Below are 135470 nucleotides of genomic sequence, written 5' to 3' on the forward strand. Positions count from 1 at the left end.
ACCCTTCTTCAGACCAGAGTCAGGGGAAAGGGAGACTGGAGATATAGAGAAGATGTAGAGAGTTATGGAACAGATGAATGAAAGATGTGCAAAAAAGCTACGATGATAAAGCAAACAGGCCATTGTTAGCTGTTTGCTGGGTGAGAACGAGAAGCTGGTGTGACATGGATGGGGGGGGAGGGGGGGTCTTGGAGAGAGAGGGAATGCAGGGGTTACTTGAAGTTAAAGAAACAATATTCACACCACCTATCTGATCTGATTGGATAGCATGCAGCACAAAGCTTTTCACTGTACCTCGGTGCACATGATAACAATAAAACTAAACCCTAAACCATTCCCTCCACTCATTTCATCTCAAGTTCAGCTGGAATCAGGGATAGAAACTGAACACTAGTTGCAAAAGGCTGTCCTGCCTTTTGTTCCAACAGTTCAATTTATGAACACAAAGTTCTTGTTCAAGTTACATCAGTTTTCCTACTTCGCTTTATTTGCTGGGACATGTTCGCATTTATTATTCAAAGGCATAAATTAGAATTTCTAAAAATACAATGGCAGTTTTGTGGATTTGCGCCATTCAATATAGGAGGGTGGCTCATGTTTCTCCAAACTGTGAACATGCCTGAGCTCTAACACCTTCAGTTGAGCTTCTGGCAGTGCATGTTCAACCTTGCATGAAACATGTATAACCCTACAAGCACTTCAATGGATTGCTCAATTATTTAGCATTAGCAACACACAAAGTGCTGGAGGAACTCAACGGGTCAGGCATTATTGGTCGTCAAAAGACAGATGAGTTGTTAGGCACAAACAGAAATAAATGTAGGATCCAATAGCAAGGTGACCAAAAACAGGGGCTGAATATTCAGGGTATTTGGCATTCCAGAAGGATGGGCGGGGAGGAAAAGGAGGTTTAGTTTTAATTTAGTTTCGAGAAAAAGCAGAGAAAAAAAGCCCTCCGGTGAAGTGCAGATGCTGGAATCTTGAACAAAACACGTGCTGCAGGAACTCAGCAGGTCAGTCAGCATCTGTGAAGGGAGTGGACAGACTACAGTTTTAGTGGGATTGGCATCTGAGAAAAGGAATAGGAGGCCCCTCTTCAGTCTCGGAGGAATCACAGTTGGCGAGAGGAGGAGAATTTATTCAAAGTAGAAATGCCTTGAGGAGATTTCACAGTGGAGCAAACAAAATGTGAAGGAAGGAAACCAACTGCATCTGCAGTTCCTTCCAACACACACAACAATAGTCAGTGCTTTTTAGGTGACTTTTCATGCTGGCATGGCGAACTGGCTCCATTAAATAGTTAAAAACAGGTTTTCAAAGTTTTAGACTTTGTGGCGCGTCGGAAGAGGCCCGGAATAAAGGCGAGAAGCCGGGTATTTCGGGACGTTCTGTTTTATTACTCCTCGGTTATCAGACGGGTCGAGTCTGCCGGAATGGCTTCGCGCAGCGGTAGAGTTGCTGCTTTACAGCGAATGCAACGCCGGAGACTCAGGTTCGATCCTGACTACGGGTGCTGCACTGTAAGGAGTTTGTACGTTCTCCCCGTGACCTGCGTGGGTTTTCTCCGAGATCTTCGGTTTCCTCCCACACTCCAAAGACGTACAGGTTTGTAGGTTAATTGGCTGGGTAAATGTAAAAATTGTCCCTAGTGTGTGTAGGATAGTGTTAATGTGCGGGGATCGCTGGGCGGCACGGACTTGGTGGGCCGAAAAGGCCTGTTTCCAGCTGTATATATATGATATGATATGATTATACGTAGTACCGGACCGCCCCCTGGACTGTTCCATTCCCGTGCCGAGGGGTCGGTAGTAGTATGGCCCGACCCTTGGGAGCCGCCACAACTTTATCATTAGTTTATGAAACTGGAAATTATTTGGTCACAAAATCATAACGGAAGGAGGCGTATATTAATGGAAAAATTGTTGATAAATCCAGCTTAACTGATATGTGGTACTGGTAACTTTTTGTCTATTAAAAAAAAAAGCAATGCTGGTCAACTTATTTAACACCCTCTTGCATTTAATCAGTCTCTAAAAATGATACCAAACTACAGGATGGATTTTACCTTCAAGCGAATAACTTCAGGAATAAGAAAGGCCGTGCCTTGGAATGAAAGGATCTGGATCATGTGCAGACAGAGGAGATGAGTTCAGCTTAGCATCATGTCCAGCACGGACATTGTGGGCCAATGGGTCTGTTCCCTGTTTTATGTTCTATGTACCCACAGTCTTAATCTGCTGCTCCTTTGGCTATTCAGGTGGAGAGAATGAAAAGAAACGAGAGATTAGCCCTCTCATCCTTCTCCGTGGCCTCGATCACATCCGGGAACATTGCTCCAAACAGGCGTGTGAGTAGTACAATCTCTCTTCTTCCTTTGGTGAGAGCAGGGATGGCACTGTAGCTCTGAGCCCAGATTTTTCACCATACATTCCCGGAGCTGGGCTACGATAAATCAACCTGATATGTAGGCACTCAGAAAATACCTGTGGCCGAGCACTTCAACTCCCCCTCCCATTCCCAGTCTGACCTCTCTGTCATGGGCCTCCTCCAGTGCCATAGTGAGGCCCACCGGAAATTGGAGGAACAGCACCTCATATTTCGCCTGGGCAGCTTGCAGCCCAGTGGTATGAACATCGACTTCTCCAACTTTAGATAGTTCCTCTGTCCCTCTCTTCCCCTCCCCTTCCCAGATCTCCCTCTATCTTCCTGTCTCCACCTATATCCTTCCTTTGTCCCGCCCCCCTGACATCAGTCTGAAGAAGGGTCTCGACCTGAAACGTCGCCCATTCCTTCTCTCCCGAGATGCTGCCTGACCTGCTGAGTTACTCCAGCATTTTGTGAATAAATACCTCAGAAAATACCCGAGGTCAGGATCAAACCCGGGTTTCCGGCGCTGTGAGGCAGCAGCTCCATCTGCTAAGCCACTGTGCTGTCCCTTGTTGCTTACCCCTTCCACCCCTGGAGAAAAGGAATGGGTGACGTTTCAGGTTGAGACCCTTCTTCAAACCTGAAGGTCTGAAGAATGGTCTCAACCCGAAACGTCACCTGTTCCTTTTTCTCCAGAGATGCTGCCTGACCCGCTGAGTTACGCCAGCATTTTGTGTCTATCTTCAGCACAAACCAGCATCTGCAGTTCGTTCCTAGACCTTCTTCCATCCCATTCCTCTCTTCCACCCTTCTGTCCTTCGCATCAAAACACTATAGACCAATACTATTTTGGATTTTGGATGTGTGGTAACTTAAGTAACTAAGTCAAGAAAAATAAAAGCAGAATGTGAATGGAGCAGCAAATGAAAGGAACTCACGATTCCTTGAAAGAAATTGTACACCTTGTCAAAGGAATAATTACATTAAAGCCTGAAACAATCCCTACTTATTATTACGATTCTGATCTAGTTGCATTTTCTGCATGAAAATTTAAATCTCTTTTCACGTCTGGAAAAACCTGGATTTGCTGAACACCAAAAAGCACAAAAGAAACTAAATCCAAAATAGAAAGTGGAAAATATTGTCCTCTATTGTGTGAGTAGCCAGGCCTGTTCTGAAATTACAATCCCATGAGGAGATTATTGATTATTGAGAAAGTGAAGGCACTGTCCTTTTTTATTGAAAGGTTTTTAACTTCCAGACTTACCATTTCCATCCAAGCCGAGTGAGGACATGGAACTGTGAGTTTTGAAAGTGTTACAATCGTTAAACACTAAAAACTACCTGAGCCTAGGTGTTGTTCATGAGAGAGAAAGTGTGGACTGAGTGATTGGCTCAACTTCACTGAACTGTCAATGGATCGGGAGTGTAGACACAAAATGCTGGAGTAACTCAGCGGGTCAGGCAGCATCGCTGGAGAGAAGGAATGGGTGACGTTTCGGGTCGAGACCCTTCTTCAGACTGATGTCAGGGGAGAGGGCGGGCCAAAGGTAGGATGTAGTCAGAGACAGGAAGAATGGTTGGGGAACTGGGAAGGGGGAGGGGATAGAGAGGGGAAGCAGGGACTACCTGAAGTGGGAGAAGTCAACGTTCACACCGCTGGGGTGTAAACTGCCCAAGCGAAATATGAGGTGCTGTTCCTCCAACTTGCGCTGGGCCTCACTCTGACAATGGAGGAGGCCCAGGACAGAAATGTCAGATTGGGATTGGGAGGAGGAGTTGAAGTGCTGAGCCACCAGGAGATCAGGTTGATTGAGTCAGACTGAGCGGAGGTGTTCAGCGAAACGATGGCTCAGGAGTGTCAGATATGTCACCTGGTTAGAGTCTTAGAGCCATGGGGCTATACAACATGAAAACAGGCCCTTCAGCCCACCTCGCCCACACCAACCAAGTTGGCATTCTAAGCTAGTCCAATTTGCCTACATTCGGTCTATATCCCTCTAAACCCGTTCTATCAGTAGATCTATCCAAATGTCTTTTAACAGTCAGTAATGTATGCCCCTCACAATCTTGTACACCTCAATCAGGTCACCATTCAGCCTCCTAAGCTCCAAATAAAAAAGTCCCAGCCCATCCAACCTCTCCCTCTTACGCGAGGCTGCAACCCCAGGTGAAATCAGCATGCTGCATATATAGACTAAGGGCAGATAAATATGGGCAGATTCTGGTTAATACACAAAAGGACCCAAAGTGCTGGAGTAACTCAGCAGGTCAGGCAGCACCTCTAGAGAATGCGGAGACATGACATTTCAGATCGAGATGAAGAAGGGTTTGGATTGAAACATCACCTATCCCTGTTCTCCAGAGATGCTGCCTAACCTGCTGAGTCACTCCAGCACTCTGTGTGTAGTTGTATGGACTAAAGGAAATTGTCAGGTGTGAGTACGCCTTTAGCCTTTATTTCGTTTCATGGGAGGTAATTTGGGACTTCTCGTTATCTTTAGCTATCCTGCTATCGGCCTGGCTTTGGAGGGAACGTGAGACCTGTGCATCTCCGAGCTCTCACACTCAGTGACACTCCAGGTGTAGATGGAGAAGGGGGATATTTCTTATTAGAAGACTTAGATACGTTGCACCTCCATCAGGTAAGTTGTTCCATTTAAAGAAAATCATTATTCATTTGTTATGGATATCATATAGGGATCAGTTAAACATCCTAATGCATCCTTACGTAGTGTTAATGCACAACAGCAACAGTGGTGCCTTCACTGTACTGGTACATATGACAATAATCTCAACTTGACTTGGCTTGAATGGGTGGGAGTAAAAATTGGGGCAATGGCTTAATAGAGGTAGTAACTATCAGAAATCCCTGCTTATAGTTTGCCTTCATACCTGTTCCATAAAGGAAAAGGTTTCAATCAAAGAATGTTTACAGCAACATATACTTATACAATATACCAGAGGTCTCAAGGTAGTTCAGTGAAGGAAAGGATTCTCAGCTGAATTATGCACCATGGAAACAGGCCATTAGTCTAATTGTTCTGTCTGCGCTTATGCTCCACACTAAAATACTTTCACCTTACCTCATGTAAGAGGATCGTCATTATCCTCTAGCTATTATCTGTGCTGCTGGAGGAGAAAGATGAGAAGAAATTTTAGAAGAAGTTTAGGTGGCACAGCTGGTAAAGCTGCTGCCTCACAGTGCAAGATTTTGACTGTCTGTGTGGAGTTTGCTCTCTGTGACCGCATGGGTTTCTACCGAGTGGTCCAGTGTCCTCACACATCCCAAAGATGTGCAGCTTTGTAGGTTAATTGGCCTCTATAAGTTCCCCCTAGTGTGCAAGGAGTGGACGAGAAAGTGGGATAACAAAGACAAATGTGAAAGGTTGTCTTGGTGGGCCAAAGCTTCCTTGCTGTATTTTTCAATCAATCGGAATGACTATATCCCAGTTTTTTTTTTAAAATAGAGCTTTGTGGAAAGTTTCATAGGAGATAGAGAAGGTGAAGTGAATGGAGGGGTATAGGGACTGAGGGGAGAAAGTGGTAAAGACCCATTAAGGAAAAAATACAAGAGTGGTGCAAACATTTAGTTAAGGAAATGAGATTTAAGGAATATCTTGAATATGCTGTATGCTCCCATGACCATTAGAGACTTTGAGTACAAAAGCTGGTAAATCATGATGCAGCTGTACAAGTTGTTGGTGAGACCACACTTGGAGTACTGTATGCAGTTCTGGTCGCCCAGCTATAGTAAGAATGCTATTAATTGAAAGGGTGCAGAAGAGATGCACCAGGATGTTATCGGGCCTGCGGCGGGGTTGAGTTAATGGGAGAGGTCGGCCATGTTGCGACTTTGTTCTTTGGAGTGTAGGAGGCTGAGGGGTGACCTTATTGAGGTAAACAGGAACATAGGGGGCATGGATAAAGTGAAGGCTCACAGTCTTGTTCCCAGAGTAGAGGATTCTCAAACTGGAGGGCGTCGGCTTAAGGATAGATGTGGGAGGTTTAAGAGGGACCTCAGGGGGCAACTATTTCACTCAGACGGTAGTCTGTATCTGGAATGAGTTTCCAGAGAAATGTACAGAAGCAGTTAGCATTAAGATTTTTATAAGACGTTTGGACAGATTGTGGATAGGAAGGAAACAGAGGGCTATGGGCCAAATGCGGGTAAATGGGACCAGCCTAGTATGCCAGCTTGGTTGGTATGGACAAAGTGGGCCTCAGGGCATGTTTCTGTGTGGTACAGCTCTATGATTCCAGAATCCTATGGTAGGTGCTATTAGATTTTCAGACCACATGAAAGCTTTCAGAATAATTGCTTACTGCAAAATGCCGTCTGGCTGAGTGAGGATCTCATAAGCATGTGGCTGCCCTGACCTCACTCACCACGCCGTGCCTTTGTCGTTCCAGCTGGACGATCCCAAGCCGATCGCAGCTCACAAGCAGGTCAGTGGAAGGGACCTCCCCGTCGCTGCCGGCAACCAGAGGCCGGCCCGTCCAAGATTGGCACCCAACCTCCAACAGCCAGCTCTACCTCCATCCAGAGCCACCTACCGCTCCGCTTATTCCAGCCCATTGCCCGGCCCACCGGGAGTTTCAAGCAAGATCAGGACGCCTGACTTGACAGGGCGGTCTTCCTCCTTGGGAGACAAGCGCGTCAGGAGCAGACAGGTAGAGTTAAGAGATTTCAGCTTCACTCATAGTAACTAACACTCACAGAAGGGAAAAGCAAAGTGCTGGAGGAACCTAACTGGGCGGGCAGCATCTGTGGAGGGAATAGACCGACCAGAAACATTTCCCTCCATAGATGCTGCCTGGTCCACTGAGTTTCTTCAGCAATTTGCCTCTTGGTTCACGCATCTTCGGTTCCTTGTATCTCTCAGATAGGGAAGTCAGGTTAGTGAATGGTGAGAAAATTTGGTGCAGTAAGCAGCAAATTACCTTTCAACCGCACCTTAACATTTATTACCTATATACCATAATTGCTAAGAGTTAAAGAGTAAACACTAGAGCACTAAACTTGCAACAGAATGTTTCCAGGTAATGGAGGGGTTCCATTCACCAGGTTCAGGTTCATGTTGTTGTCATCTACACCAGAGTGCGATGGTATTCTTTGTTCGCGTGAAGCTCGTAGATTAGTGAGGATCATAACAATGCAACTACCATGGTGAATGCAAAACAGCAGAATGGTGCAGAGATTGTAGTGCAGTCTGCAGTGCAATAAATTACCGAAGTGCAATAATAGATTAACAGAATGAGGTAGACTTTAGAGTAAGAGTATGTGGTAGCACCTCTGGGAAGGGGGTGTGAAAGAGGTGATAGATTCAAGAGTCTGATAGAAGAAGCTTTACACAAGAGGGTGGTAGATATATAAAACAAGCTGCCTGAGGAGGTAGTTGAGGCAGGTACCATCATAACATTTAAAATACATTTGGACAAGTACATGGATACAACAGGTTTAGAGGGATATGGGCCAAACCCAGGCAGATGGACCTTGTATAGATGGGGCATGTTAGTCGGCATGGGCATGTTGGGCTGAAGGGGCCTGTTTCCACACAGTATGACTCTAAGCTGTTCTTATGCCTGAACATGCAAGCTTTCGAGCTCTTGTATCTACTCCCAGAAGGTCAAAGAAAGAAAAGGGAATAACCAGTGTGTCTGGCATCCTTGATAATACTTTCAGCCTTCCTGATGCAACGCGTCGTGAAGATGGACTGGTCGGAAATATAACGACTCTTTTTCTGTTAAGGTATTGAAAGAGAATAACTCGCAATATGATCTCCTTAGATTCAAGTGTCCCGTGCCCTGCAAGACACGTGGAAGATCCTGAAGGCAGCCAAGCGGTCCAATGTCCACATCTCCATGCTATACCTTAGATCTGGTTCAAAGGTTTCCACGCAGAATCCCAATCGTCAAGATGAAGTGAAGGTGTTTCAGCAAATCTGTGGAGCCGAGAATATTTGTGTGTACATGGGACATCTCGTTCACAGAGGTAGGCTGCCTAACTGGCCTCTGACACCGCTATGGGCACTGGATGGCTTTGCATTCCTTTAGTTCTGTGTAATGTTACATGTACTGATGTAACTTTTCCTCCAAACTCTCCCCCCTGCTTGGTTTAGTTTAGTTTAGTTCAGAGATACAGCGTGGAAACAGGCCCTTTTCGACCCATCGAGTCCTCGCCGACCCGGCACTCACCATTATCATATATACATACAGCCGGAAACAGGCCTTTTCGGCCCTCCAAGTCCGTGCCGCCCAGTGATCCCCGTACATTAACACTATCCTACACCCACTAGGGACAATTATTTTTTTTACATTTACCCAGCCAATTAACCTACATACCTGTACGTCTTTGGAGTGTGGGAGGAAACCGAAGATCTCGGAGTAAACCCACGCAGGTCACGGGGAGAACGTACAAACTCCTTACAGTGCAGCACCCGTAGTCAGGATCGAACCTGAGTCTCCGGCACTGCATTCGCTGTAAAGCAGCAACTCTACCGCTGCGCTACCGTGCCGCCCTATCCAGCTCTATCCCACACCAGCTCTATCCCACACAGTAGGGGCAATTTACAGAACCAATTAACCGACAAACCTGCATGCCTTTAGAATGTGTGAGGAAACTGGAGCACCTGGAGAAAAACCATGCGGTTCCAGGGAGAACGTGCAAACTCCATATGGACAGCACCCGCAGTCAGGAACGAACCGGGGCCTCGGGGGCTGCGCCACTATGCCGCCTTGAAGGTTCTAACATACATTCACTAGGAAGGTCTACGTACCTTGTCTACACGTGACACGGCTACCTGGGAGAGACACAGTGGGGCCAGCAGTCTTTTGGATAGGAGGCACAGTGGGGCCAAGCTATATGGATAGGAAGGGTTTAAAGGGATTGGGCCAAATGCAGGTAAATGGGATTAGCCCAATATGTCTATTTGGTTGGCATAGACAAGATGAGCTGAAGGGCCTGTTTCCATGCTATACAGCTCTGTGCCTCTATGTGAATTGGTCAGTCTCAATCTAGCTCCTAGTGGGATAGGATAGAGTACAGCAAAAGAAATTGATCCTAATTCAGAGGTGAAAAGAAGGCAAGATAGTGTCAGAAAAGGAGAGAAGAGGTCGAGTGAGATATAAAGCCAGAGGGAGGGAAATGGGTATTGGTTTCCTTCAACGCAGAATATTTGGTTACCTATCCCTTACCTGAATAAACAGAATTGTGGAATAACCTACAGATGTTACAGCGTCCATTCTCTGTCCTAGAACAATTCCAGTTCGTTTCACGTCGACACTTTGGTTTTCCGTTCGGCGCTACGATCTACGTGAACGGGCTGGTGGCTGCCCGCATCAGCTGGTGCTGTGAGCACAGGTACCCTGCTGGCTACCAGCTGGGAAAGCAAAGCTGCTTCCGTCTGATGGGCATTAGAGGAGGAATACCCTGCCACAGGTGGGACCGCAGGCTGAGATGATTCATTTGCCAATGCCAGCTCTTGTGTGAGATTTCTCCTGATAGCCCAACTTACTGCAGTTGAACAGGCCCCTAAATACAATGACATGCAAGTAACGTATAATGACCAAAAACACGATAATAACCATAATATTAGGTCACCATAATATGCAAAAGCTGAAGACACTCTCCAAAGATGATCATATCGTCAAGAGATGAAACAAAGAACTGCAGATGCTGGTTTACACCAAAGATAGACACAAAGTGTTGTAGTAACTCAGTGGGTCAGGCAGCATCTCCGGAGCAAAAGGATGGGTGACCTTTCGGGTCGGGACCCTTCTTCAGACACAGAGTCAAGAGTGTTTAATTGTCATATGTGGAACAGGGTTGTAAACACAATATTTAATGGATAATATAATAAGCAGACTAAAAAAAAAGTTCAATAAATTAAAAAAAGAAATATAGTGCAAAAAACAAAACAATCCTCAAAGTCCCGAGTGCAACCAAGGCAATCGTAGCTAGGATCATACTGTAGTTGCTGAGGTTAGTGTTGTGCAGTTGTTCAAGAGCCTGATGGCTGTTTCAAGAATAGGGTTATTAATCTCTTTTGATGTAGGTCTGCAAAGATTTTTGAAATGGATCTTTTTTCCTAATTAACCTCGGAGTCACGATTTGTGTTACACTTTATGTATCTTTAAAATAAAAGATTTACCATTGACTGTATTGGTAGTTTCACTGGGAACACTAGACAAAGTAGATCCAATGTATCTGTGGTAACTAATGGAACTCTAACATTAAACAGGTGCCTGATGGCCTGGCCCAACCAAGGACATGGGATGAAGCAGACGGCAGGTGCACCGCAGCCTGGGAGAGAGACTGACTTCACCTACCAAGCTGAGAGGTCAGAACAAGGCAAGCAGCGCAGTGTTCCCGATCAATGTGACCTGCACCGGTTTAAAGGAATTAGGGCCGATTAACGAGTACAGAGGGATGAGAATTACAATGCTCCTGGTTTCTCTATCCTGATTTTGATCGAGAGAACAAGTTTGGCCCAAGTCCAACGAGCAGAATAACCCGAGTGAGAACAAGTGGAAGGAAGGCGAGCGTAAGTGAGGACGTGATCATATTGAATGGCGGTGCAGGCTCGAAGGGCCGAATGGCCTACTCCTGCACCTGTTTTCTATGTTTCTATGTGATGACGCCAACTTTGAGTTGTAAATGCCCATAAGAGGAAGAGAAGAATGAGGGAAGTGTGGGAAATCTGGGCTTGAAGATGTTGGGAAAGAGAGAAGACATTTCAACGGGGTTGGGTGATAATTGGATGTGGTGAGGGCATGAACAATTTGGCTCTGGGTACTGCCGCTCATTGGCTGATTGCAAAGACACCATGGTGATGGGCTTTGCCATCTCAGCAGCTTACACTTCCACCTCCGAGTCACACAGCACGAAACAAGCCCGCTGAACGTGCAAACTCCACACAGACAGTACCCGAGGTCAGGATAGAACCCTGGTCCCTGGCGCTGTGAGGCAGCACCTCTACCAGGTGTGCCCTGTGCTAGTTGGTGTTGTGTAGTGATCAAGAGCCCGATAGTTGCTGGGAAGAAGCAATTCTCGATACTCACATTAAAACAAATTGCTTTACGTTCTTCTAGCCTCCACCCCTCACTCCCAACAGCTGGAAAGGTTGGCAAGATCAGTGCCGGCAACGTCAACATCCAGTTTCCGCAGGAGTGATGTGGGAGAGAGCAAGATGACTCTGAGTGATGGTTCCTCCAGCAACTCGAACGATAAAGTCCTGACCACAGTGAACATTCCGGACTCTTCAGGAGCGAGCAGATGGAAATCAAGCCAGTCTTGTGATACGGACCAGCGAAACATAAACGTCAAGAGTGCTTACCTGTTGAATACAAAAATGTCCTCACAAATCCTGGATTCTGACAGTGGAGGTAGGACGTACAGGAGAACCAATCCAATGAGAAGGATATGTCAAAGAGCCGAGAGAACGGATAATACTGTGTACAGCAGAAAGCAGGTTAACCAAGAGTCTTCCAGCGATGGTGAAAATACCAGACGTAAACTGTTTGAGAATCAAAGAAGGCCACGGAAGAAAGATACTTCAAATGCAGGTGGAGGAAGCAGTGATCGGGAAAGTGGGGAGAGTGGTGCCTCGAGGAAAGGCAGCAGGGTGAAGAAGAAAATAAAGAGGAGGAGGGCAAGGAAACGGGAAGCAAGAGAGGACATTGAGACAAGGTTCGGTGACCGTGTGGATGGAGACGATGGGGAGAAGACACGGGGCAGAGGGAGAAGGCAGAGGAAAAGAAATAATCTGGAAGACCAAATTCCTGCCTCTGTAACACAGAGAGACGCAGTGGAAGATGGTGAGGAATGAGTGTTATAGCGTTCACACTGGACATAGATGGGTGAATTTGGATCTATATTCACGGGTATAGTTCAGGAGGCATTAGACAGTCTGTCTATTTGGTGTCACCAGAGTAGGTAATGGCATAGTTACATTTTCCCCCTTCTCCTGCAATGTTTCTTTGGTTTCTGTGTTTAGTTTACTTTAGTTTAAACACCAAAGAAACAGATTGTCTCATGCCTCCTCAACTAATTCTGTGAATATAAATCCAAAATCTATGTCCAGTTCCATGTGCATTCAATGTTCAGCCATGATCACATTGAATGGCAGTGCTGGCTCGAAGGGCCGAATGGCCTCCTCCTGCACCTATTGTCTATTGTGTTGTAAGCTACCCAAGTGGAATTTGAGGTGCTGTCCCACCAGTCTGCACGTGGCCTCAGTCTTGAGTCTTCGTCTTACCCTTTGTCCATCTGGCGCACAATTACATCACCCCCTGAAAATAGACGAAGGATGGCATGGTCCAATCAGTGTCCCAAAGACAAAACTGAATCCATATGCGGTCAACATGCTAATTGACATTCCTGCAGAGTGTTCGTATGTGCTGTGACGTTGAAGTTTCCTCCATCTTCCTTTAGACTTTTCTCTGCTGTTGATTCCACAATGATCCCTGTAGAACCCGGCCAAACGCACCCAACCTACCTCACGGAGCGGCCGACTCCACACACCCACTCCTGGACCCGACCAAGAGCAGCCAGCTTCCTAGGAAACTGGGGAGACGGGCTGGACTGCAGCTGAAAATGAAGCTACTTGGTTTCATGTCCCCCCCTCCCAGCATACTGTTGGCAAACATCCACGTTACCAATTTATTTTAGAGATGCAGCATAGAAACAAGCTCTGGCCCATTGAGTCGATGCCATCGATCACCCATTCCCACTAGTTCTAAGTTATCCCACTTAAGAGAAAGCTAAAGGCTTACAGCTAGACTCACCTACCTTAGAGGAAAAGCCGTCCGCCTGATGTAACGTACTTTGAAGCCCTACCCCGCATCATCTTCCTCTCTCCAATACCTGAAGGGGTTATCTTTGTTCCCCAGGTACGCCCACGGATGTCTCTGAGGCAGAGCCAGCTGCACGGGTTCGAGTGAAGCTTGCCTCAGCCCTCAAACGTGCTGAGGCCACGTGGCCTGGGGCAGAGCACAGTGCCACAAGCGAGGCCAGTGGAGGCGACGACTGGAAGGAGAGTGAGAAAGGAAAGAAACCGCCCGCACATGGAAGGCAACCAATAACATGTAGGTTTTACAAGAGTGGGAAGCGGGAGATGGCTTAACGACGAATCTAAAAGTGGCAGGCGGGAAAAGTCTGGTCTAACCGGTCAACCCAACCTCTCGTTCTGGTCCATTATTGCAAAAGACTCCATTCAGACCCCCTCCCACCACCATGTGGTCACCAATGTTTAGCAAGATGGTGCCGCAGCATGGCAACTCTGCGTGCAGGTCCGATACAACCATCCTCTCTTATATATCTCCACTCGTCCATGAGCGGATACGAGTCAACTCTATAAACAGCAAAAACGTGCGTCAGGTCGTGGGTAGAGGCAGAGAATGAGTAAGATGATGTTACAGAGGCTAATTTAGTTCATATGAACAAAAACTAAACTTGGAGTCATAGACAGTACGATATTAAGGATGAAACAGTCAATAACCACATAACTAGATAACTATAACCAGATAACTAAAGGCAGCACTCTGTTGTCTTTCTCTTTACACACCTGTTGAATCTCATGTATGGTTTAATTGTACTCGTGATTGCTATGATTGACCTAGGTTGCATGCTAAACAAAGTTCACTGTTCCTCACTACAGGTGACAAGGATATACCAATACCAATACTAACTGCTCGAGAGGGGCTTGCAGACAGGGGCTGCGGTACAATGTTTTTAGTGAGAACCTGGGCCAGGATTAATTCATCTGAGCTTAGGTGGCGGAGATGGACAAAAACTCACATACAATATTACCACCACCAAGTACTTGTTGGGCCAAATGATCTACCTCTGCCATGCTTTCTCATACTGTATTAGTTAACAAATTAAAACTCATAAAATCAAATTAAATATACATCGGCTAATGAATAATTTAATAATTTAAGCACATCACGAAATACTACACCATGAGTTTGTCCGCTCATACAAGATCCCGGCGGACATAGCGAGGAGCCCCGACTCTCCGTGGATCACCATCCCCGCGGGGAGGAGGCGAAGGCGGCGCAGAGAGAGAAGGCAAAAGCGAGGCGGCAGGGCCGGCGCTCTGGTCAGGCTACGGAGGCAGCCACTGAAACCACCGCTTCCCAGCCTGTTTCTAACGAACGCCAGATCCCTCGCTAACAAGATGGATGAACTTAGGCTGCAGACTGCAGCTAACAACGCCGTGAAGGACAGCTGTATCCTGTTGATCACGGAGACCTGGCTTCACTCTTTCATTCCGGACTCTGCTATCGAGCTAGCAGGCTACACAGCACAGCGTCATGACAGGACAAGAGACTCTGGTAAGAGCAGGGGTGGAGGGCTCTGTGTGTACGTGAACAACACCTGGTGTACAAACACAGTGATTGTAGACAGTCACTGCTCCCCGGACCTGGAGTATGTGACTGTTAAATGCAGGCCCATTTATCTCCCTAGAGAGTTTACTGTTGTCATGATAACTGCTGTGTACATACCACCGGATGCTAATGCTAACTCGGCTATCGGATATTTGTATGGTAGCACTAGCAGTCAACAGAGCATATATCCTGACGGTGTTCACATCATAGCAGGGGACTTTAACCACGCGGACTTGAAGAAAATGCTCCCCAAATTCTATCAGCATGTTAAATGTGCTACAAGAGGAGCTAACACACTGGACAAGGTCTACTCCAACATCAAGCTGGGCTACAGGGCTAGACAACTACCACACCTGGGTCAGTCGGACCATATGTCCCTGTTTTTAATTCCTGCATATGCCCCCCTCAGGAAAACCGCTCCTACCATCACAAAGACCATCACAACTTGGCCTGATGGTGCATCTCAGCAGCTGCAGGACTGCTTCGACAGGACCAACTGGGATGTGTTTGAACACCGGGACCTGGAGGTGTTCACAGACAGTGTACTATGTTACATTAAAAACTGCATGGACACTGTCACAGTGGACAAACGCATCCGGGTCTACCCCAACCAGAAGCCCTGGATGACCCGGGAGGTCCAGCGGCTGTTAAAAGAGAGGAACACTGCTTTTAGGTCTGGCGATAGGGCTTTATACAGCATGGCCCGAGCTAACCTGAAGAGAGGCATCAGAGAGGCCAAATTAGACTACAGGAGGAAGATAGAGGACCACCTGGACAGTAACAACAGCAGGCAGGTGTGGCAGGGGATCCAGTATCTAACCAACTATAAGACCAACCTTGGAGCTGCTGAAGGTGACGCCTCGTTGGCAGAGGAGCTGAACCTCTTCTTTGCTCGCTTTGAAGTGGAGCCACCCGAGACAGCCATATCACACCACATGGTCCACAGCAGCCTAACCCTCAAGATAGAGGAGCATGAGGTGAGGCGCACGCTGCGGGCCATCAATCCAAGGAAGGCTACTGGACCCGACGGCGTCTCTGGACGCGTGCTGAAGGACTGCGCTGACCAGCTGGCTGGAGTCTGTACGAGGATTTTCAACCAGTCTCTGGCCCAGTCCACTGTTCCATCCTGTCTGAAGTCCGCAATCATAGTCCCCTTGCCCAAAAAACCCCACATTTCCAGCCTCAACGACTACCGGCCAGTCGCACTCACACCAGTGGTGATGAAGTGTTTTGAAAAACTGGTCCGGGGTCATATCACATCACTCCTGCCCCGAAGCTTTGACCCCCACCAGTTTGCGTACAGAGCGAATAGATCCACAGAGGACGCTATAGCCACAGCCCTCCATGCTGCACTGTTCCACCTGGAGCAGCCGGGGAGCTATGTGCGGATGCTCTTTGTGGACTACAGCTCTGCCTTTAATACAATCCTTCCCCATAAACTGGTGGACAAACTGGGGGACTTGGGACTTCCACACTCCACCTGCATGTGGATAAATAGCTTCCTGTCAGCTCGCAGCCAGAGAGTCAGAGTGGGCCATCACACATCCACGGCCCTCAGCCTCAGTACCGGCTCTCCACAGGGCTGCGTGCTGAGCCCCCTGCTCTACACCATCTATACACATGACTGCACCCCCGCCCACCACAGCAACACCATTGTCAAATTTGCGGATGACACTACGGTGGTGGGACTCATCACCGGGGGGGACGAGTACGCCTACCGGGATGAGGCGGAGCAGCTGACAGTGTGGTGTGGAGAAAATAACCTGCTCCTCAACACCTTAAAGACAAAGGAAATAATAATAGACTTTAGAAAGAATAAAACGGACATGGTACCATTATCTATCAGAGGGGAATGTGTGGAGAGGGTGGCGGATTTCCGCTTCCTGGGAATCCATATTGAGGAGGACCTGACGTGGAGCGTGAACACCTCTGCGCTGCTGAAAAAGGTCCAGCAGAGACTGCACTTCCTGAGGGTGCTCAGGAAGAATAACATCACTCAGAGACTGCTGTTGTCCTTTTATCGGTGCTACATTGAGAGCATCCTAACATACTGTGTATGCGTATGGTACACCAGCTGCACAGCGGCTCAGAGGAAAGCGCTCCAGAGGGCCATTGACAACGCCCAGAGGATTGTCGGCTGCCCTCTACTTACCTTGGAGGACTTACACAGTTCCCGCTGCATCAAAAAATCCCAGAGTATTATAAAGGACATTTCCCACCCCGGACACTCCCTGTTTGAACTGTTACCGTCAGGCAGACGGTACAGATCTACAAGGACAAGGACAAACAGATTTAAAAATAGTTTTTACCCCACTGCTATAAAGGCACTAAATGTAGCCGCCAAGGAACGCAGGGGCGATACATAATAAGAGACTGTGAAATCGACAGAAGGATGTAGGGTTGGGTGTTTATGCGTGCTATTTTCATGATATTTATTTTAGTTGTTTATCTGTTTTAAAATATTTTACCTTGTATGTATCGTTAGCTTTTAGAAATGTTTGAATGGTGCACTGACTGGCTGACATTTTACAATTTCGTTGTACATGGCTCATGTTACAATGACAATAAAGGAACTATTCTATTCTATTCACTAAATTAAATATCCACTTTCTTGGTCACCAGTGCACAACACCTGCAGTGTATGCTATTGAAGGGATATACTGCAACAACCCAGCCAGCTCACGTTGTCACCACTCCCAGCTCACCAAACAGATTACCACTGTTCAACATCAATGTTAACCCTGCCAAAAGTTTAAAAATCAATTAACTACAAACGGGCACAGGTAGGGTAGCGAAGTGGAACCTTTATCCAGGGTGGAAATGTCAAAGAATGGAGGGCATAGCTTTCAGGTGGGAGAGGTGAGGTTTAAAAGGCGATGAGCGGGGCAATTTTGTTTTCGAACGTAGAGAGAGGTTAACAGGGCTGTGGTGGGGACAGATACAATAGTGGCGTTTGTGAGGCTTTCTGATAGGCACATGGATATGCAGCCAATGGAGGGATATGGATTATGTGCAGGCAGAAGAGATCAGTTTAACTGAGCATCATGTACGGCACAAACATTGTGGGCAAAGGGCTTGTGTGGTACTGTTCTATGCAGGAAGGAATTGCAGATGCTGGTTTAAACTGAAGATAGACACAAAAAGCTGGAGCAACTCAGCGGGACAGGCAGCATCTCTGGAGAGAAGGAATGGGTATCGCTTCGGGTCTCGACCCGAATTGAAGAAGGGCTTCGACCCAAAGGTCACCCATTCTTTCTCTTCAGAGATGTTGCCTGTCCCGCTGAGTTACTACAGCTTTTGGTGTCTATCTTTTGTACTGTTCTATGTTCCATCTTGACCACAATTTAAGGCATTAATATCAAACCACAAAGGTTATAGCTTCAAATGCCATGTGATTGGATTATTTGAATGTTTTGAACTTCGAACAGTCACATTTTCCAATTCTGGCTGTTCCCAGCCACCATTCCCTGGGAAGTTTGGAGAGTCCTGGTATTCGTACCTGACACTGACACCCAGTGTTGGAAAAGGACATTGAAACATTTAGCCCCTCTTCTCTTCGTACCTGACACCCTTTTGTCTCCTTTTCTTCTCCAGTCTTTGTTACTTACTCCACCCATGTGTTAATCAAAAGCCCTCTCACCTGTATCCACCTATCACTCACCAGGCTTTGTCCTGCCTCCACCTCTCTTTTCCAGCTTTCTCCCCTCTACTCCACCAGTCTGAAGAAGGGTCCCGACCTGAAACGTCGTCTGTCCATTCTCTCCACAAATGCTGTCCGACCAGCTGAGTTCCTCCAGCACTTTGTTTTAATGCTCAGAGTTCCAGCTTATACATTTTCTTGGGTCTCCGACATCATTTTCATTGTTCTCTTGCTGGTACACATGCCAATTAAACACTCTAGATTCCTACTGTAAGAAAGTGATTCTTAAATGTATAATTCATAGCAGAAATACTGCTTCTGTTTTGATAACTTTTGCAGATGAGGAAACAGATGAGTTTGGACAATTTCCGGTCAATGTGGAGACAGAAATTAAGGGCATTGTGCGCAATACTCCAGCGTCACTGACAGAAAGAAAGACAAATGAGATATCAGCGAGCAGTGACTCTACACGACAAAGAAGAACAGAGCACCCCCATCATATAAAGCTGGTCCCTGCAGAAAGTGGTGGCAGTCTACCAGAAACTAACTCACATGAACCATTCAACAATATGGGCATGTCTTCCATGGATTGTTTGAATGGTAGCCAGGAATGCACTTGCTTTCCAGCAGTGACCTGGAATGAAGAGATCAGTGGGGGAAATGTTTCCAGTCAGAAACCCAATGCTTTGAAGCGACTGGATGAACAGAACTACCTCCAGGTGTCTCCCGGAGCACATGGAAATTCATGCAACATAACCAAACCTCAGGCGAGTGAAGACAAGCAGATTTTAACAGGCTGCAAGACCAATTTCCGGTCACCAGGTGATTTAGGTTGCACTTGTGATCGTCAGCTGCCCTCACGTCGCAACCGAGACCCTGAGGATGGTCACACTGGCACCAAACCAGGAAGGCGCAGGGGTGAGGATGAAAACATGGCAACTGAGCAGCCGGGTAAATTAGCGTCAGAAAATAAGGACAATATAGCCACGTTAAGTGGCAGCACACAGGATCACCAGGCAGTTGATGCACTGAGAAAACAGGCAAGTATGTTCTCTCTTGAATTGTTTTAGTATGGAGCAGGGCAAGGTGTTCTTGCAATTGTTGTGATGTGTGAGCAAAAACAGAAGCGGACCGAGGCTGCACATTACTGCAGCTGTTTTACGGGTGTGACAATGATAAATGTAGTCATAGAGACCCAGGTTATGTGCGCCCAGGTCAATGCTAAATATAGAAGCAGTTTGTCATAAATGGTTCCCTAACAGAGTGGATTAATTAATAAGGCAGGCTCACTTACAAATATGTTTTAAAAGCTTACAAATACGAGCTCTATGAAACTACATCTCTTGAAAAACTCCACAAAGTGCAGGGATCTGATTTCAAACATCTTAAAGTTGGACAATTGGAAGAACATTCAAGCCCAGGGACTTGTAAATCATAAAGTTACAATTTAAAAGATTCTTGAACTTTATAGCATAGCCAATCCGTCTGCATGCTCTCTTTCTCCATGTGCATCTGGAAATTTTCACTTTTTTTAGGCTTTATCTGAATAGTTGAGGCGTTTGAAGGCTTGTAGACATATATGTTATTAAAGTGCGCAGAAGAGATTCACCAGGATGTTACCTGGGCTTGTGGGTTTGAGTTACAGGGAGAGGTTGGATAGGGTGGGACTTTTCTGAAGCCAAGCGGAGAAATGAAAGGAATTCTCAAATTAGTTCTCGCTTCAGACTTGAGTACAGTAAAGGTTGGGGTTGGTCTCTGCCACTTAAAATGCCTCACAGTTCATTCATTGGTCCCACTTGAAGGTTGCAGACGTTATCACTGTGCTTGCAGCCTGCAAATCAGTGGGGGAGCTGATCATGAGAAACACTGGGCTGACTGATGACCTCCTCGAAATACTTGTCAGCGCACTGGTAAACCACAGCCAATCGCAAGTGGAAACAATTAACCTCAATATAAATAACCTTGGCCCGCACAGCGCTGAGCTATTGGTGGAGCTCCTCAAAGCCAAGCCCTCAATCAAGTGCCTGCTGTAAGTAGCACATTACTCGCACTGCGTGTGACGACTGATTCATTGCGGTACATGAATGTCAACTCTTCTAATCTGTGGGTTAATTGACATGTTCATATAAGCATCCCATCCTGCAGCAACGAAAGTGAACTGATTTTCCAATGAAACACAAATGCTGCAGATGCTGGACATCTAAAAGTGGAGATAAGTGAGAGACATATTCAATGCAAAGGTTTCAGGCTCCTCGAACTGCTGATGAACCTTTTACAAATTTTGATTATTGTATACTTCTCACTGTGTTGTGGCGTTTACAGACCTGGTAAGCTGCAGAAAGTACGAATTTAATTGTTCTGTTGCAAATACATAAGTTCACAAGGAATAGGAGTAGAATTAGGCCATTCGGCCCATCAAGTCTTCTCCGCCATTAAATCGTGGCTGATCTATCTCTCCCTCCTAACCCCGTCCCCCTGCCTACGCCCTATAACCTCTGACACCCGTACTAATCAAGAATCTATCTATTTCTGCCCTGCTATCTCTCGTATGGCAATTAAACACTTGAAATAACATTATCACTGAGAACTGTAAAAGTGGAGGTATTTGGTGGTCATATATATCTCAGTTGTTCATGTTGTTTCAATCCTATCCTGTGCTGCAAAACAACACACAAAAACACAACATGGAAAATAAAAACCAATAGTGACCAGATACAGCAACATGGCTGACCATTGAAGAAGTTGGAATTTAGAAGATTGAGGGGGGATCTTATAGAAACTTACAAAATTCTTAAGGGGTTGGACAGGCTAGATGCAGGAAGATTGTTCCCGATGTTGGGGAAGTCCAGAACAAGGGGTCACAGTTTAAGGATAAGGGGGAAGTCTTTTAGGACTGAGATGAGAAAGTTTTTTTTCACACAGAGAGTGGTGAATCTGTGGAATTCTCTGCCACAGAAGGTAGTTGAGGCCAGTTCATTGGCTATATTTAAGAGGGAGTTAGATGTGGCCCTTGTGGCTAAAGGGATCAGGGGGTATGGAGAGAAGGCAGGTACGGGACACTGAGTTGGATGATCAGCCATGATCATATTGAATGGCGGTGCAGGCTCGAAGGGCCGAATGGCCCACTCCTGCACCTATTTTCTATGTTTCTATGTTTAAAGTTATGAGACACTGCTGGTGCTGAACAACATAAATTGGTTTCAATCATTCAGTGCATATGCTGTATCCAAGTCTCCTCTCACTTTGGTTGTTAATTCCACCAAGATAACGCCTTTTGTACCTTGAGCACAAAAAAAGACTGCTGGAGGAACTCCGTGGCGTGGGTTAGGTATGGGGTCAGCCTGGCCCAATGTGCAGCTACTGCAGGCTGCATGCGATCTGCTCGCTCGCCCGGCTGCTGGCGGTGCCTCTGCCAACATCGCCGTAACAAACCCCAAATGCACCATCCGTCACCTCCAGCAGCCACGCCGCTACATCCTTGCACCAAGGTCATCATGTCCTACTTCCCAAACCAATCATGGAACTTTAGGGTGAGTCCGAGCGTCCCCGATGAGGTGGGCAGTAGTTCAGGGAGCAGTGCTGAACTGCTACCTACCTCCCTCTTCGGAAACCCTCGGACTATCTTTAATCGGACTTTACAGGCCTTACCTTGCACTTTTTCAGTCAGAGAGTTGTGAATCTGTGGAATTCTCTGCCTCAGAGGGAAGTGGAGGCCAATTCTCTGAATGCATTCAAGAGAGAGCTAGATAGAGCTCTTAAGGATAGCGGAGTCAGGGGGTATGGGGAGAAGGCAGGAACAGGGTACTGATTGAGAATGATCAGCCATGATCACATTGAATGGTGGTGCTGGCTCGAAGGGCCGAATGGCCTCATCCTGCACCTATTGTCTATAAACGTTATTCCCTTATCAGGTATCTGTACGCTGTGAATGGTTCGATTGTAATCATGTATTGCCTTCCCGCTGGTTGGTTAGCACGCAACAAAAGCTTTTCATTGTACCTCGGTACACGTGACAATAAGCTAAACTAACCTAAAAGCACCATCCGTCATCTCCAGCAGCCACCCCTCTGCATCTGAGCACCGAGGTTGTCATGTCCCCCCCCCCCCCCCCAGCCAATCACACAACTTTAGGGTACTTTCAGGTGAGTTTGCAGACCTGATGAGTGTTTCCAGCGATTTTTGTTTTTACCTCAGATTTCCAGGATCTGTAGTATTGTTTTGATTTCTACAACATTTAAAGTTTGATAAATTTCACATGGAAAAATATGTATTTGTAACAGTTAGGATTAGAGTTACAGATTTCTGTCAGGATTGCGATACACGGTCTATCTCTTGCATTGGACATATTCTGTTAAGACTGTGCTTGCCACGTTTTCCAGGTTACACGGAAACAATTTGGGTGACAAAGGCATTAGCATTTTGATGCACGGACTCATTGACCTCTTTTTGGCCGAGAATGCAGAGGAAACCAAGACTGGTAGTGGAGAAGGGGAGCGTTCCGATCTCCAGAGAAAGAGGCTGCAACTAACTGAACTTGACATTGGTTCAAACCAACTCACCAATCAAGGTCTGAAATGCGTGGCTTCGTTTCTCAGCATGAACCCACCCCTGGAATATTTGGGACTGTCCCAGAACGATGGTGTGGATTTGACTGGATGGAGGGAATTGTTTGACATTTTGAAGGATTGTAGGCACATTTCCCATCTCCTCCTCGATGAAAATGTCCTTTGCAACGAAGGGGCAAAATACTTGGCACAAGTGCTCCGTGTTAATAGACGTCTATGTAAATTAGACCTGGACGGGAATGGAATAGGGGATGAAGGGGGTCGAGCTCTGTGTGATGCCTTGTCTTCCAATCCTGACCGGTCACTCATGCATCTGAGTCTTGCTGGAAATGAGCTCAGCAGTGGAGTGAAGAGAGAACTGGACGCATTAATTACTCTTAGAAATTAACCAGGGGTAGACTACACCATGGAGACACAAGGAACTGCAGGTGTTGGAATCTTGATCAATAAATAAACTCAGCAGCTCAGGCAGGCAGTATCTGTGGAGAGATTAGACAGGCGTCGTTTCAGGCCAGGACACTTCCTCAGACTGATTGTAGCACGGTTCCAACGCAAAATGTTTATTCATTCCCTGACTGTCTGAAGAAGGGTCCGGAACCGAAATGTCACCGATACACATTCTCCAGAGATGTTGCCTGACCTGCTGTTACTCCCAGCATTTTGTGTTCCTTGATTCTGCTACCCTGGGTAAAACAAACATTCACCATATCTAATACCCTAATGGTCTTGAACACCTCTGTAACATCACCACTCAAGCCCCTGCGCTCCCAGGAATGAAGTCCTAGCATGCCTAACCTCTCCCACGAGCTGATGTCCTCGAGTCCTGGCAACATCCTCGTAAATCTTCTTTGCATACTTTCCAGCTACATGGCATCTTCCTAGAGCAGGGAGTCGGAAAATGAACACTATGTTCTAATGCGAAGCTCAACGGAAAGTAGCAAGTAGTCAGTATAATGACTCCAAATGCAGCCTTTCCAATCTTCAACTCCCAGTTCATTTTATAACCAAGGGAGCAACAGTAATACACTTGGCCAAAAGTCATAACACTCTTGAACCACTCCGACTAAAGCAGCTGAAAGGGCAAATGTGAAAAATTGGCCAGCATCTCATGGAATACTGCCCAAGTGCACATCTTTGAGAGATTAAAGCAAAAACAACAGTGATCCCATGGAAAATAGTTCCTCCTCGTGACTCATAGTTGAGTAGAAGTCATCAGGAAGCAGCTTTGGAGGACTTTAGTTAGACCGCATTTGGAGGTTTTTTGTGGATTTCTGGTCACTCCAATACAGAAAGGATGTAGAGGCTTTGGAAAGGGAGCAGAGGTTTATCAGAATGATGCCTGAATTAGAAGGTATCAGCTACAAAGCGAGGTTGGACAGACTTGGATTGGTTTCTCTGGAATGCTGGAGGTTGTGCAGTGACCTGTTAGGAGTATGATTTAGATTTTTTAAAAAAAATTTAGAGATACTTCAGCCCACCAGGTCCGCGCCGCCCAGTGCTCTCCCCACATTAACACTATCCTACACACACTAAGGACAATTTTTTTTAACATTTGCCCGGCCAATTAACCTACATACCTGTATGTCTTTGGAATGTGGAAGGAAACCAAAGATCTCGGAGAAAACCCACGCAGGTCACGGGGAGAACGTACAAACTCCGTACAGACGGCGCCCGTAGTCGGGATCGAACCTGAGTCTCCGGCGCTGCATTCGCTGTAAGGCAGCAACTCTACCGCTGCGACACCGTGCCGCCTCATATGTAAAATTATGAGAGGCATAAATAATGTAGAACCTATTTCCCACAATGAAAATATCAAATACTGGTGGGCATAGCTTTAAGTTGGAGAGGCAACGTTTAAAGATGATGTGCAGGGCAAGTATATTTTTGAAACACAGAGGGTGGTGGGTGCCTGGCACTGCACTGCCAGGAATGGTGGTGGAGGCACTTAGAATCGTCACATTTAAAAGGCTTTCGGGTAGGCAAATGGATATGCAGGGAATGGAGGGATATGAATTATGTGCAGGCAGATAAGTCTGTCTTGGCACCATGTGCAGCACGGACATTGTGGGCCAAACGGCCTGATCCTGTGCTGTACTGTTTTATGTTCTGTGGCCATTTAATGCAAAGTGAAAAGCAATGTCTCCCAACGCACAAGACCAGCAGCCATGGCAACGCTAATAGATTGTTAATGAATTTGAAGCAGAGTTCATGGTTCCTGAATACAATTAACATGCAAATCCCTGCTCATCAAAGAATGACAGCCTGTGGCTCGAGGAAGCTTTCCGAGTAACATTCTCTTCAACAGAAGTCAGTTTCTGTCTCTCAAAAACAAGTACTCAATTAACTGACAACTTTATTTGTACTCTTCAGTCAGTGAGATCTTCATTTACAGATACGGTGTACACATTAATACAAATTACAACTCACTTTACCATAAATCTAGCGATGTGGCTTTGACCCAGCACACATACAAAGTGTACAGTTTCCGAAGAGGGTACCCGACCTAAAACGTCGTCTGTCTACTCCCTCCCCTGATGCCGAGTTCGTCCAGCTCCGTTTTGCTCAAAATTCCAGCATCTGCAGTTTCTTGTGTCTCCATACATCAAAGTGGGTTCATTGAAAACAATATAATTTCTAAAAACTGCACATTAAATCTCTCTTCCAGATACACATTTTTGTAAATAATGCATTATTTTCTCCCCTTCCTATTGGAGGTATTGAGACAACATATGCTGGCAATTGCAGACACAATAACACCATATTGAAGATATTTGATCAGATACATTGTCAGGAACAGTTTAGAAGGATATGGAACAAATAATGGTTAATTTTAATCAATCACAGGATGTGGGCAAGGCCACATTATGCACCATCACAAAACACTTTGGTGGTAGTGATGAGCTAAATCATTGAACCAGTGATAAATGCCTCCATGATATGTTGATCCATGTGTGATAAAGGTGATTAGATAGGGAATTCCAGGGTACAGCTTAAGATACTTAAAATCTTGCATTGGCATCAAAGTGAAAGAAGTCCAGATTTCACTTTATCGATTGCAAAAGTTCATTTTTAATAAATATAAAGCTGGAAACACAAGTCAGGTGGACACTATGATAAAATATAGAACTCTGGCCCAATATTCCAAAATGACAGACGCTGCGGATTTTATTCATGGTTTGCTTGAAGGAATGGAAAAGATGTTTAAAGAGATGGGAAATTCCCCTTACATGTCCCTTACAAAGAATTTAACAATTAATTTCAAGAAATATTCTTCAATGAGCAGGATAAGGAGGCTACTCTCCACCTTCCACGGCCACTGTTGCCACTGCCTTCACAAAGTAAGGGCCTTCCTGCAGGTACATTCGGAGCTGCAGATAATGTTGGTTTCCAAAGATCTCAGCTATTGTCTTGGTATTTATAAGGGTCTTTACCAGTTCGAATTTGGCATCCTTTGAGCTTTTGTCGGCTTCAGTCGTCCTGTCAACAATGTATTCCACAAACCCAGGTGTACTGATCATCAGTCTCTGACCCCAGGGCTGGCTAGCAATTGCCTGCATTTAGGAAAGAGATAGGAGCAGAGTCAATGAGAGAAAGATGTCAACCACAGTAACAAAAATAACCCTGCCAATTCAATAAAACACAAATAGGAATTAGACTTACTGTAATCAATCAAGTGCCATTGAGTTAGAAGGGATTAAACTAAGATAGTTACACTCCAAGTAATGTGAGACAGATGATAATTTACAGCTCAGCACATTGAGTAATTAAAGTGACAGATTCCAAGTTACTATTAGCCCAAGTAAATTAGCAACTTGACAGTGGAAACCAGATAATGAGTTATTTAAATTACACTGCAATGGAAAAGCAACTGCAGCAGATGCTACATGTCGGAAATAAGGGAAAATCTTAAATTCTCAGCCGGTCAGTTGGTACGGAAACAGAATGCAATGTTCCAGGTCAATGGTTCTCTGCAAAATTGATTATTGAAGCTCACAACATTAACCTTCGCTTCCTCTCACACTGCCTGACTCAGGAATTTCCAGCATTTTCTGTTTTGATTACGCTATAAAGTTTTGACAATCTTTACCTCAGTCTACAATTTATGCAATTCTGATACACAAGTCTGATTTTAGGTTACATCAAGGAAAGAGCAAATTTAAGGCAAAAACTGGAAGTACGGAAAATGGTAGAACTCAGCAGATGAGGCAGCATCTGTGGTAAGAAAAAAAAATATTAACATTGAGTCTGCAATGATTTTTTCCTTTCCACAGATGCAGCCTGACCCTCTTAAGTTTTTCCAGAATTTTCTGTTTGGGACTCAGATTTTCAGCATCTGCAGTTTTCTTTGTTTGAATCTTCCGAAGAAAAACTGGTGTGTGGTAATATAATAGTATGGAAAAACAAGCTTCCTCCCTAAAAAAACATTTTTACAAATTCTTCCACACAACATACATATCTTTAACCAAAGTGGCAACGCCATTTATTGAATGTATTTCTTTTTTTCTACTTAAATGTTTCTACTTAGATTTAAGGCAATTCTCAAGTGCCATTCTACTTGTTCCTGATTTGTGTTCCCTTTATTCCTTTAAATGGAGACATGGTAAAAACAAACCAGCAACAGAATGTTTATAAATCTATTTAAAAATATCTATTTAAAAATGGATTATCCATGAGGTTACTCAATGCTACAAATCAATACCTGCACGATGTTGCGCTTCAAGTCAGGACAGGATGTCTATCTATATAAGCAGCTACGATCAGTGTACTAGGCTTAAGTTTAGGCTTATTATGGTCATGTGTATGGAGGTACGGTGAAAAGGTGTGTTTTGCATGCTATCCAATCAGGTCAGATAATACTATACATGAGTGCAATCACGCCAAACTCAACTTTAGTAGGTAGTGCGAGGAGAAAGATGGAGAGGGCAGATTATAGTCATGCTAACGTTAGAGACTCACGGTGAAGACTTTTAGTGCTCCAATGTGGATTTCTGGGAAGGGTTGTGAACTCAGCCTGCGGAATGTTTCCATCGGGTGGCTGTGCAGGAAGTGGAACCAGGATTCGGTCATTCCTAAAAGATCTTCGGTGTGCTGATCGGTCTGTGAAGCGGATGGAAAAGTAAAACAGCAATGGCCTAAGAAAGCGGCGCAGACGAATAGACAAACCACAAAAATGTAGGAATATACCCAATGATTTTCTAAAAACTCATCTCAGAGATAGTGAAATACAAGTACAGTGAAACTACAGAAGAAAAATCACTACAATGTGTAAAAAAACACCTTGCAAATGTCTTCAGGATTTATGTTTCAGCACAAATAAAATACTGCAATGTTCAACAAATCAATTCCCTTTTCAAAAAAAAAAGATAAAACATCTCAGTCAATTGTTGTGCATTTGAAGTAATAATCCATGCCACACAACCATAATCAGTTTACATAATACACTATGTTTAGTTAACCTTCTCTCTTGTATGTTTTTCTGTCCCAATTTCAGATTACTTTTAGTTAAACTAGAATTTTTAAACATTTTTAAGTTTTAAATATATAATAACTAATTCTCTTTCTCACCACTCATACAAGTAGGTGTAAGTAACATTTACAAATTTAATTGTTTAAACATTCAAGTGACAGTGATCTAAAGATTAATGGTCATCTTGACATTCTTTATGCACACTCTAAGAATCTCACAAAAATCATGCTACTCGCCTACTTTTAACAAAGGACACAATAATAATGCAGCTTTACATTTCGATCAATTATATCTTCTTGTAGAAATTTCAGACAACGTGAATTCACCACACTTTCTACTTTAAACTCATTTTTTAAATGTCAGGTCTACTGGAATGAAGTATGAGAGCAGATATGCACTATTCCCATTACAACTTGCTGTTCACAACGCATCCATGCCGACTAAGATGCCCCATCTAAGTGAGTCCCATTTGCCTGCATTTGGCTCACACCCCTCTAAACCTTTCCTGTCCATGTACCTGTCCCAGTGTCTTTTAAATGTTGTTATTTTACCTGCCTTGAATGGGAAAGCTACTTTCTCCAGTTGGTTTGGTACTCTGACCAATATCTAGTCTTTGCAGAAATTAATGCACAAAAATTGATGGAAATTAGCACGGTCATGGAGTAATGCAGCACAGAAACAGACCCATAAGGACATATAGTTAGATTGAGGTTCGAGTTCCTTCTTCAGAAGCAGGGTCTGAAGTAGGTACTCAACCCGAAACATCATCTATCTGTTCTCCAGAGATGCTGCCTGACCTGCTGAGTTACTCCAGCACTTTGTGTCCTTATGTATTAACCAACATCTGTGATTGTTTTGTTTCTTTGGAAACAGTAGACCTCCCAACATTTGATTTTACAAATTCAGAATTTTGATGTCCAAAATTCAGAATTTTACATCAAAATTTAGAATTTTACATCAAAATTCATAATAGACAATAGACAATAGGTGCAGGAGTAGGCCATTCAGCCCTTCGAGCCAGCACCGCCATTCAATGCGATCATGGCTGATCACTCTCAATCAGTACCCCGTTCCTGCCTTCTCCCCATACCCCCTCACTCCGCTATCCTTAAGAGCTCTATCCAACTCTCTCTTGAAAGCATCCAACGAACTGGCCTCCACTGCCTTCTGAGGCAGAGAATTCCACACCTTCACCACCCTCTGACTGAAAAAGTTCTTCCTCATCTCCGTTCTAAATGGCCTACCCCTTATTCTTAAACTGTGGCCCCTTGTTCTGGACTCCCCCAACATTGGGAACATGTTATCTGCCTCTAATGTGTCCAATCCCCTAATTATCTTATATGTTTCAATAAGATCCCCCCTCATCCTTCTAAATTCCAGTGTATACAAGCCCAATCGCTCCAGCCTTTCAACATATGACAGTCCCGCCATTCCGGGAATTAACCTAGTGAACCTACGCTGCACGCCCTCCATAGCAAGAATATCCTTCCTCAAATTTGGAGACCAAAACTGCACACAGTACTCCAGGTGCGGTCTCACCAGGGCCCGGTACAACTGTAGAAGGACCTCTTTGCTCCTATACTCAACTCCTCTTGTTACGAAGGCCAACATTCCATTGGCTTTCTTCACTGCCTGCTGTACCTGCATGCTTCCTTTCATTGACTGATGCACTAGGACACCCAGATCTCGTTGAACTCCCCCTCCTCCTAACTTGACACCATTCAGATAATAATCTGCCTTTCTATTCTTACTTCCAAAGTGAATAACCTCACACTTATCTACATTAAACTGCATCTGCCATGTATCCGCCCACTCACACAACCTGTCCAAGTCACCCTGCAGCCTTATTGCATCTTCCTCACAATTCACACTACCCCCCAACTTAGTATCATCTGCAAATTTGCTAATGGTACTTTTAATCCCTTCGTCTAAGTCATTAATGTATATCGTAAATAGCTGGGGTCCCAGCACCGAACCTTGCGGTACCCCACTGGTCACTGCCTGCCATTCCGAAAGGGACCCGTTTATCCCCACTCTTTGCTTTCTGTCTGTCAACCAATTTTCTATCCATGTCAGTACCCTACCCCCAATACCATGTGCCCTAATTTTGCCCACTAATCTCCTATGTGGGACCTTGTCGAAGGCTTTCTGAAAGTCGAGGTACACCACATCCACTGACTCTCCCCTGTCAATTTTCCTAGTTACATCCTCAAAAAATTCCAGTAGATTTGTCAAGCATGATTTCCCCTTCGTAAATCCATGCTGACTCGGAATGATCCCGTTACTGCTATCCAAATGCTCAGCAATTTCGTCTTTTATAATTGACTCCAGCATCTTCCCCACCACTGATGTCAGACTAACTGGTCTATAATTACCCGTTTTCTCTCTCCCTCCTTTCTTAAAAAGTGGGATAACATTTGCTATCCTCCAATCCACAGGAACTGATCCTGAATCTATAGAACATTGAAAAATGATCTCCAATGCTTCCACTATTTCTAGAGCCACCTCCTTAAGTACTCTGGGATGCAGACCATCAGGCCCTGGGGATTTATCAGCCTTCAGTCCCATCAGTCTACCCAAAACCATTTCCTGCCTAATGTGGATTTCCTTCAGTTCCTCCATCACCCTAGGTTCTCTGGCCCCTAGAATATTTGGGAGATTGTGTGTATCTTCCTCAGTGAAAGCAGATCCAAAGTAACGGTTTAACTCGTCTGCCATTTCTTTGTTCCCCATAATAAATTCCCCTGCTTCTGTCTTCAAGGGACCCACATTTGCCTTGACTATTTTTTTCCTCTTCACGTACCTAAAAAAACTTTTGCTATCCTCCTTTATATTATTGGCTAGTTTACCCTCGTACCTCATCTTTTCTCCCCGTATTGCCTTTTTAGTTAACTTTTGTTGCTCTTTAAAAGAGTCCCAATCCTCTGTCTTCCCACTCTTCTTTGCTATGTTATACTTCCTCTCCTTAATTTTTATGCTGTCCCTGACTTCCCTTGTCAGCCACAGGTGTCTCTTACTCCCCTTAGAGTCTTTCCACCTCTTTGGAATAAATTGATCCTGCAACCTCTGCATTATTCCCAGGAATACCTGCCATTGCTGTTCTACCGTCTTCCCTGCTAGGGCCTCCTTCCAATCAATTTTGGCCAGCTCCCGCCTCATGCCTCTGGCACGTAATACAACTTTCAAGCAAAAAAAGTATGCACGCCAAATGCCCATACGCGTTGCGCTACATTCATGTGTGAAAAACGACTATTATTTCCAACAGTCTGTAGTTCTTGGACTACATGTACAATGTCAGGCCTATCATGAATATATTCTGCTATTTATAGAAAGGTTATTGAACAGAAATACTTTTTACAACACAATGGAAAAATTGTTTTGTTTTGTCTATTTTGCTTTTTCCTTACACAAAATGTACGACTAAGTTATGAAGAAAGAGATTCATTTAAAAATGCACATACCTAATTTCATTGAAGACATACTTGCTCCAGTGGTCTTCAACAGCAAATCACAACAGTCCATGTCCCCCCCCACTCCTCCCCACTACTCTCCCCCCCACTCCCGACTCCCCCCCTACTCCCCTCCACTCCCCTCCACCCTTTCCCCCCCGACTCCCGCCCTCCCCACCACTCCCGACTCCCGCCCCCCCACTCCCCTTTCCCCCACTCCCGCCCACCCCTCCCCACCTTTCCCCCCACCTCCACTCATTCTCCCCCACCCCCCTGCCACCCCCCCTCCCTTCCTCCAACCCCCTCCCCCCCCACCCCAATGTACTGGTTAGCGCGAACCCGGTGGGCCGAAAGGGCTGTTTCCACACTATATTTCTAAACTAAACTCATTGCCAAAGTTTAAATATAGAAGCTTGCTTTCCGCCCCACCTTCTTTCACTCACATTCAGCAACATGGGCGGCATGGTGGCGTAGCGGTAGAGCTACTGCTTTACAGTGCCTGAGACCCAGGTTCGATCCAGACTATGGGTGCTTGTCTGTACGGAGTTAGTATGTTCTCCCCGTGACTTGTGTGGGTTTTCTCCGAAATGTTCAGTTTCCTCCCACACACCAAAGGCATACAGGTTGGTAGGTTATTTGGCTTGGTATAAATGTAAAATTGTCCCTCGTGTGTGCAGGGTAGTGTTACTGTGCGGTTATCGCTGGTTGGTGTGGACTCGGTGGGCCGAAGGGCCTGTTTCCGCGCTGTATGTCTGAACTAAACGAAACACATTGTGTGGGAAAGAACTGCAGATGCTGGTTTAAATCGAAGGTGGACACAAAATGCTGGAGTAACTCAGCGGGACATGTAGCATCTCTGGAGAAAGAAGGAATGAGCAACGTTTCGGGTCGAGACCCTTCAATCAGTCTGAAGAACTCCAGAGATGCTGCCTGAGTTACTCCAGCATTTTGTGTCTACCTTAAACTAAACACATTTTCTGGGTACTCACCGGCAACGAATGGAGAGAAGCAATAGTTTCAAGGCAACGAATGCGTAGATCTGTGGTAGCGTTACACGAAATTAAACCCAGCCTTCTCAAAACATCTTGGAATGCAGTACCTTGTACAATGGAACAACTGAACTTTAATTCCACATTCAAGGAAAAAATGGAGATATTGCAATACATAAGACAGACTGAAGTTGCAATTTAAATACTTGTAATATCTTTTTCTGCACAGTGTGAAGAATATATGCCACCAACAAGTTCCCATGAATTTTGCAGTGAAATTAGAAGCATCAAGCCCAAGATGAACAAATAGCCACTTATGCTGCTGATAAGTGCACTGGAAGTTAATGAGATACCGTGAGGCCCACCTATCCAACATGAAAACCAATATGAAATATGAAAGCTAATATGCCTTGAACACTGAAGGCAAATGTGTTAAATAATCACAGCAGAGATACAAGGAACTGCAGATGCTGAAGCCTTGAGTAGAACAAAGTCCCAGAGTAAGTCAGTGGGCCAGGCAGCATCTCTGCAGGGAAGGGACAGAGTTCACCTCTCTTTTCCAGTTTTTTCTCCCCTATTACAATCAGTTTGAAGAAGGGTCTCCACCCAAAACATCACCCATCCACCCCCCCAGAGATACTGCCTGACCCACTGAGTTACTCCTGTACTTTGTGTTTTAAATAAGCTCATAAGTTTTAATTTCCAATCTCCCAATCACTAACAACTTGAAACTCTCCAAGATCTTTGAGCTCCTTGATTTTGCCATTCCTTTGCAAAGCCATTGTTCATGGATTCTATTGGCATAAGAAACTCCGGATGCACAAGGAGCATGCCATGGGCTGCATGCATGGAGTAACTCAGTGGGGCAGGCAACATCTCTGGAGAGAAGGAATGGGTGACATTTCGGGTCGAGACCTTTCTTCAGACTGATCAGTCTGAAGAAGAGTCTCGACCCAAAACGTCACCCATTCCTTCTCTCCAGCCATGCTGTCTGTCCTGCTGAGTTACTCCAGCATTTTGTGTCTATCTTCAGTTTAAACCAGCATCCACAGTTCCTTTCTACACAAATGCATTTAATTAGCAGCTTGTTTACACAATACTAAATGTGCAATTCTGTTTGGGAGAACAATTGGGTAAAGTAGTTTTTCAATATCCAACGCGTCAGCATCATAGCAGTGAATTGAACGTGGGATATGAGAAATAACTAATCCTGCATTTATGAAAGAGGAAAAAATTGCCATGTTAACTATTTTTCATTCAATGTCGATTAAAGTAATAACACTGTCTACCTGTTTTATTTAGAACTTGTTTTCCTTCAATACATGATCCAAGAATTCCAATGGTATCTAAGCCAACTCCAATCATGGTCTGCTCGTGTCCTTCAATCATCTCAAACACCTTTTCGATAAAGGCAGGATAACATTCACAGATCTGTTGAGGACTGTCAACCATTGCTAAGTTTCCAAAAAACTTCACCAGATCTACATAAGGAGGCAATAAATACAAGTTTGAAGACATTAGTGCATGAAATTCTAAAAACATTAACATGTTTAGTGCTCAAATAGCAGCCATATTTCCGTTATCGGATTATTCATTGCTTTTGAAGGGAGAAGTCAAGTGCAGCCTCAATATCCAACAAAATAATTTCTCTTGCACCATCTTTCTTCGTTACTGAAGGCCCTGGCCCATGACCCGTAGACAACTACATGAGATGGTTCAAACAAGTGATTACTCGGGTGCGATCCTAAACATCAACAAGCTCATTTGAAGATAAATTTGAACCATTCCCCATTTTTCAACAATGATCACTAAACAGCAAGCAGCAAAGGAAGGCAGGGTCACCATTCTCTACTTAATCATTAGATTCTGCTGGGAAAACCCTTTAACTCGGAACCATCAAATTTTCAAAGACATGAAGAACTTCAGATGCTGGGATCTTGTCGAGAATATATTGCAGGAGGAACTCAATAGGCCAGATATCACCTCTAGGAGAATATGAATAGATGACTTTTCATGTTGGAACCCTTCTTCAGACTTTAAATACATCACTGATTCAGAGTGATATTTGTAGTGGTTAAGGTTTGAGATTTTTTTTATACATTGATTAAAATTAAAGGTATAGATCCATAACTAGAAATTAACTCACTACTAAACTCATTTGAACAGTGCTATTAATGTGCCTCCCAAAACTGCCAAGGAGCATAATCAGGTAAAGGAATGATGCTGGGCTAAAATGAAATGTTAATTTTAGAGAGAGATAAAAAGTTTGACCGAAGGAGATTTTTAGTGGACCATAATATCTTTAGGGAGAGGCAGAGGAGCTACACTGCATTGCCATTATATACAGACATTAAAGATATCCCTTCTGCTCTAAATTTATTGTGAAAAATGTCAGTTAAAAATATGTATTTCACAGATGAACTATAAATTTGAAGCAGGTATCAATAGCTAAAAGATATAGCTTCGCGCAAGGGAATGAACAATTGGCCAGAACCAGAGGAAAACAAGTCTATCCTTAGCTAGAGCAATTGAATAGTAAGTAGGACAATTTAGATTGTCATGAGGAAAAGCTTGCTTCCCCATTCTTATCAGTGGTTTGACATAACAGTAAATTACAAAGAAATATTCTTACTTACTTGGTACGTAAAAGCTGGAGAAGGGATCGGAATTTGCACCAATAATCATGTTTGAGATTCTATCGATGATGCCTTGCTGAGCCAGGTACAGTCGTCCATGCTGACTTTGAGTAAGAGTGGTGAGCATCTCGACAGCAGTGGCTCTAAAATTGAATGAAAATACCTGGAACTCATTTCATCAATCATAGCAGAATTATACATATCATCCTAATGATGTGAAATTTTAATCCCATTTATCAAAAGAAGATTCAATCGCAAGCCACAAAAGGTATGAGGAAAAAAATAACCGTCCGGTCAAAGGGATGGTATTCAAAGGATCGCTTGATGGCAGCAAAGGTGGGAACATAGAGGATTGGGGAGTTTCAAACGTTGGGACCAAGGCAGCTGAAAGCTCAGCACCTAATGAAGTATTACAAAATTATGAGCTAAAAAAAAAATCAAAATGGGAAGACAATTTAATTTTTTTTTCAAAATATAGGCATCTTAGTACTAGCTGAACATTGCAATACAACTCCAAGACCCAGAAATTAAACTGCATCAAGGAGATATCCTTGTAATTTCAGGCCCGATTGCAGACAATTTGCAAATATTCCAAGCAGTAAGCTTGGATGGCAACAGACAAACCTTCACATAATGTCCATTTTTCTCTTCCACTTGTAAACCAACTCTACACAGTTAGGTGGATAATTTAGTTCTCATAATGATCTATCAATGTTCAATAATACTCTGCAAGGAAACAAAGCTCAACTGTAGCTGAACATGTGTGTTGCCCCAGCCATTTCAGCATGGCTACTGTTTAGTTTAAATTTAGTTTAAAATACAGCATGGAACAGGTCCTTCAACCCACCAAGTCAGTGACCATTTGATCATCCGTTTACACCAGTTATCCCACTTTCTCATCCATTCCCTCCACAATAGGATCAAATTACAGAGGCCAATTAACCTACACACCTGCAGGTCTTTGGGATGTGGGAGGAAACTGGAGCATCCAGAGCAAACCTACGTAGTCACAGGGAGAACATGCAAAATTCACACAACACCCAAGATCACAATCAAACCCAGGTCTCTGGCATTGAGAGGCAGCAGTTCTTCCAGCTATGCCTGCCTACTGCTTTTACCCACTTCCTGCTACGGCGCATCCCGGTCAAAATTTGAAAGTGAACCAAGACAACCAGAGATAAAAATTCATGGTTATATTCAGCAAACAGACACCTCCTGAATTTGCTATTTATCAACCGAGCAAAGCAACAGAGCAAGAGTTCTGACGGGGAGAAGCCTTCTCACCTGATGAGAACGTCGTTCCCTGCAAGTTCACCAAGCAGTCGAGTTATAAAACTACCGTTAACACAATACTCCAGCGAAGCAGGCGACATAACCGCGATCCCCAGCACTAACTGCAAGACAATAACGTAATCAAGCTTAATGCTCCTGTCAGATTGATGCATGATAGTCACGTTATTTTACATTAACAAATTGATTTTATTAATTTCATTTCTGAAAGCAACACATCAGGAACAAAATGAGCATGGTCAGCTGGCTTACTGGATGATGATCACGCTGCCTTTCTTGAAATAATATAAAATAATTACCACTTAAAGAAATCAAAATACTGTAGATGGTTTGCTCGATCTGGCCATTCCCTTAAACTACCACTGACAACTGCAAGCACAGGGACAAAGGGAATCGCAGAAGAAAAATGAAAACCGATTCCACCCAGAGTATAAGAAACGTCATAACCAAACTGAATACCTGGGTTGTCCCTTCCATTTAACATGACTACTGTTTAGGTTCAGTTTAAAGATACAGCGTAGAAACAGTAGCAATCATAGACCAAGATAACAAACTTATACTCAGTGGGGTGACCAAAGAGGCACAGAAAAAACTTCTGTCACAAACAAAGTTGACAATCAAAAAAGTGCTGATGGTGCAATGGGATACAAAGTCATGTGTGATTTCTTCTCAAGGGCCATCAGCATCTACTTTAGTTTGAATATGAAAGAGAGAAAGTTTACAAAAGTAATCTTTTTTATCTCCTCTAATCTCTACTGAGACGATAAAATACTGCAAAAGTGATTTTCTGACACGGTTCTTAAATTTTAATTCTTTCCATTATTTTTATGGTTCATTTTGAACACTATTCCAGCTTTACCTTCTTTACTATTTACAACTTTACAAAGAAAAGTCCATCCTTACTCTTTCCGAACAGTGCAACCAACATTCAAGGAAAATGTAAATCCATCGAGAAGTCAAAACAAACAAATTATTCAAGAGAATCAGAGTTGTTTACATCTACTTAATGGCTAAAATGAGATCCCAATGTGCGGCCCACTCTTCACCAGGGAGTGCGGAAAACTCTAAATGCTGAATGAACTGAGAAAAATACCTGAAGAACATGCATTTTTAATTAATTAAATATAACCATAGCAAATTAAAGTTTATGAAATAAACACATTCAAGACTCTTGATTTGATTCCTGAATTTCATTTAGAAGGAAATTTTTCGTGGTCAACTTTAACAAAAGTACTGTACCTCATAGACTCTGTATCGTACCACATCATTGATGCCCATGACATCTTTTAAATCCTGTAATGTACTGGTTGTAAATAGTGCATCAAGTCCCGCCTTATTCTGGGCAATTCTCAAAAGGGATTTGATTGCCTGTAAATTTAATAAAAGAAACATCAATAATTATCTTATGACTGTTTGTGCTTTGGTTGAAGTAAATATCAACGGTGGCAAGAAAGACTATCCACATGAAGCAAAATAGATTTATATGGTTGCGCATTATAAGTCCCATTTTAGTAGGTGTCATATCAACAGCATTAAATATATGATCTGAAATTTAAAAATGCATCTCATCACACTTAATCAGGGAAGTATACTACTGCATGGTATGATGGAAATGTTAGACCTCACAGCTCTGAGGATGTTAGCAGTTATTTCACTGAAGGTAATCTTACCTCATTTGCAACAGAAATTCTCTCGCCACCAATACAATGGATCATCTCCTTAAACAACTCAGGAGAACCATGAACCAACACAACCGCATCTATGTTCTCAGCAATCCGTCCAATCTGGAAAATTTTACATTTAATGTGAGAGTCCAAAACAGAGGTATCATCAGCTTCACACTTCAATTTCACCTCATCCCAACATATTAAATGCTCTCTTGTTTTTGAAATGTTATTTAAACCACATAATAGTTGGACATAAGACTATTGCCTCATATGTTTTAAACCAATATATTGCCTCATATGTTTTAAACCAGGCTGGGGATAGGCATTAGCCAAGCCAACTGCAAGGGATCGGGGTTACAATACACAAGATAGATATTAACATGTTTAGTTTCGATTTCAATACAATCATTGGAGAAAGTGCAAAAATATTCAGAAAGATAGCTCAGTCCAAAGCATACAATAGACACTCAGTAACTTGGTGTATGAAGGAACTGCGGAGGCTGGTTTGAACCGGAGATAGACAAAAAAGCTGGAGTAACTCAGTGAGACAGGCAGCATTTCTGGAAAGAAGGAATGGGTGACGTTTTGGGGCTGAAGGGTCTCGACCCGAAACATCACCCATTCCTTCACTCCAGAGATGCTGCCTGACCCGCTGAGTTACTCCAGCTTTTTGTATCTATAATCAGTAACTTGAGGTCACTACTTTCAGATCTCTGGACTCCTTCAATATCATTGATCATCCCTGACTTATATTATTCCATCATTGGAAGTGAAGAAGGGTCTCGACCCGAAACGTCACCCATTCCTTCTCACCTGAGATGCTGCCTGACCTGCTGAGTTATTCCAGCATTTTGTAAACAAATACCATCATTGGAGGAGGCAATTTTAGTTGTTTTGGCTACAAGGTCTAGAATTAGTTCCCCAAATCTCTCCAGTTCTCTCTCCTCTTTTAAAGGGGTTTGTTAAACCCTACCCTGAAAGCTTTTGATCATTTGTTGTTACTTCTCTTGCAGCTGGGTGTCAAAATCCCTGATACATTTTTAAGAGGTTCGGAAAACTTTGCTACATTAAAGATGCGTTAAGAACGCGGACCTTGATGGTTAAAGACTTTACCCACTGGATTAGTTCTGCCAACTAGCAATAGCTCAATCTCTTTTTGCTTCAAATGTTAAAGAAACCAAGGTAACGTTCAAGACGTTGCCTAATCTTTTGACTGAGGTAATGCCAAGAACAAATTTTCAAATGCAACTGAAGACAGAGCAAAGCACATTTCTGAAGAAATACCCTTCTTACTTGTGTCAAATTTTCAAATGCAACTGAAGACAGAGCAAAGCACATTTCTGAAGAAATACCCATCTTACTTGTGTCAGTGCCAAGACTTTAACACGATCGTCAGAATGCTGCAGTCCCTTCTGCAGTTCCAGCTTGTAGGTTTGAGCCAGGTAGACTGGTTCCAAAGCCTGCAGAAGTCGCTCGAGAATGGCCACACATACATCAATTTGTTCCCTGAACAAAGAGGTACAATTGGATATAGACAAAATAGAATAGAATGGATATGGTGCACTTGAAGGTAGAAGAGATTTGTTTAATTTGGCATCACATTCAGCATAGACATCGTGGGCCAGAGGGCCTGTTCCTGTGCTGTAGTCTATCTTGATCGGAAAAACTGTTAAAAAAAAAAATCATCTCAAATCCACCCAACTAATTGGAACAACTCAGTGGGTCAGGCAACATCTGGGGACGGAATGGATGGGTGATGTTTCTTCAGACTGATCCATTTCCTCCACAAATAGTGCCTGATCCACTGAGTTCCTCCAAATGTTGTATTTTGCTCAAGATACAAGAATCTGCAGTTGTTTGTCAGCCAATTGTAGATTTTCCTGCTTATGTACATTGACAGGAGGCCACTTCTGAGTAAAGTTTTACTGTACATTTAGTATGCTGGGATGAAACATTAACCAGCACAAATGAAACCAAGTCAGGATTCTGCAGCAAGATCGCTGACAACAACCACTTCAGCAAAGGCCACTTGCACAAGGACGGAAAGAAGAGCAGGAAAACGGTGGGGACATAAGGAACTACAGATGCTGGTGTACAAAAAAAACAAAATGCTGGAATAACTCAGCAGGTCAGATAGCATCTCTGGAGAACATAGAAAGGCAATGTTTCAAGTCAGAACATCCTGCTTGATTGTCCCAATATAGGAAGGATGTGGAGGCTTTGGAAATGGTGCAGAGCAATGCCTGGGTTACAGGGTACTAGCTAGGGGTTGGACAGACTTGGATTGTTTTCCATGGAACACCAGAGGTTGAGGGGAGAGATGATACAGGTATACATCACAATGAGAGGCCGTTTTCCTCAGATGGAAATGTGAAATGAGGGCATACCTTTAAGGTAAGAGGGTCAAAGATTAAAGGAGATGTGCAAGTTTTTTCTAAAGCAAGGGTGGTGAATGCCTCGAACACGCTGCCAGGTTGGGGTTGGAGGCAGATAGGATTGTGGCATATAAGCACATAGATATGAAGGAAATGGAGGGATATGGATTGTGTGGGTATATAAGAATTGGTCTTGGCATCATGTTCATGTTCGGCAGATATTGTGGGCCAAAGGGCCTGTTCCTGTGTTGTACTGTGCTATGGGACCCTTCATCAGACTAAGGAACATTGTTTTGACAAAGGTGGGGCTCATTAATTTGAACAAAGTGACTGTTAATGATCTATCCTCAACAACTCATCCTATTGCAATCAATCACCATTCCCAGGACACCTGCACCCACACTCCTCCAAGAGAGAGAGTCAAGGGTGTTTTATTGTCATATGTCCCAGATAGAACAATGAAATCTTTACTTGCATCAGCACAACAGAATGTAAACATAGTACACTGTAAACAATATAATAAACGAGAAAAAGTTCAGTATATATATATATATTCAGTATATATATATATACTGAACTTTTTCTCGTTTATTATATTGTTTACAGTGTACTATGTTTACATTTTGTTGTGCTGATGCAAGTAAAGATTTCATTGTTCTATCTGGGACATATGACAATAAAACACCCTTGACTCTCTCTCTTGGAGTATATATATATATATATATATACATACTCACATACAATCACACACACACATATATATATACTATTAAATTGTGTGTCATGATTAAGTTGACATAGTTACTGAAAAGGGGAAATGGTTTGATAGGGAATTATTACCCTCTCAGAGGTACCCTAACCCTATATCCCTCCTGGGATAAATAAAGTGCTATCGTATCGTATATACACTGTATAATATATACACACACGATATATAATATATGTACAATACAATATGAGTAATACGATACAGTATTTATCCTATATATATTTTTTTTTTCTATATCAGCACACAAAAAAAAACAAACACTGCTTCTCGCAACTCGCCTGTCATCGCTCTCCAGCAAGTTGAACAACACCCCGAAGCGCAGGCCCGTCGCCACTTCCCTCAGCACGTTGAGAGGCGCCGCATCGACGGCAGCCTTCAGGCTGTGCAGCTCGACCAGCGGCTCGTCCAGCTCGGCGATCTCCCGCAGCAACTCGCTCACGGACGCCGCCATCTTGCCCCTGGCGATGACGCGGATCCTCAGGTCGCGGAGAATCTCGCGATCGTTGAGGCAAAGGCCCCTCCCCCGCCCCGCCCGGGGTCCGTTTGTGGTCCGTTGCCCCGGGCAACCGTGCAAACTCCAAACTGGTCTCTCAACCCTTCCAAACAAACTAGAAGAAGCTAAGTTTAGCTCGACATCTTCACAGAGGTAATGGTTGAGTAGTTATTCATCTTTAAAGATTTCTCATTAATTAATGTGTCACGATTAAGTTGACATAGTTATTGAAAATGGGAAATGGTTTGATAGGGAACTATTACCCTATCAAAGATACCCAATTTCCCTCCTGGGATAGATAAAGTTATATCATACTAGACAAAGTGGGCCCAAACCTCTCCTGCATTGGTGCAGCACCCTGTCTCCCCCCCCCCCCCACTCTCTCCTCAACCCCCCCCCCCCCTCTCTCCTCAACCCCCTCCCCTCTCTCCTCAACCCCCTCCCCCTTCTCCCCCCTTCCCTCCTTCCCTCCTCCCCCCCCTCCTTTTAAACTTTAAAATGTGAATAACTTTAAAAATATAACACCGATTTCAATAAAACTACTTGCATTATCACTAAAGTGACAATGGTGAGTAAGGTGACCGTATTTCCAGTGGTAAGGTAAAGAGCAGAACAAAGAGATATAAATGTAAAATAGTTACTGATAAATTCAAACTAAACTTATTTAATCAGGTCTTTGTTACAATCAGGGTTTGTATGGTTTAGGTTTATTATTATTATTATTTTTTTTTAATTTATTGTCATATTGTCACAGGTACTGTGAAAGTTTTGCATGCTATCCAATCATGCAAAATGATTGCAGCTACTGTTCACATGAAGTAGTTGAGATGACCAAGAGAAGCTTAATACAGGAGGGAGCAAAAAAATAGAAGACATAGGATTAGATGAAGATGTGTAGAACCTTTTGGTGGAGCCTAAGGGTTGGGCCAAATCGTCTGTTTCTAGCATAGCGAATCCATCCATTTATGAAGGATGGTGTCTTATGTTACAACCGGATCTAGATCAACTAGGAAACTGGGTGAAAGAATGACAGATGGAATTTAACTCAAGAGAAGTGTGAAATTATGCATGTTGGGAAGTTAAGTCAGGGAAGAACATGCACTGCGAATGACAGGGTTCTGGTGAGTGTTGTGGAGCAAAGAAATCTAGGAGAACAAGTACATAGTTCCCTGAGAATGGATGTGGAACAGAGTTTTTTAAACTAAGCTAACCAAAGAGCTACACTTTGTGTTCATTGCTTCCTGCCGGAAGGCTCTATTCAACAGCCAAAAGGCTGTAGCCTCCTTTTGCTCTGGCATTGTATTTCATTCTTCACATGTATAAATTATAATGTTTTATGTTTAATTGTCTACTGTATATCATGTTGTTACTTGTGAGCAAAACACCAAGGCAAATTCCTTGTATGTATACATATTCAATTCAATTCAATTCAATTCAATTCATTGAAAGCTGACCTCCTTGAGGCAAGAGTGAACTGCTGTGAATTGTCCAGTGGCTGGTGTGAATGTAGTTTTAATTGAGAATTAGTGATTCAGAACAATGCAATCTCATTTCTTGAATTACTAATTAATAAAGGATGAAAGTGGACAAATTGTTGATCAGAATAGGACATTAGAAATTGCATTTCATTTTGAATGGCTCATTGACTCTCAGGTTCACAGATTGCTTCCTGGAAATGTCTACCTCAGATGAATAAGGAACCATAAACAGTTCTTTGAGAAATTCTTCAGATAACAGTTGGGTTTTGTGAAGAATTTCTCAATGAGCTGTTTATGGTTCCATTATTTCTAATCAGGATTTTTTTTTGGGGAAAAGTAACAGATCTAAAGCTGTACACAGCATATCTTGTTATATGTCTCTATGTTATTGAATGTAACTTTTTTTCTTTAATGTTGTTCATTCCATTTAATTTAGAAGCATGTACCTTCCTTTCCTGGTGCTAATTCATTTTGGATGACTAAAGATCTTTCCTTCCCATAATGAGTGAGGTTCGTGTGGTTCCGAGTGGAAAGGTCTACAGGCAAATATTTGATGCTGAGGTAGATTTCTATCTAATTGGTGTATAAATATAGCATGTCTTAATGCTGTAAAATATACTGTGCATCATAATAACCTGGTTGTTAACTCTGTTTGTGAGCAAAGCTTGTGAAGGCTGGAGTGGGTAGGATGTGACTGCTAATATGAGACTTGTTCCATTTAATGCTAATATGAGACTTGTTCCATAAATCCAGAGCCTCGTAGCCATCAATGAGGAGAGATCATTTAACAAGGCAGGGGTACAGCCCCTGCTATTTAGATGAAAGGTGTGCCACCCAGAGCTAATTGCACTCAAAGGAAGGGGAGGCAAGTTCTGGGCAGGGAAGACCAAACTTTCCTTGTGGCTGTTGGAGGACCACTAGTGCATCTCCTGGGTCAAATGAAAAGCTCAACACTGATCTTCTTCAGGATGCTACTGGAACCTATTGCTACATGGCACTGTAACAGTTCATGTCCCAGAATGGAACGTCACTACAACAATGAGCAAGAAAAATGCACATTGGCTCCCCAAACTTGGGTTTTAAATGATCTAACGCTGTAGACTAGCCAACCCTTAGTGTGTTGAATGCATTAGCAGGGACCTGAATGCTATTTTAATCATCTCCCTGATCTGCCCTCTAAGTGAACAAGGTTAAAATGAACCCGAATGTATCTGTTGACATTTTTTTCGGCGGCTTTTTAACATATGGGTATCTTAAAAATTATTTTTGAGTTAATGAACAGATTTCACTTAGAGTTATTGGATGGGCAGCACTTATATTCAGCGTGAGTGTTGTGCCATAGACCTACCTGGTGATCATTTATTAGCAGTAATGGAATGAACTTCATAGTTAGTGACAGTCATTCAGAAAATATCACTGCAAAGTAGGTTGTAAGGACCAATCATTATTCACTGTGATTCACAGATCAGAGGATTATGGAAAATTATTAATAATTATTTTGATTGAAGCAGTATAGCTAAATTCATACAACAAAACAACAAACTCCATTGTTGTTCCATTTGTATATCTGAAATGCATTATCAGAATTGTTATTAGGACAACAAGGCCTTTACAGCTATTAATAATAAGATTGTGGAATTAATATTAATATAATTTTAGTCAGGCTAATTAAATTCATCCACTCTCCAAAATTGCTTTGACCTTAGAGCTATGAATGTTTCAAAGTTTTGTGCTGAAGATGAAAGAGTGAGCGAGAGATAAATAATTATCCAGTTGAGGAAGATACCATTTGTTCTTTTTATCTAGGATGCACCAGAGACTGAAACAACTGTTTTCTCTCTGTACGCGACCTTTTCTGGAGACTGGGGCTAAATGAAAATGCCAGATATGATTTAAAAACCTAAAACTGATTTGACTTATGATTAGACCTGTTATAACAATATATCAGATTCGTGAGAGAGGGTATTCAAACTGTGGGTCATCCTGGGGTGAATATATATGTGTGGTAAATACTTCTCTGAGCATCAAGCCAGGTTGTCAGCCTTAGCTGTCAGCTTTAATTTAAAATCAGTAAAGGTATTGACACCTACGATGTAATTTTTAAAAACGTTGTATGTTCATTTATGTGGAAATAGAATTGAAAGACATAGAGGTCAGCTTAAAAGGTTATAGAGACACAGTAAAGTTGAGAAATTTAGTTGCAACACTCCTATGTCAAGACAGTTCTCACAGGCGAGGATTTGTAGCCTTAAAAAGAATATCGTGAGGAATGGCTGGGTAGAGAGCATTCGGATTACAATGTGTTTGATGTCGAGCTGATGTTTCCACACCCAGACAAAACCAGGATCTGAGGATCGTAAATAAAAGTAGGCACCAAACAAAAACAGTAAAGATCTCCTGATAATTCCTTACTCAGAGCATGGTTAGAATGTGAACTCACTTACTTAAGTGATAAACTACGTAAATATTTCAGGAGCTGGAAACATTTCAGGAGATGTTTGATAAAGGGTGAAGATATCAGGAGGATGTGTTGATGAGGGTTAGAATGGAGGGAAGAAGCCTGTACTGTGTATAAACCCACACAATATGAACCTATGGGAATGATTGGCCTGTTCCTGCATTGTAAAAATAATAAAAAATGCTAATTTAATGCTGACTTAGACTGTATCACATTGAAAATACTGAATCGTTGTTGTAGGCATTAGTAGCTTGGTATAGTGATGTTCTGAAAAAGCGTTAAGGATTAACATTGCACTAGCAAAGATATAATTAGTCTCATTAATATGAGAAATGTTATTTTGTTATTATATTATCTTCCTTTCAAAGATATATATATATATATTTTTAAATTCTGCATTTGTATAAAGGTTCAGCTTGTCCGTACCCTGGGAGAAACAAGAAGAAAATCTCTGTGCCATGATAATCACTTTGGCCATGAGAGGATTCCCGTTGTTCGAAATTTGGACACACCGACAGGACAAATCCTTTCACAACGTCAGCGCTCATGGATGGAGGGGTTAATGAATGATGGGTACATTGAAAATCCAGTGTTACGCAGGTAACAGTGGAAATCGATCTCACCTGATATTTTCAGAACTACAAGAATTTTGATGGGGTCTGCATTTGATGAAACTGCTATAACATATTTAGTTAGGGTAACTAGCAATAGGGCATTCCTCTTGACAGATGGATCAATGATCATAGGAGCAATTTTATAGTGAAAGAAATATCATCTTTTTTATGTTAAGAATTCTAATTATTGGAACCCAGTGCCAAAAACATGGTAGAAGTAGAGTCCGTTTGAAAATATCATGTTTAGATATGAATGAAATTATTTACTGGGATGCGGAGTGAGAGGTAGGGAATGAGACTGAATTCATTGATCTACAGGGGACTGGCATGGACTCAATGGGCTGAATGGCCTTCTACACTATTATGATTATGGAATCCTATCATTCAATAACAGCTGATAGCAAAGAAATAGGAAGCCTGCACAAAATGTAATGAATAGATTTCTGGTGGGTTTTGATTATCGTTTCACATGTTACACAATAGTTCCATTACTGCGATTACTCATGGTATGGAGACACAAGGAAATGCAGATGCTGGTTTACTAAAAGAGACACAAAGTGCTGGAGTAACTCTGCTGGAGAATGTGGATAGGTGATGTTTTGGGTCTGAACCATTCTTCAGACCCATTGTTGCAGGGGGAGAAAGCTGCAACAGAGGTAGGAGTGGGACACAGCTTGGGAAGTGATAGGTGGATACAAGTAAAGGGGGGGGGGGGTTGGGAGGGGTTGATTGGCAAAGGCCAGAGATGAAAAGACAACAAAAGTGTGTGATAAGGAGATAAAGAATGATAGGCATGGAAAGTGAAACTTGAGGAAGGAATATAGAACAAGGTTTCCAGAGATGCTGCCGAACCCACTGAGTTACTCCAGGATTTTGCATCTCTATTGAAGGGATACAGAGTGAAGTGGAAAGGGAGAAATGGGTACACATTTAGGTGGGACAGGGAAGAGAGGGGGAGAAAAAAATGGCAATTTCCTTCTAACCTTTTTCTATCCATGTACCTGTCCTTTTAAATCTTTTAAATCTTTTAAGAGGTACCTGCCTCAACTACCTCCTCTTACTGTTCATTCCATATACCCACTGCTCTCTGAGTGAAGAAGTTTCCCCTGTCCTCTGGTTCTAGATTCTCCTACCCTCAGCAAAAGATCATGTGCATTCACCCTATCTATTTCCCTCATGATTTTATACATCTCTATAAGATTACTCTTCAGCCTCATGCACTGAAAGGAATAAATTCCATGCCTCCCCAAGCTCTCCCAATAGCTCACACCATTGGGTCCTGGCTACATCCTCGTAAATCTTTTCTGCACCCATTCTAGCTTAATGGTTTTCGAGAGAGAATTAGATTTAGCTCTTAGGGCTAAAAGGATCAAGGGCTATGGAGAAAAAGCAAGAACGGGGTACTGATTTTAGATGATCAGCCATGATCAGCCATGATCATATTGAATGGCGGTGCTGGCTCGAAGGGCCGAATGGCCTACTCCTGCTTCTAAGATAGGGTGACCAAAACTGAACATAGCACTCTAAATGTGGCCTCACCAATGTCCTGTACAACTGTAACATAACATCACAGCTTCTATGCTCAATTCCATGACTGATGAAGGACGATACACCAAAAGCCTTCTTTACCACCCTATCGACCTCTGATGCCACTTTCAGAGAACTATGTACCTGTATTCCAATATCCCTCTGCTCCACAACACTCCCCAGTGCCCTCCCATTCACTGTGAAGGTTCAGCCCTGATTTGACTTCCCAAAATGTAACACCTCACACTTATCTGCATTAAACCCCATTAGCCATCCCTCAGCTCAATTACCCAGCTGATCAAGATTCTTCTGTGATTTTTGACAACCATCTTCACTTTCTACTTACCCCCTAGTTTATGATCATCTGCAAACTTAGATGCATAGACATGCCTTCTATATTCTCATCCAGATCATTGATATAAACCACACACACCAATGGGCCCAGCACTGATCATTGAGGCCCACCACTAGTCACAGGTCTCTAGTCCTGAAAAGATATCCCTTTCAGCACCCACTTCTGCTTCCTTCCATGAAGCCAGTTCTCTATCCAGCTCTGCCTGCATTTCATGCGATCTAACTTTCCAAAATAGCCTACCATGCAAAAACTTATCAAAATCCATATAGATAATGTTTACGGCCTTACTCTCGTCAATCTTTTTGGTTACTTTAAAAATTAAATGAAATTCGTAAAACATGATTTCCCAAGTCCAAAACCGTGCTGACTATCCCTAATTAGCTCTGGTCTATCCAAATGATTATATACCTTATCCCTGGGAATCCTCTCCAGTAACTTACCTGCGATAGATGTTAGGCTCACTGGTCTATAATTCCCAGACTTTTCCTTGCAGCCCTTTTTAAATAGAAGCACAACATTAGACACCATCCAGTCACCTGCCTCTCATCCGTGTCCAACGATAATTCATATTTCTCAGCCAGCCTGTCGCAATTTCTTCTCTAGCTTCCCGCAGTGTCCTTGGATATATCTGATCAGGACCAGGATAGTTATCTACCTTCATATGCCCTAGGTATCCAACAACAGTAATATGGACTGTCCTCAAAACTTCCCCATTGACTGATCCAAGCTCCCAAGCCTTCATGTTTTTCTCCATGGTAAAAAACAGAAGTCAAAACAACAACATTCATTAAGATGTTATGTTAAACTAAATCCCCATCTCTGTCTTCGGTGCATGTTAAGAATTCCATGGCACTATTTGTAGATCATTGTGTTCCCCTCGTGACATAGGCTATGCTGATACTTCTACCAATATCAGTGATATTGATTAAATAACCATTAATTTCTCCGTGTTTTGAGGCCTTGCTCTGTTTAAATAGATTGTGGTCTTTCCACAGTACAATATCAACAACATTTCAGAAGTACTTAAATGATCGCAGTCTGCTTCGGTACATCATAATGTTTTGAAAATCATTATATAAATGTATGTTTGTAAACTATTGTTATTATTGATGTGACTAAACACCCAGAACATAATCTATTGTTGCAATCTAACATTATAGAGATGCAGTTCTTTCAAGTACAAAAACTAAAGAGGTTCTTGACATGAACAATGCAGTGATGGAAGTGAAAGGTCTTCCTGATATAATTAGTAAGTATGGTTTGTTTAAACAATTTTTTAATGGTCTTTCTCCAATCCAATTTTATTTTTATCTCTTCCTTAAAGGTGCTGCCTTATGTTGAGTTGCTATTCCAGTGAAACTCAGGGCAGGCGAAGTTTGGGGTCGGGATTCTTCATCAATCTGAAGAAGTGTTCTGACCCAAAGCTTTGCATGTCTATTCCCTCCACAGATGCTGCCTGACCGGGGTGAGTTCTTCCAGTACTTTGTGTTTTGCTCAAGATTGTGGCATCTGCAGTTCCTTGTGACTCTATCCAAATTTTATCCTGATGCTCACAGATGAACATATGAGTAGAGATCAACAAACACAAGATCCTTCCTTCCCTTTCCATTAGTTGAATTGCATTGAAGGAAGAGGAGAGCCACATGCTGCTCAGACTGAGATAGGTAACTCTGCACCCGCTAATAGTTTATTCAACCCACTGCTAGTCTACATGGCTCAGCATTTCACCAAACCTGACCCTTTGCTCATCCAAACTGCAAGAATCTTGGAAGAATGTTCAACGTTTTTTTGCATTTTATCATCTGTCCTGGAGATGTTGTTATTAATTTTTATTTTCTGCTGCTGCCATTAGTTTGAATCCACCAGTGTTTAAGGGAAACCAGTGCATTGTGGCGTGATAATGATGGGATAGTGCATCCTGCCAATTTATTGGCAATGCCTTTCCATAAGACCATAAGACATAGGAGCAGAATTAGGCCATTCGGTCTATTGAGTCTGCTCTGCCATTCGATCATGGCTGATATATTTTTCCTTCTCAACCCCATTCTCCTGCCTTCTTTCTGTAACCTTTCATGCCCTTACTAATCAAGAACGTATCAATCTCCACTTTAAAAACACCTGATGTCTTGGCCTCCACTGCCATCTGTAGCAATGAATTCCACAGATTCACCATCTTCTGGCTAAAGAAACTCCTCATCATCTCCATTGTCTTTTTATTCTGAGCCTGTGCCCTCTGGTCCTAGACTCTCCCACAAATGTAAACATCTTCTAGAGATCCATTCTATCTATCCCAGGGCCAACATAGGATTTAATGCCTTGGTTTGTTTGGCTTTACCCAGGATACAGTTTTGATTTACGAATTGCAGTCTGTTTTAACACCGATTAATAAGATGGGTCTTTGTTCATTGAAATTTGGTATGCTACAAGTGGAATGTCTCTAAGTTAACTGACTGAAACCAGATAGAAGGTTTGGATCAATGCTGCCCAAGTTCCCTCACCATCCATGGAATCTGCTCTGTGAACCCCACCTCCACCCTGTATCGCTGCCCCTGCACAGACCCCACAACTTACCCAACTATTGATCCTACTGTAGACCCAAAACAGGCAAAGCTCCGTAAAGCTTTCTTTTTGAATAGGCACCTGGTTGGGAGTAAGGTTAAGGTCGGTTGGTTAAAATGGAATGTGCTTTCTGTAGCAGTTTAGTTTAGTTTAGTTTAGAGATACAGTGCGGAAACAGGCCCTTTGGCGACCAGTTCTCCACCGCCCCGTGCCACTGCCGGATGCGCATGATTTGCATGCTCATCTTGGAGCAGTGCCCAAATCATTCGACCCCCAGGCTGCTGAAGGGCCTCCACCTTGACCCAGACAATCGACCCTCACCTTGCTCTGTTCAGCCTCTATGCCCCGGGACGCCTCTCGCAGTCGACCTCGGAATCCCTAGAGTTCCTCCTAGGGTACAGAAGATGAGCTCCCAGCCCGCTTACCGACACCGTTCTCAACATCCATAAGCCCCCACCGCCATGGCGTCATGGGAGCAAGATTAATTATAAATGAAAAGGGGATCTTCCTGTGGGAGGATTCATATGTGGAGCTCCACAGCAGTATGAATCATGTAGAAGCAAGTCTCACCGTTCTTGGGAACACTAGCCTCTCCATGAGCTGACTGCCCTGTTTGCTGGCAAGGTGTCCATTAATGATTCTTGTGTTAGTCACATTCAAACCTGCATTGCATAATATCACTTTGACCGGGCACCTCTGTGCTTTGGAAGAAGCTAAAACAAATGTAGCTTTCTATGGGACTTGAATTTGTAAGTAAGCTTTGACTAAATTCCTTCAAATCCAGACAAAAATATTGTGCTGTGAAGGACATAGATTTCTTGGTGTTTATTTAAAATGTGTTGCTGAAGGTGATATTTTCCTTTAAACAGTTCCTACAAAAGTAGGCTCCAGCGTTATTCAGCAGATGACAGCAAATAAAGAGGAAGGTCATGAATCAGTAGTAATGAACATGGAACAAAAACTGATCACCATCAGCAGGGTATGATGATATTGTCTTTCTTTCTCTCTTTTGCCTTCACTCATTGCTCTCCATCATATTACTATGTGCAATTTGAGATTTGGACAGATAAATAGATAGAATGGATTTAGAGGACAATGGGCCAAATACAGGCAAATAAGATTTGCCGAATGGGCAAGGTTAACCAAAGGACCTGTTTTTGAAGCTGTACAGCTCCATGACTCTATGCACAAAAGGATGACTTTTGAACTTGTGTTGTGGTCTACCCTTGCTTCAGAATGTACTTCCCACTTAATTACCTTCGTTGTATGTTGACGGTTTAGACTTAAATTCAAAGTATGGCTTTTGTTTTCTCCCAATTTCTCATGTCATGTCTGAGGTGGTAACAACTTTAATACAAATTTAATATTGTCCAATGTTAATTTATATACAGATTTAATACTGTCCAATGTCAGTTTGTTATCCAGTGTTCCTGAGTACAGTTCCAATATCTCACTGCTTCCTCCGAATGCAGTCTTTTCTAATTCACATTTCAAGGACAGAAATAACCTTTACTTTGTGGCATTCTTAGGAGCTTGAAACCCGGTTTACTCAATCTGCTCAGCAACTACTGCGGGACATTGAACAATCTCACCAAGATGTTAATGAACTATTGTTAAATATGGAAGGTGAAAGTGATTTGTCTACATTGACATTTGAGGTAAATTTCTCTTCATTTTTAAATACACTTCTACTAGCAATAAGTAGATATAACAGGTTGAACTTTATGCAAAATTCTTTGAAGGCAAATGCAGACTTAGAAAACACTAAAAGGTACGCTGTTTTTTGATAAAGGTTGAGACAAATTCTTTGAAACAGAAATGGGGCTTGCAATGTGCAACTAACATAATATCAATGCGAGATTTATTTCACCAAGTTTCCTGGCATGGTGTAGGGTATACTGTTCCAGCACAGGAGAAACTGGATTGGGTTTGTATAAGTGACTTGTACATATTACAGGTGGCTACTCCAAAATCTGTAACTATCACCAAGCTTAATTTTAATAAGCTGAAATTATTTAATTTTGACTAAATTCATAAAATCTTTGAAATGCATAATAGAGTGTTGAGCACCTGAAAGAGGAGGTTAGAGGGAGCTTTTAATGCCTGTTTTGATATAAGATTGAACATCAAGCTATCTTTAGGGGAAGCACCATGGCTCTGCTGATAGAGCTGCTGTCTCACAGTGCCAGAGATCTCACCCTGGGTGCTCTCTATGTGGAGTTTGCACATTCCCCCTGTGACCACATGGGTTTCTTCTGGGTGTTCTAGTTTCCTCCCACATCCTAAAGGTGTATGGATTTGTAGGTTAACTAGCCGCTGTTTGTTACCCCTATTGTCTAGGCTAGGGAGTGGATGTGACAGTGGGATAACATATAACTTGCGTGAACTGGTGATTGATGGTCAGTGTGGACTCGGTAGGCCAAAATGCCAGTTTCCATGCTGCATCTCTAGACAAGCTATCTTTCAATTTCAGATGTATTTCCAATATACTCTGTACTCAGCAATATTTATATTTATTTTTGTCTTTGCCTATTTTGGTGTGATTGTTATTTGAGTGTTGTTCCATTGCGGAACATTCTGTGGGAGTGCTTTCACCATAGAAACTTCAGCAGTTCAAGAAATTAGCTCCCCATCACTTTGTCCAAAGTAATGAGTATTGAGCATTAAAAGCTATCTATCGCTCATATATCTCAAAAGAATAAAAGCCAGCTCCATACTGCTCAGCAGTTGAAGGCCTTCTTGGGTGCCTCGTACCCTAATTTTATTGCACTCATCCTTGAACCAATTCTTCACTTGAACTATGATCTGCCAACTTTGGAATGGATCTGTCTTTGTTAGCTATTTAACGCATTATGAAAAATGCCAGCCTTTTTAAACAATGTGTATTATTTTCTTTTGCAACAATGTAATTTATCTTTGTCTGAAAAATTGTACTTATATTTGTAGAGTCTAAATAATGTCTGGGACCAAATTATGAAATCGGTGAAACACAGGAGGGGTCAGATCAAAGAATTTGATAGAGCTTACAAAGAATATGAAAAAGAAAGAGTGAAACAGGTAATTGATTTAATACGAAATCCCTGTATTCTTTTCCCTACATATTCCAACTGTGGTCTGCCTAAGAGTAAATCTCCTCTATTTGAACAGCTGGTTGTTTGATCTTTCAAGGTTTTTCATCGGGACATGCATAGATTTTCAAACACGACGCTTTGAATCCCAGATGATCCCAGTGCAAAATAATCTTGGGGCTTCATAAGAATATTGGATTTCCAGCAAATGAAAATCAGATGCTGGAAACGCGAAATAAATATAAAAAGATTGAACACACACAGCAGGTCTTGCAGTACTTATGGAAGGAGGAACAGAGTTGCTGTTTTAGGCAGAGACCCATGGTAGACCGATATTAAGATTTAGGCAGAGACCGATATATACTCTTGTTGGAAGTGGTCATTGCCTGACACGTGTCTGAATGGCATTTCATAGGCTTTTTGACAGGCACATGGATAGGCATAAAATGGAGGGATAAGGATCATGTACAAGCAGTTGAGATGTACAAGCATTGTACAGTGCAGATATGGTGGCCAAGCAGGCTGTTCCTGTGCTATATAGTTCTATGCTCTATGTTCTTTGACATAAATATTACTTGCCACATACCAACCCATGCTTTAGCATTATCCAAGAGTTACGGCATGGATTTCGTCAACATTTGTGGAGTTATGAATGAAATGGAATGTGGTATAATCTTCAATTAATATACCACTTCTGAGACTATAATGGAGGAAAGATATTAAGATTTTTCAGCGCAGGCCACTCTCTGGACAACGTTCTTAAATTATTTTTACTTAAATTCGAACGAATCTCTAATCCTACTCCCAGTTAGATGCTTCAGTGATGTCAAGGGCAGATGTCCTCACCTTAGGAATTCAGCGTTTTGCCTCTGTTTGAACCAGAACCACAATTGTGTTGATAGCTGAGTGGTCCTGTTGTGATCCAGACTGTACATCAGTGATCAAATAAGTTGGTGTCACTTGTTAGCATCATTGACAATGCCTTCCCATCACTTTGTTGATGATTGAGGTGAGACTTGTGGTGATAATAAGCCATAATGGATGTGTCCTTGTAATGCTGACAGAACGTAACTGGGCAATTTTCTACACTGGGGAATGCCAGGAGAGCTGCTTTCAGAATCCATGGCCTTTGCAATATCAGTACTCTCAGCCTTTTCAATTATATGAAGAATTGTTTAGGTCTTATGTTGGTGGGAATCTCAGGAAAATCAAAAATGGATCATTATTATATATACTTTGTGAATATAAATTGTTAATAATATAAATTTATATCTGTGATTCAGATAACAGCTGAATTTAAAGAATCCGTGAAGGCTATAGAAAAGATTGCTTATTTACCAGAAGGTGATATTTATCGATTTATCGATAAAGAAGCAATGGTAAGAAGAAAATATTTAAATGACCTGATTGTTTCAGAAATGTGATAGTTGGTTGTTGCATTTGGAAAATCGTCGAGGTAGCTCCATGGGCTGTCTTTCAGCAGGTCTGTCGGTCTTGCCAAAACCACTCCTTCTCCTCCTGATCCACCTTGAGATGGACCCAGATATAGTCATATGCCTTTCTTTGTTGTGGCTACTCGGTGCCCCTCTCCCCCCCCCCCTCCCCACCCCCTCCCCTCCCCTCTTCCCTATAAAGTCTAGGATCTGAGAATTCCATACTTAGGATTTATCTATTGTGGACAATTCTGAACTCTGGATGGTGTGTGCTTGGCACTATGTCCTTGCAGAATGTCACAGATGTAAAATTTCATGATGTCACATAAACCAAGTTGTACACGAAGAGTATCTTTAGCAAGCATGATGCACTTCATAATATGAAAATTAAGAGATGCCTTATTGGTTTACTTCCCATCTCACAGTTTGTTTTAGCACTTGTTTATTTTGCAAAACAATATATACATGAGATGCTAACCAATGCAAATAATTCTGTTTCATCCATTCTCATTCTGCACAGTTGGTGAATCAGGCCTTGCTGGCAAATCATAGAGCAATGAGCAAATTGTATGTTAACCTGATCAAGGTTGATCTGAAGCATGAGATGTCAAATCGTGAGAAATGGAACAACAAGGTTGAACACATGAAAATCTTCAAGAAGCAGACCATTCTTCAGAAACTGAAGTGAGTCTTTTTGTTACCAAGACTATAAATAGTGTTGAGAAATAACCTACAGTGATCGAATAGTGAAAGGCTTGGATAGAGTGGATGTGGAGAAGATGTTTCCATAAGGACTCTAGTCTAGGACTAGAGGTCATAGCGTCAGAATTATTCCTTTAAGAAAGAGATGAGGAGGAATTTCTTTAGTCATAAGGTGGTGAATTGGTGGAATTCTATGCCACAGAAGGCCGAGGAGGCCGTCAATGGATATTTTTAAGGTAGTGATAGTTAGATTCTTGATTGGTACGGATGTCAAGTGTTATGGGAAGAAGGCAGGAGAATGGGGTTAGGAAGGAGAGATAGATCAGCTATGATTGAATGGCGTAGACTTGATGGCCCAAATGGCCTAATTCTGCTTCTATCACTTATGAACATATTTAATAGTCGTGCTAACAAGTTAATCTGATAGCTTTGTTTCTGAAAGTAAATTGGCCCACCATTTTTTTTAATAACTTTTTTTGACTTCTGACTCTTACTTTATTGCACTGACTGTACTCTTGAATCAATTTCATTCCATAATCGGGATGGTGCGGTAACACTTCTGATAAATGCACATAGATTTTCTCGTCATTTTATTTTATTTGTTAGAAAAGATTGAAAATAAATTATTTTTGTAAGTTGGCTAGTTACATCTTTCAACCACTTCTAAGTAATTTTGACCCTTAAGTACATAATTCAGTGGTTTTTTTTAATGTAATTGTTTAATATTGATAGTTGTCCACTGTAAGCCCTATGTCAGACACTAATATTATTAGAACTGATAATAAACGTTTTGCGTATCATCACAGTTTTGAGTATTGAATATTCGGCTTTGTTATTTGTTTAAATGCTTCTCAATGTTTATCTTTTTGTTTTGTTCCTCCTTTCACAGAAATTATTTGGCAAAGGACTGGGAAATTGGTTTTTTAACGGAACAGGATTTATTAAGGAAACAACAGCAAGGACTAAACGGTGCACGGATCCAGCTTCTTGAGGAGATAATGTAGGTTCAAGAAGCACGATCTTGATGAAGGGTCACAATATGAGCATACTTTATTCAGATGTACGAAATGTTGAACATTTACAGTAAATGAAAATGACAGAACTGCAGATGCTGGAAATCTGAAATAATAACAGAAAATGCTGGAAACAGCTGGTTGGACAGCATCTGTGAGAAGAAAAACAGTTAATGCTTCAGGTCGAGGACTCCAACCAGGGAAAGTTGGAAAACAAGCCAGATTCACATTGCAGAGAAGGCGGTGATTGGGTTGAAAAGAACAAAGCGTGGCCAGGATTACGATAGGAATAAATTGTATCATAAGATCATAAGCGATTTGACCCAACCTCTGACACCCATACTAATGAAGAATCTATCAATAATCTACAGTGTCGATCTCTGCCTTAAATATATCCACTGACTTTGCCTCCACAGCCTTCTGTGGCAAAGAATTCCACAGATTCACCACCCTCTGATGAAAGAAATCCCACATCATCTTCTTCCCAAAAGAACATCCTTTGATTCTGAGGCTATGACCTCTAGTCCTCCCACTAGTAGAAACATCCTCTCCACATCCACTCTTTCACTATTCTGTACGTTTCAATGAGGTTCACCCTCATTCTGCAGTTTAAACAAATATTGCAATACTTTAACCGTGACAGGAATAAATAAGGGAGATGCTGGATGATATGACAGAGGTGAGAGTGGGTTTTATCAAGGGGAAAGAATGGTGTCAGCAGTTCAGTTTGATTAAGTTCTAATAAAATGCCATTAGATTCCATTAATCTGACTCAGATTATGCAAGTTGTTGCTTTGCAATTCAAATTTAGCTTATTTAATGTTTATTTGTAATTTTTTGCAGAAACATTAAGCCATCTGATTGCAATAACTCACTGAAAAACTGGTATGATTCCTTAAATGCCTTAAATCAGCAGATAGGTAAGTATATTAGATCAAAATGTGTTGATATGAATGACGGCTTTGATTTGCTTTCGGGATAGAAGGTAACATAATCACATAACATATCTTTGTGATTGTGGCGCAGCGGTAGAGTTGCTGTCTTGCAGCAAATGCAACGCCGGAGACTCGGGTTCGACTACGGGTGCTGTCTATAGGGAGTTTGTACGTTCTCCCCGTGACCTGCGTGGGTTTTCTTCGAGATCTTCGGTTTCCTCCCACACTCCAAAGACGTACAGGTTTGTAGGTTAATTGGCTTGGTAAAAAATGTAAAAATTGTCCCTAGTGGGTATAGGATAGTGTTAATGTGCGTGGATCGCTGGTCGGTGCGGGCTCAGTGGGTCGAAAGGGCCTGTTTCTGCGCTGTATCTCTAAACTAAACTAAAATAAAATTATTTTAAAAGTCAATTGCATAAGATCAATGAGTAATGAGTGGATTATGCTGTCAGACACTGGCACCAACTGGGGATAGAGGTGAATCAAACAAGATGTAGCAATGGGAAATATATATTTTATCATGTTCAATAGGGATTTGGAGAAATATATTGCACCAGGAAATAAAACCAAATGATTGAATAATTAAACCGAATGAATGAGTGAAATAAACTAAGGAAAACGCAAAGCAGAGGAAGGCTTAATTGAATTTTTTTAAATGTTAGGAATAAAATAAACTTACAATAGGAGAGGCAAGGTAGTTAGTGTGGAACATAAAATCAATAGTATAATAACTACAGAAAAATAAAGAGCAAAGGAAATTCAGGATATTCAAGGTTTCATGGTTTCAAGGTCAGTTTATTGTCACATGTACCGGTTAAGTTACAGCAAAATGTGAGTTACCATACAGCCATACTAAGTGAACAGCAACAAGACACACAACCACATAAAAGTCAACACAAACATCCATCACTGTGGATTCCACATTCCTCACTGTGATGAAAGGCAATGAAGTTTGATCTTCCTCGTGTTCTCCTGCGGTCGGGGCAGTCAAACCATCCGCAGTTGGGGCGATCAAAGCTCCCGCAGCCGACGATCAAAGCCCTGTCGGGGTGATCGAAACTCCCGCGTCGGGGCGGTTGAAACTCTCTCCACGGCATGGAGCTCCCAGGTCGGCCTCTTCTTATCAGAGACCGCGGGCTTCACGATGTTAAAGTCCACAGGCCCCGCGTTTGGAGCTTCGATCCCCGGCAAAGGAATCGCAAGCTCCGCGATGTTAAAGTCCCGCAGACTCCCGCGGCTTGGAGCGCCGGGTCGGTCTCCAGGAAAGGCCGCCAACTCCACGATGTTAGGCCACAGTGGGGATGGAGATACGATACGGGAAAAAATCGTATCTCCATCGAGGTAAAAGATTGAAAAAAAATTCCCCCAACCCCCCACCCCCACATAAAACAAACCAAGAAACACTAAAACATACTTTTAGCATATACTAAAAATAACAAAAAGAAGAAAGGACAGACAGACTGTTGGCGAGGCAGCCACTGCTGGTGGCGCCACCCGGTGATAGGTTCAGTAAGAAATGCACAGGAAATACAGATAACGTGGCAAAAATTTAGGGCTGATTTTCATTGATTTGGCCTACCACTCTGGTCTGCCACCATTTTTGTCGAAGTCACTTGTATATCGGGATGAATCTAGGAAGTTCAACTTGCTTGCAGAACTGGCTTTGGAAAAATTTGGTGAGGCCCTCTGGTGCATTGGGCCCACAGTGAGTGAGAGTGATCACACAAGGCGTCTGGATCTGTGTCCTGCCCACAACAACCATCAAGCCGCCACGTCACTCTCCCAAAACCAGTTGTATAAATGAGGATAGTTTAAATACTCTCTGCTCAGGTTTTAAACTTCGAGGTGTCTTTAAATCCTTCCATAAAATTGAAATAAAATGAATAACATCCACAAAGTGTTGTAAAATTTCAAAGAAACTAGTTTAGTTTAATTTCGATTAGAGATACAGCGTGGAAACAGGTCCTTCGGTCCACCGGGCCTATGCCTACCAGCAATCACCCGTACACCAGATCTATCCTACACATTAGAGGCAAAGACACAAAATGCTGGGGTAACTCAGCGGGACAGGCAGCATCTCTGGATTGAAGGAATGGGTGACGTTTCGGGTCGGAACCAAATAAAAGGTGTGAAATAAAATGGAGTCCACAAAACTGGACTTTAATATGAGGAAAAACAAAGATGTTTTTTGCTAACCTGTTTTAACATCATTTTGTCCATTTATTAGTTTGCCCCTTATATTTTGTTTCACATTTCTAAGTCAAAATTTATACAATGTACACTTGTGCGAAACTGCAATATATTTCTATAACCAGAGATCGATAATAATAATGATTTTTATTTAATTTCTAGATACACTGCACATTAACTATGTAGGAAAATTGCAGAGTTATTATGAAAATCTCTATCATGAATGGATAACAGAAATTGGAAAATGTAAGGTGGGTACTAAAGTGCTAAAGGATTGAAAGTACAGATGCCTCAAGGATGTCGATACGTACCACCAGGGAACCAATAGTTGGGATGGCAAGTAGCACAGTGGGTAGATCTGCTGCAGAGGCCTGGGTTCATTCTAGATCTTGGGTGCTATCTGTGTGGAGTTTGCATGTTCTCTCTGTGACTTCATGGGTTTCCTCCGGGTGTTCTGGTGTCCTCCCACATCCCAAAGACATGCAGGTTTGTACGTTAATTGGCTTCTGTAAAATGCCCCTAATGTGTAGTTAGTGGATGAAAAAGTGGGAGAACATTGAATTAGTGTGACTGTGTGATTAATGGTTGATATGGACTCAATGGGCCAAAGGGTATCTTTATTTAAAATTTAAAATTAAAGATGCTTCAAGTATGACTAGTATTTAACTGTACAGAATGATTTATATGAACGGATAGAAACCCACATGTCCAAATTTTCAATGAGCAAACATAGTTCACACTTTAAGCAGCGTGGATGGAAACAGGGAGCTGATGAGTTCACTATTAGGGCAAGTTTGGGGTGAGAGGAATGATTTAAAATATGTTAGTTACTAAGCAAATTTTTTCTCCTTAAGTATGAAATATCCGACCCCAAACATGTTTTGAAATCCTTTGCCAATTTCACAGCCAGGCTAATTGTGCTACTAACTTTGATCACCAATTGGGTTAATGATGGCTTCATAAGCCATAGGTAAATGTATAATAATAAAGAATGATAATAACTTTGATTGGTATTGCTACGTAACGGAGGCTGGCCAGTTTGTATTGTGCAGAACTGCTTTAAATAGAAATGGTTCAGTATAGATCTCTCATTTGCCCTATGGAACAAATAGAAACACGTTTTAAAGTTGTTACTGGAGCACTTACTTCGTATTTATTAACGCAGTTGAGGAATGAGTGGGTTAGCATATAATGAGCGCCTGACAGTACTAGGTCTCTGCTCGCCGGAATTTAGAAGGTTGAGAGGGACCTCATTGAAACTTACAGAATAATGAAAGACAGATAGGCGTAGAGAGAGTGGATGTGGAAAGGACGTGGTCATAGCCCAAGAATTAAAGGGCGCTCTTTTGGAAAGGAGGTGAGGAAGAACTTCTTTAGTCAGAGGGTAGTTAATCTGTGGAACTCATTGCCACGGAGGGCTGTGGAGGTTAAGCCAGTGGATATTTTAAGGTAGAGATCGACAAATTCTTGATTAGAATGGATGTCAAGGGTTATGAGGAGAAGGCAGGAAAATTGGATTAGGAGGAAAAGAACAACCATGATTGAATGACTCGATAGCCGAATGGCCTAATTCTACTATAATTTGTGAACTGAAGGTTGATTGAATATCAACAGAGACAGTAACATTGTTAGAGAATCATTAATTAACCATAAAATGGGGCAAAGCTGGAACCTGAATGTGGAACAGTTGTAATGTCAAGCCAATGCGATGGACTTTGTTGCCCTTCTGCCGTTTTTCTTGGGGTGGTGATGATGATGAAGGAAGAATTATTTCATTTAGCTTATTGGTTTCTGCAGATATAGCCTTACATAATTAGGTTCACTTGCAATTGCCTTCTGAAGAGATCTGGCAAAAGACCCAGTGATTGTGGGAAAAGAATTTCAAGAAAATGATTATTTACCAACTTGTCTTTCCCATTGGTACATTGTAAGCTACTAAGTGAAAGATTCCTTTGTACTTTATTAGGTGTTTATAACCTGACCAGGTGATATCGTTTATTAATTTCTGGTGAAACATATGGTGGTAATGCTGCCTACTTGTTATTGTGTTATTTACAATAACATTTTTTTTTGTATTCAGGAAGAGTTACTGAGTTCAAACACCTGTACAGAAAAGGAAGCCACTCAGCTGATAGTTTCTGACTTTCTCCCTCTTCTTGGCAATTTACAACGCCACTTTGAAAATGAGTTGTCCACTGTAGATGTAAGTCTTTATTTCTGAAGAAGCATTTCTCCAAAAAGGGGCGGCATGATGGCACAGCAGTAGAGTTGCTGCCACACTGCACCAGCAACATGGGTTCGATCCTGATTGCAGGTGCTGTCTGTACGGAATTCGTACGTTCTCCCTGTGACCAGCGTGGGTTTTCTCCGGCAGTTCTGGTTTCCTCCCACACTCCAAATACGTACAGGTTTGGATGTTAATTGGCTTCGGTAAAATTGTAAATTATCCCTAGACTGTGTAGGATAGTGTTAGTGTGCGGGGATCGCTGGTCGGCGCAGACTCTAGGACCAAAGTGTCTGTTTACATGCTGTTTCTCTAAACTAAACTAAACAAAACTTTACGGCAGTTGAATCAATGAAGCCAGCCAATGTTCTAAGTGGGAAAACGCCTGTTGAGAAAGAGTTGTTTTTAAATCGAGCTCAGATTTTCTCTGGCAGCTCGGCAATGGGCTTGGAGCCCATTGATGGTGAATTGTTATCCTGTGGGAAGGGACATTTTGATGCATGACCTTTTTGTCATTGGGAAAATTCCAATCAACATGTTGCTTTAAGAGCCACATTGAGTAATGGTGCAGCATGTTTCAGTACAATGTAATAGGAATTGGGGTCTGACCAAATACACCACTGGAGGCAACAACCAACTCTCCATTTGATAAAGTTTAAAAAAAGTAAGACTTTGTCTCTGTAGATTATTTTTATTGCTGAATTTAATTTGTGATTTAGAAATTGAGATCACATGCTTTAGATTACCAAATACAACCTTGATTATATCAGATGTTCAGAATCATATTCAATCTGATTCAGATTAATGTATTACCATATGCACCAGAGTGCAAAAATCCTTGTTTACATGAAGCATACAGAGTTCCAGACTCATCCCCCATCCTAATCAAAGGGGCAATTCTGAATGGGATAAGGCAACTGTCTACCAATCAAACAAGTACAAAAGCTCACTGATCAATCCCTAAGAGGCATTTATCAAATTGTGAAGTGACAGGAAGATTGCCTGAATATTTCCATCTAAATATTGTGATCAATGTGTAATTTCTGTTTCATCCCCCCATTTACAGAAACACATGGAGAACTTGGCCCAGCAGACAGAAATGAATTGTAAGGAGTTGTTTACTATTAGTAACGAAGGTATTCTTCTATGGGAGGAGCATGAAATGAATTTAATTAAACTGGAAGAGCAGCTGAAAGAGCAAATCGATGACTGTCGCAAGAAGGATGATAAAATAAATCAGGTAGACAGACAGTTCTGGAGTGTGGAATCCACTGAAGTTAATTTGCAGGTCTCCATTCAAATATAAAATCGTGATGTGTGTAATGCGACCATAATATGAACTGCTCCAAACTCCTTCCCTGTGATTTTAGACAATAGGTGCAGGAGGAGGCCATTCGGCCCTTCGAGCCAGCACCGCCATTCAATGTGATCATGGCTGATCATTCCCAATCAGTACCCCATTCCTGCCTTCTCCCCATACCCCCTGACTCCGCTATCCTTAAGAGCTCTATCCAGCTCTCTCTTGAATGCATTCAGAGAATTAGCCTCCACTGCCTTCTGAGGCAGAAATTTATTGAATTTAACTTTCATTTGCTGATGTCCAACTCATGAAAATTATTTTAGTCTCCACTAATAATTTGCCAATGTTGTCTCGTTATTTCATGAAATTGCTCATTCTTCTCCAACAATGTGTATGTTTGCTGCCAGCAAAAATGTTTCTCACTGCCAAGAATCACAAATTATCACTCAATAAAACTGCAAGGAAGACGATCCGAACTTCTTCAAACCAGGCATGTGTGCAATATATTAGAAAGAAGGAACTGCAGATGCTGGTTTACAAAGAAGACACAGTGTGCTGGTGTAACTCAGCGGGTGAGGCAGCAACTCTGGAGAACGTGGATAGGTGATATTTTGCATCTGGATTCATCGCTGTCATCCAGAGATGCGTTATTTAAGCAGTTTGTGTCATCATGTGCAACATATTACCTGCGTGATTAACATCAATGACTCATATAATTTTCGATTTTTAGGCTACTGTCTTTCTGCTGTTCATAAAAAGTTTTTGAACATAATCTTTTCCAGGGGATGCAATTTAATTTATCTGTCAGTGTCCACAGATTTTCTGATCATCTGTGTTTGTTACAAAAGCTGTCAGTGATGCCATTAAATATAGTCCTATAAAGTAAGTGGTTTGGGAATCCTTTAAATACAGTGATCTTATCCTTGTATGATTATTTAGTACTTTGAACTAGGGCCGTTTTTACAGCATTATGGGCTCCCGGGCAAAGCAGTGTACTGGGGCCCCTACCGTTACTCTCCCCCACCCCCTTTTCCCTACCAGCCCCCCCCCCCCCCCGTCATGCCGGCGAAAAGCACTTACCGAAAAGCACTTAGTGATGGACAGGGTGCTACATTGTTGCGAAAAGCACTTACAGATCGCTGTGAGAGGCACTTAGTGACCGAAAATGTTGCAAAAAAAGCACTTATTGAACCTACATTTTTAAAGTAGTATTTATTTATTGCAAATCACTTAACATACACAGATCAGCATGGGGCCCCTATGATCGTGGGGCCCCGAGCAAGTGCCCATCAGGCCCATGCGTTAAGACGGCCCTGCTTTGAACATCACTCTTATTAGAGTGATAAAGTCATAAGGCCCATTGGCCCATCTTGCCCATGCTGACAATTAAGTACCCATTTATACTCATCCCAGTTGGTTTGTTTGTGCGGCTATTATTGAAAATACAGTGCCTGCTTACTGCCCTACTCCAACAAAGCTTGCAGCCAAGTTTCCAAACCTTTGAAATAAGCTATAACAACACCATGACTCGATAACACTTGGAGAGAATGAGCACATTCCCTTTTAAGAAGTTCAAGCATGCCTTTACATCAGTGCTGACCAAATCCTCACAAAACTCATCCCCTGAATAGAACCTTTCAGCATTACCGGGGGCAACATCCATGACAATAAGGTTGGAATATGAATTTTATGTGCAACTAATATCAGAATAAACAGGTTAATTTTGAATCATGATTCTAGTGCATGTTTTCTACACAATGCATTTCCTCTTTGTTTTTTTTTCATCGATGAGATATTAAAATGTATTCCACAAAATGACCCTGCCAGTTGCATAACTGAATGTTTTCAAAAAGCGTGAAGTAGTAATATTCCAAAAGGTAATGACAAATTTAATTATTTTTAAGATTTACGTGAAATATCTGTTCAATATTGGTATGCTTTTTCTCTTATCCCTTCTCAAATTTATAAAAACAGCCATATTTTCAGTCATGGAACGGAATGTTCATGTTAAGGTGTAGATTTACGTTCATAGTTGCCACATGTACCGACCGAGGTGCAATGAAAAGCTTGGTTGTGCATGCTATCCAATCCGATCAGATAATAAAATACATAAATACAATCAAGCCAAACTCGAGTACAATAGTTAGAGCAAAGGGAATGATACAGAGTGGAGAATACAGCTCTCAGCATTGTAGTGCAACAGTTCTATAGACAAAGTCTATGTATCACATTAAAGGTTAAATCTTTTCTCAGGCAAGAGAAGCAAATTTAGACCTGCTTATCGATCAGCTGAGACAGGATAACACACAAATGGAACTGAAGGCAGACTACAAGAAGACTCTCTGTCTACTGAAAAAAATCGAAAAAGGGCAAGTATTTTTACCATGGTAAGCTTCTCCAGTTTGCTTATTTTCAACTTCTTCAGCAGGGTTTATGATATGTCAATGAAAAGAGTAGGTTCAGGGGGTTCAGCTGAATTTTGACTTGGCAAATTGTTCAGATGCACAGTGCAGGGCCAACAATTTTATAAATTGCCAACTTTCAGATTGACTTGACCATTTTTAAATTTGGTGCTTCAGTGAAAAAGCATTAAGAAGCAGTTTTTATTCATATCTGGACATCACCGGCAAGATTTGCATTTATTGTCTACCCCTTATTGCCCTTGAAATGGTTGTGGTGAACTGCCATCTAGAACCACTACAGTGCTGAAGAAAGTACTCCCACATTGCTTTTAGCAGGGAGTTCAAGAGTCGAGAGGGTTTAATTATTATATGTTCTAGCCATAGGACAATGAAATTCTTGCTTGCTGCAGCTTAACAGGCCCGTGAACACAATAACACATAAATAAATATATAATAATCAATAATATAATAAGTAACAGAAATACCACGTAATCTTAATGATACAAAACTGGTCCATAAAAGATCATAGTTTAGTTTAGTTTAGAGATACAGTGTGGAAACAGGCCCTTCGGCCCACCGAGTCCGCACCGACCAGTGATCCCTGCATGTTAACACTACCCTACACACACTAGGGACAATTTGCACATACACCAAGCCAGTTAACCTACATACCTGTACGTCTTTAGAGTGTGGGAGGAAACTGATGATCTCGGAGAAAACCCACATGGTCACGGGGAGAACGTACAAACTCCGTACCGACAGCACACGTAATCGGGATGAAACCCGGGTCTCCGGTGCTGCAACTCTTCCGCTGCGCCACCATGCCGCCCTGAGGTGGCAGTTGCTGAGGTAGTGGTTAGCATTGTGCAGTTCCAAACAATGATGGTTGCTGGGAATTAGCTGTTTTTGTACCTGGTGCATGGGATTTTCAGGCTCTTGTACCTTCTTTCTGATAGTTGCAGCAAAATGAGGGCATGGCCAAAATTCAGGCCAGCTGTAATGAAGGACCAGCTATACAACAATACACACGTCACTGTATCATGTGTTTGGGGCAGAAAAAGTTGGAACATTTCTACTTCCTTGAATTTATTCTAATTAGAATCCTTACGTGCACACTTTCTGGTGGACAGTTCTGAAGACTAACAAGCAACAGAAACGAGGCTTTTACTTTGTTCCCTGTTTGGGTTGCATGCCTTGCCTTGAAAATTATCCCCAGTAAAGCCCCTGTCCCACTTAGGGGATTTTGTAGGCGACTACAGGCGACTAGGCTGTCGCCACACGGTCGCCAGGGTGTCGCGTGCGTGGTCGTGAGTAGTCTCCAAAGAGTCGTAGTGTTTTTCTGGTTGCCGCTGGATTTTGAAAATGTAAAACAAAATTTCGGCCACTGTTATTTTGACGCCAATGAGCCTAGCTTGATGTCTCCTGACGTAGGTGCTGTCGTAGGTTGTCACCAGGTTGTCGCCAGGTGACGTAGGTTGTCGCCGGTGCTGACTTCGGCGAATTCCAAGTGTGGACTTGATCTGATCATCCATCAGTGTAACGTGTCCATAAATGATGTTAGGGTTTGTATGTTTTTGCACTTGTATTCTGTTTAAAGTCTGAATTTTGAAGTTTATTGAAATTTATTGAAATTTATTACAATATTTTTGTATGCACTGTTGTATGTTCTTCTCAACCTTTAAAAAAAATTGTTTGAATATCAATAAAGGAAATTTTTGACATTTTGACGGAAAATTGATGTATGAAGTTATTGTATTTCAGAGTAGTTTCTCATGGCATCACTTTTAAATAGTCATGATGCAGAATGATTGGAAGCCCTACCGTACACCCCCTTTTATAGGGAAACTGGGTGGAACGTGAATTGTTTTCAGTTGTCTTCAGTCTTCGGGGTCGTAGCTTGTCGCGGGTGGACGTAGGTTGACTTCGGTTGTTGTAGGCTGTCGCCTCTGTGGTGGTAAATTGTCGTAGGTGTCATCGTAGGTGCGGTCGAAGGTGGACGTTCTACCTGCGACGATTGGGTCTCCGGTTGTCGGTAGCTTGACGTCGACTAGGTGGTAGGTTGTTGTAGCTTGTCGTAGACATTGTCGTAGGGTGGGTCCATTCGCCGTTTTTTTCGGCGACTTGCTACGACTATGATAGTCGCCGGCAGTCGCCTTAAAAAACGCCGAACTGGGACAGGGCCTTAAGTTGTCTCTGTGAACTGATAACACTGTGCTGTAGGAAGTTTGGATGCTTTTTCTGTTCTAGCATATTTAGCTTTTGCTGAAATGAGCATGCCACAATAAACTAACTATGCTGCATTTCCATGACATGCATTTTAGTAAATTTGTTGTAACCATGTAATGCTGGGAGCAGTTTTAATCTGTCTTCTTTTGTACACAGATTGGAAAATTTTCACCAAAGACAGATCCAAGTAGTCAACAAATATCCTTTTACATTGAAGAAGGAACTGTACAGATTCAGCGCTGCCGTCAGTAAATATTTTGACGTGTTCGAAGTCTATAAACTGGTATGAAAACTCTTCGACCTTTTAACAGGTTAATTGAATATTGGGGATAATATCTTCACATTTTGCTTTTCTTAACAAGTATCAGCATGGGCATAATGTAATTCCCTGCTTTACTGGGCTGGTCCCATTTTCCTGTATTTGGCCTATAGCCCTCTAAACCCTTCCTTATCCATGTATCCAAATGCCTTTTAAAAGTTAGAATTGAATCTGCTTCTATAGCTTCCTCTGTCTGATCATACCCTTTACGTGCTACGGTCTGAGCGAAAATGTTATCCACGAGGTCCCTCTTAAATCTCTCCCCTCTCACCATAAACCTATGCCCTCTAGTTTTTGAATCCTCTACCTTGGAGGATTGTGGTTAAAAAGACTGAACGTTCACCTTATTCATGCCGCTCCTGATTTCAATACGATCACCCCTCAGCCTCCTATGTGTAAGTGTCCCCCCTTTCCTCCCCTTGCAAGGTGAGGATATCCTTCCCCTCATCTCCAGTGGGCTATCAGCTTTACAACTGGTACAGCTGTTCAAATGGGGTAGCTTTCATCACGTTTCTATGTTTTTATGGCTGCTGAAGCAGGATTGCTGACTGTTGCTGTCCCTTGCGAGGGTGGGTAAGTGGATAAGTCCTGGCTCCATCTCTGATGTTTCATTTTCACTTGGCGGAAATGAATTGAAAGCCATCCTAACTAGCGTCATTTAACATTGAAATTTTAGAAAAGTTTACATTTTGTACCTCAGATCCAGGGTATTCAATTATTGGACTGTTCTTAGGCAAGACAGATAGTAGAAGGTTTTAACCTGTGTGAAAATGTTGTGCCTCCTTGTATTTGTTCATCTGTATTATATGTATGTATGTTCTTTGCTCTAAGGGTCAACCAACGATAATAATAGAACCTCCTAAAAAGGATAAAGAATTATTTCCGACTGAAGGTTTGCTTCTTTACTTACTACTTCAATACTTTGTTGGCATCACCACTTCACCAGTCCCTCCCCTCAACTTTTCTGAAGTCAACCATAAAACGCTCTATGGAGTCCTATTTTTATCTTCTCTGTGTACAGATTATGTTTTTGGTCTCATGTACCTTACTTTTTTACTTAGTATACTCTGACTCTTAGTGTACTTACAAAACATCCATGAAGAAGCTGAAAAAAGCTATTAAAAATTATAATTCATATCAATGTTACTAAAACGTTGAAACATTTGGAAAAAATAATAAAAACTAAAACATTTATTAAGCTTAAATACATTTAGCTTTTTAAAAAAAAAATGTAAGTAAACCCTATCTTGATCCCCTGTAGCCATTCTTTCCAATCATGCAAATGGAGACACTACACACTGTTAAGCGTTCCATCTGTTGAGCAGCAGCCGACACAAAACTTTCAACTGTATAATTTTCATGATGTGTAATTTTTGATCCTCGACTCTAGAAGCTGTTCAGGAGGGAGTTCCTGGGTATATTAGGAGTGGAAGTGATGTGAGTCCAAGCATAAGGGATGAACAGTCGGCAGAAGGGTCAAACTTCCTTGATGAAAACAGTGTAAGATGATGCAAAAATGCCGATGCTTCTGTTAAACTACGTAGTTCTGCCTAGTGCTGGAGTAACTCAGTGGGTCAGGTAGCTGCTGTGGAGGAAATGTAGGCAGCATTTCAGGTGAGGACCCTTCTTCAGACCAGGCTGACCCACGGAGTTACTCGCACAATGTGTTTTGCTCGATTCCAGCATCTGCAGTTTCTTATGTCTCCATAGTTCTGCCTGCTGCTGTTTTCTGAAGAACATATCAATGTATAAATAAAAATAGGAAAAGGTTGTTCAGTCCATTGTGGTTGTTATTGTTTCCTTAATATCTTAGAAATCTATCAATCTCTGTTGAATATACATATCAACAAAGCCTCCATTACCTCAGTATTCTCTATTCTGTACCTTTGTACCGAATGATTGACCTTTTTATGAGACAATGACTTCTGGTTCTCAACTTTAAATAGGGAAAATATTAATGGTACGCACTCAAATTCTCTTGCAATAATGGCCACGGACATTTGTCTTCCTAATTGCATGTTACACCTGCAGGATAATTATCAGTAATTTAAATTCAAGAATATTGGAATTAATATATTAAATTCAAAAATTCAGTTTCCTCAATACAAAATACCTACTGTATCTCACTATCTAAAAAATACTTTGCATTTTGAAACTTTTTATACCAAAATGGATAATCATATGTTTGTCACACATATTTGCCATTTCCTTTCATACTCATTTAGCTTCCCCATGTACTCTTGAAACCAACATCAATGGATTAGTTCTTATTTATTCTGGTATTTTTTAGTCCCATAAGAATCTAATAGGTTTGTCAATTATGATTTTGCTTTCATAATTTGCCCATCATATTATTGTCTAATTCCAGTGCTTCAACTTTCATAATATTAGATTCCAACTACTACTACTGATGTCAGGCTAACTGCATCATAATTATTTCTTGAATTACTCCTTCAATGGTGAGGTTATACTTAGCGACACAAGAGATTACAGCTGCTGGAATCTTGAGCAAAACACAAAATGCTGGAGGAACTCAGCAGGTCAGGCAGCACCTGTGGAGGGAATGAACAGACCGTGGTTGGGTTGGAATCTTTTTTCAGATTTTGAAGAAGGGTCTATAATCTGAAGGAGGATCGCATCCCAAAACATTGTGTATCCATTCTCTTCACAAATGTTGCCTGCTTACTGAGTTCCTCCAGCACTTTGTGTTTTGCAAGGGGATATATATTTGCTAGCTATCTTTAACAAGGCTTTTGATAACCGAACATTCTTGGCCATGCGGATAATTATTATTATTTACTATGTACCAGGATGTAGACGAATATTTGGAAGACGAGTTATCTCCTCGCGAGCATTTGGAAGATGAGTTATCTGATCAAGAGCATTTGGAAGAAGAGTTATCTGTTGAGGAGCATTTGGAAGATAAGTTAGCCGTTCAGGAACTCGGTGTGTATTTCTAAACTAAATAATTTCAAAATAGAATCCAGTGAAGTTCAGACTGCAGTCATTTTTCTTAAATCTATGCTTGAAGTCATTTTTGAAATGGATTACGGCTTTTATTATGATAATGAGAATTGACTCTAAATGGAATCTCATCATAGATAAAATAGAAATTTGAAAACAGCCCTGATTATTGGTCCACCATGTTTTTATTCCACATCATTGCAGTTCAAAAAAGAGGGCATTGCAATACTGGCAATGTTCTTTCAGCCCCCCAAACAAGCAGAGAGCAAATATATAAGTAGATTTCTAAGAGGTGCAAAAATAAAAGTAAAGGCAAGATTTTATCTATCCTGATATTGATTGTGACTGAAAGATTACATCAAGTAAAGTACAGAATTCTTTAAAATAGTTTCAAGGCAGCCATTGCAGCCCCCCCCCACCCCCACCCCCCACGCTTGGGGGATCATCTGATTATATTCCTAGTAAATAATAAAGGGGCAGTGAAATAAAGATTCTGAGATTTGACTGGTCCATCTGCCCACATATCTCTTTATGTGTTTGATTCTTTACCTTAGATAAAACACTTGATGAGCACTCAAAGACTTCAAGGGAAAGTGGAAACGCCAGTAATCACGCAGGCTGGGAATCATCAGCTCGTCCCAGTGAATATTCTTTTGAGGGTGGAATTGGAGATGATGAGGTTTTCTTACCGGATGTACAAATGGTAAAGTCTGGCTGACTACATTTTATCTCTGTACCTCCCACTCCCCTGACATCAGTCTGAAGAAGGGTCTCGACCCAAAACGTCACCCATTCCTTCTCTCCAGAGATGCTGCCTGTCCCGCTGAGATCCTCCAGCATTTTGTGTCTGTCTTGGTAAAGTCTGGTTTTTCTTTTATTTTCTTGTCCATTTCTTTTCAATCTTATTTTAGGTTTACTGCCATCCGTAATTTTACTTAAGTAATTAATTTCACCTCAATTGTACATTTTTTCATGGCTAAGCAAGTTTGATGCCCAAGCAATATCTTTCTCCAGCTGGTGAATCAGAACCTTTGTAACATATTATGCAAACACAGGAATCTGCAGATGCTGGAATCTTGAGTGAAACACAAAGTGTGGGAGGAACTCAGCGGGTTAGGCAGCATCTGTGGAGGGAATGGACAGACAACATTTTGGGTCGGGGCCTTTCTTCAGACCGATAGTTGAGCAGTCATACTCAAGTTACGCAGAGGAATACAGGCCAACGTCTGCCTTCCCACCTGGGTAGTTTTGCTAAATATATGACAATAAAAACATTTACATGCATGAACAGGGTTTCAGCAGTATATGCATTTCAATCAGGATGGTGAAATAGGAGGAACTCCACCAACACTTAAGGCATAATAGCCTTGTTGGAAGTGGAGTGGGTGCTGTTTGTTGAGGCCATAAGCATAGGAGTAAATTGTAAGACTTAGACCTTGGCGAATTTACAAGACTTGCTCAATAATCTATAGAAAATCAGGAAGTTTTTAGTCTGAAGTTCTGATTAATAAATCTTGGAAAATTAGAATGCTCTACTTCCAGACCTTAAATAGGTTTGATTATTAGACTAGACTACGCAATTTGAGGACAGAGCTATGGCTCAGTTTAGAAACACAAGAAAATGCTGATAATGGAATCTTGAGCAAAATACAAAGTGCTGGAGGAACTCAGCAGGTTAGGCAGCACCTATGAAAGAGTAACTCAGCGGGACAGGCAGCCTGAAGAAGGGTCTCGACCTGAAACATCACCCATTCCTTCTCTCCAGATAAATGCTGCTTGTCCCGCTGAGTTACTCCAGCATTTTGTGTCTATCTTTGGTTTAAACCAGCATCTGCAGTTCCTTCCTACACATCTATGAAAGAGTCCTGACTCTAAATGTTATTTGTCCATTCCCTGCCTGCCCAATCTCTCCCTATAACTCAGGCCCTTGAGTCCTGGCAACATCCTCGTAAATCTTCTTTGCACTCCTCCAGTTTCATGACATCGTCCCTATAGCAGAGTGTTCAAAACTGGACACAATACTCAAAAATGCGACCTCACCAATGTCTTGTACAACTGTAACAGAATGTCCCAACCTCTATACTCCATGCCTTGAATGATGAAGGCCAATGTACCATGACTGTTTTCATATTCTACATCCTGAAGCACAGTGCAATAGGAAATTCCTTTTTTTGTTCTAGGCTGATTATCAAGAGATGCATGCGAGCAGAAAGCCTATACAGATTCAGTATGAGTATTTCACTACTTCCAGAGGGAACATCTATTCAGCACGATGTAAAAGAAGGACAAAATTGAAAATAAGTGTCATTGATGATTGGGCTGGTACCAGGGAAGCAGATTTTCTTCAGAAGAGCACAAAGCATGTTTTTCTTCCTGAAGAACTATTTATTGATTTAAAACAAAGGTTGGTGGGAAAGCTTCAATCTCTATCTTAAATGTGTTATACTTTTGCACTGAAAAGTAATTTGGGAAAAATTGAAAGACCTTTCGGTTCCTGATGATATCCCAAGGCATTTCATGACTTATTTACTAATTATTTTTGATCTTATGGTATTTATATCTTTTAGGCAAACACATGGATTAATTTGTACACTAGAAAATCTTACAAGCGAGAGGTGTGTTAAAGGTTTTGGGATTGTGGGAGAATTTTCCCAGTTTTGGGGATTTCTTGCTTCCACTAAAATAAGTAGATTGGTCCTAGTTTAAACATCTGATCGAAATAGCTTGGATAATGTTGATCACTAGTGGTAATTAGTAATTAGTTATTAATAACTATTTTTGTAATTACAAAATAGTTGGGACCTCTGGATCATCCTGGAGAATGAGAACTTCAGAGATGGGAGTTAGAACAAGGTGGTCACACCTAAGGCACAGGAAGAGAATAGGTGGGTGACCACAAGGAAAGGGAGTAGGCAGAGAGTTCTGGTGACCCCTGTAGCCATTCCCCTTCAAAACAGTTTAATTTTAGTTTTAGTTTAGTTTAGTTTATTGGCGTGTGTACTGAGGTACAGTGATGAGGGGGATGATCCATCAGAGGTGAGCAACAGTCAGGCCGGTGGCACTGAGTCTGCCTCTGAGGCACAGTGGGGAAGGGCAATGTCTGGCAGAGCCACGGTGAATGGAGACTCGCTAGTCAGGGCGACAGACAGGAGATTCTGTGGCAGCAATCTAGAGTCCAGGATGATGGGACGTACAGGTATGTAGGTTACAGGACGTACAGGACGTCCAAAGACGTACAGGTATGTAGGTTAATTGGCTGGGTAAATGTAAAAATTGTCCCTAGTGGGTGTAGGATAGTGTTAATGTGCGGGGATCACTGGGCGGCACGGACTTGGAGGGCCGAAAGGGCCTATTTCCGGCTGTATGTATATGATGATATGATATGATATGGGCTGCCTCCTTGGTGCCAGGGACCAGGACATCTCCGTGCAGCTGCATGACATTCTCAAGGAGGAGGGTGAGCAGCCAGAGGTTGCGGTGCATGTTGCCACAAATGACAAGAGTAGAAAAGAGGGAAAGCTCCTGTGAAATGAATACAGGAATTAGGCAAAAGATTAAAAAGCAGGACATCCAGGACAGTGGTCTCCAGATTACTCCTGGCGGTATGTGCTTGTGAGGGCAGGAACAGGAAAATAGGACAGATTAATGCGTAGCAGAGGAGTTCTGCAGGGGGCAAGGTTTCAGATTTTTGGACCATTGGGATCTCTTCTGGGGCTGAGGTGACCTGTATAAGAGGGACTGGTTACACCTGAACAGGAGGGGAACCATTATTTTGGCAGGCAGGTTTGCTAATTCTACTCGGGTGGGTTTAAACTAGATTGGCAGGTGTTGCGGGGGGGGGGGGGGGGGGGGAGGAGGAATCCAGTGCAGGACTGAGGCAATTGAGAAGTTGGAAGTCGTTGTAGAAGGTGAAGAAAGAATGTTCAGTGGGCAGGGGCACAGCAGGAAGTGAATTACATTTACTTTCATGCAAGAGGCCTGGCAGGTAAAGAATGAACTCGGGCCTTAGATAGATAAATGCTACTAGGATGTTGTGGAAACCCAACTAAGATAGCGACAGGACTGGCAGCGTAATGTTCCAGCGTACAGGGGAGCTACAGACAAGATAGAGATGGGCGGAAAAGCTGAGGGGGTGTTTCTTTATTGATTGAGGAGAATGTTGAGGCAGCAATCCGAGATGGCTCATCCAGCGAGGCTGTATGGGTGCAGCTGAGAAACAAAAAATAAAAAAATGAATGATCACCTTGTTGGAAATGTACTACAGGCCCCCAAATAGTCAAGATGCATTAGAAGAACAAATATGCCACGAAATTGCAGACAGCTGCGAGACTAATAGGGTTATCATAACAGGGCATTTTAACTTTCCCAATGTAGACTGGGTCTGCCAATGTGTCAAGGGCTTAGACGCTTTATCAAATGGGTTCAGGAAGGTTTTCCCAGGCAATATGTAGGGGGTCCTACAAGAGAGAGAGCAAAGCCAGATCTACCCTTAAGGAAATCGGGAAGGACAAGTGACTTATGTGTCCATGTGCAAGCCTTTTTGAGACCAGTAACTGCAGTTCTATTAGGTTTAAAATAGTTATGGATAAAGACAGGGCAGGCCCACTAGTTAAAATTCAGAATTGGGGCTAGGCCAACTTTGTTATTAGACAGGAGCTTGTTCAAGATGATTGGAGTAGGCAAAGGAACATCTGGAAAGTGGGATGCTTTTAAAAGTGTGATGACAAATGTTCAGGGCATGCATGTTCTTGTCAGAGCAAAAATCAAGGCAGGTAGCAGTAAAAAATCCTAGATGACAAGACAAATTGAGGGTCTGATCAGGAAAAAGGCATGGACAGGTATTGGCAGCTGGGATTAAGTATATCTCTGGAGGAGTTTTGGGAACTGGGGAGCCAACTTAAGAAGGAAATCAGTTGGGCAAAAAGGTTGCAGAGGATAGCTCTGGCAGATAATGTTAAGGAAAATCCAAAGAGATTTTATAAGTACATTAAGGGAAAGAGAATAACTAGAGAGAGAGAGAATATGGCCCCTCAGAAACTAAAGCCGTTGTCTCTGTGTGGAGCTGCAGGAGATGGACAAGATGGGCTCAATGAATATTTCTCCTCTGCTTTTACCATGACGAAATACGGGAATTTGGGAGAGTTAATGGAGATGTTTTGGGGATAGTCTATAGTCGAGGAGGTGCATGAAAGTGGATAAATCTCCCGGGCCTGATCAGATATATCTGAGGACACTGTGGAAGGTTAGAGAAGAAATTGCTTCCTTGGGGCGAGATGGCTAAGAGGTGAGTGAGAGGTGTATAAAATTATAAGGGAGATAAATAAGCTGAATACATGGATTTTTTTTTACCCAGAGTAGAGGAATCAAGAACCAGAGGACATGCGTTTAAGGTGAGAGGGGAAAGATTTAATAGGAAACTGTGGGGCAACTTTTTCAGACACAGGGTGATGGAATGAGCTGCCGGAGGAGATAGTTGAGCCAGGTTCTATTACAATTTTTAAGAGACACGTGGAACAGGTACGTGGATAGGAAAGGCTTAGAGGGATATGGGCCAAATGTGGGCAGGTTGGGCTAGCATAGAAGGGGCATCTTGGTCAGCATGGGCAAGTGGGGCCGAAGATTTCCATGGTATGGTTATCGCTCTAACTTGATACAATTTTGTGATTAAACAGCACCTCCGATAGTTCTTCATTCACATCTGATCAGAAATACATAAATATTTTTGCATGCTCAATCATTTCACACTTCCTTTTGTTGATAAATATTGCTGGTACTGCCAGGTTCATATGTCCTTGCTAACAACATGTTCAGTCAGCTGTAATCATACAATTGTCCCTTTCTTTTGGGAAGAGTCTACCCAATGCTAACTCCATTTTCTTTCTCTTACCTCCACTGGATCAAGAACTCACCATGTTGGGAATACAATTGGAAATTTATGGTCTAACACAACTGTGTGCTGCAATGAAAGTGTGTTTTGTATTTGTGCAAGTCAATTCATTTTGAAATATTCAGATAATTCAGATAGAGATACAGCATGGAAATAGGCCCTTTGGCCCACTGAGTCCACGACAATCAGCAATCACCTGTACACTAGTTTGAACCGGCGCACTAGGGATAATTTATAGAAGCCAATTAACCCTACAAACCTGCACATCTTTGGAATGTGGGAGGAAACCGGAGCACTTGGAGAAAAACCATGCAGACACAGGGAGAATGTACAAACTCCATACACATAGCATCCATGGCCAGGATTGAACCCGGGTCTCTGGCGCTGTAAGGCTGTGTCATTTTGCCGCCCTAATCCAATTTTGAAGATTATAAAAGTGGCTTCAATCCCCCGAGTATTAGTGCCAGGTTCAGACACCTTGATTAAGTCATAAACTGGAAATCATGTTGTATCATTAGTTACAGTCCAGACTGTCAGTAGATTATTACTGGAAAGCATGTGGTCTTTAAAAAGGAACAACTTTTGTCAAATGAGGGTAGTTTACCAAAATAATGTATTGTATTTTATAGGATTCGCTTGATTTATTTTGATCACTTAGAGGAGTGGTATGGTAAAGCCTTGGAAAATACCAATAATATTGTTGTGGCCAAGAAGACAGAATTACACGCAGAAATGGAACTTCAAACTCACTTGCATGAGCCCAGGGGAAAGCGCATTAAAATGGATGTACTCCATGTTCGTGCTGGTACTGTATCAGCATTATCTCAGAGTATCTAATAAACTGCAATAAAGTGGAACCCTCAATGTATCTATCAATTGATCAAGGTATTGAATAATGGTTTATTATTCGACAGAAGCCGACAGAACCTCCAGCTTAATCCCTCATTTAATCACAACCACAGCTGCAACATAGAACTAACAATTGGCCCCAATGTCGCTTGACGAAAGGGAGAAAACAATGATTTATTTCTCATCGTTATTTGTTGACTGTACATTTTCATACGGATAAATGCTGTATCTCAGCTGGTGAGATACAGGATTGAGCTCATCTGAGACGTCAATTCAAAAATTGTCTTTTCCCCTGCCCGAAAAATAATTAGATAAAAAATGCCAGTACTTGTTCTGCCACGTACAAGTAACTTTAAAATCTACTTGATCTTGCGAGGCAACAAGCAACTAGTTTTCTCCCTGTTTCTTTGGCAATTCATAATAAAGTTAACACTCTGAATTGGTAACCTCCTCCCTATCAGAAGTGCCACAGCTGTTGTCAAGTATAGATAGGTAGCAGTTGTGCTTTTAACAAGACTCCACACTGAAATATAGCAGAAAGCCACATTTCTTCTTTGTTGAAATTAACCATTGGTTTTGTCTCACAGCGGAACTCCGCCTGCACAGTGAGAAAGTGGAACGCCACTGTAAGGGGGTGGAAGTAACTTTGGATAAGCTGAAAAAGGAATTTGCTAAAATTCAAACATCACACTGCAAATCTGTCTTGAACTTTCGTGACAGTATATACCATCTGGAGCTCATCTTCAAAACTGCAACTAGATCTGATAGGTAAACGTATGTTTCAAAGATGAATTATAAAGAGCACCTCCAATAGGTTCATACATAAATCCACTGCTCAACATTATATGGGGTTATTATAAAGGCCATGGACCTTGGTATTATGTGTTGTTTATTACTCTATAAATAGAGTTCATTCTCTTTTTTTTGTACCCTAGGCTGGTCAATCTGTTAAATTCCCTAAGCAGCAGGCAGGAGAAATATATGGACGGTGTCCACCAATTACTTCGTCACTTCCAACAAAAGCTGGATAAATCTCTCGGAAAGTTACAAGATGACAACACACATTTTATTAAATCTTTGAGGTACCAATGGGAAAAAAGACTGAACTTGACTTTACTAAGCTTTAGATGCCTCGTGTAATGAGTAAACCTATTATTAATATTCACTTGCAGCTGAATGATTAGTGGATTCAAGATGGCTGCTGGGTTCAAACCTATCCAAAATTGCTGAGGTGAAAGTAACTTTGTCAAACGTAAAATGGGTTTGGCATTCTCAGTCCTGGTAGTACACATTGGTGTGGCAGGTTTGAAAAGTATATTTGTTAAGAGAAGATTGCAGATCTGAGCCTGGAACTGAGGAACCTCCATGGGGCAGAAGAGTAGTAAATTTACTGTGCAATTTTGTGTTATACCTGACCTGGAGGTGATTGATGCTGACACTGTGTGTATGAAAGGAAAATTATTCCACTCCGTACAAAACTAACATCCACCCGCTTGCTAAAATAATATCCTGATGAGTGTGAAGTTTTTAATAAAGGTCTCCGCTGAATAACTGGTAATAAAAAATAAAGATGGCTGCCCATCTACGAAAGAATTGTTTCTGCAAACAATATTCAGGCAGTGTTTACAAGACTGCGGCTGTCCAATACAAACCAACCAGTACCCAGCTATATGTATTGGATTCAGGTTGAGTGGGTCTATATTCTTATAAAATATTACGATTGGGTTTTACTTTTATACTGAGCAGAATTCTTGTGATAACTGCCCTTAAAACAAATGTACAAATTAAAAACAGAAGAAAGTTTAAAAGAGATGAGTTTTTTTTACACAAAAGGTGGTGGTTTCCTTTGAATGTACTGCTAGGGGTGGTAGTGGAGTCAGGTAAGATAGTGGCGTTTAAGGGGCTTTTAGGTAGGCACGTGGGTATGCAAGGAATGGAGAGATATGGATCATGTGTAGGCAGATGGGATTCATTTGTTCTTGCATCATGTGTGGCATGGATATTGTGGGCCAAAGAGCCTGTTCCTGTGCTGTACTGTTCCATGCTCTATGTGACTTGCATTTAAAAAAAGTTTTTCACAACCCGAGGATGTCAAAAGTGCTAATCAGTCAACTTTGTATTTTAGTATAGTTTCTGTTGTGTTATGCATTTATAAAGTGTTCCATCTGCCATGGTAACTGCTATTTAGTATCAGCCTTGAAGTTGAGAAAAACGAATGAACAACAATATAAACCGATGCCTAATATCCCACCAGCAGAGGGATTTGGGGATACTTGTGAGAGGAGAATAAAACACATTATGGTTTATCTTTATCAAATATTGCCTAGGCTGAAGATTGTTTGTAGTCCTGTTAGCCATGCAATGGCAAGGATGTGATTGCACTGGAAAGGGGGCAAGGGAGATTCACCAGGATGCAACCTAGAATGGAGAGTTTTAGTAATGAAGAGAGACTGAATAGGCAGGATGACCTTTCCTCAGAGTGGAGGAGGCTGATGGGGGATGGAACCTGATGAACACATAAAAAATTATGAGATGTATAGAAAGAGTAGATAATGAGAAACTTACACCAGAAGTGTCTAATTCACAGGTTTAAGATAAGGGCAGGAAGCTTAGAGCAACTGGATTAAGGAAATTTACAAACTGGTTGAGAGAAAATGCCCACAGTATTGAACTAAAGGTTGAAATGTAAGAGTGCAGCCGCTTAAAAGGTATATGCCCAGAAGAATTTATCTATAAATGGGAAGCGAAGCTATTAGTTAAGGATCAAGAGTCACCTTTGCTAAACATTTAATTAATATATTGTTGAAAACAGTTAAAGCTAATGATAAAAGATTTTTTTCTAACAGCTAAAACTCCATTAGTAAAAAATAGATTACTGCCGTTTGCTTGGAATAATCAAATATTACAAGTCTGGGAACAGAAGGGTATTAAACATATGGGAGATTGCTATGAAGGAAATAATTTTTTGACATTTTCTCAATTGAGAAACAAATATCAAATTCCAGGGAATAGTATTTTTTTCTATTATCAATTACAATCTTTTTTAAGGGAAACGTTATGTAATTCAATGTTTTTATTTCAAATTAAAGGAATTGAATCCCTGATTCAGGGCAAGGGAACTAAAAAAATTATATCTTCAATGTATAAATTGTTACAAAAATCTAGTCCAAAGACAGGAATTCAAAAATCAAGACAAAGATGGGAAACAGATCTGAATACTAGCATTGATGAACCAAGTTGGGAAAGATTGTGTTTAGAAAGTATGAAAAATACTATTAATGTGAGATATAGTTTAGTACAATACAATTTTTTACATCAACTATATTTAACTCCGAAAAAATTAAACAATTTAAATCCAAATTTACCTGAAATTTGTTTTAGATGCAACCAGGATGTGGGTACTTTTTTACACTCCACATGGGCATGTCCTAAGGTAACTCCTTTTTGGAAAGACCTAAAAAACTTTTTGGAACAATTGATGAATAAGACCATACCATTGGATTCAAGGTTGTTTTTATTGGGAGATACTAAAGGAATATTACCAAGATTAATTTTAGATAAATATCAGGAAAGATTTCTCAAAATAGCAATAGCAATAGCAAAAAAATGTGTGGCGGTCACTTGGAAAGATCACAATGAAATAAGAATTGCAAGATGGTATGCAGAAATGCGTAGTTGTATCCCATTAAAAAAAGCTACTTATAATCTGAGAAATAAATATGATTTCTTTTTGAAACTTTGGAACCCATTCACTTTAAAACTAGGATTAAGAATTGGAAATATTTAATTTTAGGATTGTTTTGATACCCCTAAAAAGAATTTAATAAGAAATTAGCCGGAAGTGTTTCCTTCTTGTCTCCAGGTTCCCTTCTTTCTTCTTTCTTTCTTTCTTTCCTTTTTTTATTTTTATTTCCTTATCTTGCTTCTTCTCCTTTTTCCTCTTTTTTCTAACTGGGGGGTGGGGGGGAGGGGGGTTGTGGGTGGGGAGATAATACAGAACAATACAGGTATAATCGAATTTAAAATGTATAATCGAATTTATAATGTAGGTACCATCGCGTACTATGAGTTCATACATGTATTTGTTTTGTTAAAATTTATATAAAATTAATTTTTTTTTAAAAAGAATGAAAGTGAAACACAACTCTGGAGCTATGCTTTTGAGGAAGATCTTTTGAAGTAAATAATTTAAGCTACTTTAAAGTGAATGAGAAAATCTTTGAGTGAATGAATCTTAGAATAATAGCAGTGCAGAAAGAGGCCATTCGGCCCATTGTGTCCAGGCTTGGTATCTCCAAGAGCAATTCACTTGTTCCACACCTTCTGCCCATATATTTGCAAATGTTTATGACTACATATCCATTTCTCTCTTGAAGACTATAATGGGACTTACCTCCACTGCTTCTGCAGGTGTTTCATTCGAGATTCCAACCACACACTGCATTTAAAAATAGGTTTTCATCATGTTTCATTATTAGTTCCATTATCCTTCATTTTATACCAGTGACCTCTACCCTCAACCCCTCTAATGGGTACAGCCTCCCACTATACATTGTATTTAGACTCCTCGCCATTACATAAACATATCACATCTCTCCACTGTCTTCTTTTGTCCAAAAGAAAATAATCCCAGCTCCTTGTGGCTGTGATTATTTCAACCCAAGAACCATTTTCGTTAATCTACTCTGATCCCTTTCCAATGCTTGACAAACTGAGTACATTGGGATTGCTCTACCAAAAAGGCACAGGATTGCGGGACTTAAACATCTTTCTATTGCTAAAAAAATGCTTCAGTTACTATGTAATGCTCGAACCTCTAGGTTATTCACAGAAGGTGGCAACTTTACAGCGACAGAAATTGACACATACCGACAGAAAGTGGAGCAGACAGCCTCAAATCTTGCCAAAATAGAAGGGACAATTATGGTCGACCTGGAAGTAATGGAGACCCTATCCATGCAACAGGTGTGAACTCAATATCAAAATAGTTAAGACATTTCATTTATTTTAAATTAAAATTTGCCTGGAAGTATAGTTTAATATTGGATGTGCCTGCAGAGCTGGATTGGATCTATGGAGTCAAGCCTCATTACTTGATAGAGCCTGAATATTTTTATAATTTGCAATTGACATCAAAAGAATGGTCATTTACATGAATTGTCCAACCTTATGTTTGAGAACTGTAGACACTGAAAATCTGTAATGAAACCAGAAAACATTTTAGAAGGATGAGGGGGGGGGGACCTCGTTGAATCTTGGCTGGATAGTGCTGATGTAGAGTAGATGTTTCCACTGGTGGGAGAGTCTAGGACCAGAGAGCACAGTCTCAGAATAAAGTTACGTTCTTTTAGAAAGGAGATGAGGAGGAATTTCTTTAGGTCAGAGGGTTATGAATCTGAAGAATTCTTTGCCACAAACGGCTGTGGAGGCCAAATCATTAGGTATTTTTAAAGCAGAGATTAACAGGTTTTTGATTAATAAGGGTGTCAAAGTTGACAGGGAGAAGGCAGGAGAATGGAGTTGATAGGGAAAAATAGATCAGCCATGATTGAATGGAGGCGTAGACTCAACGGGCCGAATGGCCTAATTCTGCTCCGATGATGTAGGAAACACTCAGCAGGCTGGGCAACATCTACAGAAAGAGAAACATTCAAGATTTCAATCCGAGATCCTTTATCAGAGCCAGCTAACATTTCTTTGGTTTGTACATGGATGTGTGGAGCTGATCCCGATGCCGCCCAGAGTACAGCGTCTCAGCAACAGTGGGAGAGCCACCGCCGTCTACCACTGCACATCCCCGCATACGCAGGGGGAGTGGGGGAGGAGAGGGTGCTGCACCAATGCAGGAGTGGTTTGGCCCCAACGGGTCTACTTGGTCTAATATATATATATATAAATAGATTTAGTATGTTCCCGAACTACAGCCAAAACGGTACACGATAGGGCAACAATTTGAGCACCACCTTAATCACCATTGTCTTGTGGTTCAAATGGTTGTTATATTTTTTAAGTTTTTATCTTTTTAAATTTAAAAAATCACCTTTTTAAAGTTGAAAAAATCACGTTTCCATTTTCCCTTGGCGTCACCCGTGTTCAACGTCACAATGGGACCCGCCCAAGTGATGGGAATGGTGGACAATGAGGGGGGGAGGGGGGGGGGCGAGGAGAGCTCTCTTGCTGCTGGCCGCAGGAGAGGTTTGTGCAGAGGGTTGCCGGGCCCGCAGGAGAGATTTGGACCCACTGGGTCCACCCCCGTCTAGTGAAGAATAAAATCAAAACCTGTCAAAAATTAAAATATTGTTAAAATAATATACACAAAGTTTAACAAGTTTCTACGACCAGTTATTTGTCCACTTATTGTCAATGTGTGTCCAGTTATTGTTAGAAACAATCTCCCAAAGTCATTCCTTGCAGTCGTTATCTATGGCAAAATATGACATTGCCTCTAATTTAACAGTTCACATGAAGATACTGCATTAGCTGCTGTACATTAAATAATTATGTCCCAGCTGCTGTAATGACCACCAGTAAGCTACTTAAGCTACTTAACTGCCTGAATTATTCATTACATTTTATTTTTTTAACTTGAGTAGTCTTTTTGCAATAAAAACGGATAATTTAAAATGGAAGAGCATAAAAATTAAAATTGTAACTATTTGAAAATCTTTTTTTTTTCATTTTTGGACGTGCTTGTTCGATGTACCGACACGTACCATAACAAAAAATTGGCTCATAAGGATGGGAAATCAATAAGACAGCAGCAATAAAAGGAAAAGTTACTAATGCAAACAATGCGTAGCAGGCCTGTTATTATCTGGCAGAGACAGATTGGATAAAAGCGAAGCTTCTAACAACTGCAGACTTCCTTCAAATCAAAATTAAGGGCAGATTGAAATCACTATACACCCATCAAATTATCAATATGACATGACAAAGAATGGATAAAGAAATGTGAGTCACAGCATGTTATTGAATGTTGATACTTTTGTTTATTCTTTCACAAGTCATTTGAGGTGGTCAAAGAGGTTGAAGACAGGTTTACACGTTACACCTCCGATATGATCTTCATTGAGAAGATTAAACGATTTCTGACGAACACTCAAACAAGAATCAAAAGTGCGGTAAGAAAATCTTTCTGAGTAACTGACTCAGTGAAGTATGGGCATTGCACAATCCAAGTACAAATTCAATTCATTTCTTCTTCTTTCTTCTTCATATGTCAACTACAACAGTCAAAAGTGGCAGTTGGTGCTTCAGAGTGCGTAGTTGACGCTTTGCTGCAAATTTTGTCAGTTCCGTAGAACTACCCAGGGTGGACGATGAGGACGTAAAGCAGCGCTCACCCCAATTCATTTCATAGTTCCAGATTTTAGCCATCCTCTGATTGAAAATATCCTTCCCTCCGCTCCCCTCTTATATCTCACCCTGAAACTTTTCCCCCCTGTGTTAGACACCTCTGGTATGGCAAAACCTTTTGAAAACTATCTTACAATTCATCACCTAATTTGCCCTTACCTATTCTGCTAGATGCAAACTCAGAATGTTCCAAGCCGATTTGTGATAACTTCTCATTCATAAATCCATTATGACTTTTTTACTTATGGTTTCCAACTTTTCTCCTACTTTTGTTAGGCTAACTGGTCTAAGTTAGAGAAGAAAGTCATCAGTACATGTCAGTCCAACCTTGCAGGTTAAATTGACAATGTTAGCAATAGGTCTGTACTGATAAAAACCTGAAGTCACTTTCAACTTTTCAATGGTTCTATATATTTCTCTTCCTACTTTCTTAAATAACAAAGTTATATTTCCTATCTTCCACCCTGGAACTATTCTGTAATCTATAAAATGCAAGAAACTGCAGGTGATGGAATCTTGAGCAAAATATAAAATGCTGGAGGAACTCAGTTTCATCAGAACTTGGTAAAAACCAAAGAGCTTGGCAAAAAGCTTAGAAGAACTTGCCAGTGGTTAACTGCTCGGCTGCATGTTTTGCCATTTGTGATATGCTGCATCCCATAGTTTGATCAATCTGCCTCAATTGAAAATAAAATTCAAATAATTATAATCCAAAACTACATTATGGGAATGGAGTACTGATGAAATAGCATCGACTTGAGATGTTAACACTGGTTTCCTCTCCATGCAGTCTGATCTGCTGATTAGCATTTTCCATATTTACACCTTTCCCTTGTGTCTTTCAATATACTTGGCTGAAAAACCCCAAATAATCTGAGATTTTAACTCTGGTACAAATTGTCATTTGCTAAAGATAATTCCACATTTTTACTAGTCTTACATGTATAATTGTTTCCAAAGTTCATTCGTGATCTACATCTTAGGCCATCTCCTCCGGTCCTAGATTCCCAACCAGCAGAAAGAGTTGATTTGCATTTGCTTTGAATTGCACTTAATACCTTGACCAAAGCTGAGGCTAGAAATCTGTATATACTGTCTGTATTTCCTGTGACTTTATTTTTAACAATTGCCGTTAAAAGTCTGCTTTATCGGTGCTTTATTAAATCGTGCAATCTAACTTGATGACCATTGTGATTATTGTGTGAAAACCGTGTTCTATTTTATTTTTAATTTATTTCATTATAATACAGGTCGCCAAAAGTAACCACCAGCTCCTAGGTATAGCCTCCCATCTTGAGCAGCTTGAAAAGAAAATAGATGCATGTGCCAAACCGAACCTGGACAAAGAAGTGAGTTTTATTTTGGAGACACAAGGACCAGCAGATGCTGGGATCTTAAACAAAACACAACGCAGGCCAGGCAGTGTCTGTAGAAGGAATGAATGTGTGCCGTTCCAGGTGGGATCCTTATTCAGACGAGTCTGCCGCACAGGTTTACCGTATAGGGTTAGATTCAGTTCTCATACATACTGCGTTTGGCACTGTTTTCCCAGAATGAGTCATGAAGATTAGCCACCTGCTAAATGTTGAAAGATTTAGCAGCACACTGAAAATCCAGATACTTCAAAATGAGTGAAAATTAAACAAGTGGAAAATCAAGAGAATGAAAAGCAATGAGGCTGAACAAAACAGGGATCCTTCCTCTCCACCAACTGCTGGTTGGCACTTTACTGCATGTTGTAAAGATTTGTAATACATTGGAACTGTTAGGAGCTACAATAGTAAATAGCAGCTAAATATATCAGGATTTAGGAAGAGGAAAAGGAAGGTAATATTTTAGAAAGGAAATTTGCAGGTTATCTGAGACCATCTGTTGCTAAGAATTCTAAGGCAGTACAGTGAATATTGATTTAACCTGTCAATGTTCTTTATTTTTACCCTCCTTACTCCATCCCACCCTTCACAGCATGTGTTGCCCAAGGATGTATATCGCTTTGCCAAAACTATCAAGGACCTAACAAAGAAATTGGCCATCGATCTCAACTGTCTGGGGGTGAGTATAATTGTGCAGTTTTACAACAACAAAAAAATCGTAAAATCCGATCCCTGTTTAGTTCAGCATCAAACTGCAGAGGACAGAGTGGCCCCATGTTCAGGCTTGGATTTGAGCTTTCACATGTTCTCCTGGAACTGAATGAAATCAGACTCCATGTCCCTGGTCAAATCCTCGACCAATGCCTCAAACAATGCAGACCGACCCAGTGCAGCAGTTGGTAGAGCTGTTGCCTCACAGAGCCAGAGACCCAGTTTAATCCTGACCTCGGGTGCTGTTTGCGTGGAGTGTGCACATTCTCCCTATGACCCCGTGGGTTTCCTCCAGGTGCTCCAGTTCTTCCCACATCCCATGGACATGCGGGGTTGTAGGTTAATTGGCCTCTGTATGTTGCCCCTTCAAATTAATACGAAAGTGGGATGACATAGAACTAGTGAACAGGTGATATCATTGTGATTATTGGTCGACATGGACTCGGTGGGTTCAAGTGCCTGTTTCTATGCTGTATCTTTCAATCCATCAATCAAAACACTGGAAGTCAGATATAATGAGGCGAAGAACCCTGATTGTTAGAGGAACAAGGGTACATCATTCACTCAGACACCATATACTGCTATTAAAATAGATCACGGTTGAATAATACCCTAACTCCATCCACTCACCAATGGCACTCATCGTTGGATGAGTACTTGATTAAGGTGCCAGAGACCACAGCTCAGTATCTTCATTTTTTTTACATCCTACAAATATTGAGAGAAGAACTTGCTTGAAGTGTTTGTTAGATGCCTTCCCTGACCTGACAATATTCAGGGATGCTTTATAGTTAAATGAATACCTGTGAAAAGATATCACGGTTATAAATCATCATGCAACCAAAGGGATGTTCCCTTCATCATCACTAAGAACATTTATGTTTGCATAAAAATATATAAATTTAGCAGTGTTTCTCAATAACGAGTAAAAGAGTTATTTGATATAATCTAATAGATTAAGAAATGTAATCTACTTCAGTGAAGGATTCAATGGTAACTGGCACGGACTTGGAGGGCCGAAAAGGCCTGTTTCCGGCTGTATATATATGATATGATATGATATGATAAATGTTTCTCTCAGTAAGAGTTTCCAAACATCAGGGTGTCATCAAATGTTAGGGGCATCATGCCCACGCATTTATGATTATCTAACTTTGATGTCAGAAAGAATTTTCCTGTTCTGGACAATATTGTAACAGTCTGCAAGCTCATGTCAGCTGGTTCCATTCATTCAAAAGAGAGCTGTTAGGGCTGATTTAGAAATCGCTCGAAATCAAAGGTCGGGACTGTAAAACAGTAATCAGGGCCAGGGTGATCTCCAAGATCATCTAATGGATGAGAAATTTCCCAGCTAGTTTCTCCCCCTCATATGTTGTGTTTGGGGAGGTTGGAAAATGCACATAGTGCTTTACACAAGACGTTAGAATTCCCTGCCAATCACTGTCCATACGTTTCTTGTGCCACTGGCTCAGTGCCCCCCAAAAATAATATCCTGATCTTTTTCTCTGCTAACTTTCCTGCTTCTTGTCGCCCAGAGCGTTTCTTTTGCTGCGTAGTTACAGCAGTAGCAGTGACAGTGTTTGCTGCTGGCTGGCTAACAATGTACTCTGGTTTCTGAGAACGTGACAATATTTACAAGGAAGCCTCTGAATATCCTATTACCTTCACAAATTAGTTATTTGCAGTAGATTTGAGGGCTGTGCCAGTTGTTAGAGTACTTGATCAGTACTTTGCAGGGTTTACCTCCTGCAAAAATCAAAAATCACCGGTTTGATCCAAGGATAGAATATAAAACAGAAAATCCAAGATGCATTATGTTGCAGTTGTACAAGATGTCGGTGAGGCTGCACTTGGAGTATCGTGTTCATTTGTGGTCATCCTACTCTACGAAAGATGTAATTGAAGCTGGAAAGAGCGCAGAGAAGGATTATAAGAATGTTGCCAGGACCTGACGGCCTGAACAATAGACAATAGGTGCAGGAGGAGGCCATTCGGCCCTTCAAGCCAGCACCGCCATTCAATGTGATCATGGCTGATCATTCTCAATCAGTACCCCATTCCTGCCTTCTCCCCATACCCCCTGACTCCGCTATCCTTAAGAGCTCTATCGAGCTCTCTCTTGAATGCATTCAGAGAATTGGCCTCCACTGCCTTCTGAGGCAGAGAATTCCACAGATTCACAACTCTCTGACTGAAAACGTTTTTCCTCATCTCAGTTCTAAATGGCCTACCCCTTATTCTTAAACTGTGGCCCCTTGTTCTGGACTCCCCCAACATTGGGAACATGTTTCCTGCCTCTAACGTGCCCAACCCCTTAATAATCTTATACGTTTCGATAAGTTCTCAAAACTATCGGGAGAGGCTAGGCAAGTTAGGACTTCATTCCATGGAATGCAGAAGGCTGAGGACTGGATTTACGATATGGGTGTATGATCCAGAGGAGTCTTTTACCCAGGGTACGTGAATCAAGAACAAGAAGGCATAGGTTTAAGATGAGAGGGGAAAGATGTAATAGGAACCCGAGAGGCATCTTTTTCACAAAGAGGGTGGTAGGTACTGTATATGGAATGAACTGATAAGAGGATGTAGTTGAGGCAGGGACAGTAACAGCATTTAAAGATATGTGGAGAGAAAAGATTTAGAGAGACATGTGACAAACACAGGCAAATGGGATTACCTTAGATGGAGCATCGTGGTCGGCATGGACAATGAGGGGCCGAAGGACCTGTTGCCGTGCTGCATGCATCTATAGCACAAAATGTGACCTTGGTAAAAAAGGCTGTATGATTGAAGTGCTGATTGCAATCATTATCAGCAGGACTTAGGACAGTGCAGTGTGAGTACACGTGAAAAGGTGAAAATATGTACATTTATTTAAATGGCTGTTGTGGAAAAATCATGTGCTGATATGCGCTGATGTTTTACTGTGAAGTTGTATTGAATGAGCGCAGGAAGTGAGGTAATCTCAGCTTTAAGAATTCATAAAAATACCTTATAGTATTTATGCAGAAGTATGAGTTTATTATTGATTTTTCTCTCTCTCCTAACCCCATTCTCCTGCTTCCCCCCCCCCCCCCCCCCCCCATAACCCCTGACACGCCTGTGGGGTAGGTTTTGTACACAGAAACTGGTAGGTGCCTGGGCATTATGGGCAAAAGGGCCAGTTCTTGTGCTGTACTGTTCTACAATTTCATGACTGAATCTGCGTGCCCAAATAATTTCACTATCAATCATTAGTTAACTAAACTGTTTAAACCCTTAGCTTATTTTCATTTTCTTTTCTTTTTGTAGGATCCAGTTGTAGTAGATGTCCCCCTCCAGGGACCAATTGCTACAGCCACCCGTGGTGAGTTTTCGAAACGAGAGAGTAAAGTAGGCTTCTTTGTGAGTGAGAATTTGTTGAATCCTGTCAGAACTGGAAGAAGTGCCGTTGACGATGTGGCTGTTGGCATCATCAAAGAAATGCTGCAGTAAGTGAAAATGGTTTCATCATTTCCCTGACACCAGCAGGCTATTTCACTGACACATATACTAGATGGTAGAGCAGAGCGCCTGAAAGGTACTACTACCCAATCCGCATTGTAAATGTAAGTCCTCTCAAGTAAATGTAGAATGCTGGGCATGTCTGTGTGCTAAATCTTTGAACAACATTACACAGCGCAACTCTGATGACAACCTGCACAACATAACATGTAACAGTGAGGAGGGCTGCCGAAGTATACAGTGTGATACAGACCAACAACAGAAATAGGCAACGAAATGGCAGAGTGTTTAACCTGTGCAAGTGTGAGGTTTGGTTTTAGTTTTTAGTTTAGAGATACAGCACGGAAACCGGCCCACCGAGTCCGCGCCGACCAATGATTAACACTATCCTACACACACACTAGGGACGATTTACACAAACACCAAGCCAATTAACCTACAAACCTGTACGTCTTTGGAGTGTGGGAAGAAACTGAAGATCTCTGAGAAAACCCACGCAGTCACGGGGAGAACGTACAAACTCCGAACCGACAGCTCCCGTAGTCGGGATGGAACCCGGGTCTCCAGCGCTGCAAGCACTGCAATGCAACAACTTCACCACTGCGCCACCGTGCCGCCCTTTGGGAGGTGTCCATTTTGGGATGTCGAATGTAAGGGGAAGGTATAAAATGATCAGGAAAAATGTAAGCATCGAAATTGAATTTCACCCACTTCAGGTGAACTAAATTGGTGTTATATTTTGCCCTGATGCTAAATCATGTGTTTTCAAACGATTTAGCAAGAACTCACTATAAAAAATCCAATTTAAAACCTGTGGGTCAAAAGGAACTGTTTCTGTGCTGTGCAATTCTGATGTGCATCGACGGATAGCAGCCACTAACTGAGCGTGCAGCTGCAAACTCATTTATGCACTATGCCTGACACATGGGTCAGCTTTCATCATGGCAGCCACGCTGGCTGCAGACTCTTCTCACTGCTTGTGAAATTTAGAGAAAAAATAATTATACGTTCAAGGATATTGAATGTAGTGTCCAAAACAGTGTTAGCATGTAAGAAGGGAAGGAGAAGTGGCTCATTCATACTGGCACAGGTACACTGAAACTGGTGTGATCTCCATTGAATATATGATAATTCTGTGTTGTATTGAAAATTTTAATCTGCAGATCTCATAGGTCAGAGGTAGTATCCGAAATAGTGCATGATGAAACTAGTGACCACGTTAAAGTTGGAGGTAAGGATTCAATGGTACTTTATTATCACAAGTACTTGGGCACAATGAAATTCCTCTTTTGCAGATAGATGCGCCATAGAAAGCAGTTTATCGGGACGCATCACAGCATGGTTTGGGAACAGCTCCATGCATGTCCGCGAGAAATTGTAGAGAATTGTGGACACAGCTCAGACCATCACACCAACCAACCTCCCTTTCATTGACTCCATTTACATCTCACGCTGCCTCGGCAAGACCAGCAGCATAATCAAGGACAAGTCGCAACCTGGCCACTCCCTCTTCTCCCCTCTCCCATCAGGCAAGGAGTATAGAAGTGAAAATGCACACTTCCAGATTCAGGGACAGTTTTTTCCCAGCTGTTAGCAGGCAACTGAACCATCAACAACTAGAGAGCAGTCCCGAACTGCTGTCAACTTCATTGGAGACCCCCAGACTATCTTTGATCAGACTTTCCTGGACTTTATCTTGCACTACATGTTATTCATGTTATTCCCTTTATCATGTATCTGTACACTGTGGATGGCTCAATTGTAATCATGTATTGTCTTTCCATTGACTGGTTAGCACGCAACAAAAGCTTTTTACTGCACCTCAATATATGTGATAATAAACTAAACTAAACTAAACTTAAAAACTGAATCCTTTGCATCTTCTCATCACCTCAAATAACAGTGTAAATTTATTCCTCTTTCCTTTTTAGTTGCTGAAAAATACAAAAATAGAGATGCTGCCATCAGTAATTTCAAATAGCAAATGATAAAGCAACATATATGGTCACTTCATGCCTGGGCTTGGGTAGGGGAGAACAAAATGAACCAGCTTTCTTTCGCTGCCTGAGTGGCTATTAGGAATGCGTTCAAACATCCTCATTCAACTATGCTGATACCGTATAAGTTAACATTAGGGAAATATGGATGGAATACATGGTTTCAATTCCACAGCACGAACCTTACCATTAAATAATCTAAACTTATAAATAAGTTTGATTTTCAAAACCAGTTTATTTTGCAGGTGTTTTTTGCTGTGGGATTTTAACTTATCAACTGCAGTCAACTGCACCTAAAAGTGTCAATCATGACACATTTTGTAGTTGATTGCTTTGATTTTTCAAACATATTTTGCTTCTTTTAAAATTTTCTTCCCATATCCTCTCTGCAAAAGATACTGGTAAAACAATTTTCAGGGTACCAGCAACTTCCACTATTTCACTCAACTGGCCCTTCTTCAGTAGCTACTCCAGACTCTTAACTTTACTGTCAGACCCATTGCTGCACAACTTCATCTTGGTCTTGCCCAACTAGTGCCTCGGAGAAGTCACTAAATTGTGATTGCAAATGGAAGCCCTGGATGAATTTTCTTCAGGAACATTAAGATCAAGTACAGTAATGTCCTTGTCATTGTGGATGGTGAGTTGAACTACAGATGCTGCCTGACCCTTTGAGTTCCACCAGCACTCTGTGGTTTCATCAAGATCATAGTGTCTGCTGGTTCTTGTGGCTCCAATCGAACTTGAATCTTTTTGATTCAGCAGTTCACCAGCTCAGACCTACATTATGCTTCTCAAACAAAGCTCACACATTTCACCACTGCGCTGCCTGAGTGGCTATCAGGAATGCGTTGAAACATCCTCATTCAAATATGCTTGACATTTTGATTTTTTAAATTTTGTTTTTCTATCTGTAGAATAGCAAATAACACTACCAAAAATATTAGAAGTGTGTGAAGCATTAGCTGTAGCTCCATAAAATATCACATTGTTTTTTATCCACTTTAACAGGATCTCAAATATCATTTTATTCTGGCTCCCAATATGGCCGCTCCTTTGCTGGATCTTCCAGAGGACAAAAGTCTGCCTCATCACCACCAAGGTCTGTGAATGTTTAAGACTATTACTTTTTACAAAGTTAAGTTCCAGGGCTGTTATGTGAGCGTGGTTTATTTTTTATGAATCTGTTCATTCATCTGGATTTGAGCAGAACCTATAAATTCAGGTTCAGGGAAGGACAAGGCTTGAATGCTGACGTAAATGCACTTTCTTTCCCTTCACGCTTGTCCTAGCATTAAAGAGTTTCTTCAGAAGGTGTCCTCACGCCTCACTGGAAATATCCTGTCCCTATTCCTGCGATTGGAACCAGGCACATCCCTTCTGAGACCTGCCAAAGCTCCAATTCTCTACAGAGGAGCGCCAGAACAAACTAATTTATCCCCCTGAGTGTTAGTTAACTTTGCTGAAAACACACGTGTATCACTGGGCACTGAAGACTTGTACAAGAAAAATCTTTGCTATGTGGATCCCAGGGGAAGTATCAAGACACTACTACTGTGCCTTACAAAGCCAAGTCTGCTCACTTTAAGGCCACACTCTACATGTATTCCTGCAAGTTTCCTTGTATAACCCTCATGCACCTCTGCCCACCTACATTCACCTCACCCAGTAAACTACCAATCCTGTCCCCCATCTTGTGTATTTTTAAACCAATGACAGAAAACATTTAGAGAAAATGAACAATCACCACATTTTAATGCTCCACTAATTGTTGCTGCGGTAGACTGCTGTGATTCCAGCAGCTCCATAGAGAGTCAGTTGAGCTTGGTTCAGCGCCATTGATGGAACCGCTGCTTAGCCATGATGTGTAAATGAGCGCATCAGAGGCGTGTGGGATGGATACTTCAGACTAAGCATTGAGTGCATAAGGTTTCTGCAGCATCACATTTAAACATGACTCACTACAACTACCCCATGTAATAGTTTCCTTCATACTGGCCCACAAGGTTTCTTTAGCTTTTTTAAAAAAAAAATGTAAACAGATGATTTTGTTCATCAACTCATTAAACACGTTGAAAATAAAGGTTTAGGCACAGCAACGACAGCACCTATCACAGGTCACAAACAAAAATATTGTACTTATCGGCAAACAGTGCAATAACACCTCCCACAGTGACAGTTTAGATTTCGCTCCCAGTCTTGATTTAAAAGTCATGGCTGCATCTTTGCCATTTACTGTCACCCAGAGCTGGGATTCTGTGGATAGATTTCTGGTCTCAGAAGATTCAAGAACCACTCCAGAGACAAGGCTAAAAATTTATGCTGATGCTTTAGTGCCCTTTGGAAGGAGTAGTTTGGAAGGAGTACTGGCGCATCTTTAGAATAAGACATTAAACCAAAGACCTGCTTTGTCTCCCAACTAAGTGTAAAAGATCCCAGTTTGCCATTTCAAAGAAACTTTCCACTAACCCTGGCCACCATTTATCCCTTGATCAGCTCTTGATCAGCTCTGTAAAAACAGATGATTAAGTTATTATTGGGCTTGTCAGACAGGTTGTCAGGCTTGGAGCATCTTATTCATTGTAGTATTGCCCTGTATCCATAGCTGGAAGAGAATGCAAGAGTCTCAGTTCCCTATAACTAATTTGTTTTCGATTCTGTTCTTTAGATTTGTTTGCATTATCTTTTATTCTTTGGTGGCGTTATGCATTTCCTAATATTCATGGAGTCAGTCAGCTTCACTTTCAGCAGCAGTGCAGCAGTTAGTGCTGCTAGCTCACAGCTCCACGGACCTGGGTTGGAGCTTGCATGTTCTCTCTGTCACCCCATGGGTTTCTCCTGCATGCTCCAGTTTCCTTCCACATGCCATAGGCATGCAGGAGGTTAAGTTGCTACTGTGCATTATCGCTAGTGTCAGTGGCTGGCAACATGGGGCATTGACAGCCATGTGAGAGAGAGGAGGGTACAGGGAAATAGAGGGGGAATGGAACTGACAGAATTGCTTTGCTTTGATCCAGCACAGACTCAGTGGGCCAAATTATCTTTTTCAGGGACATTGTATGTGATACATACAAACTTAAATGAGCATTTTTATCTTTCTAGTGCAATTAAATATTCTAAGCCAAACCGCTTTGATCCAAAGTATCAAGTTTTTGGTGAAACTGCAGAACCATCTGAGTAAGTAGATTCTCAGTTCAATTACTTTTCCGATGACTCTTCGCAAGTGTGTCCTTTCTTTTGTCAGAGATCATTAAAATGAGCCTTCCTGCAATGGTGAACGTTAACAAAGTAAGTATAGCTTGTGTAATCATAGCAACAACATCAACTCAGGAGGGTGCTCTCGGTGAGTGCTAGGGTCGTTTTGAACACTTTCTTGAGAATTTTCAGCGTGTCACACCTTTTTAGCACCTTTTTAGCACATTCACACGATATTGGCCTGATACCAGTTACATGTGGCAACAGCCAAGCCCCAGCAGTCAGCAGCTGGGCTCTCCCAGGTTCAGCTAAGCAGCCAGACAATCACGGGGATCAGCATGAGAAACAGCAGACTGCCACCAGCTCTGTTGGAGGATGTGATGGGAATAGTCACCCAAGAATACCTTTGTCAAAGAAAAACCTTATAGTTGTCAGTTCAGTTTAGTTTATTGTTACATGTACTGAGGTACGGTGAAAAGCTTTTGTTGCGTGCTATCCAGTCAGTAGAAAGACAATACATGATTACAATCGAGCCTTTTACAGTGTATTGATATATGATAAGGGAATAACGTTTAGTGCAAGGTAAAGCCAGCAAAGTCCAATTAAGGATAGTCCGAGGCTCACTAATGAGATAGATGGTAGTTCAGCACTGATCTCAGTCTGAAGAAGGGTCTCAACCCGAAATGTCACCCATTCCTTCGCTCCTGAGATGCTGCCTGACCTGCTGAGTTACTCCAGCATTTTGTGAATAAATATCTTCGATTTGTACCAGCATCTGCAGTTATTTTCTTACACTCTGGTTGTGGTGGGATGATTTAGTTGCCTGTAAACAGCTGGGGGAAAAATCTGTCCCTGAATGGTGGTGTGCATTTTCACACTTCTGTACCTTTTGTCTGATGGGAGAGGGGAAAAGAAGGATTGGCCAGGGTGCGACTCGTCCTTGATTATGCTGCTGGCCTTGCCGAGGCAGCGTGAGGTATAAATGTAGTCAATAGAAGGGAGATTGGTTTGTGTAATGGTCTGGACTGTTGGGTGAATATAAATTGAAAGTCAAATATCTTTTTAGCCATTAAATGAATCACCTTTATTATATTTATTACTTTGGTCTGAGATGTAAGTTAGTAACTACTAAATCTTTATAAATATTAGCTGAATGGTTTGAATTGGCGTCACTCGGTGGATGTTAAATGCCGTGTTTGTTTCTCGATCATGATGTGGGAAACCTCCGGTAGATTATTTTGTACGACCATGTCTGCCTTCTCTCCTCCTTCCCCACCCACCACCAACAGAAGTACAGCCACCTGAATCTCTATCATGTGAAGAATCAGTCTGAAGAAGGGTCCAGGCCCAACGCATCATCTGTCCATTCTCTCCACTGATGCTGCCGGACCTGTTGAGTATCTCCAGCACTTTGTGCTTTGCTCAAGACTGCAGCATCTGCAGTCTTTTGTATTCCAACCATAGTTGCTCATGTGTGATCACAGTTGGTTCCTGCGTTCAACCACCTGTGTTGCTGAACTGTTCACATGTGATAAGATGCACGTGGAGGGAGTATATCTCGGTGGCCATCCTGCCGCTGGGATGAACAAATACTGTGGTATTGTAGATACCAAAATGCTGGAGTACCCAGCGAGACAGGCAACATCTCTGGAGAGAAGGAATGGGTGATGTTTCGGGTCAAGACCCTTCTTCAGACTGATGGGATTGTAGACTGATTCAAGACTTGTTACCTGACAAAGTCCTGCCAGTGGCTGCACGTTGATGGAACTGATGGCCTTAACTGCTGATGAATATCACTTGCTTGTATTTAACCCTGAGAGCAACCGGCGATGTCTTGGACACGCGGCAAGGTAGCCATTGCTGCAAATCCCTGAGCCTGAGTGGCGAATCGGATGTGCTGGTTATTCTTGCAGGTGGAGTGCAAACGTTGTGCTTTATGTTTCCTGCTGTCCGATATCACACTGCTGATTCCACCTTCGCAGACTGATTGAAAGCTGCAACATCCATTTTTGAAAAATTATGATGGAATTACCTGCACCCAGAGAAATGTGGCCCAATGTGGAGGAAACTAGCCCCATTGCAGGAGAATGCAGAGGAATTTATAAAAGAAATACAACTTCTGCCTCTTTAAATTGATCCCAAAATCAGTGCTTTCTTTGTACAGATAAAGGTGCCAGAATGCCCGATTAATAAACATATGTGTCATGTACCTAGAAAACAAAATAATGACATTTAAGTTTTTAGAGGTGCCCATATGCCCTACCGTCTCTAAAAAACACAGCCCAAAATAATCTGATGTGCACTCTCAGAGGATGTGGCATCAATAGATGGCCAACTCTAATCCCATCTTCCACCCTAACCACCACATCCTATTTTCTGTCACCTTTAGAGGTGAAGTTGCTTCTGATGCTGGTTGTTATTGATTATCTGAAAAAAACCCAATCAATGTTGGCATTAAACATCAGCAGATAAAGCTCAGTTAGAGTCATGTGTGCATGAAACGACCTTGAACCTGGAAGCATTGCTCAGCAAGCAGGATCCCACAGCTGAATGTTTATTTAAGTACAGCTTCAGTGCCTCTGACGCTTCAAGTCTGGCTTCCTACCAGGTAGAAATAAAGCACTGCCGATGCTTGTTGATGCCAAAGATAGAAACAAAGTCATGGAGTAACTCAGCAGGTCAGGTAGGATCACTGGAGAAAAAGGTCAGGTGACGTTTCAAGTTGGGATCACGAGTCTGAAGAAGGGTCCCGAATCAAAATGTCACCCATCTTTTTTCTCCAGAGATAATGCCTGACCCGTTGAGTTACTCCAGCACTTTGTGTCTAGCCTTCCTAAGCAGGAAACATAGAAACATAGAAAAATAGGTGCAGGAGTAGGCCATTCAGTCCTTCAAGCCAGCACCGCCATTCAATATGATCATGGCTGATCATCTAAAATCAGTACCCCGTTCCTGCTTTTTTTCCCCATGTCCCTTGATTGCTTTAGCCTTATGAGCTGCTGTAAATCTAACTCTCTCTTGAAAACATCCAGTGAATTGGCCTCCACTGCCTTCTTTGGTGGAGAATTCCACAGATTCATAACTCTCTCGGTGAAAAAGTTTTTTCCTCATCTCAGTCCTAAATGGCCTACCCCTTATTCTTAAGCTGTGACCCTGGTTCTGGACTCCCTTAACATCAGGAACATTTTTCCTGCTTCTAGCCTGTCCAATCCTTGAAGAATTTTATATGTACTCCTAAAAGGACTCCTAACAGTTTCAGTTAAAATCCCCCCAAGATCTTAGCAGTCTCAAGGGAGAACAACTTTTCCCTTTCCATTCGACCCCTGTCTGTAGGTGCCTTTCCCATGACCTAAACAGCAGATGGTATGACATTGGTGAATCATCTCGACTCCTTTTAAAAGTTCCTTCCCCGTTTGCTCTCCTCAGCCATAATTGGTAATAAATGATCAAGGGTAATTTCTAGACGTATCATCTAATGAATGCCTGCAAACAGGTGGATCACTTCTGCCGGAGGACTCCTTTTAAAGCAATTTATCTCAAAAAGGGACTTGGAATAGGCTACCTTTAAAATATTTATGATAATCTAGGCAGTGGTTGGCAGGGAGACCAGTGGGTTTGAGGAATCTCGCACCACTACCACCTAGAATTCTTCAAAATGTCACAAAATGAGGGGTTATAGATGGTGTTATTCTGCCTGTGTTCCGTTACAGAGGGAGCGTGAGTAGTGGCAAATCCATGTCACTGCTTCCTTCCTTCAGTGGTTCAGATAGCATTAATGTCCATCGCCAACACGTGTTCCCAATGAGTCAGCTTAGTTCCAATGTTGGTCATGTGCACCTTGGCTCCAAAGAAATTCCAGTCCAATATATGAAACCTTAATGTAAACCAATTTGTCTTTTCCAGCTATTATAAAGAAACAATAACATACATTTTGTGGGAAAGTACCAATGCCTTACTGGCAGTGGCTGAGGTAAGTAATTTGTTAGAGTTGAATATTTTACTATTACTATTATGTTTTATTATTATGTATATTAAAGTTAAAGCATTTGTCATAATTTCACATTTACATTGATCAGTTTAGGTGATGTGTGGTACTATTTTATTGGAGTAATAGGATTGACTTTTAAGCCCCTCTAGCCTTTCCTATTAGTTTTTAAAGACATACCTTGCAACGTTCTTTACTTTCCTTTCTTCTGAAGATGCTGGCTCTGCTGGGGTATGGTTCCGCTGTGCTAACTTCGTTTCTGTACCTTACCTAAGTGGCTTTTCATACAATGGTCCATTGTGGACTTGAGTCTGAGTCACACTGAGCTTGATATTCAGGTGCTAAATAGGTTCTTAAGCTTGCAACACACCAAACAGCAAGTGTGTGCTCCTTGCAAGGCACAAGCACATCGTGCTCCTGCCACGTGATATTTGACAAACTGATAAGCATAAGTTCATAAGTGATAGGCGCAGACTTAGGCTATTCGGCCCATCGAGCCTATTCCACCATTTAATCATGGCTGATCTATCTTTCCCTCTCAGCTCCATTATCCTCCCTTCTCCCCATAACCTTTGACATCTTCACTAATCGAGAATCTGTCAATCTCCCCTTTAAAAATACCCAATGACTTGGTCTCCACAGCCCTCATCCTCTGAGTACCATATTCAAAATGGGTATTGTGGGTTGCACCTGCTGCATATGAGAGACAGTGGGGGAATGGTTGGTGAATACAGCAAGGGCCCAGGTGAAACAGTGTCCAAGTACAGCCAAACCACGAGGCTTTAAAGGGGCACTGCAGGTTGCCATCACAAACAAAAATGTTTTTTACAGTATTACCAGAACATGCAGCAATAGGTGTTGTAATGTTCCTTCGCACTCCATGTTAAAACCATGCTTCCAGCACCCATCTCAGTTCTCAGCTCATGTTTGTCATCTGCCTCCCTCATGACCAGCTTTCCCTTCCTTTTCCCTTAAGCAATTAATCAAAGGATGCTATGAGTCTGTGACTACCAGTGAATGATAGGTAATCTGTGACTACTATTCCAAGCCATTTTGCTAGTTGGATGCCTTCAGGTGCCCAGCAAATATGCACAACGCAGCAGTCCAGTATAATGATACCCAAACTGTTGGATGTAATACTTATCTGTTCAATTGCAGGGGTTGTTTCTTGCATCCAGTTTGAATAAATGGCAGTGGGTTATTTCACAATGGATATCACAGCAGAGGGTGATCTTTCATCTGCTTGGCAGGAATCTCTGAAGAGAATTCAGATTTTCTTCTTGCTTGCTCCCAGAAAAGCTAGTGCCAATTTATTATTATTTGCTCCCTGAAACCGCCGCCAAAGCTCAGGCAAAGGATTGACAATGAATTTGGTTAAGGATTACACAGGCAAAGAATCAGCAAACCGGTTAGGGAAGGTAGTTTTTAATTTTAATTATGCCATCAGATCCTGTGTCCGAACACACTCAAATGACATTACCTGAAACACTTCAGAGTTTGGGGCTTTTATTGACTCTGGATCATTTTTTGATGGAAATATTGCACATTCACTCAAAGGCAGAGGGTTGACCACCATAGATCTGATGCAGCAGGAAAATGTCAGCATGGAGGATTTGGTTGCGGGAATGAATAAAAAGTCGCAGAGAGCATAGCCAAGCTTTCCTGTTATGTGAGCGGCCCTGTTGAAAAGGAGAGTCAAGGAACTGCAGATGCTGGAATCTTGCATAGTACAAAAAGTGCTGGAGTAACTCAGTGGGTCAAGCAGCATCTCTGGAGGACCAGGATAGGCGATATTTCAAGTCAGGGACTCTTCTTCAACCTCATGGATAGCACAGATTCTGAAAATCAGATAAATATGCAAGGCAGAAGTTCCTTTCAGACTTTTAATAACATTGAAGTAGTACCCTGCATCACCCAAAGAAAGAATGCCTTTTAGTATCTGGTATATATATGCGAGTGGATCAGTTTAAATGGATGAAATGATGTCCTCGACAGTGTAACTCCACAGTTGTTGTTGTGGTACATTGTTAAGGAAGGCACAGACATGATGGACCAATCTCTCTTTATCAGTTTCTACATCATATTCTTATTAAGGTGGCCCAACTGCTTCATTTCATATGTCCCTCGACTCCTTTCCTCATACCTGCTGCCTTTTGGCTTTAACCTAACAAATTCTTAAGTATCATTAATCATGTTTCACCGTGTAATCCTTTTCTTTGCCTGTGAAAGGACTATTACAAAAAGAAAGAACGAGCTCTCGTCTGCAGGCCTGAGTACCTAAAGGAGACATTTGAACAATTCGCGGAAGAGGTGATTCAGAAGATGCTGTCATATCAAACTCAGGCAACTGACTATTACAATAACAGTCTGCAAGGTAACGGAACAGTACATTTTACCATGTAATTTCCATCATATGTGTAATTTCATAAAGTTTACAAAGAAATACATAGCAGAAAACTATGTGTCATTCTTTGAGTACATTTTGTTTTCTATTTGGTAATGTGTTCATAGTTTGTTTCAGTTCATTTTGTGGTGGCAGGAACAAGATGAGTAAAAGGGTACTTTTGTATTTTTTCTCTTCCCTGTCTTCTCTTCCTGAGGTTATTTTTTTGCTGGATTGTGTAGCTCAGTGGGTATTGATTCCATGTGTGCACCAATACTGAGGTTGGAAAATTATAAAAGCCTCTAACAGTATCAGGGCTGAGATCCATCATTCAGCCAAAACCAGTCATGTCACAGAATATCAGACTGAAGTAGGGTCTCGACCTGAAGCGTCACCCATTCCTTCCCTCCAGAGATGCTGAGTTACTCCAGCATTTTGTGTCTACCTTCGGTTTAAACCAGCATCTGTACATCCTTCCTGCACACTTTAGAACTAAATAGTTTTCAAATATTGTAAGTCAGCTTCTGTCTTCTTTGTCACACCCATTCAATTATTTTTACCGTAGTAAGTTAAAACATTTTCCTCATATTTTCCCACATTTATGCTGCTCTGTGCAGTTATGGTCAAAATTAGCTGCAAAGGCTTCCATCACTATCATTTCTGAAGTGCTAAAGTTTTCAGTCTCTAGTCTCTCCCTGGCATGTCTGTTCTCCATTGTCTGATCTAAGGCTGTTGGGATCAATGGCCATTGATCTGTCACCCACACACGGAAAAATAAAAAGGCCGCGGGAGTGAAAGAAAAGCAGAGGAGGTGCATCAAGTGGTCTCTCATGCTCACCCAATTCTCCATTAAAGTATAAAGGCAGCATTTCCATGGTAACTCTGTTTCTTGCTGACGATAATCACTGCAGTTATGATAGCATCCTCAGAAAAATGGCATAAGCAAAAGATCTGGGGAATGTACAGTGAACCTGTGAAAACTCCCCCTCACACCCTCCCCAAACAATTTTCTGACGTCTTCCAAGGCTTGGTCCAACACCCTTGGTCACAGTTTGTGGCAATCTGGCCAAATGGGATTACCTTAGAGAGGCGAGTTGGGCCGAAGGTTCTTTTTCCATGCTGTGTGACTCGATGACGCCGTCTCCCTACCTGACACTTTATTGAAAGCCCATTCATCACAAGCTCTGTAAATTTTTCTAGAGCTTTCTCCACACTTTGAAGAAGCAGATTAGGCCGGCCATGGATTGTTGCCACATCTCTCAAAGAAAGTGTTATAATATTTACTTTGTAGAGAAACATTGAAACCTTCCTTCAACCTCTGTTTTATTTTGTCCCCCCAGAGTTCAGAGAGCTGCTGCAGCTGTTTGAGCAGTTGCTCCCTGCTGTACCACATTTCCTGATTGAAGAAATCCTGAAGCATCACATGGAATTATTCACAAAGTCGATAGCAGAAAAACACTGCACATTCTGCAAGAAATACCAGCAATTAGAGAATACAAAGGTAGAAAGGCAAAATGGAAAATATATAAAAGTAGATAACTGCTTATTGTGCCTTTTCTGTTGCTGCAGATGGCTTGTGACGACCCACACTCCTCAAAATCTTTCCACAACACCACCTTCTTCAGACATTAAGATTGTTGTAACACCTCACCCCAGGCATCCTCACAGCATACACACATGTACAATGGATGGTCATCTTGCTGTAAATACTTCAACTAAAAGCTAAGCTGAGGATGTGTAGAAGCACAGAGCTTTTTCCATCATGATCTTTAATATGCTTACATTTCTGATTTCACTCTGTGTGCACTTAGTTTAGCAGGCTTTAAATCTATTTTTGCCACATTGTCACAAAAAATAGTTAACATGTAAACTAGACTGCATCATAGGCTGGATGAAGGGGCTAAGCCCTGAATGCATACTTGCTTTATTCTATTTATTTCCATTAGGCTCAGAACAAACAGAAGCTGAGGCCAATTCTGGGTCATCCCAACAATCTCGAGAAGCTGAAGAGTTTGTGCGAAGAGGAGGAAGAACGTCAAGGCACTGAATCCACAGAGATCATGTCTAATGGAGAGAAACTCAAGGCAAGAAGACAATTGAGCATTACCAAAACCAGATAGGCCATTTACAGTCTTAAATCATTTGCTGTTTTTGGATGTTTCTCTAGAAGAGATCTAGTGAAAGATCCTAACTTTAGATCCAGTAAAGATCTAGATCTTAGTTCTTAACTGAGATTTAGTTACGAATGAAATCCCATTGTGAGGGGGTAAATAATAGATACACTCAGGGAGTCATAGAGATGCAGAGCATGGAAACAGGCTCTACGGCCCACCTTGTGCATGCCAACCAAGTTGGCATCCTGGGCTGGTTTACCTGCATTTGGCTTACAGCCCTTGAAACCTTTTCTATCCATATCCATACACGTGATCCATAGATTGTCTTCACGTTGAACTTCCTACCACAATCCCTGACACAGTTACTTCAGTGAGGTAGTGGAGAATTACTGTCACACTGGAATTGAATTCTTGAAAGAATCATCATTATTACAATATTAAAGAGTGGGTTCTCAGAGAGTAAACAACATGGCATTCATTCATTAAAGTATTCATTCATTCATTCATTCATTCATTCATTCATTCATGGCAAACCAATGAACGCTTTGCTTGTGATAAGTTATTATTCCCACCCGGATGTATGGCTGTACGCAATATGTTCTAACCAAAACTTCTTGCCTCTCTTCCATTATAGTAATTTTTACTTAACATTTTCACAGGAATGTTTAAATGAATGGGCAAATGATTTTGTGTCCGATCTCTCCAATCTCTCTGAACTGCTCCTCCTGGAGTTTGACAACTTCCTCATCATTGATGATATCGAAATTCCCGGTAAACATGTTACTTTTTTCACATTTCCTGTTTGTTCAGTCTAAGTCATCTCGGGGGTCCCAGAGAAAGTGAATCGTTTGTGTTAAATTATGCTGTAAACTCTTTGCCTCTCTAGCGCCCTTTTCCTCTGAAGATATTCCTCAAATACTGCTCTCCCCTCTGTTGGAATTGATGGACAAGTTTGTTTACTAATGTTCTTGTGAAGCATTTTTTTCTCATCTACATTGAAGGCACTACATAAATGCAAACCATTGTTATTACTTCACAAGCACGTGTGGCCGCCTCATCTATTTAAACAACTCATAAGCTATATTGCCCCTGTATAAGAATATAAGGATATTTGAACACTCAGTCTTTTTCCCTGGGTGGAGTATTCTAAAACGTACTATCTCTGAAAATGTATGCAGATAGAGCAGCTTAAACAAGGGGAAAGAAACTGGAGGATACAGGCTGAACGTCAGAAGAGAGAGATTTAAGAGGGGGCCACAGGGGCAACTTTTTCACTCAGAGGGTAGTTCATATCTGGAATGAGCTGCCAATGGAAGCTATAGAAGCGGATATAATTATGGCTTTTATAAGACATTTGGACAGATACATGGATAGGAAGGGTTTGGAGGGATATAGATTAAATGCAAGCAAATGGGACTCGTCCAGTATGCCACATTGATCGGCAAGCCGAGGGTGGGCTGAAGGGCCTGTTTCCATGGTGTACAGCAACGGCAGTAGATAAGCATCAAGCCACACACTGTGATTATAACTGAAAAGTATCTCTCATTTATAGTACATAAACAATGCTTGACGTTAGTGACACATGATGGGTGTGACCCTATATATACACACAATCAGTAGTCAGTCGTTCACAGCTTCTTTCCCCTTGGTTAGGCTGCTTTATCTGCATGAAGTTTTGGAAATAGTTACAGTGCTGAGTTGAACTGGCAGCATCTCTGGAGAGAAGGAATGGGTGACATTTCGGGTCGAGATCCTTCTTTGGACTGATTCCCTCTCTCTCCATCCCCTCCCCCTTCCCAGTTCTCCCACCAGTCTTACTGTTTCCGACTACATTCTATCTTTGTCCTACCCACTCCCTGACATCAGTCTGAAGAAGGGTCTTGACCCAAAACGTCACCCATTCCTTCTCTCCAGAGATGCTGCCTGTCCCGTTGAGTTACTCCAGCATTTTGTGTCGACCTTCGATTTAAAGCACCATCTGCAGTTCTTTCCTACACAGTGCTGAATTGAAGCTACATTTTACCAGCAGGAACAGTATATTATGATATATAATTTCTCCGCAACCATTATCTTTTCCCTGCTCTGACAGCTAAAACCATGGGAGGGCATGGTGCAGTGGGGAATGTGTTTTGCAACAGATAGGTCAAGTGAAAGGGGAAAACGCTCATCAAGTGGGGTTCAATGTGGGAAAGTGTGAGATCAGGCACTTCTTTATGAGGAACCAGAAGGCAGACTCTTTTATAAATGAAAATAGACTGCAAATGAGTGGGACATGAAGCACAATAATATGTGCAGTCAAGGCAATAAGTGGTTAAAAATGCAAATATATATTGGCCTGATTGGTAAGGGCGTCAAAGGTTAAGGAGAGAAGGCAAGAGAATGAGGTTGAGAGGGGAAGATAGATCAGCCAAAATTGAATGGCAGAGCAGACTCGATGGGCCAAATGGTTTAATTCTGCTCCTACGTCCTATGGTCTTATGGCGTTGATTGCAAGGGGATTGGATTTTAGAAATATAAAAATATTCTTACAATTGAATATGGTGTTGGTAGGCTGCACCTTGAATACAGTTCTAGTCCCTTTATTTAAGAAGGGATTTTCTAGCACTGGAGCCACACAGAAATGATTCACCAAAATAATTCTTGGGATGAAAGGATTGCCTTATCGCAAAACGCCTAAAAACATTCCACCTGTATTCTTTGAAGCGTGGAAAAATGGGGGGGGGGTGATATTATTGATAGGGGACCTAGCAGGTTGAATTTAAGATGTTTCCACTCGTGAGGGCATCCCCAATGAGGCAACAAAATTACAGAATAAGGGGGCAGTCATTTAAAACTAAGGTGCATACATATGTCTTCCTGCAGAGGCTGGTGAATCAATGGAGCACAACGGGTTGTAAAGGATAGTTCATAGGGCAAGTGAACATATTTTGAAAGGCAGGCAATTGTGGGCTGTGGGAAGTTGATGCAGAAAAGGAGATGCAGCCTGGGATGAATCAGCCACAACCATGTTGAATCGCGAGGCAGCTTGCTAAGCCTGGTACCCACTCCAGCTCCTAGTTACATCTTACATCTTATGTCAGTTGTGCAACTTACCCAGTACTATATCCTTGAGGTGTAATTCTTCCTCTTGATGTAACATCAGTCATTGTTTAATCTACACACACATTTCATTCCCGCGGATAGTCATAATGCTGATCACATTGCTTGTGTTTCTAGCTTCTAATAACGGACATGAGCCATAACACCAGAAATATATGTCACAAAAGAACTCAAGAATTCTGCCTTACTAATGATAGCCACAAAATGCCGTTGTAACTCAGCAGGTCAGGCAGCATGTCTGAAGAAGTCTGAAGTGAGTCTGAAGAAGAGTCCTGACTCGAAACATCACCCATCCCTTTTTCTCTAGAGATGCTGCCTGACCCGCTGAGTTACTCCAGCACTTTGTGTCTATCTGTGGAGAAAATGGATAGGTGGCGATTCAGGTCGGGACCCTTCTTCAGTCTTCTTCAGTTTCCTTTTATTACTTTTAAATTATGTTTTATTTTTTGGATCTGTTTGCAGTGAATGAAAATGACTTTAAGGCTTTGGCTGAATGGAAGCAATTTGGGCCCCAACTGCAAGAGAAGGAAACTTACGACAAACTTTCAGTCCCAAAGGATCGAGCTGGCAGGTGATCAGTTCAGAAATACCTGAAGCAAACCACTATATTGTAATTTCCAAATCTTGCCCCAAAATCTCACCAAGCCATGGAATCGACCTCTTAAACCCCAGTTTTCCTGCGGGACTCAGGATGGGAGAGGATGGGATGGGACAGGATGCTAGAATTTCCATTTATCATTGTTCAAAACTTGCGATCTATATACGTAGCCTTGACTGTGAAGTAAGGTGTTGAACATGTGGTAGAGGGGAGGTGTTGGAAGCATATCACAGTAAAGCACCTTGCACTTTCCCTGAAAGTGGCATCTCTAGTAGACAAAGTGGTGAAGAAGGCTTTTGGCATGCTGGCTTTCAACAGTCAGGGAATTGAGTATCAAAATTGGGACATTTGCACACAGTTGCACAAAACATTGGTGAAGCCACACTTGGAATATTGTGTTCAGTTTCAAAAACCTCTGTAAAATGGACCCTCAGTCTCTTGCGCTTCAAGGAACAAAGACCTCACCTGCTCAACCTCTCCCTACAGCTCAGGCCCTTGAGTCCTGGCAACATCCTTGTAAATCTTCTCTGCCCTTTTTCCTGTTTAATGGCATTTTTCCAATAACAGGGTGATCAAAACAGAATGCAATACTCCAAGTGTGGCCTTACCAATGTCTTGTACACTATAACATAACGTTCCAATTTCTATACTCAATTCCCTGACTGGTGAAGGCCTTTTTCATCGCCTTGTCTACTGGAATTTAGAAGGATGAGAGGAGATCTTATCGAAACGTATAAGATTATTAAGGGGTTGGACACGTTAGAGGCAGGAAACATGTTCCCAATGTTGGGGGAAGTCCAGAACAAGGGGCCACAGTTTAAGTATAAGGGGTAGGCCATTTAGAACTGAGATGAGGAAAAACTTTTTCAGTCAGACAGTTGTGAATCTGTGGAATTCTCTGCCTCAGAAGGCAGTGGAGGCCAATTCTCTGAATGCCTGAACGGGGTACTGATTGAGAATGATCAGCCATGATCACATTGAATGGTGGTGCTGGCTCGAAGGGCCCAATGGCCTACTCCTGCACCTATTGTCTATTGCCTGGTCCTTCCAGCTTTTCAGTTTATGATTCATATTCCAGCATCTGCAGCTTTGGTTATTTCCCATGACATTTTGTTCATTATAGCTTATTATTCCCCACACTGGCAACTTTACCCAAAAGAGATGCTTTGTGGATCACTTTAAGGCAGTGCATGGATTTCATGTTCCGTGGAATATACTCCACAATCCACGTCCCTTGGAAGATTTTCTTTTCTTACTCTATCCCTGCATGAGATTACTGGTGAACTTTGTGATTTGGTATTGTTTTATTTTTTCTTATTCTCTTGTGCAGGAGCTGGCCAGGAATCTCAGCAAATGAGCTTTTACAGGTTGATGCCCAGAGTTCGATCGAGGAGCCGGGAGCAGCGGGAGCCTTGTCTGCAGAGACTGCAGCGGTAACAACTGCCAAGACCACACTGGCTCACCTGGCTACCATAGAGGCAAGAGATGCAGCTTATGTGGTCAGTTGTTTTCTTTTTATTGATCTATCTTCATATTTCTCTCCGTGTGAATCATTTACACAATCTGTGGCTTTTAGAAAATGCACATTCGTATCTTGAATGAAGACCCAGAGGTTGCAAGCACCACCATGATGGTACTGGGCCATCTAGTTGTGAGGTTTTGTTCCGCCCACTCTCAGAGCAGCAGCTGCACTCCTTTGATCAGTGTCATCTCTGGCTCAGCCAGGAAAACAGCTGCCTTTCAGACAGAGGGGCTCTTGTTTAAAATTCCACCTCAGAAATAATCCTAGTCAGGGGGCTCTGGGCTTCACTCTGGGAGTGCTGCACTATGTGGTCAAAGGAGCGGTCTATCTGTCAACTGATTGCTGCATAACATAACAAGTCACTGCATTTCAAAGGTTCTTCATCATTGTAAGTGCATTGGAGTGACCTGGAGTACTAGATAAATGTATTTAGCAGACAACTGGCCTCAGCATTGAAGTTGTAAAAGGCAAAGTAACAACCCACCCATAGCACTTTTTTGGTCTTCAGCCAGGGGGGGGGGGTGAAAAAAGTGTTTTTTTGTCGACAAAAAACTTCTGTTATGTATGTATCTCTCCACACGTAGTACATAATTCTTGCTTTTAACTTTTTATGCCGTACTCATAGAGTGATGCAGTGTGGAAACAGGCCCTTAGGCCAAACTTGCCGCACCAGCCAACATGTCCCAGCTACACTAGTCCCACCTGCCCATGTTTGGTCCATATCCCTCCAACCTGCCTATCCATGTACCTGTCTAACTGTTTCTTAAATGTTGGGATAGTACCTGCCTCAACTACCTCCTCTGGCAGCTTGTTCCATACACTCACCACCCTTTGTGTGAAAATGTTACCCCTCAGATTCCTATTAAATCTTTTCCCCTTCACCTTAAACCTATGTCCTCTGTTCCTCAACACCTATTCTGGGCAAGAGACTACCTGATCTATTCCTCCCATGATTTTGTACACCTCTCATCCCTAATAAGATCACCCCTCATCCTCCTGCGCTCCAAGGAATAGAGTTCCGACCTACTCAACCTCTCCCTATAGCTCAGACCCTCTAGCCCTGCCAACATCCTTGTAAATCTTCTCGGTACCCTTTCCAGCTTTACATCTTTCCTATAACATGATGCCCAGGACTGAACACAATACTCTAAATGCGGCCTCACCAACGTCACATACAACTGCAACATGACCTCCCAACTTCTCTACTCAATATTGTGACTGATGAAGGTCAATGTGCCAAACGCCTTTTTAACCACCCTATCTACCGGCGACCCTGCCATCCAGGAACCATGCACCTGCACTCCTAGATCCCTCTGCTCTACAACACTACCCAGAGCCGTACCATTCACTGTGTAGGTCTTGCCCATGTTAGACTTCCCAAAATGCAACACCTCACATTTCCCTGTATTAAATTCCATCAACCATTCCTCAGCCCACTTAGCCAATCAATCAAGATCCTGCTGCAATTTTTCACAAGCATCTTCACTATCTGCTAAACCACCCACTTTTGGATCTTCTGCAAACTTGCTAATCTTGCTGTGTATGTTCTCATCCAAATCATTGATGTAGATGACAAACAGTAACGGGCCCAGCACCGAACCCTGAGGCACACCACTAGTCACAGGCCTCTAGTCCGAGAAGCAACCTTCCACCATCAGCCTCTGCTTCCTTCCATGAAGCCACATACTGTCATGTACTGTCACAAAAAAAAACACTGGTAAAAACAACATCTGGTACAGTAAATTAGTACTTTGAAGTTAGAAGCACAGCCAATTAACATGCAACAGGCTTCCTCAAACAGCAATGTGATAATGACAATATATTTAATGATCTTAATTGAGTGATATATAGTGACATGGATACCAGGGATGACTCATTTGCTCCTCATTGTACCCTGGAGCCTTTTTATCTGATAGAGCTAACACAACCTCAGATTATCACCTCGCCTGCATTCGGCACTTCTGGTAGTGCCTTAGCTTTTCTTAGAATTTCTGTTCAGTGAGGGGAGAACAAGCTGGTTTTCAACCCCGATCATCAAGCAGGGATGTAACAATGCTCTCTCATAACCACTGTCTTAATTTGCCAGAGCAAGCAACTGAACTGTTATGAACTTGTGGAATATGATTACCACTGTGAATCCATGGGGTAGATTGCCAGCATCTGTGTGAATGGCTATTAATGAAGTCAGCAATATTTGATGATTACTTTTGTTTATTTATTGTCACGTGTACAGAGATATAATGAAAACCTTGTTCTGCATGCTACCCATCTAGATTTTTTTTTAGATTTAGATTTAGAGATACAGCGCGGAAACAGGCCCTTCGGCCCACCGAGTCCGCGCCGCCCGGCGATCCCCACACATTAACACTACCCTACACACACTAGGGACAATTTTTACATTTTACCCAGTCAATTAACCTATAAACCTGTACGTCTTTGGCGTGTGGGAGGAAACCGAAGATCTCGGAGAAAGCCCACACCGGTCACGGGGAGAACGTACAAACTCCGTACAGACGGCACCCATAGTCAGGATCGAACCTGAGTCTCCGGCGCTGCATTTGCTGTACTGTTCCAGACACACTGTCCGTCACCTCCAGCAGCTGCTCCTCCACTTCTGTGCGCTGAGGTCACCAGCAAGATTCGAGGAAGGGCATGGTTACGGCCACTTGTCCAAGAAACTCAATGCCATCAACTGCCCCTGGTGCATCCCGTTCACTATTAGCAATAAAACGTGCCCAGTTTGTAATGTAAACTATCGGGATGGTGACTGGGCAGTGGGTGTGTATCGGGCAAACATGTCTTGCTGGACATGTGGGGGATAAAACAATTACTTGGTTTGAAATAATTGTTTTATCCCCCACATGTCCAGCAAGACATGTTTGCCCGATACACACCCACTGCCCAGTCACCATCCCGATAGTAGCACATGTCCTCTTCAATCCTGATTCTTCAGTTTCTATTTGATGTAATTATTGAATTCTTTCTTCCAACAGAAATACAAACAGTATTTTCTACAGCAGATGTCACACAAAGAACAGGAGACAAGTATGCAGCTAATTAATGTCCAGCGATGGGCACAAGGCTGGAAAGACTCGGTGACAAATATTAAAAAGCTGTATACCTAGCTGACCTCCTTGGAATATACTTTAATACTGTGCTTTGAATTGCTCAATACTTATCCATGTTTGTATTTTAGTTAGTTAATTTATAAATATATGTTCTTCTCAATTATCGAGTTACTTTATTAATTGCCCGTGAAATAGCGTCATATAGTTCCTGTAGAAAGTATTTCTCCCATAAATGTTTTGTTCCAATTATGCATTGCACCACACTGACCTTTGCAGATACAACACACACACTCCAGGTGAAAGGGACATTTGAGGACAGTCAGTATTACAGTCGAGGAGGTGCTGAAGGGGGATAAATTACCCGGGCTGATCAGAAATATCTGAAGACACTGGGAAGCGAGAGAAGAAGTTGTAGACACCCTGCCTGAGATATACAAATCCTCATTAGATATGGGTGAGGTGCCAGATGACTGGAGGGTGGATAATGTTGTGCCTCTATTTAAGAAGGGCTGCAAAATAAACCAGTGAGCCTAACATCTGTGGTAGGTTAGTTACAGGAAAGAATTCTGAGGGATAAGATATATCTGTATTTGGGTAGCAGGAGTTGAGTGGGGATAGTTAGCTTGGTTTTGGACGTGGGAGATCGTGTCTTACGAATGTCATTGAACCTTTTGAAGAAATAACCAAAAAGGTTGACAAGGGCAAGGCCATAAACATTATGGAATAAACATTATATAAAAATATGGAGTTATACACAAAATGCTGGAGTAGCCCAGCGGGTCAGGCAGCATCTCGGGAGAAAAAGAATAGGTGACGTTTAGGGTCGTAAACCTTCTTCAGAATATATGGACCAGCAAGGCCTTGTTGCTCAGGTTCCGCAAGGTAGGCTGCTCTGGAAGGCCAGATCGCATGGGATCCACTGAGAGCTGGTAACTGCATAGCGAATTGGCTACCTGGAAGATGGTGGTAGGTTATTTCTTTGGATTAGAGACCTCTGACTAATGGTGTACCTCAGGGATCAATGCTGGGCCCTTTGCTGTTGTGGTTTATAAGAATGATTTGAATGAGAACATACAAGGCATGATTAGTAAGTTTGCAGAGGACACAAAAATGGGTGGCACCTGTTAATGTCAACTCTTAATATTAAAACTTTAGTCCATTGTTCTTTAATCTTAACACTTGCAGGCTTTTAATTCGTTTTTATTTCTCTCTGAGCTATTAGCTCCAAACCAGGTGCTTGCAAGGTCTGAAGAAGGGTTTAGACACAAAATGTCACCTATCCATGTCCACCACAGATGCTACCTGACCCACTAAGTTACTCCAGCACTTTGTGTCCTTTTGTGCTTGGAATCAAAGTTAGATGAAACACATTTACATGATATATGGAGCCACAGAAGCAAATAATATGGAAAATGCAAAGGACAATTGGACTCTTGACTAGGAATTAAGAGATACAGCATAGGATGCAAGGTTAAAACAACGATTGAGAACCATTAAGGAAAAGCAGATTTAAGATGGGTATTAGCGTTGAGTCATAAAGCCTGACTCATGACTCAGGCTTGAGTCATATGGCACAGAAACAGGCTCTTTGACCCAACTCATCCATAAATGTCCCATCTAAACGTGTATAGGAAGGAACTGCAGATGCTGGTTTAAACCGAAGATAGACACAAAATGCTGGAGTAACTCAACAGGACAGGCAGTCTCTGGAGAGAAGGAATGGATGACGTTTCGGGTCGAGATTCTTCAGCTGAGTTTCTCCAGCATTTTGCGTATATCCCCATCTGAACTTGTCCCATATCCCTCGATACCTTTCTTATCCACTTGAGTGATAGACTAGAGCATAGGATTGGTTAGAACTAAATATAGAGTATAATCTCGGGGAATAAGGTGTGAACATTGAACACAATCAAAGCCTTTAGTGCTGCCATCCAAGGAACTGACTGGTATTAATGATAAGAATGGGATTAAGAAATGTAGAAATATAATGTAGGGCTGAGAGAGACAATAGTTTTTGTGAGCTGATACGTTGTATGGGGTTGATGTAGAATAAGAGATGGAACATTTTAAATTTGATCGTTTTTGTGCTGTGAGCTACCTGCGGAGCAAGAACAGGAAAGATTTATTTTGTCCTGATTTTCCTAATTGTTGTTTACGCAGAATGGTGGAGAGGTCTGAGACCTGCAGATGATGATCTCATCCAAAGTGTAGATAGTTGGCACCATGCACACTCTGGAGACAGAATATCTTGGGTGCAAATCCCACTCAGTTACACTCCCGTGCCTAGATTAATTTATTATCATATACACCAGAGGGTATGAAGACAAACGTAACAATAAATAGACATAAAGTAACAATAAATACTGCACAATGATGAGTGCAAAACAGCAGAATGGTGCAAGATTGTAGTGCAAAATCGGAATAATGCAAAAGAATATTAAAGTACAATACTGGAATTACTGACTGCGGTATAATTAAGAGCACGTGGCATCTTCTCCAGGGATGGGGTGTGACATGGGGTGCTTGGTTTACCTGCTGAACAGCTGTAAAAGTGTGTATGTTATTATTTCAAGAAAAGCAGGGATGTTACCCCTGAAAGGTAGATAGAGCTCTTAAGGATAGCGGAGTCAGGGGGTATGGGGAGAAGGCAGGAACGGGGTGCTGATTGAGAATGATCGGCCATGATCACATTGAATGGCGGTGCTGGCTCGAAGGGCCGAATGGCCTCCTCCTGCACCTATTGTCTATAAATCCTGCCTACTATTCACAAGTTGACCAACATCAGGTATCTGTCCATTATCATACATAGACCTGGTCACGGGGAATTGCCTGCCATATGTCCACTATTGCTGCTGTGCTCTGTGTGTTGGCTGCAAGGTTCTTTGACCTGGATATGTTTAAAAATCTTTTTTTTTTTTGTCCATGTCCTGTTCTCCATTTTCAAATCTTTTTTCTAAAAGACAGCTTTTTTGAACAAAACCATAAAATTTGCAGATATTTCAAATTTGAAATTAAATTAGATAATGCAGGAAGCACGCAGATCTGTGCAGAAGAAAAACAGTATTCGAAAGTCAACAATCTGAGATAGTATAAATATTTCTAACTTGGTATGCTCCTGCAATAAGCTTTTTCTACGTGGAACCGATCCTTGATATAATACAGGCAGCCACACAGTGGCTCCTAGTTTGTGGTAATAGTATTTTTTTCTGGATATTTCAGACTACCAGGCTATTTTAGTAATTTAGTTTATTGTCATGGTACAGTGAAAAGCTTTTTGTTGCATGCTATCCAGACTATACATGATTACAATCAAGTCGTCCACAGTGTACACATACAGGAGAAAGGGAATAACGTTTAATGCAAGATAAAGTCCAATAAAGTCGAATTAAAGATAGTCCAAGGGTCTCCACTGGGGTTGATGGTAGGTCAGGACCGCTCTCTAGTTGATGATAGGATGGTTCATTTGTCTGATAACAGCTGAGAAGAAACTGCCCCTGAATCTTGAGGAATGCGTTTTCACACTTCTTGTCAACATGTGCTTGTAGTACCTCATCTTTGCCTCCCTATTTTTGGGCCTTGACAGCGAGGATCAGCTCATCATGTACTCACAATGATCATCAACGCCCAAAACCATTTCACGTTCAGAGATAAGCATGCACATTTTAGTAAAAACCACCGGGTGGTGATCAGGAGCAGCTGATTCTACTCCTCCTTGATTGAAGGACCATTGAGAGAGATTGTAAACAGGAAAACTGTATTTCTAGGACACTTGAGTGCAAATGGTAATTGTAATGTTACTGGACTGGTGAGTCCCAGTTTCGATGTAATGATTTAGAAACATAGATTCCATGTTGGAGTCCTGCATCTGGAGAGTTTAAATTGAATTTAAATAGATTCAAATGAAGGCAACTGCTGGATTTCTGTTAAAATCCAGTTAGGTTCACTTGCAACCTTAAGGAAAGGAACTTTGCCCTCCTTGTCTGGCTCCTGTGTGAATTGAATTGAATATTTTATTGTCACATGTGACAAGTCACAGTGAAATTCTTTGCTTGCATACTGTGCCAAGGTATGCAAATAGTCACCCATAAAGGGCGCTTACAAACTTACAAATTCCCCCCCCCCCCCCCCCCGCCAGTTCCCCTTTGTTGCTCCCCCCTCCCTCACAGCCAAAAGTCTGCCCATTGTCCATTGTTCATCGTTCCCTTCTCCGAGGGTTTCCACATTGTCGTGCTGGAGAAGCTTGCATGCACCTGAGATCCTGAGAGCTAAACCCTCTGGAGCTGTGCTCCTGGCAGGTCACCCACAGCGGGCAGGTCGATGGGGAGGTTCCTGACAGAGCACGGTCCAAGAAGAAGACCTCAGTGGTGGAACAGGTGGAGGATGGAGGCTGGCCAACTGGTGGAGCAACCCACCAGCTGAGAAGTCGGACGAAGGCTGCAGCAGATGGAGACTCCCAGCCGTGGTGGAGTCCATGCCGTTGGACTTGGGTCTGTCTCTGTCAAGGGCAGTGTGGTGTCTGTCCGTGCACCACTTAAAAAATATCAAACACAGGCATCCACTTGGAGAGCATGACACCTACACATGCCTGTGAAGGTCCCACCAGGAGGACAATCATACTTGACCTGTGGTGATTTCAGACCCACAACAATGTTCACTATTCTCTGAAATCCCCTGAAAGCCACACTGTTCATGGGGTAATTAGAGAGACGTAGTAAATTAGGGAAGTCACAAAATGTTGGAATAACTCAGCGGGTCAGGCAACATTCCTGGAGAACATGGATAGATGACATTTCGGGTCGGGACCCTTCTTCAAACTGATTGTGGTGGGGGGGGGTGAAGCTTGGTAAATTAGCCTCTGCAGTTCCTTGTTTTTGCTAATAAATTCAGGTAATGTTCAATAGATAGCACTCAGCGTGACTCAAATCCTGGCGCATCCAATTAAGATGCACTATCATTCTAATATAGAAAGATTTCAGCAGAGTTGAGTTAAAGCTTCTGGTTGGTATGGTTTAGAAACATGGGCGGTGAGAGTTAAAACAAAATCGCATGCTGATTCAATTCTAAAGCAGGGCAGTGATCTGATATCCCAAAGCCGTCTTGACAGACCTGCTGTGTAAGTCCAGTGTTCGCTATTGTTGTTGACATTCTTTGTCGAGACTAAAGGATCTGTTCTCGTGTCATCACCTTGTTGCAGAGCGACCTTTGGTTTTATTTCCCTGGCTCCCCGTAGTGCTTATTCCCTGGAGGAGTTCATTACTGATGTTGCCCCCAAAACATCCCTGATGTGCAGTTAGCTGCAAGCATTATGCCTGAAAAAGCAACAATAATTCTCCCTCTCGCCAACCACCTCCTCCTAGCGTGGTGCAGCTAGTCTTTCGTTGCCATGGTGAAAGCCGGCTAAAAGGGTTGTGACACATTTCCATGTCACCTCCTTATGAGATGCAAACGCTAAGTTGAACAAAGCAACATCAAGGCCGCTGACTACTCCTGGAGGTTTCCGAGCAATGTCTGACAGAAGGAATAAATTACTAAGAACTCTTTTACATTTGACCTACGGTTCGGTTTGATTGAAGACATCTTGATTACATCCAAGTCCTGCCCTGCATGCAGCTTTCAGTCATGGGAAGCAGAGGGTGGAAGGCAGATAAGGTCTTTGGTTAACAAGGTTTAAAAAAAAAATCAAAAGATTGTTAATTCCTAATGTGATAGGAACCATATGTGTTTATACTGCAAGCAGAAAACTATCATTGCTTTTAAGCCAATGTTTGTGGAAACAAATTCTCAGAACCCATCGACTTAAACGGGTCTGGACTTTGCTCTTCCTTAGTTGCCCTTGGCAGTGAGACTTGCACAGATAGTTGTCAGCTGGGATCTCGTTCCTGAGACAGAAGGTCGTCGGGTCAAGTCCCATCTCAGAAATATGAGCACTATACCTGGGAGTCTGATGAAAGACTATCAACATGAGGCATTAACTATTGTTTCACTCTGACATCAACACATATATTGTCTGCTGTGTGGGTATTTATAATACTTTCTGTTTCTGCTTGACCTTTCCAGTATCCCCATGGCATTTTGCTAGTGCACAGTAGAGGTCTCTCATGCGAAACACAAAGTGCTGGAGGAAGTCAGCAGATCATGCAGCATGTGTGGAGGGAATGGACAGACGACATTTCAAATCGGGATTCTTCTTCAGACTGATTGTCCTGAGTGGATCAGTCTGAATAACAGTCCCGACCCAAAACATTGTCAGTCCATTCCCTCCACGGATGCTGCCTGATCCGCTGACTTCCTCCAGCACTTTGCGTATGCTCAGGAATTCCATTATCTGCAGTCTCTTGTGTCTTCGTTTTAAAACTGAACACAGTCCAATCGTACTGAAATAATTTGATTGGATCCGGCCACTTTGGAAGCCAGCTCGGATCCGAACTAAATGTCAATCTGTTTTCATGGTATAACACTGACAGACTTAATGCATTTTTAACCCAGAGCAGAGTACTGGAATTCCAAGTATCCACCAAGTTGAATACTGTATAGAATTTGCACCAAGCAGGACTGTGCTGGAGGCACTGTCACGCAGTTATTTAATCTTTTCTAGAAGAAGTGATCCACATTTTTTTGCCAGAGGTTTTAATAAACTTTGGGTGTAAGATCAAATGCTTGAGTGCCTGCCAGTTTCAAATTCCCTTCGAGGATTCTGGAGAATGTTAGCAATTTGGAGGCATTTTAGTATCATTTTCCACACCAAGCTTACTGTTTTTCACAAAAATGTACACTTGCAATTTTAATAAGTTTCTCTGAGACTTTTTTTTCCCTGTTGTCAGCTGTTAGTTTCCTCCAATTTTGATTTTATGCAAATTCCCTGATTTATTTTATTCCACCATTGGTGGACATCCTCCCAGCCATTCACAGTACCAGGCTTTGGAATTCTGTCTGATACTCTGCACTGCAGCATCCTACCAAAGGTTATTTGGCAGAAACTCTCAGACTCGCTACTAGCAGCTAGAAGGACAAGGGCAGCATCTATATGAGGGCACCCATACCCAGCCCACACACCATCATTGGCTGGGTGCATCCGGCCACTCCCAAAATCGTGGAAGTACCTAACTAAGAGCACCGCCAGAGCTCTTTCTCCACAGGGTCAGCAGGGGAGTGTTGTAGAGCAAAGGGATCTAGGAGTGCAGATACATCGATATACTAAAACTCTCATTTGTTTGTTTGTTTGTTCCTGAACTACAGCCAAAACGGTACACGATACTCCTAGGGAGGGAGAGGGGAGGGAGAGATGAGGGAGGATAAGGGGGGTTGAGGGGGATGGAGTGGGGGAGGGGAAGAGGGAAAGAGGGAGGGGAAGGGAGGAGAGGAGGGGAGAGGGGGAGGGAGGGGGGAGGGGCAGGATGGGGGGATGGGAGGGAGGGGGTGGAGAAGGGAGGGGGGAGGAGAGGGTGCTGCACCAATGCAGGAGAGGTTTGGGCTCAACGGGTCCACTTGGTCTAGTAGTTCCTTGACAGTGGCATTACAAGTACATAGGATGGTCAAGGAGGCTTTTGGTACATTGGCCTTCATCAGTCGGGGTATTGAGGAAAGAATTTGGGATGCTATGTTACAGTTGTACAAGACATTAGTGAGCCCACATTTGGAGTATTGTGTTCAGTTTTAGTCACCCTGCTGTAAGAAGGATGTTGTTAAACTGGAAAGAGTGTGGAGAAGATTTGCGAGGATGTTGCAAGGCCTTGAGGGCCTGAGCTATCGGGAGAGGTTGGGAAGGCTGGGACTTTATTCCTTGGAGCGCAGGAGAATGAGGAATGATTTTATAGAGATGTATCAAATCATGATGGGAATAGATTGGGTAAATGCATCGAGTCTTTTACCCAGAATAGAAGAACCGAGGCCCAGAGTACAGATGTTTAAGGCGAGAGGGAATAGATTTCATAGGAACCTGAGGGGCAACTTATTTACACAGAGGGTGGTGGGTATATGTAACGAGCTGTTAGAGGAGGTAGTTGAGGCAGGTACTATAACAACATTTATAAGACTATACGACATGTTGACAGATAGATGGATAGGAAACGTTTAGAGGTGAATGCGGGCAGATGGGACTAGGTGTAGATGGGGCATTCTGGTCAGCGTAGGTAAGTTGAGTCAAAAGGGCCATTTCTGTACTGTATGACTCTGTGAAACCTCATGGCCATATGGGTGGCAATAATGCTATATGTAATGAGAAATGTGTAATGTTGTGTCTTTATTGTTTTGATGTGTTTATGCTTTACTCTTAATTGTTAACTGTATGTTTGTGTTGTCATTTGTGAGCGGAGCACCAAGGCACATTCCTTGCATATGCACATACTTGGCCAACAAACTTATTCTTCATTCATTCATTCATTCATTCATTCATTCATTCATTCATTCATTCATTCAAAGGGAAGTGCTGACACTTCTGGGTCTAACACTAGCAATTATGTGTGGTCAAGACAAGAATGTGATAATAGTTTTGCATGTTTTTTTAAATGTTGTAAATATTTTTTATTATTGGGGGAAAAAAATTGAGGAACTCAAACCAAATGTTTTCAAGGACAAATGTCTTTGAATTAGTCTGGAGGTTTTTGGACCAGTAGGTGTCCGTCAAACGAGGTCGGTGATGCACCAGAAACTGCAGGTGCAGAAATCTTCAGCAAAACACAAAGTGCTGAATGAACTCAGCAGGTCAAGCTGCATCTGTGGAGGGAATGGACAGACAATGGTTTGAGTCTGTGCTGTTCTTCGCACTGATGGAGAAGTGGGGGAGAAACCTGAAAAAGAGAAGTGTGGTGTGGGAAAAGCCCAGCAAGTAATAGGTGGATATAGGTGAGGGAATGGAATACTTTGTCACATGTAACTCGGCACAGTGAAATTCTTTGCTGCTTACCCAATGCATACAAATAACAGCCACCTAGGGCCTTGACAAAATTACAAAGCACGCTGGCTCCTCCTTTTGTTCTCAATAAAGCCTTCTGACCGCGTTCCCAGTCCACAGCCACGGCGGGAAGCCGCCTGGCCACTCGGCCCTTCGGGAAGTCTTGTGAGCGTTGTTTGTGAGATGGGTGGAGTAAGTGATAAAGATGGGAGGTGAAAAGGAGCCAAAAGGATAGCAGCTAAAAAAAGACGTGAAATATAAAGATGGAGAGAGGGATCTGGGAGGAATTGGACAGGAGGAGGTGTAAGAAGGGAGATAGAAGTGAAATATGGGACCTAGGGATGGGAGATGAGCAAACGGAGGAGGGGAAAAGAACGGTGTCTGGGGTGGTGGAGGATAGTGGTAGAAATAGGATGGGAGCAGGGGAAAGAGACGTGGGGTAGGGGGGGTTATTACTGGAAATTAGAAGACTCAATGTTCATAGTGTGGGTTGGAAGATAGCTAAGAGGAATATAAGGAGCTGTTCTTCTAGTTTGCGTGTGAATTCGTTTGCATGTGGGGATGGTTTGCATCAGTATTCCTCACTGGGCAGGCATTACTATCAACTTTTGTCTGTTGGAACCTTACATCGTGAACATTGATCAATGTCCAAGCCCCAGGTTTCCCCCTTGCCCACCACACCCCTACCCTCTGCCAATCTGAGAATCAGTGTGCCAACCAGTCAGTGATCCTGATCAAAATAATAAAACCTTGAGTTAAAAAAAATATCCAATAGGATTACTAACTCGCCCAAGAGTGTGACAGGAGTTCCAATTCTGCCATGGTCACCGGAGAATTTAAATAATTTGACTAAATTTGACTCAGGAACAGCATCTTCCCCAACCTCATCATCGACAGGACAGTTTTTCTCTGGAACTGTTCTGCTACAATTCTGAGAAACTATATTCTGCCCTCTGGTATTTTTCCATTCGCTTTACCTGTTGTACTTGTGTTTGACTTGTGTTCATGTATAGTATTATTTGATTTGGCTGGATAGCACGCTAACAAAAGCTTGGTACACGTGGCAATAATAAACCTAAACCTAAATCAAACCAAACAAAAAGGTGGCATCATGACTAAATAGTGACTGTTTCGTTAAAACCAAATCTCGTTCAGTAATGGTCACTGGGGCAGGAGAGCGGTCACATTATTCTGAGTTGATCATAATGTGACTGCACCTTCAGAAATGTCTTCACCAGCCACCCAGATCAGGGCAGTTAAATGCCCAGGTTAACAAATGCCCGTCTTAACAGTCAAACCCGCATCCAGAGGCTAAATAACAAAAATGACAATGCTTTTCCCCACTCCACTAATTTCAGTGGAAATCCTCTTAACAAAATGTGCTTCGTGCCTCTTTGAAATCATATCCATCATTCAGTAACCATGGAAATAAGACATTTGCCATGTTCTAATTCTCTGCTTTCCATTTCCATCATGCACAAAATGATTAAGCTCCACAGGCATATACATTGGGAGCACCAGGATTGAGATCACATGTTTATGACACATTAGCAATGCAATTAGCCACATCTATTTTCTGAATTGGCTACAGATGGCTGATTGTCAATGGGCTGGTTAGACTAATCCAATGTTGCCTTCCATTGTCTGAATAGCTACTGGCACTCACTGTTTGCCCTAATATGAAGTCTGAAGAAGGGTCTCGACCCGAAACGTCACCCATTCCTTCTCTTCGCAGATGCTGCCTGTCCTGCTGAGTTACTCCAGCATTTTGTGTCTGTCTTCGGTTTCAACCGGCATCTGCAGTTCCTTCCTACACATGAAGAATGATTGGCCTTGGAGCCATGTGACCCAAGAAATATTTGGACATAATATGTACGGTTGAATGAGGGAAAGGTTACATGTACTCAAGAGAGGGAACAGCTCCTGGTACCCTAAGTCACACTTCCAGGGCTATTTGAATGCCCATGAGTGCCCCAAATTAATTTATTAGAGAGGGTCAAAGGATTAGATTACACCTATGAACCGTGTTTATGCAAGAGAACAAACAAGAACGTCGCGTGGAATGAAATGTTTATTTTAAGGATTAAAGGGATGAATTAAGGCATGGGTTTGCCACTTCCCCTCCCCACGGGAAAACCGTGACGCTCTTGTTCGGCGTCAACCGACGTGGGATTATTTTGTATTGTTGAAACGAAAGAGGAGTGAGCGAGAGAGGGGAGATTATGTGATGATCGGAGGGATTGAGACGGGGGGAGGTGGAGGTGCCTCGTGCGAGTTTAATCTGAAGCAGAGGGTACAGAATTGATCGAATGTGAGCGGTGAAGCATCAAAGAAAGGTCTTCAGTACCTGATCAGCCGACAACCTACGAGAGAGGGGGAGATAACAAGGGGCAATCTTTGCTCAAACTGGTAACTCACTTGTACAACAGATTATCATTCCTTTGGATTTCTCTCTGTGCTGGATCATTATCTAAAGTGAATTCGTTTTATTTGCTCATCCATTTTTAATCGCCTCCTCGTTTTTAATGGTTTCCCAAATTGCTCCCGAAGGCTGGACTTCTCCTCGGTTGTCAAACTGAAATTGCAAGTTTATTTCGCTGCTCTTAAAGAGACCGTGCCCTCGCCGGAGATAGCCCGTGGATTTAACGCCGTGGATGCCCGCTTCGTTCCTGGAATCCTGCGATGGAAGCGATTTCACCCAGGATGGGACGAGCCGGGGAGACGGAGCCGGGGAAGAGCGTGTAGACCCAACCCATCGTCCCGAACACAAACCGTAGGCGTAGCTTCGCGTCGGTGGGCGCTGGGGAGACTGAGGGCTGTACGGTGGACACTGGGGAGACTATGGTTCGGAGATGATGAGGTGGAATGCCCAGGTAAGGTGTTTCCCAGTTCCCTCTGTATTCAGGGGCTGCTGTACATTACAACCATATTGGTGGTGGGTCGTGTTTACAGTTCAATGTCTGTGTTTCCTCATCTCCGGAAGGCTGTTCCTTTTATTGCTTCAATGATAAATCTATGTAATTATTATTAATATGCATAAGGTAGAAATTATGTATATATACACCATGTGCATATTAATGTATTATACACGCACACACACATTAATAAATACATATAATTGTACATTACTATATATATTGGTATAATATCGTGTACATATTTTGCAAGCAGATGAAGTGTTTTGTTTCTCCACGATGTGCGGGGTTGGTTTTCGGTTCAATCTCTGTCGTGCATGAAGAGCAAAGTCAAAGCTGAGTGTTTGTTGCTCGGCGTCGCCCACTCCGTGTCGTGACACACGCCAGGTTGTGCATGATGTAATGTCAGCGAGCACACAATAGCGGCTTCATTTGTAAAGCACCGGCTGTCTTTAAAACTCGGGAGGACGGCTGTAGCAACTGGTCTTCTGTGACGGTCGGTGATGATGTTGGTCCCGAATGCATTCCTGTTGGAGTTTAATCTAAAGTATGTCCCATATTGTGGACAGGGCGACACTGTAGTAGAGTTGCCGCCTCACTGACACAGCGCCGGAGACCTGGATTCGATCCTGATCTCGGGTGTTGCCTGTCAGGGCCGTCTTAACGCATGGGCCTGATGGGCACTTGCCCGGGGGCCCACGAGCATAGGGGCCCCATGCTGATCTGTGTATGTTAAGTGACTTGCAATAAATAAATACTACTTTAAAAATGTAGGTTCAATAAGTGCTTTTTTCGCAACATTTTCGGTCCCTAAGTGTTTCTCACAGCGATCTGTAAGTGCTTTTCGCAACAATGTAGCACCCTAAGTCCATCGCTAAGTGCTTTTCGGTAAGTGCTTTTCGCCGGCACGACGGGGGGGGGGGGGGGGGGGGGGGGGGGCTGGTAGGGAAAGGGGGGTGGGGGAGAGTAACGGTAGGGGCCCCAGTACACTGCTTTGCCCATAATGCTGTAAAAACGGCCCTGTTGCCTGTGTGTAGTTTGCACTATTCCTGGTGACCTTGCCTTGTGGGTTTCTTCCCACGTCCCAAAGATGTGGGAAGGTTTGTAAATTAGTTGGTTCTGCAAAGCTGCCGTGGGAGCTTTACTGAGTGGAATTGGAATGGAATAACACAGAACTAGTGTGAGTGGGTGATCGATGGTCGGCAAGGACTCAATGGGACCTTCCTGTTTCCATACTGTATCTCTAAACAAAACAGTTTACATCATGTAAACAGTGGCGCACGGCGTTTAGCCCCGTTGGACCTGACTGGTTGTCATACTACAATCAAGTCATACGATCCGATAGTTGACTTGAATGCAGTGTGATCGATACTGCATCAATCACATACTGTACTGTACATCGATACTGCACCAATCACTTTCCACTCAAGGGATGAAGGCATTTATTCTGAATTTCCTGTTTTATTGTATTGACATTCTTTTGCATCCTCATAGCCTTTCATATCTTTAATGGTACCAATTCAGGCTTCACTTTAAGGAACTTGACACCCACACTGCTCAATAGATGTAACCTTCCAATTTTTGATCTAATCTTTGTAAAGGTTTCCTATCCCGTCTCGCTTGTAATACTTCAAAATGGTGCCCACTGCTCTATTCAATCCTGTAAGTGAGGTGTAATCAAGGTTCATATCAGGTTTCATCGTAGCTTCTGAGTTTAAAGCAGAATGTTTTGCTTGTTCAATCTCATTAAAACATACTAACAGAATGTGCAGATGAGAGTATTTCAAAAGAATGATGACACAAGAAACTGCTGATGCTGGAATCTTGAGAAAAGAAACAAAAGCTCTTCACTGTACCTTGGCACATGTGATAATGAACAAAACTAGAACTCAGCAGGTCAGGAAGCATCTGTGGAACGAATGGACAGATGTTGGGGTCGGGTTGAAGAAGGGTCCCGACCCAAAACGCCACACATCCAATCCTTCCATAGATCCTGCCTGACCTGTTGAATTCCTCTGGCACTTTCTGATGAAAGCTATTTTAATTTCAAAGAGTTTAACAAGGTAAACTACTGAATAGGGTCCAGTAAAATACACGTGCTTCACTTACTATTTGTAAGGCTTGGTAAACCTGCTTTTCAAGTTTTACCCACATTTGCCCCCAGAAGCCATGCTTTTTTTCTTGCATGCTGCTGTCTAAATTGTAACGACGAAGTATAAATGACAGTGGGCCCAGCCCCAATACTGTGGACTACTTTTCCACCATCTGCATTGTTGGCCCTTCCTCTTCCTTTCTGCTCTGTCTTAACCTATCTTTTTTGCTTTTTCTGTCCTTTTAGAAATTCCACGTGTAATTTAGCAGTTTGTTTTTATGCTTGTGGTGGGCTGCATGCAAGAGTTTCCATTGCATCTCTACCCTACTGTCTTTGTGCATATGACAATAAACTCAACTTGCTTGTTCCCTACTCTGACCTTCAGTAGATTATCTGGCATCGTATCAAAGATTGTTAAACTCCACATTAATTTCATCATCTGACATATTTTTGTATGCTCCCTCTGAGAAAAAAAATAGCAAGGTTGAACAAACAAGTCTTTCCATTTTGAAATCCACATTAACTATTCAATGCTATGTTCTAGTAAGGAGACCTTTATTGTTGTTAAGCTGATTGGTCCACCTTACCTTTGATGTATTTTATCTCCTTAAATATCCATCCAAGTGTTCATTGATCCTGAATATCCACCTTTCTCCAACAATTAAAAAAGATGTGTGACTTTGTATCTGCTGTCAATTCTGATGTCAGATGTCAGATGTCAGATACATATGCACCAAATCATCTCTCCTGATAAAAACTGAGACTGTTATTTCCTATTTATTCCGTTTCATTTATTCCATTTCATTTAAGCAAATCCATTCAAATCCATTATCTATTTGTTCCTCCTCTCACCTTTGAAGTGTTTTTCCTTTGTTCTTGATGGGTCTTGGGCATGTTCACAATGCTGGAGAAACTCAGCGGAACAGGCAGCATCTCTGGATAGAAGGAATGGGTGACGTTTCGGGTTGAGACCCTTCTTCTGAAGAAGGGCCTCGACCTGAAACATCACCCATTCCTTCTATCCAGAGATGCTGCCTGTTCCGCTCAGTTACTCGAGCATTTTGTGTCTATATTAACAGAAATAAGAGTTTAGGGTCTTGATGTGGACTCCGTTAAGCCAAGAGCAAGCTAATGGAGATTGTTAAATAGCCCTCTCTCAGAAAGCCTAGACAATTTGCAAAAGACATGTCTGAGCACTATTATTTAAATTAATCTTGAGGATACTTCAGCCCGATACAGGAGATCAAGCCCCCAACACAGCTGCTGTAATTCCATTCACTGCCTCACAGTAGACATTTGTGCCTTTCATGTTAAAACAGAAATGTCAGCCCAAAGCTATCTGAGGGGCCAAGGCCTATAGTGTGAAACTCGAACAAAATAATGAAATCTGCAATTGGACAGGAGGCCAGCTTCTCATGGCTCCCTCCCAACGTTTAAATGTCAGATTGAGCTGACCATTCACACTCCGAGCACAGAAAGTGACCAGCACATCATGTCATTGCCTGGACATACAACCCCTCTTTCGTCCCACCCCCCATTTAAAATGATTAAATGGTGCTATGAATTTGACTATAAAGGAGGCATCACTGATTGTAAAGTACTTTTGGATGCTTTGAGGTGGTGAAAGATGCTATAACAATGCATGCCAATTCCCAGTACAAAATGATCTGCAGTTATTTTCTTATACTAAATGATGTGCAGTGGAGGGCGTGCAGCGTAGGTTCACTAGGTTAATTCCCGGAATGGCGGGACTGTCGTATGTTGAAAGGCTGGAGCGATTGGGCTTGTATACACTGGAATTTAGAAGGATGAGGGGGGATCTTATTGAAACATATAAGATAATTAGGGGATTGGACACATTAGAGGCAGGAAACATGTTCCCAATGTTGGGGGAGTCCAGAACAAGGGGCCACAGTTTAAGAATAAGGGGTAGGCCATTTAGAACGGAGATGAGGAAGAACTTTTTCAGTCAGAGAGTGGTGAAGGTGTGGAATTCTCTGCCTCAGAAGGCAGTGGAGGCCAGTTCGTTGGATGCTTTCAAGAGAGAGCTGGATAGAGCTCTTAAGGATAGCGGAGTGAGGGGGTATGGGGAGAAGGCAGGAACGGGGTACTGATTGAGAGTGATCAGCCATGATCGCATTGAATGGCGGTGCTTGCTCGAAGGGCTGAATGGCCTACTCCTGCACCTATTGTCTATTGTCTATTGTCTATTGATATAATGAGATAGGGAAATTATTCAATTAGTTCTCCTTTGCCTTATTTAGCACCAGGAACACTGCCACACAATGCTTCCTGAAAGAGGAAGCACAGCTGCCATATGTTTCCCGCATCAGCTAGACGCCTTGACATCCTTCGGCACTGTCTCAGAGCAACAGACACCCGGGTACGATCTTGACCTCATGATCGCACGTTCTCCCTGTGACCGCATGGGTTTCCTCGGGGTGCTCCTGTTCCCTCCCAAATCCCAAAGATGTGTGGATTTATACGTTAATTGGTCTGTGTAAAAGCCATTAATGTGTAGGAAAAAGATGCAAAACTGGGATAACATAGAACGAGTGATCGCTGGTCAGCGTGGACTCAGCGCGCCAAAGGGCCCGTTTCCATGCTGTATATTTCAATTCAATCAATTCTGTTATTTGCCTTCTCTTGGGAGGCCTCTGCTGCTTGCTGAGTGGTGTCCAGCTGTGGGTTCTGGGCAGCACACTTGGCAATGCCGAGCAGACACGTCCCAACAATCTCCAGCTCACCCTTTTCACTGCTGGACAGAAGGTTCTTCCTTTGTTACCTCTAGGTTTGAGGTTCTTCTCCGCCAGAAATTTCTGCTTATTTTGGAAGGTCTCAAGCTCCCTGCCAGCTTTCCTCACTCCGAGACAATAAAAAAAACTTACCAAGGGCATTGCTGCTTCTAGTAGCTTCAAAGTTTATGGTAGCCCAGTCCTTTATGTTGAGAGGCAAATCTTTTCTTTTTCGAAAGTAAAATGGACAGCATAGTGACACAACTCATCGAGCTACTTCCTCATGGCCCCAATGGCCTAGGTTCAATCATGACCTCCAGCATTGCCTGTGTGAAGTTTGCATGTTGTGTTCACGTGGGTTTCCTCCACAGCCCAAGATGTGGGGCTTTGGTACATTGATCTGTCACTGTACATTGCCTACTATGAGTTAACAAATGTGATATAGTTGATGAAAATGTGGTGATAAAATGGGACTTGTTTAGGATGAGTGTAAATAGGTGCTTAATGGTCTGTGCAAAGAGCCGCCTTATATGTTGCATGACCCCGTGATGATCTCTATGAGAAAGAAGCACTGGAATAGGCTGGCAGACATCGTGTTACTGCTTAATTACAGTTTGCCAGCTTGGAGCAGATTCAAACAAGTTCCTACTGTCTTAAAAGGTGTAATTTAAGGAGCACATCTGTTGTTCGTGGTGTGTTTTGATAATGAGATTAAACATGCCAGCTTCCAACTGGTGCATCAGCAGTTTTTAGTAGCAGTCACTGATAGCTATTGTAGGTGAGAAGGGACAGATGTAATGGGAACCTGATGGGCAGCTTTTTCAGAGTGGTGAGTATATTAAACTAGCAGCAGTAGGAAGTAAATGAAGCAGATACAAGAACAACATTAAAAATACTATTGTACAGGTATCAAAGGTTCAAAAGTATATGGGCCAAATGCAGGCAAATGGGCATCTTGGTGAGCAAGAACGAGTTGCGGTGAAGGGCCTGTTTCGTATGATTCTTTGACTCAATCTCAAGAAAATCAACATGCTAATTGTGAGCAGGAAGCTTTAGTAACTGCTGTCAACTACTGGCCAAAGAACCATGGTGTGATGGTGGGGATTTTAATCTGGTACTGCATCGTATCAGCTGGAACTGAGTGAGGCTCCCTTTCAACCTTCCACTCAGATAAGGTCAAGGGCAGTCCGCTGGTGGGAATGTGCCAGAGGAGTCTTATCACTGGAACATCACCAGGGGTTCAGCAGCAAGGAAAGTTGCTCGGGTGGAGAGTCGACAGGTTCCTGGGAATGTTGCTGGCGGAATAGGGGTGCACAACTTCCCAGGAACGTCACAGAGGGTGTCGGCGGTTCACAGGAGTGCCACTGGGTGAGGATAAGGGCCAGCAAGATCCTGTGAACACCACCAAGTGGTGGTGACAGAATCCTGGATTACAGATTGAGGCTGAGGAAAGTCCATCTGAACATGAATCGGGCAAAAGAAGCCAAGCAATGTGCGTTTTTCTTGGGAGAAGGAGACCGAGAATTTCAGTCGATGCAACGGTCAACCCCAAGGACTTTCACTGCACATGTTGTCGATCCAAAGCCCTGTCCACCAATGACCCCAGATCTGCAGCTCCTGATCCTGATCTCTGGCTCCCTGAAGCCAGAATTTATTGCCTTTAATTCTGGCCACTTCCTTCTCCAACCAATTCCTTCTCCAACCACTTCCTTCTCCCATCATTATCAATCTCCGCCTCCTTCCCCCACTTCTGAATGCCTATCCATACTCAGCAGCCTTCCTCTCAACCCTTCACGTGGTGAAAAATTAGTACTCGACTGTCCAAAAATGTTGTGCATTAAATAGTTCTGTTACTTCTCAGTACAGTACACAATCCCAATATTTTTTAATTTGAAGAGTTCCAAAATCTATAATCTCTTGTATCTGCATTCCACTGGACTGAGTGGAGAGCTACTCAACATTCAGTGTCTTGTGGGCTACATGATGTAACATATGCTTATTATAATACATTGTGATTACTATGTAATAACAATATTATAATATGTAATATGTGTTTAACATGTACAATACAATGCAATATATCTTGTCATTGTACGGGGGTACAACGAGATTGGGAATGCGTAGTAACATATGTTTACATTATGTTGTGCTCACTGTTTATTACTTATCCCATGTAAACACAAATGTTTTGCATCATTTGCGTGCACTATTTTACAAAATGGCACAGGCCACACACACTGTACTGTCTATACTTGCTTTTAGAACAATCCCGTTCCCCCGCTTATTTCCCTGCAACGTTATTCTCTTTCGCAAGCACATCAATACCCAACCCCCTGCTGATTCTCCTAGCAGCCTCCTCCAATATGGTTGATTTACACCAACCAATTAATCTACTGACCAGCATGCATTTGCGATGTGGGAAGAAACCAGATTAACTGGAAGAAATGTAGAGGCTCGAGGAGCATGTGTAAACTGGAGGTCAGGAACAAGCTTAGCATTATTTATAATGTTTTAAAAACTATATTGAGAACAGCACTGCTAAAGGCTAATACAGATTAGTATCTGTAATCCAGGCATGTCAGAATAACTACAGAAAACGCTGGAGACACTCAGTAGGTCAAGCAGCAATGTGGAAAGAAAAACAGCGTTAACAATTCGGGTTGAAGATCCTTCGCCTGGTGAGAAGGTCATTTCCACCTCTTCCTACAGATGCTGCTTGATCAGCTGAGTGTCCAACATTTTCTGTTTTCGTTCAACTTTACAGTGTCTGCAGTTTTTATTTTCATGTCTGAATAACACTTCCAGATTTGTGCAGATCTGCTTGTAAAGCTCTGCATTATTCCGCTAAACATGTTATTTAAGCAGCCTCAATGAATCAGACATCCAGAGGTTACACCTCCCTGTCACAAATAGTTGCTGATCATGTCGGCCTCGTCCTGTCAGGACACATCTGTGTCTGAGTCGTGCGTGCACTGGCGGTTTAAATCAGCACCAAACGCTGCCGAGTGCCAGCCCTGGTATCTGCTCTCCTTAATTCTATGGCAATCCAACGATTCAGCCTCTCCCAACCCAATAGCATTCCCAGATCATGCACTCTTCCATCCTGGGTTATTGTGTGTCCTCATCTGTCAACACTTAACTCTGGAATTCCTTCCCCAAACTTTTCTCCCTAAAGTGTTTCTCAGAACCAATGCTGTGATCATATAATAATAATAATAATAATAATAATGCATTACATTTATATAGCGCTTTTCAAACACTCAAAGACGCTTTACAGGGATTACTAGAACATAGAGAAGTGAATAAATAGATAAATAAGTAAACGAACAGAAAAAGGAGACAGAAGGTGAGGTGACCTTCAGTGGTTGAAGGCAGTGCTGAACAGGTGAGACTTCAGTGATGTTTTGAATGTGGTGAGTGAGGAGGAGTCTCTGACGGTTTGGGGTAGTGATCCTGGTATGGTATGGTACGGATGTATGATACGGATATGGTATCGTGATCCTGTAAAATATCATAAAGTCTGAGTCATATTGCATGTAAACAGGCCCTTCAGCCCAACTTGCCCATGCTAACCAATATGTCCCATTTACACTAGTTCCATCTGCCTGCGTTTGGCCCATATCCCTCTTAACTTATCCTATCCATGTATCTGTCCAAATGTTTTTTAAACGTTGTGATAGTACCTATCTCAACTATCTCCTCTGGCAGCTCGTTCCATCTCTAACTCTCGTTCTAGCTGAGATGCATCTCTTTTTTTTGGCGGAATCTTCATTCTTGTTCTCGTTAGAGAGTTAGATGTAGCTCTTAGGGCTAATGGAATCAAGGGATATGGGGGAAAAGATGGAACGGGTACTGATTGTGGATGATAAGCCATGATCATATTGGATGGCGGTGCTGGCTTGAAGGGCCCAAAGGCCTACTCCTGCCCCTATTTTCTATGTTTGTTTATACCTACCATCTTGGGACATGTTATTTAGGTGCAAGATAAATGTACGTTTTTGCCCAAAGCTGGAGAGTGTCAGGTTGACAGGTGATGCCTCTGAGCCTTGTGTCTGCGCATGTACAATACTGAGCAGCTGAATGGCTTGCAGCGCTCTGCACAACCTGTTCATCCACGTCACCAAGAAATGCCTTGGGCTGTTCTAAGTAAACTGAGCTGCTTTGTGGTACGGTGATTGTTGGAGCCAAGTGTCTTGTGCTTGTTGCAGCAGCTTCAACAGTTCAAACCACAATCTTCTCTCATTCACCACCCTGCGTTGCGCAATGAAAACAACCATGGTGCATGTTTCTCCTCTGAATTTTCTCGTTGCTATGTTGAAATCAAAACATGTTTCGCCAACCTCTGCTTCAACTTGCCCCTCCTTGGAACTCAGTTACGCATCAGCCCAAGGATTTTTCCTCCCATCTGAAGGGTTTTGAAATGCAAGTGGGGTGTTGCCGAGCAGCTCTATTTACTCCACTGTGGTTTTGTTTGTTCAGTGCCCACTAGATGGAGTCATTGACTCAATCCCGAACCAGCAAATCTCTGGCTATAAATTTACTTGCACCCCTCAGAAGTGAGGCAGCGTCAAACTGCTCCCACCCAGAATAATGCAATTCTGCACACATTCTGGGGTGTTCTAGCTGAGATGCATCTCTTTTTTTTTTGGCGGAATCTTCATTCTTGTTTTCGGAAGCAAAACCTTCTCCAAATGACATCGATAGAGGTGCAATACATAAACTTCATCCATAGTCAGATTTTCCATCTCAGTGGCGTGAAAAATGACAGTTCTTATTTACTCTCAGAAAAATCTGTTCTTTTTTAATCCAACTTTCCCAATAACTGAGACGTTATAAGGGTCAATGTCAAATGTTTCTTTGTCCTCATTAAAATCTGTGATCTGCTGTGACCTCAAACACAGACTCTCACATGCCTGGGCTGCTTGTCAAGAAAGCTCACGGTCATGGTGACTCTCAGCAACCTAACCTCGGGATCAATCCTGGATGCTATTGACCAGCACTTCCTCCACACCCCTATGTTGGGGATGTTGTTTAATCTTTGGACTTGAGGAGAGGAGACTTTAACTACGTCCAGCTCACATCAATGGGCAAGATGGGCAATTGCCAGTGTTACAGGCTGCCCCAGTACACAGGCATTCAGAGACTGCAATCAAGCCATGTAATCACTGGCAGCTGCCAGCTCGGGAGAACTTGCCTACGGCCCTGGAGTCTGTGCTTCCACATTCCACATAATCACCATTCCTATGGACACTGTTCATTGGAAATCTCACTGTGGATTAATTTTTTTCGTCTCTCTGATCTTTTTGCAAGTGCTCAACTCTTGCCTCACTGCAACATCTATTCATCTGTGG

At 42.2% G+C, this 135470-nt stretch overlaps 2 protein-coding genes across 2 annotated transcripts; one reads left to right on the top strand and one right to left on the bottom strand.

The window, feature by feature from the left end:
* Window positions 1–25307: 25307 nt before the first annotated feature.
* On the bottom strand, window positions 25308–42073 carry LOC144590438 (26S proteasome non-ATPase regulatory subunit 5-like). Its single transcript, XM_078395052.1, has 10 exons — window positions 41886–42073; window positions 39825–39969; window positions 38467–38580; window positions 38036–38164; window positions 36791–36900; window positions 35507–35649; window positions 34160–34351; window positions 32871–32980; window positions 27922–28062; window positions 25308–26516 (listed from the first exon to the last, which is right to left on the bottom strand). Exons 1-10 carry the CDS (start codon window positions 42056–42058, stop codon window positions 26259–26261), a joined length of 1515 nt encoding a protein of 504 aa, XP_078251178.1. The 5' UTR covers window positions 42059–42073; the 3' UTR covers window positions 25308–26258.
* Window positions 42074–42165: 92 nt separating this feature from the next.
* Window positions 42166–113595, top strand: LOC144590439 (coiled-coil domain-containing protein 180-like). Its single transcript, XM_078395053.1, has 40 exons — window positions 42166–42253; window positions 44015–44139; window positions 46446–46636; window positions 49693–49781; window positions 51961–52070; window positions 52621–52749; window positions 54038–54148; window positions 55443–55538; window positions 56113–56276; window positions 57184–57294; window positions 58151–58227; window positions 60595–60683; window positions 62513–62635; window positions 63723–63896; window positions 66210–66325; window positions 68741–68867; window positions 69735–69795; window positions 70294–70403; window positions 71714–71849; window positions 72422–72570; window positions 74048–74271; window positions 78384–78559; window positions 79191–79371; window positions 79539–79685; window positions 83424–83568; window positions 85608–85724; window positions 87210–87308; window positions 87925–88011; window positions 91335–91513; window positions 92690–92757; window positions 94535–94625; window positions 96626–96700; window positions 100622–100688; window positions 102933–103077; window positions 104427–104587; window positions 105033–105170; window positions 105860–105971; window positions 108762–108870; window positions 110228–110396; window positions 113413–113595. The coding sequence occupies exons 2-40, from the start codon at window positions 44080–44082 to the stop codon at window positions 113542–113544; spliced, it is 4845 nt and encodes a 1614-aa protein (XP_078251179.1). The 5' UTR covers window positions 42166–42253; window positions 44015–44079; the 3' UTR covers window positions 113545–113595.
* The last annotated feature ends 21875 nt before the right edge of the window (window positions 113596–135470 follow it).

This window comes from Rhinoraja longicauda, unplaced genomic scaffold (assembly GCF_053455715.1).
Source record: "Rhinoraja longicauda isolate Sanriku21f unplaced genomic scaffold, sRhiLon1.1 Scf000189, whole genome shotgun sequence".
NCBI classification, from domain to species: domain Eukaryota; kingdom Metazoa; phylum Chordata; class Chondrichthyes; order Rajiformes; family Arhynchobatidae; genus Rhinoraja; species Rhinoraja longicauda.

Coding starts and splice junctions, on each gene's coding strand:
- LOC144590439 (XM_078395053.1), top strand. CDS start 44,080: ATGAGTGAGGTTCGTGTGGTTCCGAGTGGAAAGGTCTACAGGCAAATA. Junction 52,750..54,037: donor TGTCTACATTGACATTTGAG/GTAAATTTCTCT, acceptor TTATATTTGTAG/AGTCTAAATAATGTCTGGGA. Junction 108,871..110,227: donor CCAAAGGATCGAGCTGGCAG/GTGATCAGTTCA, acceptor TCTCTTGTGCAG/GAGCTGGCCAGGAATCTCAG.
- LOC144590438 (XM_078395052.1), bottom strand. CDS start 42,058: ATGGCGGCGTCCGTGAGCGAGTTGCTGCGGGAGATCGCCGAGCTGGAC. Junction 39,970..41,885: donor TTGCTGGAGAGCGATGACAG/GCGAGTTGCGAG, acceptor CTCTTTGTTCAG/GGAACAAATTGATGTATGTG. Junction 28,063..32,870: donor CTTCTCTCCATTCGTTGCCG/GTGAGTACCCAG, acceptor TCCGCTTCACAG/ACCGATCAGCACACCGAAGA.